The sequence below is a fragment of the Stegostoma tigrinum genome, unplaced genomic scaffold, assembly GCF_030684315.1.
Source record: "Stegostoma tigrinum isolate sSteTig4 unplaced genomic scaffold, sSteTig4.hap1 scaffold_53, whole genome shotgun sequence".
NCBI lineage: Eukaryota > Metazoa > Chordata > Chondrichthyes > Orectolobiformes > Stegostomatidae > Stegostoma > Stegostoma tigrinum.
In genome coordinates, this window is record NW_026728461.1 from 2292262 (window position 1) to 2436440 (window position 144179).

General features: G+C 43.6%; 2 protein-coding genes across 14 annotated transcripts in view; both read right to left on the bottom strand.

The window, feature by feature from the left end:
* Positions 1-6617: 6617 nt before the first annotated feature.
* LOC132208757 (zinc finger protein 229-like) lies at positions 6618-43208 on the bottom strand. Of its 13 annotated transcripts, XR_009444890.1 has the most exons (5): positions 42611-42768; positions 42045-42184; positions 23944-24067; positions 18122-19560; positions 6618-9160 (listed from the first exon to the last, which is right to left on the bottom strand). XR_009444890.1 is itself a non-coding variant. In XM_059644127.1 (3 exons), exon 3 carries the CDS (start codon positions 37058-37060, stop codon positions 36098-36100), a length of 963 nt encoding a protein of 320 aa, XP_059500110.1. In that variant the 5' UTR covers positions 37061-37406; positions 42045-42184; positions 43127-43208; the 3' UTR covers positions 28490-36097. The 13 variants fall into 13 exon arrangements, 6 of the variants coding, with proteins under 6 accessions (XP_059500110.1, XP_059500111.1, XP_059500112.1 ...); XR_009444891.1 differs by lacking the exon at positions 23944-24067; XR_009444893.1 differs by lacking the exons at positions 23944-24067; positions 42045-42184; positions 42611-42768 and adding an exon at positions 43127-43178.
* An 86898-nt stretch (positions 43209-130106) lies between these two features.
* Positions 130107-144179, bottom strand: part of LOC132208728 (ral guanine nucleotide dissociation stimulator-like 1) — a 54247-nt gene continuing 40174 nt past the window's right edge. Inside the window, exons 13-19 of the mRNA XM_059644115.1 lie at positions 142789-143004; positions 140667-140770; positions 139800-139878; positions 137020-137106; positions 136425-136457; positions 132644-132703; positions 130107-130161 (exon numbers count right to left, since the gene is read on the bottom strand). Coding sequence (XP_059500098.1) covers positions 132695-132703; positions 136425-136457; positions 137020-137106; positions 139800-139878; positions 140667-140770; positions 142789-143004 — 528 coding nt within the window. The 3' untranslated portion in view covers positions 130107-130161; positions 132644-132694. The remainder of the gene's footprint in view (positions 130162-132643; positions 132704-136424; positions 136458-137019; positions 137107-139799; positions 139879-140666; positions 140771-142788; positions 143005-144179) is intronic.

A 144179-nucleotide genomic window follows, 5' to 3' on the forward strand; every position in this document is an offset into this window, starting at 1 on the left:
GGCATTCCACTCCGATACATCTCAGATGTCCTCGTTTTTCAAGTGCCGCAAGTCACCCCCTGCAGTGGTGGAGAACGCCCTCGACCATGTGTCACGCATTTCCTACAAATCATCCCTCACGCCCCGTCCCTGCAATAACAACTATTGTGATGAGAAAAGGGTGGGCATTGGTTCACAGATCATTGCCAGGGGAAGAGATTGGGATGTTTTGCACCCTGTAGCTTGTGGAAAAGAGTGAACATGAGTTCACACAACGACATAAGTCATTGCATGAAGGAAGTGTGAATGCTTTCACAGGCCGTTACTAAGGGAACAGTGTCGGGATGGTTTTGTAGACTATAGCAAGAAGAATATTGTGGGTTCCAGTTCGCAGCATGTTGGTAGGGGAGCTGAGGAAGGATGCGTTCACAGGCTGTTGCTTGCTGAACAGTGGAGATGTGCTGATAGGCCGTTACTAAGTTAACAGAGTGGGGGCACGTTCACAGGGTTTGGCTGTTAGAGAAGAGAGGGGATGGGTTTACTTGTTGTTGCTGTGAGAAACGATTGCGGATTGTTCACAGGTCAGAGCTAGGCTAACATAGACAGGATGGGCTCACAGGCCACTGTGAGGGTGTCCGAATGGAATAATTTCACAGGTACTTGCTGAGGAAATGGAGTGTGAACGTGTTCACAGGATTTTGCTATGAAAGGGAGTAGGGTGGGTTCAGAGGCCGTTGATTGGAGAGCAGAGTGGGGAGGGATTAACTGGCTGTTAGTGTGAGAACAGATTGTGGATGGGATCTCAGGTCACTGTGAGGATGACAGAGTGGGGATGGGTTCGCAGGTCACTGTTAGGATAACAGAGTGGTGAAGGGTTCATAGGTCACTGCAGGATGACAGAGTGGGGATGGGTTCGCAAGTTACTGTTAGGATGACAGAGTGGGGATGGGTTCACAGGTCACTGTTAGGATGACAGAGTGGGAATGGGTTCACAGGTCACTGTTAGGATGACAGAGTGGTGAAGGGTTCATAGGTCACTGCAGGATGACAGAGTGGGGATGGGTTCGCAAGTTACTGTTAGGATGACAGAGTGGGGATGGGTTCACAGGTCACTGTTAGGATGACAGAGTGGGAATGGGTTCACAGGTCACTGTTAGGATGACAGAGTGGGAATGGGTTCACAGGCCATTGGCAGGAGATCAGAATAATGAAGGGTTCACATGCCTTTTCTAGGGGATCAGCATGGGGATGGGTTTGTAGGCCGTTGCCAGGAGAACAGAGTGGGTTATCATCTCCCAAACCATTCACAACCTCATCACCTCAGGTGACCTCCCACTCACAGCCTCCAACCTCATTGTTCCCCAAACCCGCACCGCCCACTTCTATCTCCTTCCCAAAATCCACAAACCTGCCTGCCCTGGCCGACCTATTGTCTCTGCCTGCCCCTGCCCCACCGAACTCATCTCCACCTATCTGGACTCCATTTTCTCCCCCTTGGTCTGGGAACTCCCCACCTACATCCATGACACCACCCAGTCCCTCCACCTCCTCCAGAACTTCCAACTCCCCGGTCCCCAACACCTCATTTTCACTATAGGCGTCCAGACCTTATACATCTGCATTCCCCATACAAATGGCTTAAAGGCCCCCTGCTTCTTCCTGTACTGCAGACCTGACCAATCCCCCTCCAACGACGCCCTCATCCACCTAGCCGAACTCATCCTCACCCTCACAACTTCTCTTTTGATTCCTCCCACTTCCTACAAAGGGGGTGGCCATGGGTACCAGCATGGGCCCAAGCTATGTCTGCCTCTTTGTAGGTTACATGGAATAGTCCCTCTTCCATACCTGCACAGGCCCCAAACCCCACCTCTTCCTCCATTATATTGATGACTGCATCGGCGCCGCCTCTTGCTCCCAAGAGGAGCTCGAACAGTTCATCCACTTCACCAACAGCTTCCGCCCCAACCTCAAGTTCCCCTTCGGTCATCTCCGACACATCCCTCACCTTCCTGGACCCCTCTGTCTCTATTTCAGGCAACCACCTAGAAACCAATGTCTATTTCATCCCACAGCTACCTATAATACACCTCCTCCCACCCACTGTCCTGCAAAAATTCCATTCCCTCTTCCCAATTCCTGCACTTCTGCCGCATCTGCTCCCAGGATGAGGCATTCCACTCCCGTACATCCTAGATCTCCCCGTTCTTCAAGGACTGCAACTTCACTCCCGCCCCACCACCACCTCCCCACCCACACCCCGCAGTGGTCGAGAACGCCCTCATCCATGTCTCCCGCATTTCCCACAACTCATTCCTCACATCCCGTCCCTGCAATAACCGCCAAAGGAGAATTCCCCTAGACCTCACATACCACCCCACCAACCTCCGGATACAACGCATCATCCTCCGACACTTCCGCCATCTGCAATCCGACGCCACCAGCAAAGACATTTTTCCATCCCCCCGCTTGACTTCGGGAGAGACCACTCTCTCCATGACTCGCTTGTCCGCTCCACACTCCCCTCCAACCCACCACACCCAGCACTTACCCCTGCAACCACAGGAAGTGCTACAATTGCCCCCACACCTCCTCCCTCACCCCCATCCAAGGTCCCAAGATGACTTTCCACATTAAGCAGATGTTCACCAGCACATCCGCCAATGTGCTGCATCCGCTGTAACCGTTGTGGCTTCCTCTACATTGGGGAAACCAAGCGGAGGCTTGGGGACCGCTCTGCATAAACCTATGCTCGGTTCGCAATAAAGAACTGCACCTCCCAGTCACGAACCATTTTAACTCCCGCTCCCATTCCTCAGATGACATGTCCATCGTGGGCCTCCTGCAGTACCATAATGATGCCGCCCGAAAGTTGCAGGAACAGCAACTCATATTCCGCTTGGGAACCCTGTAGCCCAATGGTATCAATGTGGACTTCACCAGCTTCAAAATCTCCTCTCCCTCCACCACATCCCAAAACCAGCCCAGCTCGTCCCCGCCTCCGTAACCTTTTCTTCCTCTCACCTATCCTCTCCTCTCACCTCAAGCCGCACCTCCATTTCCTACCTACTAACCTCATCCCACCTCTTTGACCTGTCCATCTTCCCTGGACTGACCTATCCCCTCCCCACCTCCCCACCTATACTCTCCTCTCCACCTTTTCTCTCCATCTTCGGTCCGCCTCCCCCTCTCTCCCTATTTATTCCAGAACCCTCTCCCCATCCCCCTCTCTGATGAAGGGTCTAGGCCCGAAACATCAGCTTTTGTGCTCCTAAGATGCTCCTTGACCTGCTGTGTTCATCCAGCTCCAGACTTTGTTATGTCAGATTCTCCAGCATCTGCAGTTTCCATTATCTCAGACAAGCCCAATAGGTCTGGCAGCATCTGTGAAGAAAAAAAGAGTTAATGTTCTGGGTCCAGTGACCCTTCCTCAGAACTTTGTTTTTGTTCTTGCTTCACAGCATCTGCAGTTCTTTCAGTTTTTATGTTTTTGTTCTTGCTTCACAGCATCTGCAGTTCTTTCAGTTTTTATGTTTTTGTTCTTGCTTCACAGCATCTGCAGTTCTTTCAGTTTTTATTTCATATTTAACTCACTGTCACATCTCTTCCAGGCATGCCCACCTTGAAGAATTTCTGCTCCTCTCTCCAATGGGATGTCTGTTCCGATCTTTCTTCTTGTCCACCGACATCAATTTCACTGTCACTCCTGGTGTTTGCCCAAGTATTTGCTAAAACTTCCTCGCACGGCCATATCACATTCTTCAGTGACTACCTCCAGCTCAGACTTCCCTCACGTGGATTCCAGCTGAAGTTTTATCCATCATGTTTTGAATCCTCCCACTGTCATAGATCTCTGAGATGTTCAACGTTCCATAGATAGCTGCTGTTGCCGCACCCAGAGATCCACACTCACTGCCATGTGGTGCCACATACACACTCTCAACCTTTCTTTCCAATAGCATCGCATCACATGGGCTCAGGGCTGCACCACTCTGTAGTTCCACTTCATCCTCCGGCTTATTCGTTGTGCTAATAAGAAACTTGTTTTCCTTCCAGGCATCAAGGCCCACAAGATGCAACAACTCAGAGATACCCATGACCCTTTGGAAACTTCCTCTCCTCCCTGTCCCTCAGCCTCCATCTCCTCCCCCAACTCCACCTCCTGGCGGGTATTCACCATCCTGCCTAACCTTCTGCTCTCTGATGCTGAACGTTCTGTACTCAGCAAAGGCCTCAGCTTTATTCCTCTGCGTACTCACCCAGTTCTGAGTAAGGGTCACCGGACCCGAAACACTAACTCTGTTTTTTTTTATAGATGCTGCCAGACCGCCTGAGCTTTTCCAGCAACTTTGGTTGTTCCAGAAAATCTTCAACTGCACCTTCCTGCCTTATCCCCATAACTGCTGATTCCCAAATTAAACAGAAATTTGTTTAATACCAAGTGTGCATTGCCAAAAGAGCTTTTAAATATCTGATTGCAGGGTGTGGTGTATGTGTGTGTTCTGTGGAGCTGACTTGCCAAGGTGCTCACATTGACAAGAGACCATTCAGGTGTTCTCACCAAGGGAATAGCTGGACAGGATCATGGGAATTCACTGTCCATATGCAAATTCATACAGCAGGGAGAGAGCCATCATCTGTTCTGCGTGTGGCAAAGGATTCAAATCAGTCATTTACCTCATTATACAGTGACTTGCTTATTTTGATAAGAAAACTTCTCAATATTCTGTGAACAAAGTCTTAAAAGCAAAATGGACTTGCTGTCCACAAAAACCCACTGACACTGGCGGGAGATGATGGGAACTGCAGATGCTGGAGAATCCAAGATCATAAAGTGTGGAGTTGGATGAACACAGCAGGCCAAGCAGCATCTCAGGAGCACAAAAGCTGACGTTTCGGGCCTAGACCCTTCATCAGACAGGGGGATGGGGTGAGGGTTCTGGAATAAATAGGGAGAGAGGGGGAGGCGGACCGAAGATGGAGAGAAAAGAAGATAGGTGGAGAGAGTATAGGTGGGGAGGTAGGGAGGGGATAGGTCAGTCCAGGGAAGACGGACAGGTCAAGGAGGTGGGATGAGGTTAGTAGGTAGATGGGGGTGTGGCTTGGGGTGGGAAGAAGGGATGGGTGAGAGGAAGAACAGGTTAGGGAGGCAGAGACAGGTTGGACTGGTTTTGGGATGCAGTGGGTGGAGGGGAAGAGCTGGGCTGGTTGTGTGGTGCAGTGGGGGGAGGGGACGAATTGGGCTGGTTTAGGGATGCGGTGGGGGAAGGGGAGATTTTGAAACTGGTGAAGTCCACATTGATACCATTAGGCTAAGGGTTCCCAAGCGGAATATGAGTTGCTGTTCCTGCAACCTTCGGGTGGCATCATTGTGGCACTGCAGGAGGCCCATGATGGACATGTCATCTAAAGGGTGGGAGGGGGAGTGGAAATTGTTTGCGACTGGGAGGTGCAGTTGCTTGTTGCGAACTGAGCGGAGGTGTTCTGCAAAGCGGTCCCCAAGCCTGCGCTTGGTTTCCCCAATGTAGAGGAAGCCACACCGGGTACAGTGGATGCAGTATACCACATTGGCAGATGTGCAGGTGAACCTCTGCTTAATGTGGAAAGTCATCTTGGGGCCTGGGATAGGGGGTGAGGGAGGAGGTGTGGGGGCAAGTGTAGCATTTCCTGCGGTTGCAGGGCAAGGTGCCAGGTGTGGTGGGGTCGGAGGGCAGTGTAGAGCGAACAAGGGAGTCACAGAGAGAGTGGTCTCTCCAGAAAGCAGACAGGGGTGAGGATGGAAAAATGTCTTGGGTGGTGGGGTCGGATTGTGGATGGCAGAAGTGTCGGAGGAACACACTGGTGAGAAGCGGGTCACGCGCTTCTTGTGTGGGCCAATAGTCACTCAGTCATCTCACCAACTGAGACACTTGTGAGTTCGCCAGTGGCTGCAGGGGTTTAGATCCTCCAGTTAATCACATCCTGGAGTAAATAATGTTCTGATCACTGGGTTTTGCTTTTGCTCATATTGACAATTCTTGGTATTCTAGATACATGGTTAACAATTCAGTTTTACTGAATTAAAAACATTGTTGTTGATATTCTTTCCCATCTCAGTGTTTAACATCATCTGCTGGAGCTCAAAGGATAATCTGGAGAGGGATCATTGGTCGGAACAGAACCTTAGCCTGGACACACTCCTCGGGGTCACACTGAGAGAGGCAAATAGCACATTGCTCTTTCCCATCTTTCTGTTCTCACAGAAAATTCCCCACGTGGGTTAACAGTGAGGTGTGCTGGAAATGTTTTCCAGCGGTACTTTTTAATGGTTCCAACTCCTAGACACAGAACAGAAGCCACTTTATAAGTCTGTTTCGAGTCAGGAACAACGTTACTGAATCCCAGAAATGTGTGTCAGTTCAGATACTGGTGTCAAACTGTGAACTGTTCCAGAATGAAAGTAAACAGGTTGAAATTTCTAATCTGAAATTGACTTTTGCCATCACAATGTAACCATGCCTGGTGCTAACTTTTAAAACAGACCTGTTGAAATAAGTTGTTCAAAGTCTGCATTAAAATAGCTGGAGGAGAATGTTAACCTCAGACACGATGATACAATTGTCATTTCATCTGCCAGGTGAGCAAGGACTTCTAGTATCTTTCTAGGATTTCTCTGTTTTATTTTGTTAAAATACCAGAATAAAGAAATATACATTAAAAGAATTACAAGTCATAGCAACACGGGAGTAGACTATTCGGCCCATCAGATGGCTCTGCACATGGGCTTTCGTAAACAATGGCGCTTGTCTGAAATGGTATTACGTCCTGTCCAGTCTGTCCAAGGGTCTCAGAAACTGATATTCAGACTTTGAGGCACACAGTGACTACACCTAGAGAAATGGTGGTTAGTAGCAAGAAAATGCCTGAGGTGAAGATCAGCAGCAGGACAGCAGTAAGTGAAGGGCTCAGAGGTGAAACCTAGCAATCAGACTGGAGGGAGGACTGTGGTGAGGACAGCCCTGTCTAGACGAGAGAACACCTCGAGATTTGACCTTATTTATTTACTGCCATGTGTACGGTGTAAAACTTTGTCTTGTGACTACTACAGGCAAACCATAGTAAGCAAGGATATACAGGTCATAGGATGCTGGCACAGAGTGAGGTGTGTAGCTTACGTCACACAGGAGATGTGCAGAGCAAGATCAACATTTTAACATGATTTGAAGTTAGATAGTCCATTCATCAGTCTAATAATGTCTGGAAAGAAGCTGTTCTTGAACCTGCTGGTGCGTGTGTTCAAGCTACTGTATCTTCTGCCTGATGGAAGAGGTTGTGGGAGAGCATTACACAGTGGGAGGGGTCTTTTATGATGTTGGTAGCCTTTCTTTGTAGGCATGTAGTCCATGGGTGGAAGGTTGGCTTCCATGATGGTGTGGCCTGCGCACACCGTCTTCTACAGTTTGTACAGTCGTGGGCAGAGCAGTTGCCGTACCAGGGCATTTTGAACCTGGGCAGTATGCTTTCAATGGTGCATCTGTAAAAGTTGGTGATGGTCCTTATGACCTTGGCAAATTTCCTATGCTGCCTGCAGAAGAAGAGCCGTCATTGTGCCTTCTTGACTGTCATGTCTAACTGGTAAGTCCAGACCAGTTTGTTGATTATCATCACTCCTAGAAACTTAACTCTCAATTTCTGCTCTGTTGGCTGAGATGGGAATGTGTTCTCCTCCATTCTTCCTGAAGTCAATGCTTAGTTCTTTTGTTTTGCTGACATGGAGAGCGAGGCTGTTTATCATTGCATCATGACACCACGCCTCCAGTCTCCTTTCTGTAGGACACAAAACTCAATTCAAGTGGGCAAAATTTTCACACTTTGCCACTGAGCAACTTTCCAGAAGGTCGTGGGCCCAAACAGGCCAAGTAAGGGCAGGGCAACAGGAAGTTTTTCAAGCCATTCAGCTCAGAGGCTGCAGAACAGAACTTGCACTGCGGTAGTTACAGGGAATTGCTGAACAAGCACTAACCTCCATTCGACAGTGCCCCAATTGTAAGATGCAGAGGGAAATTGATACCAGTTAACAGTCTGCACTGGAGGGTTTATTATTGAGGGAGTGGGGGATGGAAGCTGATGGTGGTGCTGGTGCTGGTGCCTGAGTCTCAAATCAGCAATTGTCAATCCTTCAGCTACTTCCTGTAACATTTGGGTGACCACCTGACTGAGAAATTCATCCAGTGGCAATCTCCTCTTGTAAATCTCCAGTAAATCTGCCTCTACCACCCTCTCTGGCTGCACATTTCAGATAATAACCTTCCCCATTATTTAAGATTTTACTTTGACATTCTAGCCACTTGTGTGAAACAATGTGGAACGGAATGTTTGTCAGTGTTGACATGGCGACCTGTCTGCAGTGACATGACTGGGTTTCAAACTTCACCCTCTCCGCCGCTGCCTCCTCAATCAGCCTGAAACTATTTTCTTTCAAGCACTTGTCCAATTTCCTTTTGATTGTTCCTGAACCTAGGCATTGGAAAGATTTCTCGCCAGCGTAGATACTGGTGTACTAGCAGCTTGGACGAATTAATGAATCCCTTCCCACACACAAGAGCATGTGAAAGCTCTCCCCCCAGTGTGAATTCACTGATGTATCGACAGGCTGGATGATCGCCTGAATTTCTTGCTGCAGTAAGAGCTTTGGAATGGGGAGTATCCAATGGGAATGTGCTGGTTCTCCCTCAGTCCACACGGACATTTAAAGCTCTTATCCCAGTCACAGCAATGACACTGTCTCAATTTTGCAAATAAAAATATGTACCTCTTCCCACACACAGAAAAGTTAAATGGCCTCTCTCCAGTGTGAACCTGCTAGGCCATCAGCAAGGTGGATGAATGAAAAAATGCTTCACCACATTCACTGCAACAGATCAACCTCTCTGCTGGATGACTGCGTCAATGATATTCCAGCTCATATGAATAATTGAATACATTCTCACAGTCCCTACATTTATATGGTTTCTCCCCAATGTGACTCTGCTTGTGTTTTTGCAATCCAGATGATCAACTGCAGCCTCATCCACATCCACAACGTGCTGCAGTTTCTTCACTCTGTGAATGGGGTGCTTTCTGTTTCCAGGAATCAAGCATCACTGTCAGATCCTGATGTGATATTTGAGTTTTCCACTTGTACATATTCTCCATCCAATATCTGCTGAAACAAATTGAAAAAAGGGAATGAGAGAGAGAGGGAGAGAGAGAGAGAAACAACAAAAATACAAAATAAAAACTGAAAGAACTGTGGATGCTGTAAATCAGGAACAAAACTGGAAGTTGCTGGGAAAGGTCAGCAAGTCTGGCAGCGTCTGTGAAGATAAATCAAAGTTAATGTTTTGGGTCCAGTGACCCTTCCTCTGAACATCCGGGTCACCAGACCTGAAATGTTAACTTTGATTTTTCTTCACAGAAGTTGTCAGATTTGCTGAGCCTTTCCAGCAACTTCTGGTTTTTAAACAAAAATTCAAAGCAAGATTGTGAAATTGAGCTGAATAAAGCTGCTCTTTCATGGGGTCAGCAGGTGAAAGGGAGAGTCTGAAAGCTGCCAGATTTTACCAACTTACATAAGAGTCCATCAGGAAATGCAACCTACCACCAGGTTTTGGCCAACACAAGAGAAGTTGGGAAGTTAGCAAGGAAGGATTTCTACACTTGCATCTCAATGTGATGTTTGATGGAAACTGTCACCTCCACAAGTTGGAAAGCCAAGAGCAGCAGGTCTGTGTAAACATTATCTCCAAATTCCCTTCAAGTCACATTCTGATTTGGACATAAGTTGCTGTTCCTGAATTGTTGCTGATGAAGATTCTATAAATCTTTATCAGAAAGCTTATGGTTGTACCTTCACCACCTTGTCTGCAACAGTTCAACAACAGGAAAACTATCGCCTTCTCAGTGGGGAACTTGGATTAGACAGATCTCCTCAAGTTCCATTTATTGCAATTTTTCTTTGGATTTTGGTTAGTAAGCAGTGTGTTTCCTGTGCATCTGAAATTAATAATTATCTCGTATTACTGTAGCCACAGCAGTTTATTTTAAAACAGGTTTTTGAGGCCTGGCTGTAAATTGGATATCTTTGCGAGCACCACTAACGGATTTTTTGTTCTTCTTAGATTATCTTCTAACCCGATAAGGAAAATAATGGGGCCTCAAGGTTTGATATTTACAAAACTTTCTTTTAAACAGTTGAGCAAATTCACTTTCACTTTGAGTTTTGAGTGGACTTCTGAGGTTATTGGAATAGGAATTCCCTGCAGTTCAGTTCTCTAAATAGTGAAGGAGATATCGTGAACTAGATAACCTTAGAATGAGGAGTTAGAGTTTGCCCCACACCAGACATGTTGTAACTAAACCTTAAAGCTGCTGAGCATATTTAAGCTCGAGTATATAATAGCTCCAGGGAGAAGCTCTAGCATTAAAGCATTAAAGCCAAAAGTGTGTTAAACCTGCAAAGGTGCAGACACAGAGGCTCTGGTGTGAGTACTTCATAACTCTTGGATACAGGCTAGGCCATTTAGGACTGAAATGAAAAACACTTATTCATTGAAAGGGTAGTGAACCTGTAGAATTTTCTCCCGTAGAAGGCTGTGAAGCCAAGTCTGAACATATTCAACAAGCAGATGGATTTTTTTTAGATTTTAAAGGTGTCAAGAAGTGCAGGGCAAAAGCAGGAATGGTGTACTGAGATGAGGATCAGTCACGATCACAATGAATGGCAAGGCAGGCTCAAATGCTGAATGGTCTATTCCTGCTCCCAGTTACTATGTTTCAATGAGTGCTGTATTGGGTAATGTACAAAAGCTATTTTGTTTCTTTTTAATTTATGACTGGGTTTTTGCAATTTGTGTAGTTATATGTTTACTGTGTTTTTAAAAATAATTTTTTTCAAATTGTACTATAAGTAAATGGTTTGTTTTATTCTATTTTAATATTCATCTCTTTTGCTAGTTAGTTTCTATTTAATTGTTAAAGCAAAATCTGCAGCACTATATGCTTATGTTTTAGTGAGAGATAACATTGTTAATCTATTAGATTTCTGCCTGGCTTGTCTAACAATGACTTCAGCTGGGATCATAACATGTGGAGGGTCATGGGGTCTCTTGATGGGATTTTGGAGTTCCTTAGCTCTAAAAACGATCTGTGTCTTTCTTGTCCAAATAACAGCTACAGAATAGTTCCAGGGCATAAAGCAGAGTGTAGTGGGCATGTTCGTTGCACAAAACCTAACAATGGTTTAGATGTGGCTAAGAGTTTTCCGGAAGTGAAAGATAATTCACTGATCAATCTAAAATCTTTGAAAACTAAACCGAGAGAATTAGCAAATAAATTGAAGGTAGAAGTACAAGTAGGATCTTGTGAGGATGAGAAACTTCAAGTCATTTTACAACATTTAGAGTTGGAAGAAAGGAAACTTTGAAGCAGGATATCACAGTTGGAATTGGCTGATATATAGTTATAAATGAAAAGAGACAGGACTTTGAGAAAAATATAAATACCTGAAATTATAGAAAATGAAAAATAGAGAGTAATGAAATTAGAAGGCAAAGTGAACAGGGAATAATGGAGACAGAAAAGCAAGGAGAAATGCAAAAGGAGGTGGATTTTAAAAATCAAACTCCAAAGAGATAAAGAATTGGAGAACATGAGTTTGTCAAGGAAAAGGTGAGAATAGAGAAGTAAGAAACAGGTAATACCCTGAAGGGTAATAATGATTCCATTGAGGGAATTGATATACCCAAGAATCTATGCTTTGTATCTAAATTAACAAGGATGGAGCCAAGACATGCTTTACCTCATTTAAGAAGGTAGTTGCACAGATTAAATGACTAAAAGTGATTTGGACTCCCATGTTACAAAGTATTTTGGCACGCTATGACAGTATACACCAGCTTCCCAGGAGAACAGTCTGCAATGTAGGAAATTTTCTAAGTGACAACAATGAATGCTTATCTGCTCATCTCTAAAGCTTATGAATTGAGGGTGACATTTACTGATACCCCCCTGAAACCTCCATTAGTGTACATGCGCAAAACACACACGTGCAGTACACCAGCTTGTACTGCCAATGAATTCTTACCAACCGGTTGTTAATCTTCAAGCTTACTTGGGCCCCACCGCATTTTGTTTTGTAACTAGTAGGGTTTTCACAAAGTCTGCACGAGTAGAGCTTTCTGCATTGCGTATGTCAGGAAACTCAGCTTTAGTTGAAGTTAGAGAAACATTTTGAGAAGTTATGGGAAATTACCATCATGAAATAATTCAAATAGCAGCCTTTCAAATTTATAAACTTATTTTGATAAGCACCAAGTGTTCATGACCAGTGAAGCAGCAAATCTGGCAGATACTGTTACTATCTCACACAGACACATATGTGGAGAAATGAATGTATGGCGATATTTCATCTCACCTGATTTTATGTCACTGGAGATGTTCTTTTCTCTCTCTTTCTCAGTCAATTCTTGTTGGAACTAAAAAGAATGTAGTATTTCCTCAGCATGAGGAAATCCTTCTAACACACAGCCAGTATGTTATCACACCCAAAGTGATGGTACAGGATTTAGATGATTGGCACACATAAGAAATGTGAGAATTCAAACAGTGTGAAAAAGGTAGTATTTGCAAACAAGAACAAGGGAAGGTCTCAGACCTGAGAGAGTGAGGTTTATGGACTGTCATAGAGTCAGATACACAAATGGACTGAAGTTGAAGCGCAAAATGCAGCTTCGATGGTTTGACAGTGACATCACAGGCAGTCTGGCCAGAAGGTGGCCATAACTGGGTGTTAAATATCACAAGTTACAATGAATTTGAAATGAAAATAAAGGATGCAGCAACTGGATAGAAGGAAGACTGGTGCACTGGTACAAAAGAACTGTAGATAATCAAAGCACTATGGAGATTTCATTTCAATAAAACAAACCCCTGTGAACATTGGAAATTTTAAACTAAAACAGAAATCGGACAAACACAGCAGGTCTGGTAGCATCTGGTGAGGAAGAATAGTTAACATTTCAAACCCTGAGAATGTAGTACTGTATTCTTTGTTTCCAATTATGCAACGTCTGCAACATTTTGCTTTTATTGGTGGCATGAGGCTTTTCTCCTTGGAGAAGGGAAGTTAACTTGAGATCTGATTTGTGTGTGCAGAATCCTGAGATATCAGAACAGAGTCGATAGTGAGACATTGTTGACTGTGTTGGTGAAATCAGAAGCAGAGGATACCAGTTCAATGAGACTAACAAAGGAATTCTCATATGAGGAGGGTGAAACACCTTTCCCATTGCAAGTGGGAGAATGCATTGTCAGGTTCATTCAGCCCCTTTAGAAGAGAATTGGACAATTACGTGAATGAAAACGATGAGGGATTGGGACACGATGTGGTGCTCATGCACAGACACTGGGGATCAAATTCTGTCCTTCGATTCTGTAACAAGATGCAGGGAATTCTGGGACTGCATGTGGCTCTCATAACCTCCCCCATCCCCAAACATTCAAATCAGATTAGAGAAATGAATGTGTGCATCACAGGCTGGTGAGAACAAGTGGGTTCAGGGCTGTGTGGGACTTGCACCAGCACCAGCACCAGCACCAGCATGGTGGGAAATGAGGAATTTAAACTGCACCTAAACTGGAAAAATCAGATGCGCCAATGTAGCCTTGATGAAGAGTTCATAAAATGTTCTCAAAATAGTCGCTTTGAACAGCATATTCTAAAGCTGACCAGAGAGCCAGTTGTACTGGACTTGATGTTGTGCAATGACAGAGGTTTAATTAACAACCTCACAGTGAAGGCACTCAGAGGTAGCAGTGACCCTAATCTGATGGAATTTTACAACCATTTTCGGGGACAGGAGTGGGTATCAGACTATTATTTTAAACTTAAATTAGGGCAGTCATGTGGGTGTGAAATCAGAGCTAGAGTGAAGTGGCAATTTAGCTTCAGAGGTCGGTTGAGATACAATGGCAAATAATTAAGGGGATACATCAGTATACACCCATCAGATACATTTGAGTGAGAAAGAAAAGTTCCAAGTCAATAAGTATGCTCCAGTAATCATCACACAGATATGGTGACAGGATGACATGGATTTGGAGCAGGATATTGAAGGATTCATGACATTGGAGGATTGGAAACTGGGAAAAAATGGAGGAAATATTACATCATCTGTGGGTAACTATAAAATGCATTTAAGATGATGTCAACTACAAAGAAGAAGCATACAATTGCTGAAGTATGGGTGGCAGATTAGACAAAGCAGAAGGTATAAAATGGCAAAGAATGACTACAAGATTAATAAGGAGAGAAAAAAAAAGTAGGAGACAAAGTTAGCCAAAATACGAAGACAGTTTAGCAGTTTCCCTGCATATTTAAAACAAAGTTCATAAAGGAAGCATCTGTACTAAAGGAGAAAAGTCTGACGAATTACTAATAGAAAACAAACAGATGGCAGGTGAATTGAACGGGTATTTTTCATTGGACTTATTCAATAAGCAGGAATTAATCAGGAAATGGAGGAACTGAAGAAAATTACAATCACCAGAGAAACATATTGAGTGAATTGTCGGAACTACATGCTGAGACACGCTGCGTCCTGATGGACAGTATCCTGGAATTTAAAGGAAATGACCAGAGAGTTGATGTGTTGGTTTTGGTTTTGGATTTGAAAATTCCCTAGATTTGGGGAAGATTCAGAGATTGGGAAACAAAGAAATTTAAATCCTTTATTCAAATGGGTATAGACATAGAATGCAGGTAACTGCGCACCAATTAACTTATAACGTATTCCCTGTGATGGATGTTATGATCAAAGATGACTTAGCAGGGCATGAAGCAAATTTTAAGGTGAGCAGTCCGTGGTTCGGTAAGAAATCAACTTTAAACAATTTATTGTCATTCTTTCAGGAAGTAACACATTCTTGATGAAAGGGAACCAATGGAGCATAATGGCACAGGTTTCTTGGGATAATTCAAGAGACACTGCAGAAATTCATTCCAAGGAAGAAGAAACTTGCTAAGGTGAGGATGAGACATTCACTACTGCACGGGATGGTGGGTAAAGATATTCCCATTGGTGAGATCGTTAGCTATGATGTGAGAGTGAATTGGGATGGCAATCAATGTAACTTAGAACCAAATAGTACGGAAATAAGTGTAAATGACAAGAATTCCTAAATATTTTCAGGGAACTGTTCAACAGCATTGTTTTATTCATTCATGGATTTGCACTTTATTAACTGGGCTAAGTTTTGCTGCCTGTCCTCAAATGACCTTGACATGGTGGCAGTGAGCTTGTGTGCGTTTGGTTTGGAGACACCCACAATGCTGTAAATGAGGATTTTAATCCAAAATATGTTTTCAGTCCAGCGAGAAAGGATGTACGACTAGACTTGGTTTTTGGAAATGAGGCGGGCTAAGATTATGCAAGGGACCTAGCATTAATCCCAATGGTACACCACTGGACACTGGCCTCCAGTCACACAAACAGCCTCCTCCCATCACCCACTGTCTCATCAGTCAGCCAATTTTGTATCCAACTTATCAAGTTATCCTAGATCCCCTGTACTTTGATCTTTAATTTTATCATGTGGACTTTCCTGTTTGGTCTCACCGGTGAGCTCCTTTTAATGGTTTAAATGTTACTTTACCGTCCATAAATAATATAAGGATTGGGTGGTTGTCCCTGGTGTATTAAAATGTGTAACACAATCTTTTCCACTGCCTGTACCAGGGACCATGCGGAGGTTTTTTGGAGGGTTGAAGAAACAGATCTGATGATCCTGAGTCTGATGAGTAGCGAAAGGGAGTGGGATCCCAGTCATGGGAACAATCTGATTTGGCCAAATTGTCTTGAGCAGTGACAAGAGAGTGAACAGGAGTGGAGAGCTTGATGATGAGCGCGGCAGGCAAGACAGTGATCTTGACCATATCAACAGCTCCCTGTCAACCATCTGACTGGAGTTTAAGTGTTTAGAGATGTACAAATGTTGCATTTCTTCCGCTGTTGCATTATTTCTGAGTTAACTTGGCCCCACGTTAATAATGTCATGGCAGGATATGGGATGTGAAGATTTACTGAATTAAACTTTGAGGTACTCTGTCCTGAAATAAACAGTGAATACTGAACATATGTTGAGTACACGGAGGTATTTGTCAATCTATGGGGTTGACTAGGTCTGAAAAGTAACCAACTGGAAAACCTTTCCCAATCACTTCTTGCACTACTAGAGCAGATAGGCCTTGTGTTGACAGCAAATCAATTGTACTACAATTGTAGTAGCAGTTTAAACACACTGTATGTTTAACATATTTGAATGATTTGACTTTTATTGAGGATATTAATCCCTATAACTGGGATGAGAATTATCCAATATTATCAGAAACAGACCTCAATGAACACTGTTCATCTCCAAATGTGCTTAGCAGCAAATCTCTGTCACGCAAGTAACTTGTGAATTGGCTGGTATCTTAGCAGATTGGATGAGTGAGTGAATCTCTTTCCAAACTTACACCAAATGACAAACGAGAAGCTATCACATTCCAAACTCAGAAGTGCCCTGTGTACCTCAGATTACTCTGAAATGGCAAGGTATCTTAAATTTTTGAGCATTAAATGAAACCAGCTGATTCAAACTGCTACTGCCATTCAGAATTACAGGATTGGTGTTCAACAGTACTGGAATGCTGCTGTCCAACCAAAAAATGTTCTGCCAATCACATAAATGTGTAATATGGGATATGTGTGATGCTAGGCATGTCTGCCATAATCCCAAAGACTGGCTGATCGTATCAAACAGCATTTCCTTTTGAATGTTTGCAATGGCAAGGTACTGACCATACTCAACTAGTCCATGCTTGTAAAATGCAAATGACAGCATTAGATGTAATTCTGCAATTTGACAACATTTTCAAAGTATTTCATAGTTATGAATTACAGTTGCTAATTGCTAAGAATTACACTGACAATCAATTTAGAGTTGTCAGTCCAGCTCACAGTGTGGTCCATTTGCATGCACTGGAATCCATGTGTGTTAGTACACAAGACCCTGTTATTTGTTGACAGGCAAAACATATACAGATGCCGTACCTGTTTCAACTCAAAAAAATATAGGCATCAGCCATTAGGTGGTTAATTTTTCAGGTCAATGCCAATCACAGGCAATCTGCCTGGTTTAAAGTGTAAACAAAGCTTTGAAATGTCTGCTCCAGCCGCACAGGGTTTAAAATCACAAACAGTTTCCAAGTGAGGCAGAGTTTCAGCCAATAGGGGAGCTCCAGATCCAGTCCCACTCCTCAGACACCCCAAAAGGTTGGAGGAACGGCTGTTCATGCTCAGTCCTCCAACTAAACAAGAGTGTCATGAACACTTGGTATGGGAGTTGGAAAAAAATTTCTTTCCCAATCCTTCCAAATTAATGGGAAAATAAATTATAATTGGCGTTTTCCGCTATTTCTTAAATTCTCCCATTTCTTAGAGTTTTAATACTCAATTGTTTAGTGATAATTAACTGAGCTTTTAAAACTTTTCACTTCTAAGTGACTAAGCATAGTTCGCAAATATTAAGAGTTCACTAGATAGTTAAGTACACAGAGTACTGGGAGGTGTTTCATTCAATAATTCTGTTCTATTTTTAATCTTTCATGAGCTGTGTGCTCACAGTCAAGTTGGGGATGTCCTTACTTTCCAGGTGTTTGTTTTGCTGAGCTCTTCTCATTCTCAGCAGTTATGTTTGTATTTCCTCTGTGTGCATCAGTGACATTCAGTTCCGCATTTTTAAAAATATAAACTTTATTCACTGAGGTGTATGGGTTTGATTTAAAATGTTACCGGGATAAAACAGCAGGAAGATCTAAAAGATGCAAGAGGAAAATTGGTTTTCTTTTTTAGTGGAATGTGCTTCGCTCATGAATGCTTGTTGGTTGATCGACAACAGTCTAACAGCAAACTCCTATGGTTAAGTGGTTAAGCCAACAGACACAGAGAGAATGATGTAAATATAAATATTCCGATCTGAATCCCTCAGATCTGAAACATTTCTGAATGTGTCGTAATTCGCAAAGGCTAGGAAAGTAAAAGTTCAACCACAAATATCACATGAAGGAATAGGTTATACTCACTAGGAAAGCCTGAAGATCTTTTCCTTGGAAAAGAGAAGGCTGAGAGATGCCATATTAGCAATGGAAGGTTTTGTTCCAGTTTTGTGTTTACTAATGTACGGAAAGCAGAAATGTGCCCATTAACTTCCAGCCAGGAAAGGTCATCGTTCTACACCAATTTTGATTTGACAGCACATTTCCAGCTTTCATCATTGTTATTTCTGACTTTATACACAATTGTAAAGGGTTTTCTGATCAAGGGCTAGGATTTCTGTGCCATGGAAGAAAATGGCTGGAACGCACTTCTTGCTCTCCTCAAGATCAACTTGCTAGTTCAGTCCTGGCTGTAATGACCAGCAGCGATACTGTCAGAATCTGACTCCCAGTCAGTTGTGAACTCGCTGATGTTGCAGCAGGTTGGATGACTCAGTGAATCCCTTCCCACAAACAGAGCAAATAAATGGCCTGTCCTCTGTATGAGTGCGTTGGTGTTTCAGAAGGTGAGATGCACATGTGAATTTCTTTACACACATGGAGCAGGTGAATGGTCGCTCCCCAGTGTGAATTCGCTGGTGTGTGACCAGGGTCGATGATCGTGTAAATGCTTTCCTACACACAGAGCAGGTGAATGGCTTCTCTCCAGTGTGAGTGCATTGGTGTCTCAGCAGGTTATTGCTACTTTTAAAAGTCTCCTCACAGTCAGAACATTTAAAAGTTCTCTTCGCAGAATGAACTCGCTGGTGTCTCAACAGGTTGGATGAATTAATGAATCCCTTCCTGCATGCAGAGCAGGTATATGGCCTCTCCCCAGTGTGGGTGCGCTGATGTACACAGAGTTCAGGTGATTTTCTGAATCCAGTCTTGCAGTGAGAACACCTGAAAGGTTTCTCATTGGTGTGAACACGTTTATGGGACATCAGGTCCCCAGAACATTTGTAGCACTTTCCACAGTCTGAACATTTAAAAGGTCTGTCATTAGTGTGAACCCGCTGGTGAGCAAGCAGGTTGGTTGACTCTCTGAATCCTCTTCCACACTTGGAGCAGGTGAACGGCCTGTCCCCCGTGTGAGTGCGTCCATGTATTTCCAGCTGGGATGGCCAACTGAATCTCTTCCCACAGTACTCACATTTCCATGGTTTGTACATGGTGCTGGTGTCTTTGTGTCTCTCCAGGTTGGATGATTTGCTGAAACCTCTTTTACATTAAAAAACGTGTAATTTCTCTGGGTTGAGAATGGTGGAATGCTTATTCAGGCATCGTAATTGGTTAAAGCTCTTTACACAGTCAGTGCACGGTAACATTCTCATTTGGGTGTTTCTGTGTCTCACGATGAAGTTTTCCCCAACAGACAGAAGAGGCAAGCATTTCTATTTCCACATTGAAAAGCTGATGATAATCAGATCCTGACTAGTGATGTTTACTTTGCATTTGCCATTCACAAATCAGCTTCTCCCAATCGTCTGTAAAAGAAATACAGAATGTCAGTATTTTGCAACGATTTGTAGCTCAGGTCGTGGGTGAGATTGTTGACTTGCTCACCTTGAAAACAAAAACAAGCCAGCTCGGTGAGCAAGTCAACAACCTCAATGCCAGAATCATGATCAGTCCATTGATGGCAATGTAGAGTAAATAATTCTAGCTTCTCAGTCAGTCAGATTGATATTGTGAAGAGCCAGTGCAGACATGGCTGGTCAAAAGGTCTCCTTCCACACTGTAATATTTCTGTGACAGAATGTTCTTTCCACTCAAACTAATAAAAGCAAAAATAAAGAACAAAGTCATGAGGAAATTCCCAGTGTCAATGAGACATTTTTTTTACTCCATATTCCTTCCTGGGATGAGGGCACCGCTGGCTAGGCCAACACTTATTGCCCATCCCTAATTGCCCAGACGGCAGTTACGAGTCAACCACATTGTTGTGGGCCTCGAGTCACATGTAGGCCAGACCAGGTAAGGATGGCAATTTCCATCCCTGAAGAACTTTAGTGAGCCAGATGATTTTTCCAACAATCGACAATGGATTCACGGTCATCATTAGACTCTTAATTCTAGCTATTTATTTAAATCAATTTCCACCATCTGCCGTGGCAAGATTCAAACCTAGGTCCCCAGAACAACACCTGGGTCTCTGGATTAACAGGCCAGTGAGAATACCACGAGATGATTGCCTCCCCTTATGCTGACATGTTACCATTGTGGAAGGTATCAAATGTAATGGTCAGCAGTGTGTGCCCAGGGACAGCTGGGCATGGAAGACACTTCTCATGGAGGGCAGGCAGGAAAGTAGAATTAAAGTAACAATCTGATCAGCCATGATCTTACCAGAATGATAGAGAAAGCTCGCTGGGCTGACGACTGTTCCAGTTTCTTAAATAAGAATGCTCAGTAATAATACATGTCCCACTCCTATGGGTTTACCCAAGTATTACAGAATGCTGTTTTAGCCAGAATTCCCTGACTCACCAACTCTTCTCCACGTTGAGCAGCCACAGATGAGAAATCAGGGCTGAAGTGATACAAAACGAGAAGTTCAGCTCTCCTACGTATCAGGAGTTGCAGCCACAGCCACTCAACTGAATGTATCCAAGGCCCATGGCAACTCGAGGCTGCATAGGTCAGCTGTGGCTGGGAATGGGTGAAGCTGCTGAAAACCCCATTGTTAATTACGGTTATACGCCTGGCGCTAGGACCCAGCTGAGACCGTTGGAACTCCACTCACGATGTGACGTTTGGTCGCGCGTGCGCGGATCCCGGATAAGATGGCGCCCACTAAACTGGAACCACTTCCTGGTCAAAGGCCTGTATCTGGAAATACAGCACCTGCAGATTCATTTTTAGTTTTCATCACCTTCCAGAGGTGTTTAGAAACCCCTCCTGAGCCACCGTGGTTTCCATCTCTCCCTTCGCACTTTCAATCTTTACTTTGAACGTGACAAAAGAGCAGAGCATCATCCCCCATCGCCATTACTCGCAGCGGATACATTCCAAAGAGCGCAACGGCACGACGCCTGCGCAGTGCTCGCCTGTAATGTTAATCAGCGACCTTTACCAGCGCGGGGACTGCTGGGTAAAAGTCCTGCCATTGAAAGCCCTCAATCAATAAAAATTTTACTCTGATGGAGCTGATGGAAAAGGGCGCAGTACAAAAAAAAATACAGCACAGAAGCAGGCTCTTCAGCCCTCCAAGCATGCGCTGACAGGTTTTGCCCTTCCATATTAAAACTGTCTTCTCTTACATCCCTCTGTTCCCTTCCTATTCATAGACAATGTATACATAATATTTACTTTTTCAAAATTTCAAGTCTGAATCTATAAATAAGATAATTTTTAAAATTTATTTGAAATAAATCTCTAGTGCTACCCATCTAAAATTAAATTTGTAACTACATGGCAATGGGTAAATGGAAAGGAGGTGATGGGATAGTGCTCATGTGTAAGTGGTCAGTACTCCAGAACCCTCCCTCTGACACTTTTAGGCTGTGACTTTCAGATAGTCACTCACCTCCTTTTGGAAGAATTTGTTTTCCCTCAAAACCACTTAAAACCTCCAACTACTTATTTTAAAAGTGTTCTCAACCACCCCCCCCCCCTCCGTTATTGATCCCTGTACTAAGGGGAAATGATTCTCCCTATCTAAGCTGTCAATGCCCTCTACAGCTTTGTTCACTTCAATTAGGTCCCCACCCAGCCTCTCTACTTTTTCTTCAAAACTCCATCGCTCCGGCCCAGGCAACATCCTGCTGGATCTCTGCACTTGTGCAGTCACATCATCCTTTGGTGTTATTTATATAACTGATACTTAATGGTAAGGTCCTGGGGAACATTGCTGAACAAAGACTTTGGGGTGCAGGTTCAAAGAGTTCCTTTAAGGTGGAGCCAAAGTTAGATAGGAAGACTTTGGTATTCTTGCACTTATTGGTCAATGCATTAAGTATAGGTGTGTTGAAATGTCATATTGTGACTATATAGGATATTGGTTAGGCCACTTTTGAAATGTTGCTGTCAGTAAAGACACTTGAAGTGGTTCAGAAAAGATTTAAAAGGATTTCACTGAAGTTGGAGGGTTTGGGCTATAAGGAGAGGCTGAATATGCTGGGGCTATTTTCCCTGAAATGTTGGAGGCTGAGGGGTGGCCTTATAAATGTTTATAAAATCGTGAGACATGGATAAGGTGAGTAGCCAACGTCATTTTCCAAGGCTCGTAGTCCAAAACTGGAGCACGTAGCTTTAAGTTGATACCAGAAAGATGTAAAAGGAACCTAAGGGGCAATTTTTTTTTCATGTCAAGGGTAGTGCGTGTATGGAATGAGCTACAAGAGGAAGTGGTAGGGGCTGGTACAATTACAACATTTAAAAGGTATCTAGATGGGTGCACGAACAGGAAGAGTTTGCAGGGGTATGGGCCAAATGGTATGAAATGGGACCACATTAATTAGGATACCCGGTTAGCTTGGACGCATTGGACCAAAGATTCTGATTCCATGCTGTACAACTCTGTGACTCTAAGTTGGAGAGTGGTAGAGTTGCTTCTGAGACTAAGATCCTGAATTTAAAAAGAGGAAACTGTGATAGCATGGCACACAAACTGGCCATAATAAATTGGGGAGTTTTACTTAATGGGATAGAAGTGGAAAGGCAAGTGAAAATACTTAAAGAAAATATTGGGGAACTGCAACAGTTGTTCATTCCTTTCTGGCACAAAAATGAAATGAGAAATGTGGCCTAGCCATGACTAGGAGGGAAATTAAAAATGGTGATATAGAGTCTTAGGAAATAAGAACATGAAGTGCTGGTGTTGGACTAGGGTGGACAAGGTCAGAAATCACACAACACCAGCTTATTAGTCCAACAGGTTTATTTGAAAACACAAGCTTTCGGAGCCTCAGACCTTCTTCACGCACAGATCGCACTTTAGCCCTTGAGATGTTCTGCCATTCATGCTGATATTGCTGATCACCAACTCAGTACCTTCTCACTTTCAACACCCTTTGATCCCTTTGTCCCTCTGAACAATAATCTAAACCTTCTTTACAACGTTCAATATTTTGCCACAACCACTTTCTTTGGTATTTGAACTCCACAGATTCACTCCTCTCTGAATGAAGAAACCCCCTTCCCAGAATCAGTCTGGTATACCTTCATAGCACTGTGTCTACAAAGCCAGACTATCATTCCTTAGATCACGAGAACAATACTGCACAGAATACTCCAGGTGCGGTTGCACCAGTGTCTCAAACCCCAAATCAGACTCATTGATTTGATTTTTCAGTCAGCAGAAAGGAGTTAGGAATTTAATCCAGAGGGGAGAGGACGGAGAAAGGGAGAAAACTGGAAGCGGAGGACAGAAATGGGGAGGTTGGATGTGGATTTCAGTCGAAAGAGGAAGGAGGGTAGAGCCAGGAATTTACAGATTTGAGAAATAAGAGAGGAGAATAATGTTCCTCAGGATCTGGACTTGTCTGTTTTGAATTTCTATCCTGCAATGACAGTAAATGACTTGTAAGTTCCTTTTGCAGGACATTAGAAGAGAAGGATTTGCAGATATTAAACACAAACTGCATTACCTCACTCTTCTCTAAATTCAAGTCCATCTGCCATTTCTCCATCCAACTTTCCGATTGATGTACATCCTGCTGTGTCCTTTGACAACCTACCTCACTATCCTCACCTGCACCAATTTTCACAACATTAGCAAATCTATTAAACAGACAGCTTAGATTTTCATCCAAATCTTTGAAAAAATGACAAACCTTATGGAACACCACTGGTCACAGATCTCCAATCAAAAAACACCGTCCCCACCCACCCTCTGTCCTCTAACCCAATCCAATTTAGCAACTCACCATGGATTGATCTCATATGACATAATCTTCTGGGCCCAGCTACCATGAGGGAGCTTGTCGAATGCTTCAGTAGAGTACATGCAGACAACATCCACTGCACTGTCTTCATCGATCATCTTCACCACTTATTCAAAAAAAAAACACAATCCAGTTTGTGAGAGGCAGGAAGCCAAGATGCATGTTATCCACATGAGCTTCAGCAAGGCCTTTGACAAGGTCCCTTGTGGCAGGCTGATACAGAAGTCTAAGTGACCCAGGTTACATCGTGAGTTGGGTACAGAACTGGCTTTGTCATAGAAGATGAAAAGTAGCTACAGATCTGTGACCAGTGCCTTTCAGTAGGAATCAGACCCCTGTTGTTAACAGATAATAAAATGTGAGGCTGGATGAACACAGCAGGCCCAGCAGCATCTCAGGAGCACAAAAGCTGACGTTTCTGGCCGAGACCCTTCATCAGAGAGGGGGATGGGGTGAGGGTTCTGGAATAAATAGGGAGAGAAGCGGAGGCGGACCGAAGATGGAGAGAAAAGAAGATAGGTGGAGAGGAGAGTATAGGTGGGGAGGTAGGGAGGGGATAGGTCAGTCCAGGGAAGACGGACAGGTCAAGGAGGTGGAATGAGGTTAGTAGGTAGGAGATGGAGGTGCGGCTTGGGGTGGGAGGAAGGGATGGGTGAGAGGAAGAACAGGTTCGGGAGGCAGAGACAGGTTGGACTGGTTTTGGGATGCAGTGGGTGGAGGGGAAGAGCTGGGCCGGTTGTGTGGTGCAGTGGAGGGAGGGAACGAACTGGGCTGGTTTTGGGATGCAGTGGGGGAAGGGGAGATTTTGAAACTGGTGAAGTCCACATTGATACCATTGGGCTGCGGGGTTCCCAAGCGGAATATGAGTTGCTGTTCCTGCAACCTTCGGGTGGCATCATTGTGGCACTGCAGGAGGCCCATGATGGACATGTCATCTATAGAATGGGAGGGGGAGTGGAAATGGTTTGCGACTGGGAGGTGCAGTTGTTTATTGCAAACCGAGCGGAGGTGTTCTGCAAAGCGGTCCCCAAGCCTCCGCTTGGTTTCCCCAATGTAGATGAAGCCACACCGGGTACAGTGGATGCAGTATACCACATTGGCAGATGTGCAGGTGAACCTCTGCTTAATGTGGAAAGTCATCTTGGGGCCTGAGATAGGGGTGAGGGAGGAGGTGTGGGGGCAAGTGTAGCATTTCCTGCGGTTGCAGGGGAAGGTGCCGGGTGTGGTGGGGTTGGAGGGCAGTGTGGAGAGAACAAGGGAGTCACGGAGAGAGTGGTCTCTCCGGAAAGGAGACAAGGTGGGGATGGAAAAATGTCTTGGGTGGTGGGGTCGGATTGTAGATGGTGGAAGTGTCGGAGGATGATGCATTGTATCCGGAGGTTGGTGGGGTGGTGTGTGAGAACGAGGGGGATGCTCTTTGGGCGGTTGTGGCAGGGGCGGGGTGTGAGGGATGTGTTGCAGGAAATGCGGGAGACGCGGTCAAGGGCGTTCTCTACCACTGTGGGGGGAAAGTTGCGGTCCTTGAAGAACTTGGACATCTGGGATGTGCAGGAGTGGAATGCCTCATCGTGGGAGCAGATGCGGCGGAGGTGGAGGAATTGGGAATAGGTCATGGAATTTTTGCAGGAGGGTGGGTGGGAGCAGGTGTATTCTAGGTAGCTGTGGGAGTCGGTGGGCTTGAAATGGACATCAGTTACAAGCTGGTTGGCCTGAGATGGAGACTGAGAGGTCCAGGAAGGTGAGGGATGTGCTGGAGGTGGCCCAGGTGAACTGAAGGTTGGGGTAGAAGGTGTTGGTGAAGTGGATGAACTGTTCGAGCTCCTCTGGGGAGCAAGAGGCGGCGCCGATACAGTCATCAATGTAACGGAGGAAGAGGTGGGGTGTGGGGCCTGTGTAGGCCTGTTGTTAACATATTTATTATAAAAAAAATTTGGAGGAGAATGTAGGTGATCAAATTAGTAAGTATGTGAATGACAAAGATCATGGGAGCTGTGAGGTAGTGAGGAGGAATGCCAGAGGAGACAGCAGGACATAGATTGACTGGAGACTTGTGTGGAAAAAATGGCAGGTGGCATTTAATCCAAACAAATGTGAGGTGATGCATTTTGGAGGGTCTAGTGAAGGAGGGAAGTGTACAGTAAATGGCAGAATTCTGAGAAGCACGATCATAGAGCAGTATCTAGGTCTACAGTTTCACAGTTTCCTGAAAATGGCAACCCGAGTGGAGATGATGGTCAGGGCAAAGTGTATAAAAATTGGTCATGTTGCAGCTCGCTAGAACTTTAGTGAGGTTATATTTGCAATGTTGTGTACAATTCTGCTCGTCAAACCACCAAAGGGTACAGAAACAGGTTACCAGGATATCACCTTGTTTGGAGGATATTAGTTATGAGGAGATGTTGGATAAATTTGGTTTGTTTTCATTTGAATATCAGAGGCTGAGGGGCAACCCGGTAGAAATTTACAAAACTGGGAGAGACATGGGTAGTTGGAGTCGAGAGTAGAAATGACAGTTTGTGTAGGGGACATACGTTTAAAGTAATAGGGAAACATGTAAAGGAGGTGTGAAAGGTGAGTTTTTACACACAGAATAGTATGTGTCAAGAATGCATTGCCAGAGGAAGTGGGATAAACAGATACAATCACAATACTTAAAAGACATCTTGATGGATTCGTGAATTGGCAGGGAATAGAGAGATACAAACTGTGCAGGGGAAAGAAAGAGATTTCATGATTAGAAAATCGTGCGTTAATGGAGGCTTGTGGTTTAAAGGGACTGTTCCTGTTCTGTAGTATTATTTGAGACCTCAGTTTTTCAAATACAGACTGGAATATTGCTAGAGTAACAGGCAGTGACAGTAAGTTTTTCTGGATTGTATGCATGACAAGTTTCCAAAAACAGTGCATTCAGTTCAAAAAGAAAGAGCGCTCGTTTGATCATACTTCTTGGGAATGATGGGAGCCAAGTAGATCAAGTGTCAGCGGCGGATCATTCAGGAGACCATGGTCACGTGTAGGAAGGTACAGAATAATGTCAGATAATAACCAGCATTAGTTCAGAATAAGAAAGCTCAGTTGATGGAAAGTTGTCTTCAACAGAGCAAGGTCAAAGCTGGACAGCAATGACTGAGTGGAGGTTGACGGGACAAAGTACAATTAATAATTGCAATACTTTCAAAGAGAAGATGGTTCAATTACACTCAGAAAGGAAAGGAAGGGCAAACATTCACGGCTGCTTGTATGACAATTAGAATTTAAGAACAAAAAACAAGCACCTATGATAGGTGTCAAAGAGAAAAGTCCAAATTGACAGTCACGAGGAATACAGAAGGTTCAGAAGTTGGGGCAAGCAGATGAAAAAGCACACAAGGAAGGGAGAGAATTAGGAGAGAAAATGTTGGCAGCCAGTTGAGAGGGGCTCATAACACATTGGTTTGTCTCCTACATAGTTATAGCCAGAGGAACATGCAGGTTCTGGGTTCAGACAGGGGCAAACTTTAGGAGCCCCTTGGAATCATTGGAAGCAGCAGAGGCAGTGGATCAATTGTCACCATGAGTCAGACAATGAAGCTCTTTGAGCTCCTCACTGTTGTTGTTGTAGGTGAGGATGGAGAATACATGGGGGAGGGGGAAGAGATGTTCAATGAGAACAAACTTTTATTAGACATATCATTAAAAATAAACATACTGCAGGTCACACAGAAAGCTGTTTGATTTGACTCTAATGCTAAATATAACGACTGAGAACTGGAGTTATTCAAACCAATGGAAACAGATTCCATTGAAACGGTTCAGTACTGACTGTGATTGAAAGCAAAATACAAACATCCAACAGCTACCGACAAACTCACTTCCGTGTCAGCAAATGAGATAAATGAGTGAATCCCTTCCCACCCTCAGAGCAGACGAATGGCCTCTCTCCAGTGTGAACTCACTGGTGTAAATGGAGTTTAGTTGATCATCTGAACACATGGCTACAAAAAACACACAAATGGTCTCTCAGCAGTGTGAACATATTGATGATTCATCAGAACATTTAAAGCACTTCCCACAGTTTGGACATTTAAAAAGGTCTCTCATCAGTGTGAACAGCTTGTGTGCCAGGACTGTAGTTAATCAAGTGAATCCCTCCCCACAATCAAGGCTTGCATTGTGTCAGTCCTGGTAGTTAATTAAAACTGGTGTCCACACACACACAATACGTGTATGGTTTCACACTGTGAATAATGCTTTCTCCTTCCATGTTCAAAATCTGATAATGTTCTGTTTACAATAAACTGAGGGGCCCATAAAACGCTGGGATTATGCCTGGTGTCAGTTTCCCTTTGAATACTCTGTGAAATAAATTTAAAACAGAACAATGCAACGAAGAGAGAGTCCACACAAACACCAGGCTGCCTATGAAATCAGCTGGTAATAAATCTGGTAGTTTGATTAGATTGGATTCCCTACAGTGTGGAAACAGTCCCTTCAGCCCAACAAGTCCACACTGCCCCTTGAAGCATCCCACCCAGACCCATCCCCCTATATCCCACACAGCCCTGAACACCATGGGCAATTTAGCATGGCTAATCCACTAATCCACCTAGGCTGCACATCTTTGTGGGAGGAAACCAGAGCACCTGGAGGAAACCCACACAGACACAGGGAGAACGTGAAAACTCCGCATATACAGTTGCCCGAGGCGAGAATCGAACCCGGGTCCCTGGTGCTGTGAGGCTGCAAAGCTAACCACTGAGCCACCGTGCCACCCCATAGGATTAATGATGTACTGTAAAAAAGAAGTGACCACAAAAGCCAGTGATTCATTAATGTCGATCAGGGAACAGAACCTACCACCTGGTCTGGGCTTACACAAGACTCTGGCCTCCTAGTGAGTGGTCAGACAAAGAAAGAATGTGGAGAAAGAGGTGAAACACAGGTATTGAATAAATCCACATCTCAATCAGGACTTTGACATCATGTCACAAACCCTTAAACTTCACTATTGTGAATGTCCAGTATGGAAGATCTATGTGGAACACCATCACCATGAGGACCCCCTCCAAGTCACACATCATCCTGACTTGTCTGAATCCAGTGCAGGATGAACAGCAATTTCCTCCAATTAAACACTGAGACAGCTTCTACACTGACTGCAACCTTCTGTCTAGTAACTGTGTGAAGCTGAACCAGACTGTTCACAACTCTGATGAAATACTTCACACTAAGATGAGCTTTCAACCACATCATCACCAAACCAACTGTTTCCATCTCAGTAACATCACCTGACTCCATCCACGTCTCAGCTCATCTGCTGCTGAAACCCTATCCATTCTTTGTTACCTCTAGATTTAACTGCCCTGACACTGACCGGTCCCCCATACTCAAGTGTCCCATAATGTTGGAGTGATTAAAATCTCTGCTCTCTCAGTTGTAGTGTTATTGGCCCAAAGTGTATCACAGGTGCTGAAAAATAAGTCAGCAGATCTGTTAAAAGACTATCCAATTTAGCATCGTGATAGTACCATGCAGCGTGAGAAGTTTTTCTCAAAGTGAGAATGGGACCTACTTTCCACAGGACTATGCAGTGGTTACTCTCACCGAATGCTGTTCTGGATAAATACTGAGGATGAGGTAATGTAGGTTTTCCCCTCCCTCTCTCTGTTCTTCCTCATCCCTGCTGTACCTATTTTGTTTCTATGTCTCCTGTACACTCAAACATGTCTGTGTAGCTGCTTGAAAAATAACTTTAATAGAACTTCAAGTCTATCTTTATTTTTTCTTCACGCAGCAAATTATGTGTATTGTCTCCTCTTTTCTTACACACAGCAAAATCCTGCGGAGAAGAAAATGCCACTTGCTCATGGGACATTCGCAGCAGTGAGATTCAAACCCACATCAATGAAAAGACTGGAGTCTTAATTCAGCACCTTAGACTGTTCAGCCACAGTAACTGACAAGTCATGGTCATCCTTATTGTCTTCGATGATAATGTCGCGACACCAAATTTTAGTCATGGAGCAGGAGAGGCCTCGAGACTGCATTACCATTTCTCAAATCTCTAATGGGTTCGCAACCTCAACACCAATTTTGCCTCAAATCCCTGCAAAGTCTCCAATTTCTCTCAGGTCACCTATCAAGCTTTTCTCTTCAAGAAAAGAACTTTTTGCTGTTTAACAGAAAGTGCTATAGAAACAAAGTAGGTCTGGCAATGTCTAAGACAAATGAAATCATGTTAGTTTCAAGATCTTAGAACTATTTCTCTCTCTCTCTCTCTCTCTCTCTCTCTCTGCAGGAATGGCTTCACTACATCCCACACAGTTGTTACAATTTTTAACAATTATGTAGCAATTAAAGCTAAAATTCTATTTTCTTTCTTTATCATTTGCAGCACCAGCAAAGGACTTTAGACCCATTTTTGTCCTTTTCCATACCCATCCTGAATCAAAAAGAGCTATAATAACTAACTGAGAGACCTGCTGCATTTATCCAGCACTTTTTTTTGGACAATTTGTGTTTCTAAATTAATTCCCTCAATGTGTCAAATGCCTTAAATACTTGCTGACAATGTCTAGGTGTCTGTCGTTTGAACATTGCACTGTGAAGACTTCAAATCATCCATTTTATAAGAAGCAAGCACACAGTAACTGAACTCTACACTTAAAAATGCAAAAACATATTTCCTTCCTAATCTTTAAGCCTGTTTATTTCTTTGTACCGCTTAGCAGTAAGTCATGCAACTGCACCAGAAACCTCTGATCCTTAGAATTTTTTTAACCAGTGTCTGAACATGTAGTCCATAACATGAGAATTGGCCAAAGTTGTTGACACACAGAACAAAGAAAATGTTGTGAGAGACTCAGCAAATAAAGGAACATTTCTTATACTGTAGCTGAAAAGAATTGGTTTATTGAAACAGATTTATTCACCATTTGACCGAGTGACTGGCGTCATACAGGCTGCTTAAAGAGTAGGGAAACAACATCACGAAATTAATTTTGAATGTTAAATCATGGAGCAAGTACTGAAAATGGATTGCAATGTCAATGAGAAGAATACATTGGAACCTTAGGATTTTCTAAAGCAATTACCTTTTACTTCCTTGGACTGCAGTGGCATCAGTGAAAAACCCATTCGTCACCTTATGAAGCAGGATTTGAACACTGACTGTGGGAGGCCAAGTTAGCTCAGTTGTCAGAACATACGCTGCTTAAGTGCAGGGTTATGAGTACAAGTCCAACACTGGGCACCACCTGTTTAATTATTTAGTATTTCCTCTCTGCAAATTCCCTTCCTCCAGCTATTCGTGACAGGCTAACCCTTTCATCCCATGAATCAGCTTAGTGAATCTTTTTTGCACTGCATTCAACGCCAGCATATCCTTCTTAAATACAAGCACCAAAACTGTAAATAATATACCAGTATGGCTTCACCAACATCCAATACAGTTGTTACAAGATGTCCCGATCCTCAAACACCAATAATTCGCAATTAAGGCCAAAATTCCATTTACTTTCTTCATCACTTCAGCATCAGTTTAGGACTTAAGGCCCATCCTTTTCCTTTTCTTACAATCCTGAATCGAAAAGTTATAATAACTGCCTGCAAAATGCAATCCCACTGAAACTTCAACCACTTGCTCAACTTTGTAACCTAAAGTCAAGTCCAGGACCTTCCCCTTCCTTGTTGGGACTTCTCCTTAGTGGCTGAAGAAGTGCTGTCCTGGATGTATTTTAAAAATTCTGATAAATCTTTCCCACTGTGATGACTCCATTAATGCTGAGGAAATTGAAAGCTCCTGCTACCACAATCCTGCTACTTTTACACTTTCTCAAAATTTGCCTCCTTATTTATTTGTGGAGTTTTCAAAGATGCCAGCCCTCCTTATTGCTGTAATTGATTCCCTAAACAAAATAACAATATCCCCTCCTCCTTTACCACCTCCACTGCCTTGCATGAAGGCCCTGTAACCTGGAATACTGAGCTGCTAACCATGTCCAATTGACAGCAATGTCTTTATGGCCCCATTAATTTATATCCTCAAATCATCTGCCTTATTCATCTGAACACCATTCACCCTTAACAAACTCCCTTGTACCTTAAACTGGCCTGTGACAAGGCCTTCCAGACTCTCGTTTCTTCTCTTTTTGGCCCTTATTATTATTTTGAACATTCTCCCTGGATTTCAGCCCACTGCTCAGGGATTTACAAGGCCCTCAACAGTACTGGAAACGCACCCCCACCCCCCACAAGGATGCAGGTCCCATTCTGGTTTAGGTGTAACTGCTGTGTGTAATTCTAGTCTTCTTGCTAAAGGAAGGGTGTTGTAAAACTTGAAAGGTTCGGAAAAGAATTGTAATGGTTATTACTGTAATAATGTACCATTAGTACACTAAGTTTCAAGCATTATGGGATGACCCTGTTCCCATTTGCTCACCTGAAATGTACTGACTGTCATTGAGTGAAAAATAAAAACCACCGGTTCCTTACACTTGGGAGGTGAGGATGGAGGAGTTAGGGGAGATGGAGAGCCTTTCAAAATAAACTAGTCTGCTTTTGAGATGAAGACGCAATGCACAGTAGTTTTAATAAAAGGTTGACTTGTATTGTTTTTTTCTCCCAACTAGGTAACCAGACACGTGGTGTTTTCAAACATCATGAGAAACATGCCCAGATAACATGACGTGGACACAGATAATAGGAGCAACATAAAAAATTCCTACAGATTCTTGGGAACTCATTGGTGGTTATCCACAGTGGCTCAGCGGTTAGCACTGCTGGCTCACAATGCCAGGGACCCAGACTTGATTCCACCCTTGGGCAAATGAGTGTGTGGAGTTGGCATATTCTCCCTGTGGCTGCGTGGGTTTCCTCTGGGTGCTCTGGTTTCCTCCCATGTGTTGGTTAGGTGGATTGGCCAAGCTAAATTGCCCAGAGTGTTCAGGGATGTGTAGATTAGGTGGGCTACGGGGAGATGTGTCTGGGTGGCATGCTCTGAGGTTTTCTGTGGAATTCTTGGGCCAAAGGGCCTGTTTCCCTACTGTAGGAATACTCTGAATTCTATGAAAACCAGTCCTAATGATCTAGGAAATCCCTTTTCACACAGTGTGCAGGTGGATTGTCTTTACCCAGTGTGAAGGTGTTGATATACAGCAATAAAACATCATCATTTTCAAAACCTACCCTACAGTTACATAATTGTTATTAAAATTAACGCAAAAGGACTAATAAATTAAACACCATTTATCTCAATGCCAGAGGCCTAACAGCTAAGGCAGATGAACTCAGGGCAAGGTTGGAAACATGGAACTGGGTTATCATTGCAATTACAGAGACAAGGCTCAAGGATGGACAGTGATGCCAGCTTAATGTTCTAAGATTATAGATCCGATAGAAAGGATAGAAAGTCAAAGCGGGAGGGGAAGCAAAGCAAGAATGTGCTTTGTGAAAAGTGGCATTTTTGAACAAGGATAACATTATGGCTTCACTTAGGAGGGATATATCTGAGAACACATCCAGGGAAGTTATTTGGGTGGAACTGAGAAATAAGAAAGAGATGATCACCTTATTGGGATTATACTATAGGCCTCCCAATAGTCAGCAGGAATCTGACAAACAATTTTGAAAGAAGATCTCGGTTATCTGTAAGAATAACAGGGTGGTTATGGAAGGGATTTTAACTTTCCAAACACAGACTGGGAATTCCATGGTGTAAAATGCTTGAATGGAGAGGAATTTGCTGAGAGCGAGTGTCCAGGAAAACGTTCTGATTCAGTATGTGATGTACCGACTAGAGAAAGTGCAAATCTTGACCGGCTCTTGACAAATAAAGCAGGACAGGTGACTAGGGTATCAGCGGGGGAGGACTTTGGGGCCAGTGACCATAATTCTATTAGTTTTAAAATAGTGATGGAAAAGAGTAGACCGGATCTGAAAGTTAAAGCTCTATATTGGAGGAAGGCCAATTTTAAAGGGATTACACAAGAGCTTTCAAAAGTTGATTGGGGCAGATATTGCAGGTAAAACGGAAAGATTCAGAACTGGGAAGCCTTCAAAAAAAAAACATGAGTGTTCAGGGACAGTATATTCCTGTTCGGGTGAAGGACAAGGCTGGTAGGTGTAGGGAATTCTGGATGACTAGAGAAATCAAGGTTTTGGTCAAGAAAAAGGAAGGACATGCCAGGTATAGACAGCAGAGATTGAGTGAATCCTTATAAGAGTATAATGACAATGGTATACTTAAGAGGGAAATTAGGAGGGCAAAAAGGGGACATGAGGTAGCTTCGGCAAATAGTATGAAGGAAAATCCAGAAGGATTCTACAAATAGATTAAGAACAAAAGGATAACTAGGGAGAGAATAGGGCCCCTTAAAAAGCAGCAATGCCGCCTATGTGTGGAATTGCAAGAAATGGGGAATATAATAAAACAAGTATTATGCATCAGTATTTACTACAGAAAAGGATATGGAAGATATAGACTGTGGGGAAATAAATAGCAACAACTTGAAAATTAGCCATATTTCAGAGGTAGTGATGCTGAACGGCTTAAAACGCATAAAAGTGGATAAATTCCTGGGACCTGATCAGGTGTATCCGAGAACTCGGAGGGAAACTAGGCAAGAGATTGTTGGGCCCCTTGCTGAGATATTTGTATCATCGATAGCCACAGATGAGGGATCAGAAGTTGGCTAATGTGGTGCCACTATTTCAGAAAGGTGCTAAGGAAAAGCCAGGAAACTATAGGCCAGTGAGCCTGATATTAGTGGTGGGCAAGCCATTGGAGGGAATCCTGAGGGATAGTACTTGAAATATTTGGAAAGGGAAGGACTGATTAGGGATAGGCAACATGGCTGTGTGTGTAGGAAATCATGTTTCACTAACTTGATTTTTTTTGAAGAAGGAACAAAGAGGATTGATTAGGGCAAAGCAGTGGATGTGTTCTATATGGATGTCAGTAAGGCAGTTGACAAGGTTCCTCATGGTAGACTGATTAGCAAGGTCAGATCACATGGAATACAGAGAGAACCAGTCATTTGGATACAGATCTGGCTTGAAGGTAGGAGACAGAGTGCTGGTGGAGGGTTGCTTTGTAGACTGGAGGCGTGTGACCAGTGGTGTGCCGCAAGGATCAGAGCTGGGTCCACTCATTTCTGTCATTTATAAAGATGATTTGGATGTGAATGCGGGAGTTATAGTTACTAAGTACCAATCCTTGCAGCATACTGCAGGCCAAAGGCCTTTCCAAATGGCCAGCTCTCCCTGGATTCCATGTGATCTCACCTTGTTAATCAGTCTACCATGCGGAATTTTACTTACTGAAATCCATATCGAAAACATCCACCAGTCTGCCATCAATTTTCTTTGTAACTTCTTCAAAAAAAAACTCAATCAAGACATAATTTCCTATGGGCAAAGCCATGTTGACTATCCCCATTCAGTCCACGCTTTCCAAATACATGTAAATCCTATCCCTCAGACTTCCCTCCAACAACTTACCCATAACTGACATCAGGCTCACCAAAAGTTTATTGTTCCCTGGCTTTATGTTACCACCTTTCTTAAACAATGGCACTGGAATAGCCAACCTCCAGCCTAACAGCTCACCTATGACTGTCAATGGTGCAAATATCTGAGCAAGGGGCCCAATCGCAAGCCTAACTTCCCGCAAAGTTGGAGAATACACCTGAAGAGGTCCTGGGGATTTATCCACCTTTATGCTCTGTAAGGCATCCAGCACCACCTCCTCTATAATATGGAACTTTTCAAGATACACATTCATTTCTAAGTTCTCTAGCTTTCATATTCTTTTCCACAGTAAATACCGATGTAAAATACTTGTTTTGCATGTCATCCATCTTGTGCATTCCCATACATAGGCGGTCTTACTGTGCTTTTAAGGGGCATAATAGTGTCAAAATTGGCCTTAGTCCCATTTAAAACTTTAACTTTTAGACCAAGTCTATCCTTCTCCATAACTATTTTAAAACTAATACAACGATGATCATAGGCCCCAAAATATTTCTCCCACTGACCCCTCAGTCACCTGCCCTACCTTATTTCCCAAGAGAAGATCAAGTTTTGAGCAGGGACTAATGACACCAGTACAAACAGCCCAAAGATCCAAGTTCAATCCTTGATTTAAAAGCAAAATCCTTCAAATGTGGTTGTGGTGAACTTGCTGGTGTGTTAACAGTTTGGATGATTGAGTGAATCCCTTTCCACACATAGAACAAGTGAATGGTCTGGCCCCAGAGTGAACTCGCTGGTGTCTCAGCAGGTTGGTTGAGTGAGCAAATCCCTTCCCACATTCGGAACATGTGAACGGTTTCTCTCCAGTGTGAATTCGCTGATGTGTCAGCAGGTGAACTGTCTGAGTGAATGCTTTTCCACACTCCGAACAGGTGAATGGTCTCTCTCCAGTATGAAGTCGCTGATGTGTCAGCAGGTTGGATGAGTGAGTAAATCCCTTCCCACACTCAGAACAGGTGAAAGGTTTCTCTCCAGTGTGAACTCGCTGATGTACCAATAGTTTGGAATTGCGAGTGAATCCTTTCCCACATTCAGAACAGATGAATGGTCTTTTCCCAGTGTGAACTTGCTGGTGTTCCAGCAGAGAGGATGACTGAGTGAATCCTTTCCCACACACAGAACAGGTGAATGATTTCTCTCTGGTGTGAACTTGCTGGTGTCTCAGCAGGTTGGTTGACGAAACGAATCCTTTCCCACAAATAAAGCAGGTGAACAGTCTGTCCCCATTGTGAATTCGCTGATGTGTCAACAGGCTGGATGACAAAGCAAATTCTTTCCCACATACAGAGCAAGTGAATGGCCTCTCTCCTGTGTGAATTTGCTGGTGTTTCAGCAGGTGAGATGTCTGCGCAAATCCTTTCCCACACACAGAGCAGGCAAACGGTCTCTCCCCACTGTGAACTTGTTGGTGTTTCAGCAGGTTGTTTGACTGAGTGAATCCCAGCCCACAATCAGAGCAAATGAACGGTTTCTCCCCAGTGTGACTGCGTTGGTGCATTTCCAGCTGGGATGGGTAAATAAATCCTTTCCCACAATCCCTACATTTCCACAGTCTCTCCCCAGTGTGACTGCGCTGGTGTTTGGACATTTCAGATGAATCTTCACAGACTCTTCGACACACAGACAATACGCATTTCTCCCTGGTGAACAGTGCTTCTTCCTTCAATGTTCAAAATCCTGAGATAATTAGGTTATGACAAACAGATTGAGTGTCAGATCTGGATGTGGTTTTGTTTGATTTCTCTGAATGCAATCAAAATTTCAAACAGAAAAGTAGAGAGAGAGAAACCAGAAGAATACACACAAAGATTGTGAAACTCTGAAATTAATCTGGTCAATTGTGGATCCAACACCGAGGGGCACTGCTGGATTATCAGTAAAACTGAACCGGTTCATTTAATGTCCTTCAGGGAAGGAAAACAGTCAGCGTTTGCCTACAAAAAAAAAAGAGATAGAGTTTGGACAGACATGAAGGGCAGGCATTTTATACATCAGAAAATGAATCCAATTCCTGTTTTCTCCCCATACCCTCTGATGCTTCTGAAGGGCTGAGAATACACAGCAAAATACCTGAAATCTGAAATAAAAACAGAAAAAGATGGAGATACACAGCAGATCTGACAGCATCTGAAATGGTGACAGATGCAGGAACCATTGCAATCTTGAAGAAGTGTTGAGATGATCATCCATTGCACCATAATATAGGTTACACACCGAGTGCCAGAAAACGGGCCTAGCTTCAATAGGTGCTTGATGGCCAGCACCGATACAATGGGGACAGTGTGTTCAACAATTTTACCCGAGTGTCTGACCCCATTTAGTTCCATGTTTCTCTCCTGTTCTCTTTTAGGAAACAGGCAGCAGCAAGTAGTGAAGAATGCAAATGATATTTTGCCCTTCATTGTGAGAGGATTCGAGTACAGGAAGAGGGATATCTTTCTATAAGGGCCTTGGTGAGACCACACCTGGAGTCGTGTGCACCTTTGTTCTCCTTTCCAAAGGAAGGATGGCCTGGCTACTGAATGATCGTAAAGAAGGTTCACCAGACCAATTCCTGGGATCTCAGGACTGATGCATGATGAGAGAGTTTTGATCTTGATTAATCCTTCTTTCTTTTAATCTTTCAGCCACCGACAACATCATGAACTAATTTCACGTCCCATTTGCTGATCTGAGTCTCTTACTACTGAAGCTATACTTTGGTTCCCATTCCCCTGTCATACGAGTTTAAATCCTCACCAGTGGAACTAGCAAAAGCATCAACAAGAATATCTGTCCCAGCTCTGCCCAGGACAATTGTTCAAGCTTGTGCATGTCCCACCTTCCCCAGAAACAAACAGTCTCAAAGCCTCAGGAATCTAAACGCTTTAAGTTATATCTCCAGCCATGCACTCATCTCATCTGTCCTCTTATTCTCGCTTTCACAAGCACGTGCATTGTAGCAGCTCACACTGTTACTGGATTAGATCACGAAAGGTCCTGTGGGGGTCATAAAAGAGTCCTGTTGAGAAGGAACATTTGGGAATTTACTTGGGTTTCTGTAAACAGGCAGTTCAAAACACATAAGCATTTTAATAAGAGGCAGTTTTTAAAGGCCTGGTCCAGCCACAATCACAAGTTTGTTACTTAATTAAAAAGTAGAAGCAAAAGTCTGATCCTACAGCATTCTGAACTGTTTAGGTAATTGTAACCAGAAATGCAAACAACCAATTAACATGAAATGGTTAGCTGAATTCCTTGAGCGAATGTTTGTCAGCAATAAAAGCAGCTCACTGCATCATTATGGAAGGCAAAGCAATAAATGGTGTAAACACAACCTGTAAAAGACCAACAACATAGGAAGGGGCAAAGAAAGGTTATAAAGAGAGAAGTCAGGGCTGCAGAGAGATAAAACAATTGAAATGTAGATATGGATAATTTGAATAAATTCTTACATGCAAAGATCAACGGAAGAGTGACAAAGATAGATTGCAAAATCCGAAGTGAAGACATGATTAGTGCCTTAGTTATTTGTGAAATCTAAACAAGTTTTGTTTAATGGCTTGGTAAAGCTCTAAAGTGACTGAATTTCATCCTCAGTGGAATTTGAATAGATGCTTTTTATTAAAACAAGAAAGTAATAATGGAAAGCGCTTCGAGTGGAAAATGAAACTTCAATTTAAAAATCATTTGCAGCATGCAAATCGTTGGGGTTGTAAACTGCAACAGCAAGTCAGAAACACTGTTTGTTTGGTCTCTTAAGCTGAAGTGAGAGAGGGATTTTTCCACAATTTTCAACTGTATTACAAAATTGTAGTTACTTTATATCAGAGTTGAGTTTAAAAGACTTTATCACAATTCCTAACAATCCACACTACAGTTAGTAGAGAATTTGGAAAAGTTCTCAGTGATAAGCTACTATTTTGTTTTTTGGCAAAAAACATGGTGCAGCTGGCAAATGTCTGAGGAGGAATATAACTGTCAAAAGCATTGTCAGGTCCCAAAGACAGATGAAGTCATTTTCTAGCTAACCTCAGGAGATTATGGGAGGGTTTAAGGCTGAACATAGTATTGTCCATGATTGTTTGCTTACTGGATTGGATATATTGATTTGGGGTGTGTGGCTAACAATGACAACAATATTGCATGTAAACAACATCTAGCAAAAGGAATAAAAATATTACAATCAGCCAGGGAAAGTTTGAGTATCATTGCCCACTCTTCCAATCTGAGCTGTATTTAAGAGGGGAATTAGGCCTCACGTGAAAGCCAGGTTTGGAGTGGACTCTGGCCTCTCCCACACATGCGGTAACAGAGCTCTGAATAAAGGTCGCTTGTACAACTGAACACAACACAAAACTCCTCGCTACCACAATGTGGCAATGGGTGTAAGCTTGACAATACTACATTTGAGATCTTGTATTTTAATGTATCTCTTATCTTCCTATCTTCAGCTTTCAGGTCCTCCTATGTCACTGGTACAATCGGATGTTCACCCTCCCACTCCAGAATGTCCTGAAGCTGTTCCATGTCATCGCTGATCCTGGCACCAGGGAGGCAACATACCATCCCGGATTCATGTCTCTCTGTGCCCCGTACTATTGAATCCCCTGTCTCTACAGTCATATTCATCATTTTCCTCCCCTTCTCCGCAGCAGAGTCACTCCAAGTGCCATGAACTTGACTGATGCTGCTTCCCGATTGGCCACCCCACCACCACCAGCCCTCCCCCGACCAAACAGTACCCAAAACAGTATATTTGTTTGAGGACGATGACCACGAGGGACTCGAGCACTTCATTTCTGAGCCTTTTACTTGTCTGATGGCCACCCATTCCCTTGCTGTCTGTGTAATCTTCACCTGCTTGTGACCAATCTGTTGAGAATGCTACCACAACCTTCTCAGTATCATGAATGCTCCATACTGACTGCACCCACAGCTCCAGCTCTGAAAAACAGCTAACCAGTAGCTGCAGACGGATACACTTCCTGCACAAATAGCCAATAGGGACACTGGTAATATCCCGGAGTTTAACGCGGAAAAGTGTGAGGTGATTCACTTTGGAAGGAGTGACAGGAATACAGAGTACTGGGCTAATGGTAAGATTCTTGGTAGTGTGGATGAGCAAAGAGATCTCAGGATCCGTGTGCATAGATCCCTGAAAGTTTCCACCCAGGTTGATAGGGTTGTTAAGAAGGTGGATGGTGTGTGAGGTTTTATTGGTAGAGGGATTGAGTTTCAGAGCCATGAAGTCATGTTGCAGCTGTACACAACGCTGGTGCGGTCACACTTGGAGCTCTGGTCGCCACATTATAAGAAGGACGTGGAAGCATTGGAAAGGGTGCACAGGAGATTTACCTGGATGTTCCCTGGTATTGAGGGAAGGTCTTTTGAGGAAAAGTTGAGGGACTTGAGGCTGTTTTCGTTAGAAGAAGGTTAAGAGGTGACCTAATAGAGACATACAAGCTGATATGAGGAGTAGATAGGGCGGACACTGAGATCCTTCTTCCTCGGATGGAGGTGGCCAGCACGAGGGGCCATAGCTTTAAATTGAGGGGTGATAGTTGTAGGACAGATGTCAGAGGTAGGTTCTTTACTCAGAGTAGTAAGGGCGTGAAATGCCCTGCCTGCAACAGTAGTAGACTCGCCAAGTTTAAGGGCATTTAAGTGGTCATTGGATAAACATATGGATGATCATGGAATAGTGTGGGTTAAATGGGCTTCAGTTTGATTTCCCAGGTCGACACAACATCAAGGGTCTATGTTCTATTGTGCTAGACAAGGACAACACAGACCTGAGGGCTTCTGTTGTGACTTCTCTCCAGATTAAGCCAGTTTCTGCCTTAAAGAGAATTTAATGAAGCTAGGTCCTTCCCCTTCATTTCAAACATTACTATTATAAAATCAAAAGTCGCTAACTTTATATAAGCTAATATATACTTTAAAAACTGTAAGAAAATTCTTTCCAGTATCAATTATCAATTGACTGTTTCCGTTAGGACAGTGAGACTTTCTGAACTGCCCAAACTGAGACTGAGCATCACACTCAATCTTTCAGTTTCACTTTCTTTCTGTTTCACCCAACTCCAAAGCACTCTCATTTAGCCAAGCAGCACTCACAGTGCAGCCTTTTCATTTTCATTTTCATTGTCTGCTCACACCCACTCTGATCTCAGCCTCCCATACTGTTTCAATTCAGCTCAATGGGAGCTCAGGGAACAGCATCTTCACGTTAAATGCAGTAATTTATAACCCTCAGGACTCCACACAGACTTCAGCAGTTTCAGGATCAAAAGAGTTGTCAGGATCTGGAAGATTCCACTTGAAGGGGTGCTGGAATTTGTGCCCATAAGGAATTTTAAAAGGAAGTTTGCAGATATTCAAGAATGAAGAATATATAGATTAAAATCATGAAGTGGGCGATTGGGACTAAATATGACAGTTCTTTCAAGGAGACGAGGTGTTGTTTGGACAAATCTGCCCCTCTCAGGCCAATATCTCCTTTCTCAGCTGCAGGGTATAGAACTCAACACTTATCCCAGGGGTGATCAAACCAAAAATTTGAATATTCTGCTTTCAAGTTACAACCTTACCAGGAATATTCTCCCATGGATAGAATGGTTAAACCTCTTCCCTTTCGCATTTAAGTGTCAATGATACTCAGATCCTGATCACTCTGCTTAATGGAGAACTTGCATGGATCCTGGTCTGCAAATTATTCTCAATTAATACCCTGTAAAACAAATCCATAAGAGACAAATAACTGTCAGCCCTGGATAGAAATCCAAAAAACACCACAAGATTGTTTGGAAAAGGCAAACATTTCTCTTGGTTTCCGTTCGTTATGTATAAATCCTCCTGTTCAAATCACCCTGCTCCCCGACACAGAAAGATGCAGAGGGAAAATACACCCATTATTAGAGACGGAGGAAGTCAGATATTAATAAATTTGACCAGGGAGCACAAGGGGACTCAGAGCACGTTCAGTGATTTGATCCCAATCATATGAATACTGGGCAAACGGATATGCTTTAATAGATCATAATATTTAAAGCAGGACTTCCGAAAGTGAGAGTGCAACAGGTAACATGAAGTTCTGAGCAAGGGTTAGCGGATCCGAAACGTTATTTTTTTAATTCACGGATGCTGCCAAACCTACTGAGCTTTTCCACCAACTCTGTTTTTGAACATGCAGTTCTGAACGCGTTTTCGGCATTTCTCCTCCACTAAGTATCTAACGTGTAACTGCAGCAATTTATACTGCCTGAAGCCAGTACTCCGCCAGCGTCAAAAGTCCTTCCCAGGAAATACACGCCACGTCTCAGTCTGGGGAAGAAGTCCAGAAAAAAAAACACATTTCGCTTCTATATACCCCCCCGCCGCCCCCCCAAAGAAAGGCTGCGCTGGCGTTCCACTGCAGGTTGCCACCTATAAATATGGCGATCCGGCATGAGTCCCAAAGATCATTGCCCCTAATAAAGATGGTGGCAATCACCTCTGCCTATCGCAGCCTCAGGTCCGCAGCAATTCTTCCATTTGCTGCAAAACACGGGGCCGGCATGTTAAAATGTACGTTTTCTGACATGCATCGACCGCAATTAAAACCTCTCAGTCAATACCGAAACTATTTCCCTCCCGGTTTTTGCTCCTTTCCTTTTTGTCCCGTGTACTGTACCTTCCGAAAGCAGCTGACCTTCAGTCGCAGAGATTTTGCGCCCCCGAACAAGGGCGATCACGTGATTTTCACACAGACAAACATCTCACTCGCTCTGATTGGTTGGAGGGTAGGCCGCTTCAATTGGGAACTCCAAGCCCCGCCCCGTGCTCGGATTGAACCAAAGCTGACATCGCTCACAGGGAGACAGCAATAGCTGCAGGTGCTGGAGTCAAGGATGAGACAGTGTGAAGCTGGAGGGACACAGCGAGCCAGGCACCATCAGAGGAGCAGGAAAGTTGATGGTTCAGGACCCTTCTTCAGAAATGGGGGAGGGGACGGGAACTGAAACATAAAAGAGTGGGGGCTGGGGAAGGTAGGTGGGAAGGTGATAGGTGAGTGCAGGTAGTCAGTGGTGAAGATTTTTCCTGCTGTTCATCAGCTCTGTGAGTGATGGTGAGTGTTCATCCCGAGATGAGGGAAAAAATGGGCCACTCCTGATTCTCCTAATGTACGGCAAAACAACAGCTTGTATTTTATGGAAACTTTTACTCTGTCATTCTCCTCGATGTTTTGGCTGTTTCGGAGACATGGATAGAGCAGGGTCAGGAATGGATGTTGCAAGTTCCAGGGTTTAGATCTTTCATTAAGGACAGGGAAGGTGGTAAAAGAGGGGGAGGTGTGGCTTTGTTAGCCAAGGACAGTACAACGGTGGCTGAAAGAACTCTTGATGAGGACTCGTCTACTGAGGTGTTATGGGCTGAGGTCAGAAACAGGAGAGGAGAGGTCACACTGCTGGAAGTTTTTTATAGGCCCCTGGAAAGTTCCAGGGATGTGGAGGAGAGGATTGGCAAAACTATTCTGAGCAGGAGTGAAAATAACAGGGAGATTAGCTATGGCAGACATTAACTTCCCTAACATTGACTGGAAATGCGATAACTCTAGTATGTTGGATGCATCAGTTTTTGTCCAATGTGTGCAGGAAGGTTTCCTGACTCAGTATGTTGAAGGGCCGACAAGAGGGGAGGCCACACTGGATCTGGTACTTGGTAATGAACCAGGCCAGGTGTTTGATTTAGTGGTAGGTGAGCACTTTGGAGAGAGTGACCATAATTCGGTTATGTTTACTTTAGCAATGGAAAGGGTTAGGAATATGCTCCAGGGCAAGAGTTATAGATGGGGGAAGGGCAATTATAATGCGATTAGGCAAGACTTAGGAGGCAGAGAATGGGTTAGCAAAATGCAAGGGATGGAGACAATCGAAATGTGGAGCAGGTTTAAGGAACAGATATTGCTGTCCTTGATAGGTATGTACCTGTCAGGCAGGGAGGAAGCGATTGAGGTAAGGGAGCTGTGGTTTATGAAAAAAATTGTATCTCTTGTTAGGCAGAAGAGGGAGGCTTATGTGACGATGAGACAAGATGGTTCAGATGAGGCGATGGAGAGTTACAGATTAGCTAGGAAGGATTTAAAGAGAGAGAGAGAGTTAAGAAGAGCAAGGAAGGGACAAGAGCAGACATTGGCAGGTAGAATAAAGGAGAACCCTAAAGCGTTCTATAGGTGTGTGACGAATAAGATGATGTCTCGGGTAGATATAGGGCCAGTCAAAGACAGAAGTGGGAAGTTGTGGAGATTGGAGAGGTACTAAATGATTATTTCTCATCTGTTTTCACTGAGGAACAGGAGAATATTGTAGAGGAGATGACTGAGTTATGGGCTACTAGAATTGAAAGGATTAAGGTTAGTAAGGAGGAGGTGTGATCAATTCTAGAAGGTATGAATTAGATAAATCCCCTGGGCCAGATGGGATTTTTCCGAGGATTGTCTGGGAAGCTAGGGAGGTGGTAGCGGAGCATTTGGCCTTGATCTTTGAGTCCTCATTGTCTACAGGTTCAGTACCAGAGGTCTGGAGGATTGCAAATGTTGTGCCCTTGTTCAAGAAGGGCAGTGGGGCTGACCCAGGTAATTATAGGCCTGTGAGCCTTACATCAGTTGCAGGAAACATTTTGGGAAGGATTATAAGAGATAGGATTTATAGTCATCTAGCAAGCAACAATTTGATTGGAGATAGTCAGCATGGATTCGTCAAGGGCAGGTTGTGTCTCACAAACCTCATTGAGTTTTTTGAGAAGGTGACCAAGCATGTGGATGAGGGAAGGGCAGTTGACATGGTGTACATGGACTTCAGTAAAGCCTTTGATAAGGTTCCACATGGTAGGCTATTGAAGAGAATACAGAGACACAGGATTGAGGGAGAAATAGCAGTTTGGATTAGAAACTGGCTTTCTGTAAGAAGACAACGAGTGGTGGTTGATGGAAAATATTCAGCCTGGAGTCCAGTTACTAGTGGTGTGCCTCAAGGATTTGTTTTGGGACCACTGCTGTTTGTCATTTTTATAAATGACTTGGACGCAGGCATAGGTGGATGGGTTAGTAAATTTGCAGATGACACTAAAGTCGGTGGAGTGGTGGACAGTGTGGAAGAATGTTGCAGGTTGCAGGGAGACTTGGATAAACTGCAGAATTGGGCTGGAAGTTGGAAAATGGAGTTTAATATGGATTAAATGTGAGGTGATTCACTTTGGGAAGAATAATAGGAAGGCAGAAATGGAAAGATTGTTGGTAGTGTGGATGTGCAGAGGGATCTTGGTGCCCATGTACATCGATCCCTGAAAGTTGCCACCCAGGTTGATACTGCTGTTAAGAAGGCTTACGGTGTGTTAGGTTTTATTGGGAGAGGGACTGGGTTCTGGAGCCATGATGTCATGCTGCAACTGTAGAAAATGCTAGTGTGGCCTCATTTGGAATATTGTGTGCAGTTCTGGTTGCCCCATTACAGGAAGGATGTGGAATCATTGGAAAAGGTGCAGAGGAGATTTACCAGGATGTTGCCTGGTCTGGAGAATAGGCCCTATGAAGAAAAGCTGAGGGGCTTGGGTCTGTTCTCAATGGAGAGAAGGAAGCTAAGAGGGGATTTAATAGAGACATACAAGATGTTCAGAGGATTAAATAGGGTGGACAGTGAGAGCCTTTTTCCGAGGATGATGACGTCAGCTTGTACAAGGGGACATAGCTACAAATTGACGGGTGGTAGATTTAAGACAGATGTCAGAGGCAGGTTCTTTACTCAGAGAGTGGTAAGGGTATGGAACGCCCTGCCTGCCAGTGTCGTTAACTCAGCCACATTAGGGGCATTTAAACAGTCCTTGGATAAGCATATGGATAATGATGGGATAGTGTAGGGCGAGGGGCTTAGATAGGTTCAGAGGTCGGCGCAACGTCAAGGGCCGAAAGGTCTGTTCTGTGCTGTATTGTTCTACGTTCTATGTTCTAGGTGCTTCACAGATGAGCAAAACATCGATTAAAGATATCGATTTTTATGATGTATCATAAAGAATGAGAGAGAGAGGTTTAGGGAGGAAATTCCATAGTTTGGGTTGTCAGCAGCTCCATTCCTGGAGGGTTGTAAGTCGGGTGGGTCAGAAAAACGTCTGGGAAGGGGAATTGCAGGAGTGAAAAAAACACATATGGCCTTAAGGATGGCAAAGATTTCAGAGACTGTCATTAGAGAGTACGGTTGTCTCATGGAGCTTAAGGCATGGCACTGCACTCAATCCATTGCAAGTCATGACCGCAGAGGTACAGAAGATTTCTGCTGCCTTAATCAGGCTGACCAATATTTGTATCAATGCGCTTGTAAAATGTCAGTAATCTCCTCTACCTCAGAGTCAAGGTGTTGATGGGATGCTGCTACAGAAGAGGAGACAGGAAGCAAGGAATGTCACACAAAGATCTCTCCTCTTCTCACTATTTTCACTGCAAAACCAAGGGAGCACCTAACATATCACCTCTATCTCCCGTCACAACACTTTGCCCCACAATAACTGTGTCTGCCCCTGCACAAGTAGAAGTGGGAGTCTTTTCCAGGACCATGTGGTACCCTGAAACTCTGAGCGAACACCAAAAGCATCTGAGCGGTGAGAGCAAAGATTTGAGAAGACTGTCTGCACCTTTGCTGAAACTTATAGGGTCACTAGGTCAAAGCAATAGGCAGCATGCGGAATACAAACTGGAATTGATTAAGTGTGCGTCTGTACAAATTTGGACAGGCCGGGGGTGTGGGACACTTGACAAAATTTTCAGTTTCCTTTTTGAATAGTCCCCTGAAATGCCTTTTTGGAACCACTTCTAACCCTTATCCATGCTCCGATCTGGAGGGCCAGGTCACTCTTGCTCTGGTTTCATCCTGCAATTTTATGAAGTCAGCAACAAGATGAGTTTCAGCATTGAATTTGAAGATTATTAAAAGCTAACATTGATTGCCATTAGAATGTTTTGATTTTGATTTATGTTGTCTTGTGTACCGAAGTACAGTGAAGTGTTTTTGAGAGCGGCACAGGCAGATCATAGCAAACAATGATTTACAGATCAAAGTGTGCTTAGACAGAGCAAGGCATGCAAGGTTATGCCTGCACAGGAGGTGTGCAAAGCAAGATCAACACTATTTGGAGTGACAGAGTCCATTCATCAGTCTAATAATGGCAGAGAAGAAGCTGTTCTTCAACCCCTTGATAGAACATAGAACATTACAGCACAGTACAGGCCCTTCGGCCCTCGATGTTGTGCCGACCTGTCATACTGATCTCAAGCCCATCTAACCTACACTATTTCATTTATGTCCATATGCTTATCCAATGACGACTTAAATGTACCTAAAGTTGGCGAATCTACTACCGTTGCAGGCAAAGCGTTCCATTCCCTTACTACTCTCTGAGTAAAGAAACTACCTCTGACAGCTGTCCTTATCTTTCACCCCTCAATTTAAAGCTATGCCCCCTCATGCTCGCCGTCACCATCCTCGGAAAAAGGCTCTCCCTATCCACCCGATCTAACCCTCTGATTATTTTATATGTTTCAAGTAAGTCACCTCTCAACCTTCTTCTCTCTAATGAAAACAGCCTCAAGTCCCTCAGCCTTTCCTCATGAGACCTTCCCTCTATACCAGGCAACATCCTAGTAAATCTCCTCCGCACCCTTTCCAAAGCTTCCACATCCTTCTTGTAATGCGGTGACCAGAACAGTACACAATACTCCAAGTGCGGCCGCACCAGAGTTTTGTACAGCTTCACCATAACCGCTTGGTTCCGGAACTCGATCCCTCTATTAATAAAAGCTAAAAACACTGTATGCCTTCTTAACAGCCCTGTCAACCTGGGTGGCAACTTTCAAGGATCTGTGTACATGGACACCGAGATCTCTCTGTCCATCTACACTACCAAGAGTCTTACCATTAGCCCAGTACTTTGCCTTCCGGTTACTCCAAAGTGCATCACCTCACACTTGTCTGCATTAAACTCCATTTGCCACCTCTCAGCCCAGCTCTGCAGCTTATCTGTGTCTCTCTGCAACCTACAGCATCCTTCGTCACTATCCACAACTCGACCAACCTTCGTGTCGTCTGCAAATTTACTAACCCATCCATCTACGCCCTCATCCAAGTCATTTCCAAAAATGACAAACAACAGTGGACCCAACACCGACCCTTGCGGTACACCATGGGTGTGTTCTATCTTCTGCCTCATGGAAGAAGTTGGATGAGAGCATTACCGAGATGGGACGAGTCATTGATGATGTTGGCAGCCTTTCTGTGGCAACGAGACGTGTAAATGAAGTCCATGGAAAGAAGGCTGTTGCCGTTGTGGCCTTCTCTACATTGGGGAAACCAAGCAGAGGCTTGAAGACTGCTTTTCAGAACACCTACGCTTGGTTCGCACAAAACAACTGCACCTTCCAGTTGTGAACCATTTTAACTCCCCCTCCCATTCCTCAGACGACATATCCATCCTGGGCCTCCTGCAGTACCACAACGATGCCACTCGAAGGTTGCAGGAACAACATCTCATATTCTGCCTGGGAACCCTGCAGCCCAATGATGTCAATGTGGATTTCACAAGCTTCAAAATCTCCCCTCCCCCCCACTGCATCCCAAAGCCAGCCCAGCTTGTCCCTGCCTCCCTAACCTGTCCTTCCTCCCACTTATCCCCTCCTCCCACCTCAAACCCCACCCCCATCTCCGAACTACTAACCTCATCCTGCCCCCTTGCCCTGTCCATCCTCCCTGGACTGACTTATCTCCTCCCTATCTCCCCACCTATACTCACCTTTACAGGCTCCATCCCCACCTCTTTGACCTGTCTCCTCTCCACCTATCATCTCCTCTATCCATCTTCAATCCGCCTCCCCGTCTCTCCCTATTTATTTCAGAACTCCCTTTCCCTCCCCCATTTCTGAAGAAGGGTCTAGGCCCGAAATGTCAGCTTTCCTGCTCCTATGATGCTGCTTCGCCTGCTGTGTTCATCCAGCTCTACACCTGTTATTCTATGGATAAGAGGTTGGCTTCTGTGATGATCTGTGCTGTGCACACAACTTTCCGCAGTTTCTTATGCCCTTGGGCTGAGCAGTTGTTGCACCAGGCCATTATGCACCCAATAGGATGCTTTCTATGGTGCATCTGTAAAGGTTGGTGAGGTCCTTATGGACATGCAGTACAGTAGATAAACAAAACATAAAAAAAAGTTTAAAAAGATGCCAAGTTAGACATTTTGGGATTTTAAGTCGGATTTGAAACTGTTTTGTGCAGCTAACAGTTAAGGAAAGCTCTTGCAGTTCTTTTGTCAGTGAATAGAGAAATGCTGGTGAAATAAAGGATTATATATGTAGTAGCCCTGAGTTAAGAGGAAAACAGAACAAGCATGAATATGCAGAAGATCACGAGGTTGACTAAGGTCAGTGTTGCTTATATGAACTGTTACTGGGCACAGTGGGGAGTTAATCAGATAAGAACAAGGATAAAGTAAGACCATAAGACATAGGAGTGGAAATAAGGCCATTCGGCCCATCAAGTCCACTCCGCCATTTAAATCATGGCTGATGGACATTTCAACACCACTTCCCTGCACTCTCCCCGTAGCCCTTGATTCCTTTCGAGATCAAGAATTAGTTGATCTCTGCCTTGAAGGCCTCCAACGTCCCGGCCTCCACTGCACTCTGCAGCAATGAATTCCACAAGCCCACCACACTCTGGCTGAAGAAATGTCGTCTCATTTCAGTTTTAAATTTACCCCCTCTAATTTTAAGGCTGTGCCCACGGGTCCTAGTCTCCCTGCCTAATGGAAACAACCTCCTAGCGTCCACCCCTTCTAAACCATCCATTATCTTGTAAGTTTCTATTAGATCTCCCCTCAACCGACTAAATTCGAATGAGTACAATCCCAGGGTCCTTAGCCGTTCATCATACGTTAAACCTACCATTCCAGAGATCATCCGTGTGAATCTCCGCTGGACACGCTCCTGGGCTAGTATGTCCTTCCTGAGGTGTGGGGCCCAAAATTGGACACAGTATTTTAAATGGGGCCTAACTAGAGCCTTATAAAGCCTCAGAAGCACATCGCTGCTTTTATATTCCAACCCTCTCGAGATAAACGACAACATTACATTTGCTTTCTTAATTATGGACTCTACCTGCAAGTTAACCTTTAGAGAATCCTGGACCAACACTCCCAGATCCCTTTGCACTTCTGATTTGCGAATTTTCTCACCGTTTAGAATATAGTCCATGCCTGTATTCTTTTTTCCAATTTGCTAAACCTCACATTTACTCACATTGAATTTCATCAGCCATTTCCTGGACCACGGACCTAAACTGTCTAAATCTTTCTGCAGCTTCCCCACCTCCTCAGTACGACCTGCCTGTCCACCTTCGTATCATCATCAAACTTCGCCAGAGTGCCCCCAGTCCCTTCATCCAGATCATTAATATATAAGGTGAAGAGCTGTGGCCTCAACACTGAACCCTGCGGGACACCACTCGTTATCGGTTGCCATTCCGAAAAAGAGCCTTTTATCCCAACTCTTTGCCTTCTGTCAGACAGCCAATCCTCAATCCAAGCCAGTAGCTCACCTCAAACACCATGGGCCCTCACCTTGCTCAGCAGCCTCCCGTGAGGCACTGTATCAAAGGCCTTTTGGAAGTCTAGATAGATAACATCTACTGGGTTTCCCTGGTCGAACATACTTGTTACCTCTTCAAAGAATTCTAACAGGTTTGTCAGGCATGACCTCCCCTTCCTAAAACCATGCTGACTTGTTTTAATCTGACCCTGCACTTCCGGGAATTTAGAAATCTCATCCTTGACAATGGATTCTAGAATTTTACCAACTGCCGAGGTTCGGCTAATCGGCCTATAATTTTCCATCTTTTGCCTTGATCCTTTCTTAAACAAGTGAGTTACAACAGCAATTTTCCAGTTATCTGGGACTTTCCCTGTCTCCAGTGACATTTGAAAGATCACGACCAAAGCCTCCGCTATTTCCTCAGCCACCTCCCTCAGAACTCTAGGATGTAGCCCATCAGGGCCAGGAGATTTATCAATTTTTAGACCCTTTAGCTTTTCTAGCACTTTCTCTTTTGTAATGCCTACCATACTCAACTCTGCACCCTGACTCTCCCTAATTGTTAGCATACTACTCATGTCTTCCACTGTGAAGGCTGACGCAAAGTACATATTAAGTTCTTCAGCGATTTCCTTATCTCCCATCACTCGCCTTCCAGCATCAATTTGGAGCGGCCTAATATCGACTTTTGCTTCTCGTTTGTTTCTTATGTATTGGAGGAAGCTTTTACTATCATTTCTAATATTACTAGCTAGCCTACCTTCATATTTGATCTTCTCCTTCCTTATTGCTCTCTTTGTTATCCTCTGTTTGTTTTTGTAGCCTTCCCAATCTTCGGATTTCCCAGTGTTCTTGGCCACTTTATAGGCTGTCTCATTTTTTTTGATATATTTCCGGACTTCCTTTGTCAGCCATGGCTGTCTAATCCCACCCCTGATAATCTTTCTTTTCTTTGGGATGAACGTCTGTACTGTGTCCTCAATTACACCCAGAAACTCCTGCCATTGTTGGTCTAATGTCTTCCCCGCTAGGCTCTGCTTCCAGTCAATTTTCATCAATTCCTCTCTCCTGCCCCTGTAATTACCTTTATTTAACTGTAACACCATTACATCTGATTTTGCCTTCTCTCTTTCAAACTGCAGACTGAACTCGCCCATATTATGATCGCTGCCTCCTAAGTGTTTCCTTACTTTAAGGTCTTTTATAAAGTCTGGCTCATTCGATAGCATTAAGTCCAGAATAGCCTGCTCCCTTGTGGGCTCCATCACAAGCTGTTCCAAAAAGCCATCCTGCAAACATTCCATGAATTCCCATTCTTTGGATACACTGGCAACATTATTCACCAATCCACCTGCATGTTGAAGACTCCCATGATCACCGTGACCTTACCTTTCTGACATGCCCTATCTATTTCTCGGTGCATCTTGCGTCCCTGATCCTGATCACTGTTAGGAGATCTGTACATAACTCCCACTATAGTTTTTTTGCCTTTGTGGTTCTTCAATTCCACCCACACAGATTCCACATCTTCTGACTCTATGTCATTTAGTGCCATAGATTTAATTCCATTCTAACTAACAAGGCAACCCCGCCCCCTCTGCCCACCTCCCTGTCTTTTCGATATTTTGTGAATCCTTGGATGTTTAACTGCCAGTCCTGCACTCCCTGCAACCATGTCCCTGTGTAATAGATCTGTGTCTGTGCAGTGGAGAACAACCAAAATCAGAAGATGAAGGCCCAAGAGAGACACTTTGAAGATCAAGGCTGCAAAAATTATCAAAAGTCTTTTTAACACTCTACTGTTTAGTCACTGACAGGAACAGTACGACTGTTTTCGAGTGTATATCGTTGTCTGCATTTAACACTGCAGTTTGCCTGACAGCAGATCACCTTCTCCTGACTCTGTCTCAATAAAGTTGATTGTTGCTTCACAGCCCAGCGCTGCTGCCAAGCCTGCTCCTGCCTGAAAAGTGTAGATGACAAAAGACAATGCTTATTTGCCAGTCCCGGCTGGGAGTGATTGTGGATGAGTGGCTGAAGGAATGTTCAGTGCACAGAAAATGGGCAGTTTATACTGGTGCTGGGAAATGCTCATTCTGAAGAGATTGACCTGAAACAGTGACCATTAGTCTATTACTTTGCTGCTATGCCTTTCCCCATGTTTGATATGTCAGTTCAAACTGTGGTGGTTTTGCTGAGTGTTCAGATCACAAGACCATAATGCATCCGAACAGAATTGTGCCATTCCGTCATGACTGAACGGTGTGCAGTTCTGGTCTCACTGCTACAGGAAGGATGTTGTGAAACTTGAAAGGGCTCAGAAAAGATTGACAAGGACGTTGCCAGGGTTGGAGGGTTAGCGACTCGCTTGTCAAACTGACTTTATTTCTGTGTATTACAATCGTTGTTCTGCTCCAGTTCATATTTTAATCAGATGTCGATAATAATGCCCAGTTATTCGAACGAGAATTCCGTACAAGGCAGAATAGATCTATCTCCATTAGCAGGATATCAAACCCCTAATATTTCACCATTTCGAATGAGTTTTTTTTTCAATCTCACTCTGCTGTCCGGTTGCATATCTCTGTCTTTTTTTTCGCCACTTCGTCACTTTACAGCCTCGAGGAACATTGAAATCTATAACTAAACTGACCACATGATATCTGTTCTCCTTCTGTCTTCCACCTTCCACGCACCTTCCTTCCATTGATGTTTTGTGAGGATTTCATCAGTGCCAGCAGCCGTGATCGAATCGGAGGAACATGTTACATTGCAATTACATTTAAATCCTCCCCCAGTTGAGAAATCCCTCGAAAATTGATCACAATTTCAAGGAAGCTATAAAACACATATGGAGCAATGAATTGAATTATTAATAATGTTTAATCCGTGTGTTAGGATTATAGAACGAGAAAACACTGCTGATGGTTCGAAACTGAAAGACTAACAGTGAAATGCAAGAGACACTTAGCAAGGCGGGACACAGTCTGACACACACACTACAAGATAACCAGGAGAATGGGGAGGGAATTTGTTGGTTATACCGGGATACAGGGTCAACAGCGAAAAGTGGGAGTCACTGGAATGGGAATCGCGGGATAAAGACACGTAACTGGGTCAGAGAATGGGGACAGCACAGCGAGGCTCCCTATGGTACTAGCCTTGGACCGCCCCGGTTTTGCGCAGGTCCGAGTTCAGTTTCCGGAAACTGCGAGTTCTGTGAAGTGGGCGGGACTAATGTTGTGATTGACAGGTAGAGGGTGTTTTTCAGTCCAGAAACAGCCTCTGCTCCGCCTTTTCTTGGTGAATGTTTCCCTGCAGTCGAGTTGGTGAGTGTTTAGAACTCTGTCGGTTTCCCGGTAATGTAGGTGAACTGTAGCTCACTGTGTGTTAGATCATATCGCCAACCCTCTCTCATCCCCTTTCTCCCAATCCCCAGTTACACGCTGCTGGCTCAGGGAGCTCTGGCGGATGCGGGGCTGTGGTCAATCTCGGCGCTGGTTTCGGTTCACAGAAGACGGTTTAGTTTTTGAGGTAATGACAGATCATTCTGCCCAGCAGGACAGATTCTGATGGACCAGCAAGGAGCCATACCGCCCTCACAGACTGGGGTTAGTTTCTTTCCAGCGGAATAGACCAAGGAAGGGTCATCGGACCCGAAACGCTATCTCTTCTTTCTTTTCTTCCCAGATGCTGCCAGACCTGCTGAACTTTTCCAGCAACTTCCGTTTTGTTGTAGACTAAGGGGAGACATGATTGAAATGTATAAATTTATGAGGGAAATAGAGAAAACAAGAACAAATCTTTCTGCTTCGTGGTGGAATCAGTATCGGGCGACATGGATGGATGGTAAGCGGCGAGAGGTTTTGATGAGTTGAGAGGATTTTTTTCACTCAGATAATGGGGGGAAACTGAAACTCACTGCCTGGCAGCCTGGTCGAGCTAGAAATGGTCATAACATTTCCGGAACTGTTGAGATGTATAAAATAAACACGGAAAGAACTGTGGATGCTGTAAATCAGAAACAAAACAGAAATTGTTGACAACATTCTGCAGATCTGGCAGCATCTTGGAGAGAAATCAGAGCTCAAGTTGCGGATCGAGTTTTTGAAGCCAGGATGTTGAACCCTGCAATGAGGAAAGAGGGGACCTAACTTCAGACAACCAACGCGGACAAGTGCTTGAAGTATCAGCGGGGAGAATTTTGCAGGCAGTTATCAGAACTCTTTTGAAAAGATTTGGGATTGTTGTGGAAAAGGACAAGGATGGACCTGTAATCAAAGTTCTAACTTGGTTGATTTTAATAAGATATGATTTGGCCTTAGTGCACAGGGAGTAGATACTTTCAGGTACATGTGCAAGAGGGAACATAAATGGAGAGATAAGAAGAGCTCTGAGGGAAATATGAATTGATACTGCCAAGTGAAATAAAGCAAAATGCTCTTTTGTTTTACAGGTAGACATATGGTTAAAGGATAAGGGGGAATGTGTGAGGCCCATTAAGGACGACAGAGGTATCTGTGCGTAGAACTAGAGCGTGTTGGCCTGGTTCTAAGTGAGTACTTTGTGTCAGTGCTCACTAGTGAAATAGATGAATCAGCGAGAAGGTCTGTGACAGAATGTAAAGAAACTATCAGAGAGAAAGAGAGGAAGTACTGAGTAGCCTGGCAGGTTTAAATGCAGATCAGTATCCAAGGTCAAGTGAAATGTCTCCTATGATGTTAGGATGAAATAGCAGGGTGCTTGCAAGGTTCTCAGTTCTTCTCAATTCCCCAATAACCACAAAGGGACCCTTCTGAAGGGCCACCGGGCCCAAAACGTTAACTCTGTTTTCTCCTTCGCAGTTGCTGCCAGAAGTGCTGAGCTTTTCCAGCAACTTTGTTTTCATTCCCAATACTTTTATTTAATCTCTTTGGACATCAGCAAGGCTTTTGGGACACTGAAAGCAAAGCTAAGTGCTGATAGAATCCATTGAAATTTGGCAAATTGGATCCACAATTGGTTGAGGTTCGGGAAGCAGAGAGGTGGGGTTTTTTTGTTTCTAACCGCAAGCCTGTGCACATTGGGGTGGCAGAGTGGCCAATGTTGGGCCCTTATTTTTGTTTTAGGTAACTGCCTTAGATTTGAATGTATGAAGGTTGATCAGTTAGTTCAGATGACGCAAAAGTAATAGATGGTAAATAATGAGGTGGATAGCCTTAGTTTACAGACAGGCTGATCAGTGGTAAATGGAATTTGATCTAGATTAGTGAATAGCAACACATGAACCAGTTATCCTGTCCTTGAAATCATTTGTTAACCAAACAGTTTGTGATTAGTTGATTAGCCAGGGGAGGAAGGCTATTTCCTTTTCCCACCAACATACACCATGACACAGTCCTGGATTATAAACGGGGATTTTGGCTGTAAGACAATTTTGCTACATGTTGCTCACTCCACAGTTAGACCTCAAATGAGAGGCTCTAATGTATGGTGCTGCAAATTGTGAGGAACGAAAATCACATTTTGGCTTTTGTTGCTAATCAATTTGCTGTCCCCTAAATCTTGATCATCTCTAATAGAAATCATGCAAACATGAACATGAGGAAAGAGGCCACCATTTTAGCAGGAAAACAAATGTGTAAAGCAAAGAGAGCAAATGATGACAGTAAATTTAAGAGACGTACCAGAACCAACATTTGCAGAGTAGGCACCCTCCCTGGATTCACTCCCTCTCCCTTCCTTTGCTGCAAGTGAACAGTTTCCCCACCCTACCACCCAGGAAGACTAAAGAAATGGAAAGGGAGGAAACATTGCTTTGCTCCCAGATGTTGCACAGAGGAGGAGGTTTCACTGGAAAGACAACATCTGCATTGTGAGCCCAGGACTGAAGCAGCCAATAGGAATTGCTGTGCTCCGTGGTGATGTCTCAGGTTTCAGGCACGTGGACACGGGAGCCCCGCCCCCACCTATTGTTCCCCTCCTGCTGCGAAGGTTTCCGGGGCAACCCGCGGGCAGCTCGAATCCGAGCGAGAAGGTGCTCGGGATCTGCCCCTCCCCCTCCCTCCGGCGGCAATTGCTGAACCAGAAGGTGACCATGATCAGCCTCTGACTGTTCTGTCTGTTTATGGTTTGCCTGTTCTGTCTGTGGGGAAAGGTATGGACCATGTGGAGGCAAAGAAGGAAGACCATGGAGGAATCTGAAAGTAAGGATGGGGCTGAACAGCGGGCCTTAGATTGTTTGTTATGAAATGTTTGTTGGTGAGATGTGGCCAGTGCTGCCTGGATCAACATTTATTGCCCATCTCAGGTGCTGTGGAGAACGAGCTGCCATGGGCCATGTCTATAATCTTTGACTGCCTATTATGCTGGGGACCAGGCAAGTCAGCGTTTCGACTGGACCTGAAGCCTGTCAACTTCGGATGGGTAAATCATGTTAGACAAATCTACAATTTTTTTTTGAAAATGTAACTGATAGAACCCGGTGGACGCGGTCATTTGGATTTTCTCAAAGCTGGTGATAAAGTCCCACTTAAGAGGTTAGTGTGCAAAATCAAAGTTCATAAGATTGTTGGGAATTTACTGGTGTAGATTGTGAATTGGTTAGCAGACAGGAAACAGTAGAAATAAATGATCTTTTTTCGGTGTCTAAGGCTTTGACAATTGGGACGCCACAAAGACCCTTGGACCTCATGTGTTCAAAGTGTACATCAATGATTTGTATGTGCGAATCCAATGTACTATTTCTAGGTTTGCTGACACAAAAGAAGGGGGATTGTGAGTGAGCAGGACATAAAGAGACTTCAGAGTAATTTAGATGATTTGAGTGAGTAGCAAATGCATAGCAGATGCAGTATCAGTGTGAAGTTATCCACTTTGGTACCAAATTCAGAATGGCAGAGTATAATTCAAGTGGTTGTCGATTTGGAAATGTTCATGTACAAAGGGACCTGGGTGTGCTTGTACACCAGTCATTCAATACAAGCTTGTAGTTGCAGCAAGCAGTTAGGAAGGCAAATGGAACTTTCTCCTTCATTTCAAAAGGGTTTGAGTATGGCAGCAAGGTGGTCTTACAGCAGCTGTGTTGGGTTTTGTGAGGCCACAATGAAATCTATGAGCAAATTTGGTCTCCAAAACAAAGAAACATTATTCTTGCTGCAGGCAAACAGCAATTTCTTGTGTTGCTGAGTGAGGGACAAAAGTTATCACTGACCATGAATTAAGAAGAAGCTCCAGTTGCTGTCTTGGTTTCAAGTCAGATTTGGAGATGATGTCACTTGTTGACAACACTTTAAAGCATTTCCCAAAGCGGGAAGTGGGTGATGTTCCCTCACTTTTGCTTCATTTCCCTCTGGCAAAACAAGACAGAGTCTGAGGCACTGTTTGGTTTAGGCATACCCACTGCAGGGCTCTGCTCCCCACCCCACCACCTCCCCTGCTACACACACTAAGAAAGGAATGATGTGGATAAAGTAATCCAAAAGGTGTAGTGTGAAATACAAGACAAAATAGAGAGAGGTAGTGTTAGAGGAGCTGGAATCATTGAAAGTGGATGAGTCACCAGGCCCAGATAGATAGTTCCCTGACGTGTTGAAGGAAATAGCAGATGTTGTGAGGATTAATTTTCAATCTTCACTTGACTCAGGTGAGGTGCCAAGGGGCTGGAGAAATGCAAATGTGGTGTTGTTGTTTAAAACAAGTACAAAGGAAATGCCATACAACTATAGGCCAGTCAATCTTACTTTGGTGGTGGGCAAACTGTAAGGATCAATCCTGAGAGATCAGAGAAACTGTCAATTAGAAATGCATGAACTTGTCCGGGATAGTCAGCATTGCTTTGATGCGGGAAGGTCATACTTAAGCAATTTGACTGAATTCTTTGAGAAATTGGTAAGGAGTCTCAGTGTGGGTAGTGAAGTGAATATTGTTTTCATAGATTTTGTTAGGATATTTGACAAGATCTCACACAGCAAACTGGCCAAAAGTTTAAACCCATGGATAACAGGGTAATGTGTTGAATTGGATCCTCTGTTTACAGTGCTCTGACATATTTCCAGTCGCAAGTTCTAGCAAGAGACTGTAATCTAGGAAGCAGTGAAATTGTTTCAGAGCTGAGCATTATGGACTATTCAGCAAATTTTGAGCTGCTACTGCTGTGTTCTGTTATCTGTGAGAGTTTGCATGGCCCAGGGCTGATGTGACTCCTTTAATCTGGCTCTGAATTCATGTTCACCATTGCTGTATTTCATCTCTACTGTCCTAGATCTTCTGTCTGCAATTGTCTAACTTCTGTCCCTGCATTTTAGCTCTGTTTTGTGTTTTACTGTTACATCTGCTAATTGTGCCTAAATTAGACTTCCACCACTGCCTATCCCCTGACCGTGTGCTTTTGACTTAGCAACTTGATTTTCACACAGACTTGTTAATAGTCAGAAATTGTTTTTCGTGCTCTGCTATCAACTTCTACTCTGCAAATTACAAGATTCATCCAGTTCACATTTTATAACCTACCATTTTGATTTTATGGTTTCTGTCTCACTCTCCTTGTTTCGTCCAAATCAGCTGAACACGGTTTTTAGACGAGGAGATTTTGCAGTTAACAAACTGAAACCAAACGTCACTCAGGATCTGAGAGAGTTACCAAACGTATCACAACCTGAATACAACAGAATATTGGACATGGAAGGAGAAAGCACTGTTCCCAGTGGGGAGAAACTGGTTCTGTTTTTGGGTAAGGCTTCAATCAATCATCTGGCTTATCAGAATGTAACACACTCATAATGATTAGAAGCCATGGAGATGAGGGGATTGTGGTAAAGACTTCATGTGCAACTTGCAATTCCCAACACCCAACTTCAGGACTCTGATGTTCTCAGTGGCATTTCCTGATGGGAAACCTGCAAACTGCACACAAGTCAGGTAGGTGTTGAACCTACAAACCTAAGATCTGCAGTCAGATGTGTTACTCATTACACCATTGAGCTGCTAGTGTTCACATGCTGCAGAGTTGTGGTGTTAACAGGGACATCACCATCACTGCTGCACTTCAGTGGCCCCCACTTTGAGATTAGGTGAATTTCACTGGCAAAAAAGAAACACATTTGTTCTCAGGTAGTTGCTTCAGTATGCCCTTCTATCTGTGCTGGAACTTTCTGTTATTTTACTCACGGTCAGCCACTCCAGTGAAATGTATTTTCAGGCTTTGAGTCATGGTTGACTCAAATAGATTACGGGTGATCTGGTAATTCTCAACACCACTCTCCTGACTTTCCCCACTAGAGTCCCTTACTGATTAGAAATCTGACTTAATGTGCCAGTCTCGACAGCTCTCTGCAGTCAAGAATTCCACAGATTCATAACTCTCAGAGAGAAGAAATTCCTCCTCAGCTCTGTCTTAAGTGTGTGAACCTAGTTCTGAAATTCTGTTTTCTGTTCTAAGATTGTCCCAGAAGGGGAAACAACTTTGACAAGAAGCTGTCAAGCTCCTAAGAGAAGCTTTCTAGTTATTAGTCTATTAGTCTTATTGTTTCAATAAGGAGCAGGGCTTATGTAGTCCTGTGGCCAGTATTTAGGAGCAGCTAAATACTCAGGAGTGGACAAATATGTGATTTGTTCCCGGTGTAGTGTGTTGATTTCATCTCTGAAGTAAAACCCGCAGTGATTCAGATAGAGTTACACTGTTTATGCTGTTGTCACTGTGAACAATTCCTGGGGTTTATCAGTTTGTACAAGAACAACAATTCTCTGAATGAGGACTGAGCCTGGGAAAGGCTGTGAGAGCACCAAATCCTAACCACTAGACGAGCAGGGAACACAACATTAATTCGCCTCTCAAGGCCATGGGGAATGGAATTGGGGCTGTGAAGGAAACAAAGAAACAAAATATGTGGCTGGGACAGGTATGCAGCTGACAAAGAAACAAGTTGAAACAAACAAAGAGAACAGAATAGGGGGCAGCATTCACACACTGATTGTTAGTCTCGATGGTGAATCCAAAAAACTGTAAAGTGCTGAATTGAAAGGTGTGCTGCTTTCTTGGAGCTGACATTTAGCATCATTGGAAGAGTGCATTGAGCCGAAGACAGAAATATCAGTGTGACAGCAATATGGAGCATTAAAACGTAAAACTTTCTCCAACAGTTTATGGATACTCAGGACCAACTATACATTTTAAAACTGCAGTGTTAGATTTTTGTTAAAGTCTTCGAGCAATTTGGAATAAGCATCAGTCTTCTTTGCATTGAATGGTGGAGGGGTCGAAAGGGATTAAGTTCACTCTTTTTGCTGATGGAGATTCCAGTGAAAGGAAAGTTTAGGTAAGACTAATAACTAGAAAGCTTCTCTTGTAGATTTTTGTATCTTTTTCTATGAATATTTCAATAAAACTGCATTTGATAGCCTGGCCACTGCTTGAGGTATTGGGGCTAATAGGGGAAATAAGCAAATATCTTTAGATACCAATAAGATGGCTTGGGTAATGAATTTCAATCGAACTTGATCAAGAGCAGGGATGTGTTGTAACAGTTATACAGGCATTGGTGAGGCTACAGCTAGAATGTTCAGTGCAGTTTTGGTCTCCTTTTCTGAGGACGGGTGCTCTTGCTCTCAAGGGAGTGAAATGAAGGTTTACCAGGCCAATTCAAGTGATGGGAGGACTGACATATGAGGAGATATTGACTGGGTTAGGATTGTTTTCGCTGAAGCTTAGTTTGTTTGAGGGGCAATTTCATGGAGACTTATAAAATTCTAACAGGACGAGACAGGATAATTGCAGGGAGGGTGTTCCTGATGGTAGGTGTGTTCAATCAGGGGTCACAGCCTGAGGATTCGGGGTAGACGATTTAGGATGGAGATGAGGAGACATTTCTGCACCCAAAGAGTGGTGAGTCTGCGGAATTCATTGCCACGGGAAGTAACTGATGCTAAAACAATGAATGTATTTAAGAGGCAGCTAGATATAGCACTTGGGGGAAATGAGATCAAAGGTTATGGGGAGAAAGCAAGTTTAGGCTGTTGATTTGAATGATCAGCCATGATGTGATGAATGGTGGAGCAAGCTCAACGGGCCAAATGCCCTCCTGATCCTTCTATCTTCTCTGCTTCTATCTTCTGAACAGTTAAACTTATTTTGACTGAAGTAAGGTAATAAAATTAATTATGCACCTAACATTTAATTGAAGAGGACATCCTGCACTTCATCAAACATGTTAGTTACTCTCCAGTTAGAAACAGATGATTGAACAATGAGGCTTGCAAATTTGGCCTAAAACAGTCAAAGAACATGATGCATTTCCAAGTCAGGACAGTGTGTGGCTTGGAGGGGAAGTTGTAGACACCATTATTTCCCAAGTATCTGGTGCCCTTGACTTTCTGGGCGATCAAGTTATCATTTTGGAATGTGCTGTCTCAGGAGCCCTGGTCAGTTGCTTAAGCTGATAGTGTTTGTACTGCTGCTTCTGGGTACCAGGTGACAAAGTCATTCCTGCCAACCTGCAAATATACATACTGGGAAAAGTAGGCCATTCAGCCCCTTGAGCCTGCTCTGCCATTCAATCAGATCATGTCTGCTCCTGTATACTCCAAACAACCTTTGATTCCATTCACAAAAATCTCTGATCCCTGCATTTGACAATTCTAAGGTGACCTCAGATTACTTCTGCTTCACAGAGATGACAGTGATCAACATGGGATGATCAATGACATGGCTAAGGTTGTTTGTGGCCAGGAATGGAATCACACACTGTTGATCGCTGCATGGGTTTCACATACAGGACACATGATTACAGATTTCTTTAACCCAGTCTCTGAGTGTCTGATTAGTGTAGTTTGACCCCAGAAGGCTCTCACATTACTCACTGAGCCTGTGTCCTCAGACACGAATAGCCACTTACTCTGCCCACTCCAAGTTTGGTAGAAACTGTTTCCTCAATTGCAGTTTGAGCCATATCTCAGCCCTTTAATCAAGATGATTCTCCCAAACCTTCATTCCATTTTGTTTCTTGTGATACTGTCGACCCTATCAGTTCTGAGCTTCCACACATTCCCACCCAGTTCTTTCTGTATGCTCCATATTGAAGTGGTGAACTGTTCTCTAAGTGAACCAGGGATGTGCCAGGAGATGATGGGAGGCTCGTGCATTTCCAATGTCAACCTCAGAAGAAGGAAGATGCAGGAAATCACTGCACATGGAGCATGAACCCTGAAATGTTGGGGAACGCTGCCGAGATGGAGGATGCAGAAGCAGGCAAGCGTGACTGATTACCTGGTCAGACTTCCATGCTGGAAATCATCAGCACCAAGTTTCTCACTGCCACACGGGAGAATATCAAATTGCAAATAAATCAGGTGGGAATAGATAATAATGAGGTGTAAGTGCATGCAAACAGGAGTCTCACTACTTACCACCAAGCTCTTTGTCTCTGTTAAAATCTTGGGTGGAAAATTTGACTTTTCAGTCTTTGACATTGAGAATTTCATTTTTGAAGTCGCACCATATTTTCCCAACAGCTTTACATAATGTTTGCTGAGGGACACATATTAGATCTTGATGCTGAAAGTGACAGAAAGATTGGGTTTTGTTTTTAAGTGATCACAGGACCTTTGCTGGATACCAAGATGAAGGGAGACACTCTCTTGCCCATAGGAGTAACCGAAGTTTGGGAACAGAAAGAATCCCGAGTTAGAAAAGAGAAGGGCCCTAAACATGCAGCAGTCATCAACAGGACATCACTTATTCTCATCGTATCTTCCAGAAACTGAGGATACACTGTTTCAAATTACATTCATACATTTTGATTCAATAGAGTACGTAAGTTCCAGTCCAGATTTGGGATTAACAACATCAACAGAAATAAAACACAACTTTCAGCATGAACTCTGTTGTAATTAACAGCAGCAACAACACAATCCATCCCCTAAGGTCGCTTGTGAACTCACTGATATGTCTATAAGTGACATGACTGAGTGAGTTGCTTCCCACTCATGAAGCAAATGAACACTCTCTTCCCCGATGTGTCTTCACTGGTGTCTCAGCAGTGTCCTCTGCTTTTACATTCAGAATATATTCAGAACATTCAAAATGGCTGTTATCCATATGAACAGGCTGATAGGAATTTAGGTCAGATTGGCGAGTGAATGCTTTCGTACGCAGGGAGCATGGAAGCGGCCTCTCCCCGGTGTGAATCTAATGATATTTAATGAGGATCCATGAGTGTCTAAATGACCTTTAGCAGTGAGAGCATGAAGCTGTTCCTCAGTGTGAACAAGCTGGTGTTTGACCCAGCTTATCTTTTAAAGCTGTTCTCACAATCAGAGCAGTTAAACAGCCTCTCGTCTATGTGAGACCTAAACCCCATCTCTTCTTCCGCGACATTGATGACTGTATCGGCACTGCCTTGTGCTCCCACGAGGAGCTCAAACAGTTCATCCACTTCACCAGCACCTTACACCCCAAACTTAAGCTCATCTGGACCATCTCTGACACCTTTCTCTCCTTCCTGGACCTCTTTGTTTTCATCTCTGGCAACCACCTGGAAACTGATTTCCATTTCAAGCCCACTGACTCCCACAGCTACCTAGAATATTCCTCCTCCCACCCACCCTCCCACAAAAACACCATCCCTAATTCCCAATTCCTTCGGCTCCAATGCTTCTGCTCCCAGGATGAGGCATTCCAGTTCCATACATCTCAGATGTCCTTGTTTTTCAAGGACCTCAACTTCCATCCTTCAGGGGTGGAGAATGCCCTCGACCGTGTCGCCCTCATTTCCCACAACTCATTCCTCACATCCCCTCCTGGCAATAGCAATCAAAACAGAATCCCCCTCGTCCTCATGTACCACCCCACCAACCTCCAATCCAACGCATTATCCTCCGACACTTCTGCCATCTGCAATCTAACCCCACCACCGAAGACATATTACCCTCCTCACCCTAATCTGCTTTCCGGAGGCACCACTCACTCCAGGACCCCCCTGTCCACTCCACACTCCCCTCCAGCCCCACCACACCCAGCACTTTTCCCTGCAACAGCAGGAAGTGCTACCCCTGTCCTTACACTTCCCCCATCACCACCATCCCAGGCCCAAAGAAGACTTTCCACCTCAATCAGATGTTCACCTGCACATCTGCTAATGTGGTATACTGTATTCGCTGTTCCCGTTGTGGCCTCCTCTGCATCGGGGAAACCAAGCGGAGGCTTGGGGACCGCTTTGCAGAACACCTATGCTCGGTTCACACTAAACAACTGCACCTCCCAGTCGCGAACCATTTCAACTCCCCCTCCCGTTCCTCAGATGACACGTCCATCCTGGGCCTCCTGCAGTGCCAGAACGATGCCACTTGAAGGTTGCAGGAACAGCACTTCATATTCTGCTTGGGAACCCAGCAACCCAATGGTATTAATTTGGATTTCACAAGCTTCAAAACCTCCCTTCCCCCTACTGCATCCCAAAACCAGCCCAGCTCTCTAACCTGTCCTTCCTCCCACCTATCCCCTCCTCCCACCTCAAGCCGCACCTCCATTTCCTACCTACTAACCTCATCCTGCCCCCTTGACCTGTCTGTCCTCCCCGGACTGACCTATCTCCTCCCTACCTCCCCACCTACATTCACCGGCTCCATCCCGGCCTCTTTAACTATTTATTTCAGATCCCCCTTCCCCTCTTCCATTTCTGAAGAAGGGTCTAGGCCTGAAACATTAACCTTCCTGCTCCTCTGATGCTGCTTGGCCTGCTGTGTTCATCCAGCTCTTTGCCTTGTTATCTCTCATCAATGTGAACCAGCTCGTGCCCCAGCAGCTGAGACAGAGAATTAATCCCTTTCCCACTCACAGAGCAGGGTAATGGCATCACTCAGGGTTGAGGGAGGGCGAGTGGGGGCATTCGAATGGCAGCGGCAGAACTTCAGCCAGGACACATCCTTCAGGGTCTCACTGAGGGGGTCAGATGGCACCTTACTCTTTCACGTCTCTCTTCACTGACAGCCAAGCCACGGTATGGGTTAATCCTGCTGTGTCTAAGAAATGTGTCCCAGCTACTGTCTTCCATGGCTCACAGCTCCCAGACACGGAACAGAATTTCATTCGAACTGGGTTTAGAGTCAGAGGAAGAGTGAGGCCTTTGATGGGAATGTAACGTTGAATGTAATGTAAATCCCTTCCCAAACATGGGGCAGTGGAACAGCTTCTCCCGGTGTGACTGAATCAGTGAATCTCCAATTGAGATGGGTAATTAAGTCCCTTCCCACATTTCCCACAATTCCAATGTTTCTCCAAGGTGACCATGTCCTTGTCTTTCTCCACGTTGAGCAATCACTTTACACCTTGTCTACACACAGAACACATCTGAGTTCACCGACTGCAGCACTGTCATTCAGGCACAGTGACTGCATAAAGCTCTTTTCATCATCAGTTTACTGTCTCCCATTCATGTTGCATCTGTCCTAGTGCTTTCCCAGTTATTTCGTTTTCCACATTCCACAGCTGATACGCAGGCCCTGATAAATTGAGAAATCCTTTCAGATTTTGAAGCGATGATTGGCTTGATTTGCCATTCAGAAATTTTCCTCAAAAAGTCTTCTTCAGAAAGAAAAGCCTTCCTGCAGCCAGCATAAACTCCTGTTACACCCCTTCCTGACCAATAAATGTTGCACATGGTTATTGAAAATGAAAATTAACATTTTTGAACCCTTCCTGTATACTCACTGTCGGTGAAGTATAATTTCTAACCCAGGCCCTTCTCTCACGTCACCCTGGCGCATTCTGTGTGGTTACAACAGAGGCAGTGACAGGCTGCTCATACCCCTGCTCCCATTGCTCATGTACTTTTGATCTCCATGTTATACATTTACCAAATACTGTTTTATCTTTACCAGTGCAGCAGAATTACAAACCTGCAGATTCACTTCCAGTCAGGAACAGGTCATTGATTTACGCTAACCTCTGATTTGAAGCACATTTCCAGCATTCACCGTTGTTCTTCCTCTGACTCTAAACCCAGTTGGAATGAAATTCTGTTCCGTGTCTGGGAGCTGTGAGCCATGGAAGACAGTAGCTGGGACACATTTCTTAGACACAGCAGGATTAACCCATACCGTGGCTTGGCTGTCAGTGAATAGAGACGTGAAAGAGTAAAGTGCCATCTGACCCCCTCAGTGAGACCCTGAAGGATGTGTCCTGGCTGAAGTTCTGTCGCTGCCATTCGAATGCCCCCACTCGCCACCCACCTCCCCCCCAACCCTGAGATTGTCCTTTCTGAGCTCCGGGTGCTGTTCAACCCTCAGGACAAATACAACAAGCTACAGTGATGTGTTTGAAACAAAGCTGATTTATTTTACATTTCCCTAGAATGTTAAACTTTAGCCCAATTTGAGAGGTTATAAACATCGTCAGAAACAAACTCCAAATTTCAAAACAAAAGTATCAGAACATTCCAGCACAGACCAAGACCATTTTTAAAAATTTATTTGTGAGATGTGGGTGTCGCTGGCTGGCCAGTATTATTTGGCCCATCATGTTTGTGTTGGTTGAGATTGAAACACACAGGTTTGCAGCTTTCTGGATTCACCATTGAGAAGAGCAATTTCAGGCTGTGAACTCTGCCCCTATTTGTTTGCATTTCTCGTTTCAATTTGTTTCTGTGTCTTCGACACACCCAGCACAGGCACATCTTTTGTTGTTTTTTTTTGAGGCCTAACTCCAATCTTTGTGGCCATGAAAAACTAATAACATTTCTGCAATTTAATCTCTCCTGCCTTCCCCCGTGACAGACTGCCTTTTTGCCCCTCTCTCACCCCTACCTTGCTCAATACCTTTTACATTTCTGATGGGTCCCAGCCCTCTGTGACCTCACTGTGCCCCCGTGTCAGTGGCACGAGTTTTGAATTCTCTTCCTCCAGAGAAAATCTGAAATCTTTGTGGCGCAGCTTTCCCTAGATTTTATTTTTAAAACAAAAACTGTGGAATTGTTTCAACATTGAGTTTTTTTTATTCTTCATTCAAAAATTTGCGTCATTATAGCTAAGCTGTGATCCTTTCAGAGTCCAAAAATGTGCAGGTTAGGTGGACAAGCCATGCTAGATTGCCCCCTAGTGTGCAGGTTAAGTGGTTGGGTTAACCCTGGTAAATGCTGAGTTATGGGAGTAGAGGGTCAGTATAGTGATGGACCGAATGACCTCTTTCTGCACTGTAGGGATGTGATTCTAACCAGTTGTGCTCATGGTCATGTTTTCCTCATGACAGCTCACACATCACCAGGTTCATTCAGCTCAGGCTGTCATGCTGCCTTCGTGTTTTTGTGGGTTTGTGCTCAGACCTTTTATGGTTTACACAGTCTATTTGAGGATAAGAGTGAATTTGTAAATAGAGATTTCCCAACCAAAATCACTTGCAGATTAGGAAATATTTCTGCTGCTGGCATCACTCACAAGGATTGGGAAAATAAAGGGTCATTCACAAATCTTACACAATGCAGGTTGTAATTGCCAGTAAAGACTGAATAGCATCAAACTCTTTTCTAAAGAAAAGAGTAGGCCAGAGTTAACCTGGTACAAATTGGAAGCTTTGTCCCTGTGGAATGAAGTCATTGGATCTGAAACAAAAAATGGGAATCAGTCCTGAGGAAGAGCAACATGACCTGAAACATTAAACATTAATTAATGTGCTGAAATATCCCTTTACCCAAATTCAATCAAATTCACTCATTAATCAATCCATCCAGGATTTTCCCATTTCAGCAAATTTACAGAAATGTGAACCTTAGGTCAGTAGTTGGGAAATTATTGGAGAATGTTCTTTGGGACAGAATTTACTTATTTTTGGAAAACATATTCTGTAATTGTTGGACTAAAAAAGAACAAAACGTGAACAGTTTTTGGTATCACTTATGAATTACTTGACATTCATTTTACATATGTGTAGAGCTAAAAAGTGTAATGTAATTACATCAGTGAAATTAATGTGATCATACAGTGAAAAAAAACATTAGAAACTAACTACAATTAATGAGCTGAATAATATGCGATTATTTGTACCAGTTTTTGCATTGACAATTCAATCTTAATTGATGCCTGTAATATTTTGTGCTATTAAGTGTAACTCAACAACAAAGTAATGAAAGGATATCAGAAAAAGAGCTTTAGTTTCAGCTTTATGGACCTAAGGGATACTTGTACACAGAGTTGGATGATGGCACTGGAAACTGTTAAATACACAATGTCAGTGCGGACATGAAAAATAATTTCCTTTGCAAGGTGTTCCTCGCTCAGAATAATTAGAAATTTATTGTGATTATGAATCTACCATTTAAAAGATAGTTACTGTGATTGACTGAAAAAGGTTATATTTTACTTAGAAAATTAGACTAAGCAATATCCAGGTTGTAAATGTGTTTATTCAACAGAATATCTAGATTGTCCCAGGAGCTAATTATACATACACAACTCATAATAGCTTGAAAAATGCATAGAAACAGTGATTATTGAATTGAGAAAGACATGACAGTTGTATTGGGCAGTTCAAATGTCTCACTACATTGGCAACATGTTTATGTTGTTCAAACAGGCAGCATGCTTGTCAAAGCAGCAGATTTTCATTTTGGTATGTACGCCTGTTTAACTAGAATCCGTTCTGTTCTCAGTGTAAGAAACTCTTGTTGTTGTGTGCGATGGACTGTCACTAACAGTGTAATTTACCCGATCAGCTTTCCTTTGTCTGTCAATCAGGTGGCCAGTAAACTATACACCTGCTTTTCATAGATGATGCACAGAATCATTTCTGAGCAAATAAGTGGCAGATCACGAAGTTATTTCACTGAGAAAAATTTCTAGCACACATCGTCATCAGCATGTTCTGGTAAGATTTTCTGTACAATTCTGATCTCTACCTGTAAAGCTGATAATACCTGTGTTGCTTGTCAGTGAGGATTCAGTGCCTTTGTCATGAGCTGTTTTTATTCAGGCGGTTGTTTCAATATGAATCTGCCAAGTTCACAATCTCCTTTGACTGTAATTCTGTGAGATTACTGATTCACAGAATATTTTAATCTGCAGAAAGTAATGTTCAGTCACATGCCTCTCCATAATCCCGAAATGCAATTGTGAATCTTTCTCGATCTCACTTGAAATGTGTGATGATCTCTCTCTATTCTTGTCTATCTGTGACTCTGTCTCTGTCACTGTGTCTATCTGTCTCTCTTTGTCTGTCTGTCCCTGTGACGATCTGCATCTCTCTCTTTCTCTGTCACAGAGTCACAGATAGACAAGGACAGAGAGAGAGATCATCACATATGTAAAGTGAGATCGAGAAAGATTCACAACTGCATTTAGGGATTATGGAGACGCATACACAGGAACACACGGCGACAGAGAGCACGGGCGGGTGCACAGAGAATACAGAAGGACAGCGCAAGAACAAGAGATAGAGACAGTGTCACAAATGTAGGATGAACACAATGACAGCCTTAGACAGGGAGAAATGGAGAATAAGACTAACACTGTGTGTAACACCTTTATAACTCCACCCCTCCACCATCTGTTCAGAGGGACAGAGCCGTGCATTGTTTCCAATATTCCCATCAGAGATCACTCAGCACTGTTTTCATAGAATTCAGAGTATTCCTACAGTATGGAAACAGGGCCTTCGGCCCAAGAACGCCACTCCGACCCTCAGAGCACCTCACCCAGACACATCTCCCTGCAACCCACCTAATCTACACATCCCTGAACACTATGGGCAACTTATCTTGTCCCATCCACCCAGCCAGCACATGGGAGGAAACCAGAGCACCCGGAGGAAACCCACACAGCCACAGGGAGAACATGCCAATGACCACACAGACAGTGTTTGTCTCTTTCTCTCTCTGTCCCTCTGTCTTTTTCTGTCTCTATCTTGATTGTTGTGTCCATCTGAGACTCTATCTCTCTGTTTCTGTACCTGTGTTTATCTGTCACTCTTTGCCTGTCTCCATGTGACGATATCTCCCTCCACACCCCCGGCCCTGTGTCTGTGTTGGTCCTGATGTTAATCTGTGACTGTCTGTCTCTGTCCCTGTGCCTATGTGTGTCTCTGTCTCTCTTTGTCTACTTGTGATTCTGCATGTGTCTGTCTCTCTGCCTATCTGCCTCTCTCTCTCTCTGTGTTTCTCCCATTTGCTATGTGTGTATCTCTATCTCTATCCCTGGGTCTGAGTCTTCCTCTCACCCTGTGACTATCTGTGTGTGTCTCTCCCTCCGTCACTACATAAACGGCCTCATTGATGTGACATTTACAAGTGTAATCATCCTCTCTCTCTCTCTCTCTCTTCCTTCAGAGCAGAGGGTCAGACATGTGTCCCACAGCAACAACAATGGAAGCCACTCTACAAAACTCATTCCCAGCAACAATGTGACCCTGCCCTGCCCGCCCTACACACCCCGAGAATGACCAGGGCAACAGGAGCGCAGAGATCGGACCCACCTCACTAATAAATGTGCCCCTGCAAGGGGCACAACATGCCGCCTGTGAGTAAGTTGGATCGCTCCTTTCCTGGCACTGTGCCCCATCCAGGAACTACCTCCAAAATCACACTGTGGCATTCTCTCAAATAGATGGACTGCACTGGCTCAGCAAAGCAGAGTGCCATCACCTTCTCGAGGGCAGGTGGGAAAGGGAAATGATAGCTGGCTCATCGAGTGTCTCTTAGATCCCATGGAGCAACCTCAGACCCGTTCTGTGATTCACTCCCTCGCTCGCGCTCTCTGTGTCTGGGTGTATCTTTGAACCTCCCTTTGTCCTTGTGTGTTTGTCTCTGTCTCTCTGTCTCTCTCTCTCTCTCTCTCTCTCTCTCCCTCTCTCTCTCCCCCCCTCTTCCAGTGTCCAATATTCTTCCAGTTCCTTCATGGGATGTGAGTGGCCATTAGCCAGTGATTGAACCCTTTGCAGCCCATGCAGTGTAGCTCACCCACAGCATTGTGAGGGTGGCACTTCCTGGACTCAGACAAGTGACAGTGTCAGAATGGGAATATTATTCGGGCCAGTGTGCACTGTGTCTGGGAGCAGAGATTGGAGATGGTCATGTTCCAGGCATGGACTGCTCTTGTCCATTCAGGAATAGTGGATACTGTTTTGGAAGACCATTTCTGGAAGGAGATGCTGAATAATCCAAAGTGATCTCTGGAGGGCCTTGGAAATGGAGCACAACTCTGTCCCTCTGAATCGATGGTGAAGGGTGTTGCTCTCATTCCCCATTTGTCCCTGTGTAAATCTGTCGTTATCTTCATCTTACATTTGTGACTCTTGCTCTCTATCTTGTGCTCTCTCTCTCTCTCTCCCTCTGTGAATCTTTTTGGTCTCTCTCTGTCCCTGTGTGTTCCTGTACATTTCTGTCCATATCCCTGGATGCAGCTGTGAAACTGTCTCTGTCTCAGTTCATGTGTGATGATCTCTCTCTGTCACTGTGTCTATCAATTTCCCTCTGTCTCTGTATCTCCCTCTGTCTCTCACTCAATCGTTTTGTGTGTGTGTGTGTGTGTGTGTGTGTGTGTGTGTGTGTGTGTGTGTGTGTGTGTGTGTGTGTGTGTGTGTGTGTGTGTTTCTCTCTTTCTGTCCCTATTTCTCTCTCTCTCTTACCCCACCCTGCCTCCCCAAATATCTACAAATATCTCTCCCTCCCTCACTACATAAACTCTCTAACTGATGTGACATTTACAAGTATATTCATCGTCTCTCTCTCTTCTTCAATGCAGAGGGTCAGGCATGTGTCCCACAGCAATAACAATGGAAGCAACATTCCAGCACTCGTTCCCAGCAACTATATGACCCCTCACCACCGAAAATGACCAGGTGACAGAAGCACTTGGAATTCATCTGCCAGCCACCTGCATGTGTCCCTGCAAAAGGCACAATATCCTGGCTGTGATCAAGATGATTGCTCCTTCCCTGGCACTGTGTCTCACCCAGGAACTCCTTCCAAAATCATACTCTGGCCTTCCCCAAGCCAGGCGGACTGCTTTGGGTCAGTGAAACCAACCACCATCGCCTTTCTGAGGGCAGGTAGTGAAGGGGAATGACTGCTGGCCCATCGAGTGTCCCTCTGACCCCACAGAGCAACTTCAGACCAAATCTGTGCTAATTTCGCTGCTCTGTTTCTGGGTGTATCTTTGAGCCTCCCTTTGTTCCTGCATGCTTCTAATTCTCTCCTTCTTCCAGTTTCTTCATGGGACATGAGTGTCTATCGGTTGGCGAGTGAACCCTCTGCAATCCATGTGGTGTAGCTCACCCACAGTGTTTTGAAGATGGGATTCGAGCCCAGTGACAGGGTCAGAATGGGGATATCATTTGAAGCCATTGTGCTCTGTGTCTGGAAGCAGAGATTGGACATGGGGATGTTCCAGGCATGGATTGCTGTTGTCCGTTTGGGAATAGTGGTTGCTGTTTTGGGAGGTCATTTTTGGAAGGAGGTGCTGAATAACCCTGAATGATACTTGCAGAGGATGTTGCAAATGATGCATAGGTCTGTCCTTCTGAACTGATGGTAAAGGGCTACAGTAATTAAGGTTTTGTATACTCTCTCTCTTATTCTCCATCTTTCCCTGTGTAGAGCTGTCATTGTCTTCATCTTACGTTTGTTTCTTGTGCTCTCTCTGTCACTCCGTGTCCTTTGTGAATCTCTCCATAACTCTCTGTCCCTGTGTATTCCTGTAAATCTCTCTCTGTGTCCCAGAATGTAGCTGTGTCTCATTTCATATCCGTAATAATTTCTCAGCCCTGTGTCTAGCTGTGACACTCCGTCTCCCCCGTGTCTACCTGTGACTCTCTCTCACTGTGCCCCTGTGTCTATCTGTCTCTCTTTCTCTCTCTCTCTCCCTCTCTCTCTCTCTCTCTCTCTCTCTCTCTCTCTCTCTCTCTCTCTCTCTCTCTCTCTGTGTCCTGGTGTCTATCTATGACTCTCTCTGTCATCCCTGTGTTAATCTATTTGTGTCTCTTTCTCTGTGCCTGTGTCTACCCCTAGGTCTCTCTCATTCCTGTGTTGATCTGTGTGTGTCTTTCTATGTGTGTATGTCTATCTCTAGCTCTCTCTCTCTTCCTGAGTAGAGCTGTGTCTCTCTCTGTCCCTTTCTGTATTTGTGATCCTTGGTTTCTGACATGACCTGTACTGTGTTTCTCTCTTTCTATCTCCATGTACATATTTCTCTTGTCTCTCTCACTACCGTGTCTCTGAATCTCTCTGTCCCAATGTTTATTTATTTTAATCACATCTGGGATGGAAACATTTCTGGACAGGCCCGCGTTTCTTGCCCATCACTGACTGTGCAGAGAGCTGTGGGCCTGGACTCTGTCAGGCCAAACCAGACAACGAGCATTAGTGAAGCAAGTGTTTTTTTTTTCCCAAACAGTGACAATGGCTTCAACATCATTGTTGCATTCTCAGCTCTGAATTCTTTAATGAACTTAAATTCCACCCTCAGTCGGAGCTGGATTTGAACCTGGGTGCCCTGGACTTTAGCTGAGTTTGTGTGTTCGCAGTATTGATCATACGATGAGGCCTATTTCTCTGTCCTTTCGAATATCAAGGTTTGCCTCTTATGTACCTGTGTGTTTCTGTGACTGTCTCTGTCCCTGTGATTATAATGTTGTGATTGTGTTGAAGGATCTGCTGGAGACTGTGTGCTGAGAGTTCCCCTACGATTATCCAGGATTGCAGTAAATGAGGTCTTTCACTGGAATGAGGCTGCACTTGCTATTCTGACTATTCCCCAGCATTTCTCAAAAGTGGGAACTGGGCACAGTGAGACTGTGGGGGAGATGCACTCAGACAGCATAGCAGTGAGCCATTGGTAAGGTTTCGGCATCTGTGTCTCCTTGTCTTTGTGTCTAAATAAGGGGTCGGCCATTTAGAACAGAGTTGAGGAAAAACTTCTTCACCCAGAGAGTGGTGGATGTATGGAATGCTCTGCCCCAGAAGGCAGTGCAGGCCAACTCTCTGGATACTTTCAAGAAAGAGATGCACAGAGCTTTTAAAGATAGTGGAATCAAAGGTTATGGGGATCAGGCAGGAACAGGATTTGTGGATGCTCAGCCATGATCATAATGAATGATGGAGCTGGCTTGAAGGGCCGAATGGCCTACTCCAGCACCTATTGTCTATTGTCTATTGTCTATTCTCCTTCTCCAGCTTCCAATGTTCTTCTACTTCCTTCATGGGATATGAGTGACAATCAGTCAGGGTGTGAACCCTTTACAGTCCATGAGATGTAGCTCACTCACAGTGTTGTGAGGGTGGCACTTCATGGATTCAGACCCAGTGACAGCATTGCAATGGGAATATCGTTCGGAGTCAGTGTGCTCTGTGTCTGGTTTGCAGAGAATGGGGATGGGGATGTTCCCAAAAGGATGAAAGCAGTCAATCCTGGAATAGTGGGTGCTGTTGTGGAAGATCATTTTTGGAAGGAGATGCTGAATAATCCTGAGTGATCCCTGCAGGGACCTTTAGATGATGTACAACTCTGTCCCCCTGTACTCATGGTAAAGGGGAGAGAGTGTCTGTCTCAGTCTCCATTTCTCCTTGTGATAACAGTGTCATCGTTTTCATCTTAGCTTTGTCTGTCTCTTTCTCTATCTATCTCATGCCGTTTCTCTGTGAATCTGTTTGTCTGTCTCTGTTTCTGTGAATCTCACTCCATGTTGCTGAATGTAGCTGCGATGTCTCTGTGATCGGTTCATAAGTGTGATAATCTCTCTCTGCTCCATGTGTCTATATGTGGTTCTGTTTGTCTCCTTATATATATCAGTAATCTCTCTATGTCCCTGTGAATATCTGTTTCATTCATTCATGAATTCCCTACAGTGTGGGAACAGGCCATTCACCCCAACAACGCTATACATTCCTTCAGAGCCTCCCACCAAAACCCACACCCCCATAACCCACTTGCTATACACTTAGCTGAACAATTTAGCATGGTCAATCCACTTAGCCTGTACACCTTTGGACCGTGGAAGGAAAACTGAGCCCCCGGGGGAAAGGCACGCAGACTTGGAGACCATGTGCCAACTTCACACAGTCACCCAAGGATGGGAGAGAACTTGGGTCCCTGGCGCTGTGAGGCAGCAGTGCTAGCCACTGAGCCACGGTGCCTCTCTGTCTATCTCTCTGACCCTGTCTCTATCTGTTTCTCTCGCTCCATCTGAGCCTGTGTCTATTTATGTCTCTCCCCCTCTCTCTCTTTCTCTCTCTCTCTTTCCATGCGTCTATCAGTGATTCTCTCTGCCCTGTCACTGTGTCTATTTGTGATTCTCTCTGTCACTGCACCTATCTGTGTCATCCTCTGTCTCTTTCTCTCCCAAAACCTGTGAAAATCTGTGTCTCTCCCACCCTCGCTACATAAATTGTCTAATTGCTGATACATTTACAAGTGTAATCATTCTCTCTCTCACCGTCTCTGTGTCTTTCTGTGTGTCTCTCTCTCTTTCTCTTTGTCCCTGTGAATAAATGTGTGTGTGTATGTACAAGACTGTATGTGAGAGCATCTGCACACACGAGAGAGTGTGTGATTGAGAGTAAGGGACTGAGTATGTTTGAGACCCTTTACTGGGGCAGGGGAAGAAACACATGATTTATAGACAGTCACATAATGAAATTACAGTATGGAATCATTGACACAAACTTTGCAGTCCAATGGACACACTCATGCATGGTCTTTCTTTCTTATGCACGCACATAGACAGAGCCTCTCTTTGGGTCTCTCTCTCTCACGCACGCAAACACTGAGAGACACGCGTGCGCAGACACACAGAGATACACACGCGCACAGACACACAGAGATACGCATGCGCAGACACACAGAGACACACGCGCGCAGACACACAGAGACACGCGCGCAGACACACACGTGCGCATACACACAGAGACACACGCGCACACGCACACACTATTTGCCTGGATGTTGCTGATTATGGACGATTTGAGGTACAAAGAAAGGCCGGATACATTGGGATGTTTTTCACTGAAGCGTAGGAGCGTTAAAGGTGACCTGATCAGGAGTTTATAAAATACTGAGAGCTATAGATAGAGGTAATGGGAGCTGTCATTTCCCTAGGATGGGACTTTTCAAGACTAGGGAACACAATTTTAAAGGCGAGAGGAGAAAGATGTAGAGAAGACATGAGGGGCAAAGTTTTTACACAGAGGGTGGTAAGTGTGTGGAATAAATATCCTGAGTAAGAGGTGTATGTGGGTACAATTATATCACTGAAAATACATTTGGGCCAGGGGCAGGCAGGTCAGACTAGTTTAGTTTGGGATTACGTTTGGCATGCACTGGTTGGACTGAAGAGTCTGTTTTTGTGCTGTCAGACTGTATGACATGCAGATACACACATGCACATACACACACACGCACACGCTCACACACACACACACACACGCACACACATATGCACACACCCACACACGTTGACACAAACGCACATGCTTACAAGCATACGCTCACAGGCACATGCTCAAACATGCACACACACACACACACATGCACATACACATACACACGTGCACACACACACACATACATACATGCACACCCACTCACACATATGCACGTGTGCTCACACACACACATGCATACTCACACACATGCGCATGCACACTTACACACACATGCACACGTGAGCACTCGCACACACACACATGCGTGGTCACACGTGCGCGCCCAGACACACATGCATACGCTCTCAAACACGTGCACACTCGCCCACACATGTGCACGTGCACACTCACACGCATGCGCACGCTCACACACCTGCACGCTCACACACACCTGCACGCTCACACACACATGCACACACACACGTACATGCACATACGTGTACATGCACACAAACTCACGCTCACACATACATGCACATCCTTGGACACACACACACGCACACACACACACGCGCACACACACACACACACACACACACACACACACACTCACACACACGCACACACAAAACACGCTGACACCTTGAGTTCTGAACCTCACTGACTACACCCCCTGACAAAACCTGTATGAAGTGCTCCCATGTTCTCCACAGTCCTGTGCTGGGGGCAAAGTGGGAGCAGAGACAGGAAAATGTGGGTGTTTGAGGGGCAGAGATATGATCAATGCTTTAAATTCTCAAACTCTACTGACATATTCAGGAGGAGGAGAAGAAACAAAGCTTTAAATGTCAAGTTCGAAATGGCTGTATGTAGTGCAGGCCAGGGAGAGACAGGGGCAGAAGAGAGAGAGAGTGAGAAAGAGAGTTTGATTCTGGGAGCCACACTGACAGCACAAAAATCCTGAGCGATCCTCAGCAAATATCCCCACTATATTTCCAGTCCTGTCTCTTGGGCGTCTGCAGTCAGGCTCTTAGGTGCTATTATGAGACCAATGTTAAATATTTTCAAACTGCACTGACAGAAATAACAGGGCTTTAAAAAGGTTTCAAAGAACAAGGAATGGTAAAGCTTTGCTGCCGGAGAATTAACATTTCAATGGCCAGGAAAATCCAACAAAAGACTTTAATCCTGGGAATTACCATCTCTATCACACAGAGGCCTCCCTGATGAGCAGACTGAGGGACATGCCACTGCGTCAGAGGTGGAATCTGCAAACCACTCACTGAGAAATGTGTCAGATTTATCCTGACATAATGTCTCGTGAGCAGCTCTCCCTGTTTGATTGAGATTGTGTGTGTGTATGTGTGTTTATTATTATTTTAAACCTGTTATATTACCAGCTTATGATTTATTTGGTAGTTTGATGTTGCTGTGATGTTTTGTAATGCTGTGGAGGTGGGGTCGTAGATAAACCTGGCCTCTTGTTGTGTAATTTTGCTGCAAAATGCTGTAGCTCCCCCTTTCAAGTAATCTTTTCTGTTTTATCCCCTGGAATTTCTGATTTGGAAAGTGACAATGTGAAGATCCAAAATGTCTGGGGCCGGGAAAGCTTTGAAAAAAAAAACAACTTCCAGATGGGGACAATATTGGCCTGATGCCTGTTCCCACTGCATCCCATGAGGGGCCCATATGAGTCCTGTCTCTTTCTGACCCTGAAGTTTATATGGGTTATGGAGGAGGGCAGCGTGATTAGATGTGACAGTGAGAGAAAGATTTGAAGAATTGAGAGAGCAGGACAAACAGGAGAGCCAGGGAGAGTATTTGAGATTGTGAATTAACTGTAATGTCAGATTCTGGGGTCACAGGAAATAATTAAACTGAGCCAGCATCACAGATGGGGAAAAAAATCAGATTATCTGGCTGCTGGGACACTGCTGCATGTGGGATCTTGCTGTGTATTAATTGTCCCAGTGCCATTGTTACAGGCTGTGACTGTTTTAATCAGCTAACCCATCATTTCAAAGCTTTACGAAGGGACTGGCATGGAAACTGAACGCGTCACCCGATATGTTTGTGTTCAGATGTTGCTGAGAGATTGTCCATGTAACAGAGAGGAAATCCCAGGATCTTGCTGCACTGTCTCTGCCTTGCCTTTCAACTAATGCTCTCTCATTTTTTTCTCCAAAGGGATCAGTTATTTTTTGAAGAACCAAAGGGAAGGTTTTTGGGGCCCACAAGGCATGGAACAAGGGCTTTCTCCGAAGGGGGATATCATCCTGAGGCTTATTGGACAGGCTGCGCCCCACGGTTTGAAGCTTGGGGTTAAAGTAATCGGGGCCATGGGATTTGGCACAAACATGTGTCAGGACTCCCCAGGGAGGAAATTAAAACTGTAAATGTGAAATCTCACAAAAGACATGTTCTGATGTCAGAGTAATAATGTGAGAATGTGAAGTCGACATTGGGATTGAGAGACAGACTTGCAACATGGAGAGGGGCAGAAGAAAATGGAGAGGGACGGAGTGAGAGGCATTTGAGATTCTTAAGTGTCTGTCACGGTAGTGCCTGGGGAATACAGAAAATATTTACCATTTAACCAGCATTGGGTTTATCTTGTTCCTGACACATTGCTGGCAGTGGGATCTTGCTGTGCTTCATTGTCCTGCAGCAATGCGACTGTCTCGATAATCTCCTCCTTTTAACCTTGCCTGATGGGTCTGGGATTGAAATTTCCCAAAGTTTTCCCCAATTCAATGAGAGCCTGGCATTGATGAGGGATGGCTTGTGTGAAGGAGAGACATCAAACCCCAGCCTCTTGCTGGGCGATTTCTTTAACAATGTCCCTCCTTTCCAGTTCCAATAACTTTCCCCCCTTTCTCTGTCTATTTATTTTGAAACTACAAGAGGACAAGAAATCCTGCCCTTGGACACAAGTTTCCTTCAGAGCGAGGAGGGGTGGGGTTCAGGCATTGGCCTGAGGCCTGTTCAAAAGGCTGCAGACCGCGGGGCCCATGTGAATTGTATTTGGTTATTACCTCAAGATTTGAATTCCTCTGGTGTACCCCGGTTTTCTTTTAGGAGCCTCCAGGTAACTTTTAAAAACAGGTTTGAGGCCTGGGGTTAAAGTAACCAGGGCTTTGGGATTCGACATAAACATATTAATTCTCCTCCCAGTGAGTGTCTGACAGACAGGACTCCCCACGGAGGAAATTAAAGCCATAAATGCGAAACTCGCTTCAAAGACTCATTCTCACTTCAGAGTAATGTGTGACATGTGCAGGCCAGGATGAAAAAAATTGATAATCACATAAATAAAATATTTTTTGGCCATTTTACTTCAATCCCCTGAGTAACTGCGAGGACATCTCTGTCTTTCTCACTGTCTCCTCTCCTGAACCTTCTCCAGCTTCCTTTCACTTTTTTTTCAAACAGACACAGTGGGGGAGTTAGAAATAGTTTGCAATACAAAGTTTTTTTACCAAAAAAAATACAGATGTAGACAAAAAGTGTGAGCGGGAGGGTGCGAGGGATAAAGGGACAAGATATGTCTTTGTATCTGTGCTGGGAAAGGAAGACAGGATCTGCGGGAGGGGGCATGTTGTTGGTGAGAGAACTGGGGTCTCCAATATCTCTTCACTGCCCAGCTCCAATCACTTTGTTCTAGAAAGTGCCACCCACCAACTCAAATCCTGGGATGGAGGGGGTGTTTTTTGTCCCAAAGAAACTGATAGCCTCTTCCCTGAATGGAAATTGTGATTTCAACACATTTTGGAGCAGGAAGGGGCGACCTGTAGGATCGCACTGTGTATCAATGACCTGCAGCATTACTGGCACAGAATGCTGGGAAACAGTGCCCCGGTTTATCAAACAGAATATCCTCCAACATCAATGTCACAGTCTTTTTAAATGATAACGATTACAATGCACAAGATTAAATCTGGGAGAGAGAGAGAAAAAAAATCAGAAATGGGGAGGTGGGGAGGGAACAAGTGAGAGAGGAAGAAAGATAGAAAGATAAGAGATTTAGAAGGGAAAGCGAGAGAGCCTGGAAAAGAGAGAGTGAAAAAATCAGAGGTGAAGGGGAGAGAAGGCAGTATTTTGAATTTCGCAAGCAGCAGGGTTGGTCCCTCTCTGTCAACATGGAGCCAGAATTGAGCCCTTAACCAGCATCAGTGAAACCCACAATCTATCTGCAGTCACACTGTTGCTTGTGGGATCTTGCTGTGTGTCAAATTACCTACAGTGTGGGCTACATTGCAACAAGATGCCCAGTGTCCAAATGCTGCTTACAGAGCCTTTGCTATTACATTTTCTTTGTCTCTCTGTCTCACTCTGTCCATTTCCTTCTCCACGCACCTTCCTCAGACTGGGATCTTCCTCACTTTCTCTCTAACCATATTCTGGCTCTTTCTTTCTCTCTTACTTTATCTCTTCCCCCTTTCCCTCTCTCCATTGCCATTCCTCAGTTTAGGGCTTCCCCACTCCCATCATTGTCTCCAGACCATCCCACCATTTTAGACAGTCAATGCCGCAGTGTGACAGGCCAGGGTTACTAAATGGCAGGGGTGACAACATTTCAGACACAGAGGTATAATTCAGAGACAGTGTTAGGGGGAAAGGGAGATGGAGACAGAGAGGAAAAGCTTAGAAAGGCGGTGATGGGAGTGAGATCGGAGGGCTGTGGGAGTGGGGAGGTGGGGATGTATGGGAGGCGGGGAACAGATACAAGGGCTGTGGTGGGGATCGCTAGTCATTGGGATCTTGCTGTGCAGTTGTTTGTTTATTCAAAATTTAGCCCCTTCTGGGTGTTGTATATGGGACAGGGAGAGGGGAGGGTTGGGGGAGATCAGGAATCCTAACCATATGTGAAGCTTTGGAAGTCATATCTGTGTTTCAGATGGGGCCACATGGCAGCAAGCAATCAATGGAAGATGCAGGTGTCAGGTTCGTTTTCGGAGACCCTCACGGACTTACTGCAATAACAAGACACTGACCTGTTTAGAAAAACACAAATCCTATTATTACCAAGCAAGTACAAGCTGTGGAGAATTATTGTACTCAACCCGGCACAGAGTGCAGAGTCTCACAAGTAATTCTCCCCGAGCAGCGGACAGTCCCCGCTTTTTATACTTTACAAAGACATGGTACATAAAACAGAGATAATGGGAGCTGCTTGGCCTGCTGTGTTCATCCAGCTTCACACTTTGTTACCCTGATACATAAAACAGTTTCACATTTTACAATGACATGATGCACGAAACAATTACTACAACAGACAAAAACAGGTTACCAAATAATTATTACATCAACAACATAAAAGACCAGGATATAGTATCAGAGATAATGGGAACTGCAGATGCTGGAGAATTCCAAGATAATAAAGTGTGAGGCTAGATGAACACAGCAGGCCAAGCAGCATCTCAGGAGCACAAAAGCTGACGTTTCGGGCCTAGACCCTTCATCAGAGAGGGATATAGTATCGATTGCGACGGACAGGTCAAGGAGGGTGGATGAAGCCGGGGAGGTGAGTGTGGTTGGTGGGGATGGTCAGTGAAGTGGAGGGAGTGGATAGGTGTGAGGAGCGGGTAGTTGGGAGGAGCAGATATGTGGGAGGGAAGATGGATGGGTCAAGGAGACAGTGATTGGGGGTTGGTGCTGGACTTGGGATGAGAACTAGTGGGGAGTGTGGAGGATATGAGGGATATACTTCCCTGTCCACCGCTATCTGCCTTTTGAGGAACTGCTGTCTCCACAATCCCTCGTGCGCTCCACACTCCCCACTAACCCCACCACCTCTGACACCTTTCCCTGCAACCGCAGGAGGTGCTACACCTGCCCCTGCACCTCACCCACATCCCAGGCCCCAAAAATACCTTCCACATTAAACAGATATTCACCTGCACATCACCAAATGTGGTCGATTTTATCCGCTGTTGCCGATGTGGGCTCCTCAATGTCAGGGAAACCAAACGGAGGCTCAGAGACCGCTTTGTGGAGTACCGACGCTCGGTTTGTGACAAACGACTGCACGTCCCAGTAGCGAACCAGTTCAACATTCCCTCCCACTCCTTGAACGACATGCCTATACTGGGCCTCCTCCAGTGTCACATTGATGGCACACGGAAACTGGAGGAACAGCAACAATAATACAGTTCTCTCTGCTGCTTGGCTCTCTTTAATATACATATTTATCAATTACATATTGAAGTGATAGGTACAGTCAGTGGGATGGTGCCTTTTCTCACTGGCCCACTGAATTGAGACAATCATCGAAATATTTCCCTGTAACCCCCTGTGGGATAAGTTTGGACCAGCATTACCCTCAGCCTGTTACCATAGCGACAGGCTGCTTCATTGCTGAAACATTGAACTGAAATGAGGAAATCCTGGATGGATTGATTAATGAGTGAATTTGATTGATTGATGAATTTGGGTAAAGGGATATTTCAGCACATTCTTCAGCTGCTGCCTGAACTTAGTCTGGGTCACGGCATAAATCGCGGTGTTTGTGCAGCAACTGAGGAGCTTCAGCATGAAGCCCAGTTCCTGCACAAAGTCAAGTCGATAAACAGAGTAATACGCAATCATCCACATTCGGCCCCAGATAGAATACACCATTAACATTGACCATAACAGGATGAAATTGGCTGAGATCACAAACAGTAAAATGATGGATTTTTTTCGATTTCTCATTTCTGTGTCACACTGACCGTCCCCATTGGTGTGAGCCCGGAGTCTCCTGCGGGCTCTGCTGGTCACTAAAATGTGTCTGACGGTGAAAACATTGAGCAGCAGAATCAGGAGAAATGGGAGAGTCGGGGTTAGAATGTGGTGGAGGAACTCGATTGTGACCCAGGCACGAGAGTCATAAACACCGTCTGTTACATCACAAAACCAGGGGACGTTCTGCAGCCGATAGCGAGCTGTGAGCATAAAATACCAGAAAATGTTCTTTAAACAGCTCAGCACAGTCACTGTTCCCAGAACCACAGCCGCCGTTTTCTCACTGCAATATTTACTTTTCAGCTTCTGGCAACAAATGGCCACAAATCGATCAAAGGTGAAAGTGACGGTTAACCAGACAGAACAGTCAGTGGCTGCATGAAGCAGGACGGCGTGGATATTACACACGGGGATGTCCCGCAGGAAATAAAACTGGTCCCGATAAACAATGGGAATGTGTCTCAATATCAGGTCGAGGATAATGACCAGTAGATCCGCCACTGCCATGGCTCCCAGGTAACGTCTGACACATGGAGACAATCCACAATCTTTATAAAGCAGGACATAGATCGTCACTACGTTAACTGTGAGGAAGGAAAACAAATAAATTATACATCAGTCTGAAGGCAAAGTTACCAGTTTGATTGAGGAACCAGTGACATTGTCAAATATATCACTGGTTTAGTGGGGGGAAAAAAGCTCAAATAACAAATAGTAATTTCTCAATTTTGTTTGCGAGAAACACAACATGAAACACAAGAAGCACTCCCACTCAAAACACACAGACACACATCCATAAGAACGGATGTTTTCTGGAACATTCCCACCTGCGCAGTCACAGGTCACTTCTTCACAGTTCCTGATACAGAGGGTGAAGACGTTGCATTCCTGAAGGATTCTTTCCCAGTTCCTTGAAGACAACAGAGTATAAAAATTTCTGTCTGTTCGTCTAAATTGTGGTCAATTTTCAGTTGTGAAGAAACATGAACACAGGGAAAATGTATTCACCCCTTTAACTCCCTGAGGGGAATTTGAAACAGTATCTCCTTCTCCCTGGAATGGGATCATTTCCCTCAGGATCTTATCTTTTGTTCAATTAACTGGCATCCAACCATTCACCAATAATGTCAGTTACAGTATTTTCCGGGGAATGTCGGTTACAGAATGTGATGGAATCATAAAGACCCACATCGCGAAGGCCCTTCTGTCCATCAGTTTTGGTGAGGCCCACTCAGCCTCACGGTGGAAATCTCTCCCCAAACTCAACCCAACTGGCAAACACAAATTAAAGGAAGTGCCAGATCAGCTGAAGTGGTCAGTTATCTCACATTCTCAATCCACCTCACAGAACCAGCCCAGACACAACAAAGCCAGATGGAATATCTGTTCAGCATGGAGCACTGTGCAGACCAGGCTAGTGTCCTGCTCAATACAACCCGGCAATCTGTCCAGAGTGGGACACTGTGCAGGCCTCACCAGTCAAATAGATACCAATCCAGCACGGGGAGCTGTGCCGGCCACACCAGTGCATTGATCTATAAACCCGGACCAGGTATCTCTCCAGCACGGGGGGCTGTGAAGTGAACACCACTGAACTGATCTGTAAACCCGGAGCAGTTACCCTCCCAGCGTGTAGATCTGTACAGACCACCCCAGTGCAGTGCTCGGTAACGCTGTGTTAAATTGCTGCCCAGCCTGGGGAAACTTGCAGCCCACGCTGGAAGTGACAGGATGTGGGGCTCCCATCCATTTACAGCTCCATAACTCCAATGTGCCATGACAAGGTGCCATGGGTGTGAAAATCACTGCCAGAGAGAGATGGTGGGGAATCAGTTTAAATACGAACAAATGGGATGGGTTGGATATACAGACAGAGAGGGGGAGATTGAGAGACTGTGTCATGGAAGGATGTGCTCACAAGTTTTATAATGCTGGCATGTAGACACTTTGATAGCATCTTGTAGCATGGGTCAGTTTTTCAGGAATGATGTGTGAGTCGGATATTGCTGTGAGTTCAGATGATGGAGAGTTTTGAATGAGCATTTGTTCTGCATTTGTGACTGAGAGTGTGGTGAGCACAGTCTTTGACTCATTGGGCTGAATCTAACAATAATTTGTCTCAGTGACATTTTAATTGAGTGTGACAGAGGGATAGTCTGCAGGAGGCTGAGCTAGTTTTCTGATGCTATCTTATCAAACTCCCCTCATTTTCTCCCTCACCCAGCACATGCCATTCCTCTCATTCAATGCCAGCCTGACTCTCCCACCCATCATGTCCTGTAATAGTTCCCATCGCCTGGATGGCCCGCATATTCCATCCCTGGCGCAGGTGCCATCTTTAAAAGGCCAATGGGCACACAGTTGAACTTTCTTAGTTTGGAGCCAGCCTGCATGGTTTACCCCGAGCCTGGCAGATACGGGGCAATTGCACCGAGATTTATCGAAAGGGACATGGAGATGCTGGTGCATGGGCGAGTACAAAGGAGGACCATTCTTTTAGCAGAGGAAACCACACCACCAGACCCACCGAGCATGGCCTGAGCTCAGCACCAGCTCAGTGCAGTGCCTGCAGTCTGAAGTAATGACCAGCAACACAGGACAAGCAACAATAACCTTCCCCCCTCTGTCAGGATAAGTATCACCGTATTCTCTCTGCTCCATCTCTCTCTCTCTCACTCCCTCTCTGCCTCTGTCTCTCTCTCACTCTCTTTCTCTCTCTCTCTCTCTCTCTCTCCCTCACACACACACCTCGCTACTCCCCGACACTGAAAACACTGCATCGATCTAATACTGTCGACTGATTCAATCCAGACACCTCGCCACTTCCCCCTCACCTACACCATCACTAACAGCAGGGCCATGCACATTCACATTCATTCCCTCCCTCCCTTTCCCTCATTCCAGGAGGAACAGCCTGGAATAGGACAGGAAAGGCCAAGCAGGGCGGTGGTGTTCCCCACATCAGTTCCCTCACCCACCTTCCCCCACCGCATGGGGAGGGCCCTGGAATGAGCCGGAGAGAACCACGACAGCCCGTGTGGAGATTTCAAAATATACACGTCCCACCGACTGAGTAAGGAGCAATGTTCAGTGAAGGGTAATTCTCACTTTAACCCCACTGTCAGTTCCATTCCCACCTGGCACAGCTTAGAAACTGTGCCCCTGATGCCATCTCCCTTTTATATCGAGCCAGTACAAATGGAATCCCCACGGTCTCGGTGGGCAGGAGTGTGGGCTCACAACACGTCGTCTCCACCAGCTCCCAGGAAGGGAGCACAGAGTCTCGCTCCTGCACCTCCTCCTTCAGATAGCTCAGATACTGAAACTAACCCGTAATATTTACTAGTCTCCCAACTTGTCCTTACATCTTCAATAATCAAGCATTGAAAATCTCACAGAGTCACAGTCCCCATGGAACAACTGAAATACTGTCACACTCACTGGAGTGAGCAAATACTGATGCACTCACATGGAGTGACTCAAATAATGAAATGCTGTCCACGGAATAACAGAAATCCTGACACACACCAGATGGAATGAATGAAATATTGACAAACCACAGAGCCAGGGAAATTCTGATAGGCTCCCCTTATTTGTGTAAGTATCGGTGTATTTGTGGGTGTATCTGTGTGTCTCTGTGTGGGGCAGGTCTGACAGTCTCTGTGCTGTTTGATGTGATGCAATGCCACACTCTGCTGGTCTCCACACGCCACTGCACAGGCAGCAGCAGAGGTTGGGAACCATCAGGGATTTTATTCAGAGAGGGCCTGGGAGGGCAGCAGCTCACAACACCATCCAAACTGACTTCTTCTTCATGTACTTATTGAAATGTCTTTTAAACTTTGTTACTATACTTACTTTCACCATTTTGTCGGAAGTTCATTGAGTACACGATCAATTCTCTGTAAATTAATCGCCCCTCTTTTATTTAAAAGATGCTCCTAAAATTTTGAAATATCCCCATTGTCTTGAAATTCTCCCCATTTGGAAAAATGTACCTAATATTCAAGTTATCTGTACCCTTCATGATTAATAAGCCTCGATCAGGTCACCGCTCAAACTCCTTCGCAAAGTGGGGAAAGGCCCAGCTTATCCAGCCTCTCCTTATAACTCAAACCATCCATTCCCACCGACATCCCGGTAAATCTCTGCTAAACCCTCTCCAGATTAATATTATCCTTACTATAACAGTGCGACCAGAACTGGACACAGTATTTCAGAAAATGCCTCACCAACATCCTGTACAATCTGAAAATGACATCCCAACTCCTGAACTCACAGGTCCGAGCGATGAAGGCCCCGAACTAAACACCTTCTAAACCACCCTGTCCATATGTGACACAGACTTCACAGAACTGTACCTGACAGTCTAGTCTCTGTTCTGCAACACTGCTAATTTAAATTGTATAAGTCCTGCTTTGTTTGGTTTTCCAAAAACAGTGTTTCACATTCATGCAAATTAAACACAATCTGCCCCACCACAGCCCAATGAGTGATATTCCCACCCCCCACACAACCCTGACATGTTTTGAAAGACCCTCCCATCCCCAGAAGGCCTACAAACTCTGGCCTTTACTTTCCCAAAGACCCCATGCTTGCTTTGCCTTGTGTGGGCAGGAGGAGGGGTGGGGGTAGATTGCAGACCAGCCAGTCGTGAGGAGATGCTGGAATATGATTTGTTGCTTTGTAACAGTTAATTGTTTTAGGAGGAGGGCAGTCGCACGTTTGAGGTGGGAAATAGTGACCTTCAGTACGGTCTTTCGGGGCCTGAACTTATGGTCTTTTGTCATTTCTGGTGTTCAGCAATAATATCTATTTGAGACTTTTCATAGTGCAGAGTATGTCTGCAGGATTTATTTCCATAATGATGCAGTCTACAGATAATCGTCATTTAAGCTGAAAATCATGGCCAAGCTATTAAAGATGTTAATAGTTTATCTCAATGGCACAGCACATTCCCTCAACATCCTGTAGTTGAGACAAGTACCTTGCATTTGTTCAACACTGAAAAATCTTCCCTGTGTAATTCAGTAAATTTAACCAGAATTTGATAAATCCAAACTCAGTTGATAGCTGGAGCGCAAAATGTGACTCAGAATCTGGGCATGATTTGGGTCTTGTGTAATGGTAACGCTAATGCCTCTGTGCCAGAGCTCTGGATTTCCATTCCCATCGCTGAAACTGTGGTAATGTCACTAGCTCTGGACCAGAAGTTCTGGATTCAAGTCCTGCCAGTCGCAGAGGTGTGTCACAGTCTGTCAGAACAGGTTGATGAGCAAATTTACAGAAGAATAATGTTGCAGAATCAGGGACTATTGCAGTGCAGTGGTAATATCCTTACCTCTGGGCATGAAGGTCGAGATTCAAATTCTTAATATGTTTGAACAAGTTGGTTGAAATTTTTCCAAAATTGTGACTTGATTGAGAAGGAAGCGGTATTCATGTTGAATTTCAGAATTTAGGCCCGGGATAACAGAAAGCACAGCCATTTAAATTGATTGGAGTCAAGTTTGCACTTTGTATATGTTTATAAAATCATGAAGGTCATGGATAGTGTGAATAGTCAGGGTCTTTTTCCCAGTGTATGGGGAGTCAAAGGTTAGACGGCACAGGTTTAAGGTGTGAGGGAAAAGATTTTAAAAGAATCATATGGAATGAACTGCCAGACGAAGTGCTGGAAGCTTGTGAAAACAACATTTTCAAGATTACTGGACGGGTACATGAATTGGAAGGGTCCAGAGGAATATAGGCCAAATGCTAGTAAATGGGATGAGATTAATTTCGGATACCTGGTCAGCATGGACATGATGCACCAAAGGTTTTGTTCCCAGACTGTACAGCTTTATGATTCATTCATTCAATTGTTCAAAATCACTTTGTAATCTAAGATACGTTTCCTTGTCTATGTTCAAATAATCTGTGTCCTCTGTAAACTTGCTAACTATGCCTTCTATAATTTTCATTAAATCATTTATTAAATGACAAACAAAAGTAAATCCAGCGCCGATCCCTGTGGATCACCACTGGTCACAGTCTGATGGACAATCCTCCAACACACACACACACACACACACACCCACACAAGCATATAGAGACACAGACATAGTCATGTCTTTAAGACAGAGGTAGATACGTTTTGATTAATAAGCAGATGGCGGGTTACGGTGAGAAGACAAGAGAATTGTTTTGAGAAACATGTCAAACATCATCGAACAGCAGACCAGACTTGATGGGCCAAATAGTTAATTCTGCTCCAATTTCTTAAACTGTCTGGTCTGAAGTTGTCAGGAATATATTTCCAAGAGGGCAGTGATGACAGAGATTGACTGATACTTTACTGAACAGAGTCTATTGGAATATGGAATAGGTTTGAGGGAATGAATGGCCTACATCTGCTCCTATTTGTTGTGCTCTTTAAAGAGGAGGTAACTTGCTGTGAGGTTAACATACTTTAAGGAGTCTCGCAATTAAGATTGAGATAAGAATATTTCTTTCTCTTTAATATTATGCTGTCTGTGGTGTTCTCATCCCCAGGGAACAGTGAAGACTGGGTCAGTGAAGATATTCAAGGCAGGGCTCAACTGACCTTTAATGGACAGGAGAGTCCATTATTGGGAATAAACAGGAAAGGGGTGTTCAGCCACAAACAGATCAGCCACGATCTTTCTAAATTAAGCAGCAGGCTCGAGGGTGTGAATGGCCAACTGCAGCTCGTATCCTGTGTGTTGTTCTCTCACTCCAACCCTCAAAGCTACTACAGAGGGAAACGAAATCACCATTCAACTAGCTGTGGTTTTTACATTGAGATAGGAGATCATTCTTCCTCTCTCAGGAGTCACACAGGACGAGAATGAAGTACTCAGACATAGAGTCAAAGAGACACAGAGATATACAGCATGCAAACAGACCCTTCATTTCATCTCGTCCATGCCGCCCAGATATCCTCAATAAATCTAAGCCCATTTGCCAGCATTTGGTTCATTCCTCTCTAAACACTTCTGAAACATATACCCATCCTGATGCCTTTTAAGTGCTGTAATTGTACCAGCCTCCACCACTTCCTCTGGCAGCTCATTCCATAAACACATCACCCTCTGCATGAAAATGTTGCCGTTTAAGTCCCTTTTAAATCTTTCCCCTCTCTCCTTAAATCTGTGCCCTCTCGTTTTGGACTCACCCACCCCGGGGAAAAGACCTTGGCTGTTTACACTCCCGTGTCCCTTATGACTTTGTAAACGTCTGTCAGGTCACTTGTCAAAGACATTTTATTTTATTTTATTGTGTACCAATTGTGGCATTTTTCCACACAGCACCCACAGCCAACAATGAAATGAATCATTAAGATTATCTGTACACGTGGTGTTGTTAAAGGGACAAATGTTAACTAGGCTGAAAGGAAATCTCCCCTGCTGCTCTATATTTGTCCGGGAAAAATTGGGCACCTGATTGAGAGGGCAGACTAGATTTATTGCTGCATCTAAAAGACAGCATTTTTGACCGTACAGCATTCTACCCACATGTCAGTCTGTATTCTGTGTTTGTTTTTTAAACACTCAAGGATCAGAATCATTGACAGTACAACCTCTACCTGATGATCTGACAACAACTAGCCCTAATGGTATGTTGCTGAGCTCAGAAACACCTGTCCAACCAACGACACACCACAGGAGAGGCCCTGCAACTTTTCTGGGCTGCTACACAGCGAGACTTAGTTAGCTAACACGAAATGCAGAGTAGAGATTTTTAGTTATTTTCAGTTTGGAAAGCTGGAATTCATGGAATTCCTCAGGGATCAGTGTGAGGTCATCAACAGTTTACAAACTAGATTACCAGTTTGGATCAAGGGCTGATAGGATTGAAGCTCCAATTGCTAGTATGCCAGTATAGTGATCCAATAAGATGTCAAGTGAAGGCAGAGCATCTACAACGGGCTGTAGACAGGGGATGAGAATGAGCAAACCTCCGGCATTGCAAATAAAACAGTACAGTGTGGGTTATGGGAAGTTTGTGTTTTGGGGAAAGGATAAAACAACAATGGATTTTACGACTGGAGAAGGAACACAGAGGTTGGTGCTCCAGAGTGATTTGTGTGTCCTGGTACATAAATCACGTAATATTATTCTGAAGATGTTGCAAGTGATTTGGAAAGTGAATTGAATGATGTTGTTTCTTGCAAAGGGTGCTGGGTATGATCTCAGGCATGTTACCCTGAATCTCTACAGGGCATTGCTGAGAGCACATTTGATGCTCTGTGTGTAGTGATGATGCCCTAAACGGGAAAAAAAAACTGTGCTTGAAAATTTTCAAAGATGGCTCTCTATACACTGCCCTGGGATGAAGGCATTATGTTATGGAAGATTCACAGCTCAGACCTGAGAACAAGAAATGTTCTTCTTAGACATTATAAGACATTGAAGGGAGTGTACCTGGTGAATGCCTGATGAATATTTCCTCGTGTATGGGAGAATAAAACTGAGGAAGTAATTTAAAAAAAACAGGTTCCGAGGAAGGTTCACTGGGCCTGAAACATTAACTCTAATTTCTCTTCATAGCTGCTCTCGGCCTGGTGAGCTTTTCTAGTAATTTCTGTGTTAATTTCGGAATAAGACACATTCATCTTAACAAAGACACTGTGAAGACAGTAAACATTTTTTTTTAATTACGCAGGCACATATAAACATATATTTAAATCAAATAGGCCCACTTGTTGCTGAGGAAATGGCTGTGTACGGCAGCAGCAATGATGCACCGACATGGAGCAGGGAATGTGGCGGAAACATATAGTTCGGACAAAGTTCAAGGAGACCTCACATGCTCCAGTTTGGGGGTCGAATAACATTACTGTGCGATTCAACTCAGAGCGGGATACATATTGCAGTGTCTCTGTTTTGCAACAGGCTATTGCTCCCACTGTCTTTTCTTCCTCCTCATGACAGCAAAGTGAAAACTAAACACCGGCCAGTCATCTTTACCGCTTGTGGAGGATTCATGACTCGGATTCACTGGAATCTCCCACTGTGTGAAGCAAAGGGAATTCAGCCAAATCTAACTGTTCCAGGAAGTAATCCCATTGCCAACAACATGTGCGAACAGAACACATTTGGAAGCAGAATAACATCTGGGGAAATCTCACATTTTTCCTTTTATCATGAGTTCAACTATTATGTGAACAAAGTTATATCAAATTAACATTTGTATGTTAATGTGTGTGTGTGCGTGTGTGTGTGATATACCTACTTGCAGATCCAGACTGTTTTACTTTCTTCGTTCCATCATAGCGTGAGTAACTTTATGTTGGTCATAAACGTGCTTTTTAGCAGATCAAAGTAAACTGCCTGACTTGCTCCTTACACTGACGCTGACACAGCCTGATACATATATCATCGGCCACATCACCAACCCGGTTACATTTAAAATTTGCTGTGACCAGTGGAGGAGTGGGACTGGAAAAGGAAACAATGAGCAGCCAAGCCAGGGAACCATAGGCCAGTGAGCCTGACATGAGAGCTGGGTAAGTTGTTGGAGGGGATTCTGAGGGATAGGATTTCCATGCAATTGGAAAGGCAAGCATTTATTAGCGATAGTAAACATGGCTTTGTGTGGTGGAAAACATGTCTCACTGGCTCGATTATTTTGAAGAGGTGATAAAGAAAGTTGATGAAGGCAGTGTGGCAGACGTCGATATGGACTTTAAAATGATGTTTGGTAATTTTCCAAATGGTTGACAGGTTAATAATGGTGGGACACATGGGATCCAGGGGAGATAGCCAATTGAATTCAAATCTGGCTTGAAGGCAGATGATTGTTTTTCAGACTGGAGACCATTGACCAGCGGTGTGCCGCAAGTATCAGTGCTGAGTTCACTGCTTTCCATCATTAATATAAAGTGTTTTGATGTGAATATCAGAGGCATGGTTAGTAGGTTTCCAGATGACATCAAAAAGTGGTGCTGTGGACAGTGGTGAAGATTATCTCAGAGTGCAATGGGACATTGATCAGATGGGCCAATGGGCCAAGGTGTGGCTGATGGAGTTTAATTTAGATAAATGAGAGGTTTTGCATTTGGTAAGGTGAAGCTGGGCAGGACTTACACAGCCCTGGGGACTGTTGCTGAATAAAGAGACATTGGGGGCACGCACATAGTTCCTTGAAAGTGGAGTAGCATGTGAAACAGGGTAGGGAAGGACACATTTGTCACGGTTACCCTAATCAGTCAGAGCATTGGGTATAGGGGCTGGGATGGCATGTTGCTCCTGTACAGGACATTGATGAGGCCACTTTAATAATACTGCACACATTTCGGTTGGCTCTGCTCAAGGAAGGATGTTGTTAACCTTGAGAGAAGCAGAAAAGATTGACAAGCATGCTCCTGGATTGGAGGGTTTGAGCAAGAGGGAGATGCTGAATAGGTTGAAGTTTTTTCCTCTGCAGTGATGGAGATTGAGGGGTGACATTACAGAGGTTTATAAAATCACGAGGAGCATGAATAGTCTGAATAGCCCGGATCTGTTTCCCAGGAGTGAAAAAGTAAAGTGCCTATGTTGGAGGTGAGAGGGGAAAGATATAGAAGGGAACGTGGGGCAACATTTTCATGCAGAGAGTGGTGTGTGTACAGAAAGTGCAGCCAGAAGTGGTGGGGACGGGTGCATTTACACAGTTAAAGGGAACCTGGATTGGTAAATGCATAGGAAGGGTTTAGATGGATATCGGCCAAATACTGGAAAATGGGAATAGATCGTATTACATATCTGGTCAGTGTGGACAGGTTGGACCAAAGTGTTTGTTTCTGCGCTGTGTGAGTTTCCGATTCTATAAGATGGATGAGAAGAAATTCGAAAAGGGCATTTTGACTGGGAATTCTCTTCCCCAGAAATCTGTGGTGCCTTTCTGTTTACATTTATTCAGAGCTACATTAGTAAAATAGTTGACAGATTTTGCAAAAAAAAAACTGAAGCCTCTCAAGCTGTTTCCTCAAGTTTTATTAAGTAGTCAGCTTTGTGCATCTCGTTGGATCTCGCTCTTGAAAGAAACCAGGACAAAACAATTTCTTACAGTTCCGGCATTGCCACAATAGTTCTCACATCGAGCTGTTACACAGGATCCCGGGGAAGCCCAGTTAGGCACTTGGCCCTGCTGTACACTCCCTTGAGTCACTGACATATGAACAGGAGGAGGCCATTCAGCCCCTACAGTCACTTACATGGAAACAGAGTGAGGTAACTGATGCTGCAACATGACAAGCAAATGGGGCAGGGGCTGCACAGATAGACTGCTTCACGCTGTTCCTCATGTGTCCATTGCTCGTGGTACATATGTAATACTTTAAAACGGTTTTCCAGCAGTGAGGTGGAAGCTTAATGTTTTGTGCAAAATCTCAAGGTGGCATCCTCCAACACGACAGACTTGTGTTCTCTATGGACCCCAGAATCTGGTTGGAATGGCTTCTGTTTCAGAAGTAGGGTAATACGGAAAATGTCGGGATTGTGAACAACATGACATTAAGTGGAGAGTCACACATCAATGTGGCAAGATTTCATTAAGAGTCTGCATTTCTGCCACAATTGACATGGGGCTCTATATAATTCTACATGTAAAATCTACGTGTATTGAAATAGGCAAATTATGGAATTTCTCATCTTATCAGTGCGTTTTTTTTGGACATAAGCATTCAACACGAACTCCAAGTTCTAATGGAATTATCTGTTACTCTTTCACGGCTTTACAGATTAAACAGTCAGTTTCCTCATGGGACCATCATCTCAGTGATGAGACTGGTGATACTCGTTTGCACTGAGCCTGTGGCAAGAAGATCTTTCCTTCCAAAAGAGACCAAATGTGTACACGATGCCCCTAAATACTCTCTGATCAAGGCTCTACAAGTGCAGAGAGATGGCTTTATTTATGTACTTGAATCATTTACAATGAAGGACAACATACCATTTACTTCCCTTGTTCCTGATACTCTGATATGTACTATTTTTGGCAACTTATGATGAAGGACAGGCAGGTCTTTTGGGACAACAACACTTCCCAACCTTGCGCCATTTAATCAACACAAAATGAGATGTACGCTATTGCTGGCCACATCCAAGTTGTTTGAATGCCTTTCAAATTCCTGTGATCCAAACACTGGTACATGTTATATACCAAAAGTAGCAGCGTTCAGTCTGGAAACGGGCTTGACTCTCTGTATGGTCTCAACGAAACAATTCTCAATCCATGTAGTGTATTTCCACCTACCCCTCGACTCCAACTTTTGTCACACACCTATGTGCAACCATGTCAAAAGTGTTCTGTAAATTCAAATACTCCACTCCCACTGGTTCTCATGTGTGGATGCTTCAACTGTTATATACATATTACTCAGTCGTACATGTACTTGGCAAAGGATCAGAACACACAGGAATTGCCAAAACAAATAGGAAAGTATATTTACTTCTGTTGATAATATTGTTTTCTCTACTTTTACATCTCATCATCCATGTGCTCTCTCACTTTTTCCCTCGCTCATAAATGTATTACAGATATTGAGTTAGTAAATACTCCAATCTTTCTCCATATATTAGCTCTTAAACCTCCATCTTTCAGTTTAAATATATTGCTCACGTTTGGATGTGACACAATTATAATTGAGAACTAAAACTACAAAGACATGAGGGAGGAACTAACCAAAGTTAACAGGAATACAATCTTAGCAGGGAACACTGTGAAGCAGCAATGGAAGATATTTCTGCGGATAATTTGGACGCAGATCCAAAATTTGTGGATACTTTAATTAACACAGGTTTACCAAAGATGATTTCCTTTTTCTGAATCTAAGTTGATTCTGCCAAGTCATCTTATGATTCCCCAAGTGTCTAGTTTTCACAATCCCCATAAAAGATTCCGATATTTTCCTAATAACTGGCATCAAGTCGTCCAAATTTTAGTTTTGTTTTGTTTCCCTCCCATTCCAGATTTTATCTGGGTGACAAGAGCTATTTTCCATTCTGCAGGAAACAGAAAATCCACAATCTTAAGAATTGTGAATGGTTGCCAATAATTCTTTCTCGTAGTTACAAGTTTTAAATGACATTTGGACAAGGAAATGAACAGGAGACAGTTGGAGAGATATGGGCCAAACCCAGGCAGGTGGGACTAGGATAGTTTGGGATTATGTTTGACATGGACTGGTTGGACTGAAGAGCATTATGACCCGGTAGCTCTTTCACTAGCTCTATTGCCACCTCCATGTATATTCTGGAACATAGCAGAGAAACGTACCAAGCTTCAGTTCAATTAGCTTTATGTAATTCCACTTTATTTATTTAAATCTCCCACAGTTTCTCATTTTCACATTCACTCTGCCCTGTGGAATTTCTGGAAGATTTTCTGCATCTTCCTCAGTGGAGACAGAGTACTGTATCCCACCCAGCAGGAGGTCAGTGGGGTTGAGATGGAGAGACATGGCCTCTGTCACCAAGTGAATACATCGGAGCACTGCACTTAGGAGATGATGGACATGACACCCACTCCTACAAGGAGAGTTCTAGAATCTAAACAGTTCAATGTAACTGTCATTTTACGGCCAACGATGGATTATGCTGTAACCAGTGGCACAAAGCTGTGGCCACCTCATTTTAGAATCAAACTGGCTTCACACTTTGCAACTGGCTTAGGCCCATGTAGAGATAAGAATAAGTATACAATCAAAATATTAGTAACTGCAAGTGTGGCCAGAAGCGAACTGCAACTGGAAAGGAGAATGTTATGGTTTATTCAGAAAGAGCACTGAGGCAGAAGTGAAAACTGGGAATATTATTGTTGATGAAGGGAATATTGTGATATAAATCAGCTCAGGACAAAATGGGCCAATTTGTTTGTTTTCCCTCCCACTCCAGCTTTTATTTGGGTCATAACAGTTATTTTCCACTGTTTAGGAAAGTTATGAACACTTTTATTCCTCCTCAGATGTTTGTTAATTGAAGGTGAAAAAAAGCCACAGAATAAGAATTGAGTTTGTACTGAAAGTGAATACAATAGTTTCCTTCTTTGCCAAATACAGAACTTAGAAATTGAGATGCTGTTCACAAGGGCTTACAGAATTAATAAATGGACAGAGATAGAGAGACTTACCAGGAACACCAACAATCCCAAGGATGGGATAGTAACCTGCTTGAATAACTATCAGTACAGCTTCTATCCGCCATGTTAATGGTAGCCAATCGATCGAAAGCCAGTAAAGGCCTAAGGATGAACTCCTGTCCATTGTTGGAACATTCCAATCTATTCCTGTCAGATTCTGGTACATTGTCGTAACATTCCCGTCTATGGTTCTGAGATTCTGATCCATAATTGGAACATTTCTGCCTGCTCTTCACAGATTCTGATCTCTCCCTCTCTCTGGAGCTGTTGATCCCAATCGTGTTGAGGATGACACAGCCACTGATACCACGGGATAACGCATTGGAAGAAACCCCTTATTAACAGAAGAGGGAAACCCTCCAGCGACACAGTTCGGATCTATGGAGACTGACATTAATTTGAGTCACAGAACAAACAGTTCCAGTTAACCCCCTTCACTCTGACACTTTTAATGGAACAACAATACCTGGTCTGGGTGGGATGCTGACAGTGCCTGCTATTGGTCTTAGTGTCCATCTCCAATTACTCTCACAGTGAGAGAAGTAAAGGAGAAAGGTGATGCTTTCTCTACACAAGCTCGATGATGCTGCCGTGTCATCCACATGCGATATCACATGTAACTGCTTTCCTAAGAGCCCATCGAGAGGTTGTTACTGCACTGAAGTCTCCTCCACCACAACAACTGCCAAACTAAACACTGTCTCTGGCCACAACTGCCTGGAGAAGGACAGGATTTTGCTGAACTTTGCTCTCACAGCTCTGAGAAGGCAACATTTTATCTTTAACACAATACTTTCAACAATTTGCTTCTAACGTTACAAAGAACTTTTTTTTGCAGTTTATACAGCTTTACTTTACCGATTTTTTTGGCTTTCGCCCAAAAGTAAACATTACATTTCCAATTGCTTTGCTTATTGGGAGTAAAGGGTCAGAGACAATATCTATGTGAGTGATTAAGGAACAGTAAGGAAGAGGAGACAGTGTGTGTGCAGACTAGACAGGACTAACGTGATATCGCCCAGTAGCCAATTTCTTCTTCATAGACGGAATAAAATAAAACACAGTGAAAGAAACAGAATAAATTTGGCTGAAGGAATGGTGAGTGGCAATGTAAACAAAACACGGTAGGTTGAAATGGAATGGAGGAGAAGTGATTTTATATACACTGTTTAATCAGTGTGTGTGTGTGCAGATAGATAACATGCATAGATAAATGTTCACATTTGTGCATGAAATTCAGAGTTATTCATGGAGACGTGGTTAATACAATATGATGTAGATAAGATAACAAGGTGTAGAGCTGGATGAACACAGCAGGCCAAACAGCATCAGAGTTGCAGGGAAGCTGATGTTTTGGGCCGAGACATTTAATCAGAAATGGGGGAGGGGAAGGTGTCTCTGAAATAATTAGGGAGAGGGGGGAGGCTGATCAAAGATGGATAGAGGAGAAGATAGGTGGAGAGGAGACAGACAGGTCAAAGAGGTGGGGATGGGGCTAGTAAAGATGAATGTAGATAGGGGGGTAGGGAGGAGATAGGTCCGCCCAGGTCGGACAGACAGGACAAGGGGGCGGGATGAGGTTAGTAGGGAGGGAATGGGGGTGCGGCTTGAGGTGGGAGGAGGGGATAGGAGAGAGGAAGAACAGGTTAGGGAGGCGGGGATGAGCTGGGCTGGTTTTGGGATGCAGTGGGGGGAGGGGAGATTTTGAAGCTTGTGAAGTCCACATTGATATCATTGGGCTGCAGCGTTCCCAAGCGGAATATGAGTTGCTGTTCCTGCAACCTTCAGGTGGCATCATTGTGGCACTGCAGGAGGACCAGGATGGACATGTCATCTGTGGAATGCGGCGGGGGGTGGGGGGGGGGGGAGTGGTGAAATGGTTCACGACTGGGAGGTGCAGTTGTTTATTGTGAACCAAGTGTAGGTGTTCTGCAAAGCGGTCCCCAAGCCTCCGCTTGATTTCCCTGATGTCAAGGAGGCCAAAACAGCTACAGGGGATGCAGTATACCACATTAGCAGATGTGCAGGTGAACATCTCTTGATGCGGAAAGTCTTCTTGAGCCCTGGTGTGGGGGTGAGGGAGAAGGTTTGGGAGCAGTTGTAGCACTTCCTGCGGTTACAGGGAAAAGTGCCGGGTGTGATTGTGCCGGAGGGGAATATGGAGCGGGAAAGGGAGTGGCAGAGAGAGTGGTCCCTACAAAAGCATACAAAGGTGGGGAGGGAAAATTGTCTTTGGTGGTGGGGTCGTATGGCAGATGACAGAAGTGTAAGAAGATGATGCATTGGATCCAGAGATTGGCGGGGTGGTATGTGAGGATGAGGGGGATTCTTTTTTGTTGCTATTGTTGGGACGGGGTGTGAGGGATGAGTTGCAGGAAATGCGGGCGGCGTGGTTGAGGGTGTTCCCGACCACTGCAGGGGGATGTTGCGGTTCTTGAAAAACGAGGGGCATCTGAGATGTGCAGGAGTGGAATGCATCATCCTGGGAGCAGATGAGGCAGAGGCGAAGGAATTGGGAAAAGGGGATGGAATTTTTGCAGAAGGTGGGTGAGAGGAGGTGTATTCTAACTAGCTGTGGGAGTCAGCGGGCTTGAGATGGATATTGATTTCTAGGTGGTTGCTGGAGATGGAGACAGAGAGGTGCAGGAGGGTGAGCGAGGTGTTAGAAATGGTCCAGGTTAACTTAAGGTTGGGGTGGAAGGTGTTGGTGAAGTGGATGAGCTGTTCGAGCTCCTCTTGGGAGCATGAGGCAGCTCTGATGCAGGCATCAATGTAACAGAGGAAGACGTGGGGTTGAGGGCCAGTGTAGGTGTGGAAGAGGGATTGTTCCACGTAGCCTACAAAGGGGCAGGCATAGTTTGGGCTTGTGCGGGTACTCATGGCCACCCCCTTTGTAGGAAGTGGGAGGAATTGAAAGAGAAGTTGTTGAGGGTGAGGACGAATTTGGCTGGGCAGATGAGGGTGTTGGTGGAGGGGGACTGGTCAGGCCTGTGGGACAGGAAGAAGTGGAGGGTCTTTAGGCCATTTGCATGGGGAATGCAGGTGTATGGGGACTGGATGTCCATCGTGAAAATGAGGTATTGGGGACCAGGGAATTGGAAGTTCTGGAGGAGGTGGAGTGTGTGTGTGGTGCCATGGACGTAGGTGGGGAGTTCCTGGACCAAAGGGGAGAAATTGGAGTCCAGGTAGGTGGTGATACGTTTGGTGGGGCAGGGGCAATTGGAGACAATAGGTCCACCAGGGCAGTCAGGTTTGTGGATTTGGGAAGGAGATAGAAGCAGGCAGCGCAGGGTTGGGGAACAATAAGGTTGAATGTTGTGTGTGTGAGGTCACCTAAGGTGATGCAGTTGTGCATGGTTTTGGAGATGATGTTTTGGTGCTCTGGGGTGGGATCATGATGCAGGGAGCGGTAGGAGGAGGTGTCAGGGAGTCGGTGTCTGGCCTCTGTGATGTTGAGGTCAGTGAGCCATACTAAAACCGCACCTCCTTTGTCCGCGGGTTTGATGGTGAGGTTGGGGTTGGAGCGGAGGGAGCGGAGGGCTGCCTGTTCTGCAGGGAAGAGGTTGGAGTGGGTGAGAGGGGTGGAGAGGTTGAAGCAACTGATATCTTGATGGCAACTGGAGATGAAGAGGTCAAGGGAGGGGAGGAAACCTTGGAGTGATGCCCAGGATAGGGGCTTGTGTTGGAGGTGGGAGAAGGGGTCAGTCGAGGGAGGGTTAGGTTCACAGTTAAAGAAGTAAGTGTGGAGGTGGAGGCGGCGGAAAATCTGCTCAATGCCCAAACGTAACCGGTATCCATTGATGTGCGGGTGGAGGGGGACATAGTTGAGCCCTGTACTGAGGATTGAACGTTCATCCTCCGTACGGGGAAGGTCTGCAGGGATGGTGAAGACTCAACAGGGCTTTGGGTTGTTATCTCCTCTGGAGCTGCTGTCTGTCGAGGTTGTGGGCGGAGCGATGCTGGCTTCGGCTGTGGGCGGATTTGCGTCGGTGGTGGTGGGCGAAGTTGCGTCGGCGTCAGCTGTGGGCGGAGTTGCCTCCACGCCACCGCCCTCACTGCCATCCCAGGCCCCGAGAGGACTTTCCACATCAAGCAGATGTTCACCTGCACATCTGTCAATGTGGTATACTACATCCGCTGGACCCATTGTGGCTTCCTCTACATTGGGGAAACCAAGCAGAGGCTTGGGGGCTGCTTTGCAGAACACCTCCGCTCAGTGCGCAATGAACAACTGCACCTCCCAGTTGCAAATCATTTCAACACCCCCCCCTCCCATTCCGCAGACGACATGTCCATCCTGGGCCTCATGCAGTGCCACAACAATGCTACCCAAAGGCTGCAGGAACAGCATCTCATATTCCGCTTGGGAACACTGCAGCCCAATAGTATCAATGTGGATTTCACAAGCTTCAAAATCGACCCCCCCCCACCGCATCGCAAAAGCAGCCCAGCTCATACCCGACTCTCTAAGCTGCTCCTCTCTCACCTATACCGTCCTCCCACCTCTAGCCACACCCCCATTTCCTACCTCCTAATCTCATCCCGCCTCCCTGACCTGTCCGTTGTCCCTGGAATAAACTATCTCCTCCCTGCCTCCCCACCTACACTGGCTTCTTCCCCACCTCTTTGACCTGTCTGTCTCCACTCCACCTATCTTCTCCTCGATCCATCTTCAATCCACCTCTCCCTCTCTCCCCATCTATTTCAGAACTCCCTTCCACTCCCCCATTTCTGATGAAGAGTCAAAGCCCGAAACATCAGCCTTCCTGCTCCTCTGATGCTGCTTGGCCTGCTGTGTTCATGCAGCTCTACACCTTGTTATCTCAGATTCTCCAGCATCTGCAGTTCCTGTTGTCTGTGATGCAGACGATGTGACTTTGTCTTGTTCGTGTCTTGTTAACATTGCACTCAATAGAGAGAGCCCATCTCCCCCACTCACACCTTTATTTATTCCCACTGTACACCTGCTTCTCTTCCACCGGAATTAAAAGCCCATTTGTATTTTGCACTGCTCCCCCACACCCTCTGTTTTCTATCACCCCTCCTCCACCTCTGTCAAGTTATAAAAAGTTTGTTTTCAAACCCTTTTCAGTCTGAAGAAGGGTCTCGCTGGACTTGAAACTTTAACCCTGTTTCTCCATCTCCACAGATGCTCTAGGCCTGCTGAATTTCTCCAGAAATGAATTAGCACTCACTGAATTTTCAACAAAACAAAGAACCGTGCATGCTGGAAATCTGAAACAAGCAAAATTGCTGGAGAAACTGGGAGCCTTGAAAAGACATCACTGGATCCAACAGCTTAACCTTGCTTTCACTCTGCAGATGCTGACAGACCTGCTGAGTTTCTTCAGCAATTTGTGTTTTTGAATAAATTCCAAAACATACGTCAAAGTTTCTCAAAAACCCTGCCCAACATGGATCACCAGAAACTGAGAAGTGAATGACAGCACAAGGTGAACAAATTAATTGGTACTGAAACTACATAACTCTTGCATCACTGACATTGCAGAGCTCTTAATCATGGTCAGGGAGAGAAACATTCACTTTAAAAAAAACCTTCCTATGGTTTGGTAACAAGACCTCCAGCCTAACAAGCCCACACCGACCCTCAGGGCATCCCATCCAGACCCACTCCCCTATTACCTACCTAATCTACACATCGCTCAACACAATGGGCAATTTATCAAGGCCGATTCAACTCGTCTGCACATCTTAGGACTGTGGGTGGAAACCGGGCCACCTGGAGGAAACCCACACACAGACACTGGGAGAATATGCAAACTCCACACAGACAGACACCTGCAGGTGGAATTCAGCCTGCATCCTGGGTGCTGTGAAGCAGCAGTGCGAACCACTGAGCCACCATGCCACCCAAAGATGCCTCTACTGGAGGGGTAAACGTTCAGATGAATATGTTAAAGGGTTTTGAGGAATGTGACAAATTGGTGGTGTGTTATCATGGAGAGAAGAATGAGAATATTAAAATGCAAGTGTTACCACACCAGAAAACAGAGTAGGTCACTGTGTACAATGGGGACTCAGTCTGAACTGGGGGACATTATGTTGCACTTATTGCAGCTCAAAACTGGGCATCCATGTGGTGATGGAAACCCCAGCAGCAGCAGCAGAATTGTATTCCACCAGAATCTGTGACTCTTTGTCCCAGATAATCCCTCAGTCTATGATTCCCATGAAGCTGATTAATGGTTCAGTGACGAGTGCAGGCAAACACGCCGGGGTCAGAACCATGTGTACCTGAAACTGATGGCAACTGTTATAGATACTGCATTCGACTGCTTGCATTACAGACAGCAGAACTGACACATTACAGACAGGGTGGAATGATTGCAAGATCAACAGACCAACTATCCTGCTGGAGCCAGTCATGAATGGTGATGGGGGCAGCAGGAACTGCTGATGCTGAAGGCTGAGATAACAAGCTGTGGAGTTGGATGAACACAGCAGGCCAGGCAGCATCGGAGGAGCAGGAAAGCTGACATTTCGGGTCTGGATCCTTCTTCAGAAAGGAGGGGAAGAGAGCTCTGAAATAAATAGAGAGAGGGGGAGGTGGCAACAAAATGGAATCAGTGGAGGAGATAGGTGGAGAGAGGACGGGCAGGTCAAGGAGGTGGGGATGAAGCCAGTAAAGGTGAGGGTAGGTAGGGAGGTGTGACGGGGGTTGGTCAGTGAGGGGGAGGGGGCGGGTAGGTGGGAGGGAACATGGACAGGTCGGGGAGGCGGGGATGAGGCTAGTAGAGGTGAGGTGAGTGTAGATAGGAAGTGGGGGTCAGGGTTGGTCAATGAGGGGGAAGCGTAGGTGCTTCACAAAGCAGTCTCCAAGCATCCTTTTGGTTTTCCCGATGTAGAGGAGGCCACACCGGGAACAGCGGATACAATAGACCACATTAGCGGACGTACAGGTGTATATCTGTTTAATGTGGAAGGTTTTCCTGGGTCTGGGATGGAGGTGATGGGGGAGGTGTAACGGCAGGTGTAGCACTTCCTGTGGCTGCAGGGGAAAGTACCAGGCCTGGTGGGGCTAGTGGGGAGTGTGGAGCAGACGAGGGAATCGTGGAGAGCACAGCCCCTCCGGAAGGCAGTAAAGGACAGGGAGGGAAATATATCCTTGGGAGTAGGATCAGATTGCAGATGGTTGAAGTGGTGGAGAATGATGCATCAGATCTGGAATTTGATGGGGTGATACATGAGGACAAGGGGAATTCTGTCTTTGTTTTTATTGCAGGGACGGCTATGAGGGCTGAGGTGTGGGAAACACAAGAGATGTGGCTGAGGTCATTTTCAACCACTGTGGGGGTGAAATTGCACTCCTTGAAAAACAAAGACATCTGGGATGCCCGGGAGTGGAACGCCTCATCTTGGGAGCAGATGTGGTGGAGGTGAAGGAATTGGGAATAGGGGATAGCATTCTTGCAGGAAGGCAGGTGAAAAACAGAATATTATAGGGAGCTGTGGGAGTCAGTGGGCTGAAAATAGATATCATTTTCCAGGCACTTACCAGATGGAGACAGAGAGGCCCAGGAAGGAGAGAGCGGTATCAGAGATGGTTCAGGCGAGCTTAATGTTGGGTGAGAGGTGTTAGTAAAGTGGATGAACATTTCAATCTCCTTGTGGGAGCACGAGGCAGTGCTAATATAGGCATCGATGTAATGGAGGGATTGGTGGGGATGGGGCCAGTGTAGCTGTGGAAGAGGGACTGTTCCATGTATCCCACAAAGTCGCAGGCATAGCTTGGGTCCATACGGGTACCTATGGCCACCCCTTTCGCCTGTAGGAATTGTGCGGAGTTGAAGGAGAATTTGTTTAGGGTAAGGATGAGTTTGGTTAGGTAGATAAGGGTATCGGTGGTGGGGGACTGGTTGGGCCAGTGGGAGAGGATGAAGCGGAGGGCTTTTAGCCCATCTGCATGGTCAGTTACACAACTCCCTGGAGGAGAGGGTTCCAGAAATATCCCCATCCTAAATAATGGAACAGCCCTGCACATCAGTGCAACTTCAAGGATGTAGTATCCCCACTTTCCTCAGCCAGAAGTATCGAGTTGATGATTCACCTCACCGGCACCATGACGTCCACAAAATCACAGAAGCCAGTCTTCAAACAATTAGATTCGCGGCACATGATACCAAGAGAAAAGATAATGATAAAGTAAAGATACGATAAAGATAACTGGCCCTGATGCCATTCCTACAATGGGACTGAAGGCTTGTGCTGCACAACAAGCCGTGCCCCTGGGGAAGCTGTTTCATTCCAGCCCCAACTCTGACACCCACCTGGCAATGTGGACAATTACTCAGCTGTGCCCAGTCCCCTAAGAGGAGAATAGTTACAATCTGACCAACTGCCACACCCTCAGTCTCATCAGGGCGGTCGAATTGTTGGAAGTTGTTTTTGACAGAGCTGTCAAGCAGCACAGAAATAACCTGCTCGGTGTGGTTTCTGATAGTACCCCATGTGGAGATGGTGCTGTTGTGGAAATATCATTGGGTTTCTAATCCAGACCAGGCTAATGCTCTGGCAGCTGGGGGATGTTAAGAATAATTAATAAAACATCGAAGTCTCAAATCTGGTGTCAGTAAAAGTGACCTTGAAGCAAATATCGATTGGAAACATCAATGTGCTTCACCAACACACTTTCAGGATGCAAATCTACCGCGCTGTCCTAATCTGGCCGAAAAGCCTCTCCAGATACACAGACATGTGATGAACACTTCAATGTTCTCTGGAACAGCCAAGCAAGGGACTCAATTGTATCAAACTGCTCTGATGCCTTCAAGGATAAAATCGGATGGAACACCCAGCCGTGGTATCGGAAAAGGGACAAAGAAACACTGTTGTGTTGAACATACACAGGCCTCCTTCCTGATATCTGAGAGCTTGTGGGAACATTTAAAGAGCTTTCCCACGGGCGGTACAGAAATATCAGGAAAGGAGAAGGCCATTCAACCCATTTAGTGTCCCCCAATCTAGTTCATGGCTGAACATACACAGGCCTCCTTCCTGATATCTGAGAGCTTGTGAGAACATTTAAAGAGCTTTCCCACGGGCGGTACAGAAATATCAGGAAAGGAGAAGGCCATTCAACCCATTTAGTGTCCCCCAATCTAGTTCATGGCTGAACATACACAGGCCTCCTTCCTGATATCTGAGAGCTTGTGGGAACATTGAAAGAGCTTTCCCACGGGCGGCACAGAAATATCAGGAAAGGAGAAGGCCATTCAACCCATTTAGTGTTCCCCAATCTAGTTCATGGCTGAACATACACAGGCCTCCTTCCTGATATCTGAGAGCTTGTGAGAACATTCAAAGAGCTTTCCCACGGGCGGTACAGAAATATCAGGAAAGGAGAAGGCCATTCAACCCATTTAGTGTTCCCCAATCTAGTTCATGGCTGAACATACACAGGCCTCCTTCCTGATCTCTGAGAGCTTGTGAGAACATTTAAAGAGCTTTCCCACGGGCGGCACAGAAATATCAGGAAAGGAGAAGGCCATTCAACCCATTTAGTGACCCCCAATCTAGTTCATGGCTGAACATACACAGGCCTCCTTCCTGATATCTGAGAGCTTGTGGGAACATTTAAAGAGCTTTCCCATGGGCGGTACAGAAATATCAGGAAAGGAGAAGGCCATTCAACCCATTTAGTGTCCCCCAATCTAGTTCATGGCTGAACATACACAGGCCTCCTTCCTGATATCTGAGAGCTTGTGGGAACATTGAAAGAGCTTTCCCACGGGCGGTACAGAAATATCAGGAAAGGAGAAGGCCATTCAACCCATTTAGTGTCCCCCAATCCACTTCATGGCTGAACATCTCTTCAATGCACTTCTCTCACATAGTGCACATAGCCCTTACAGTGATTAATCATTGGGGAAACAATATTAATTAGGAACTGTAGTAATTCCTTCGGTCGATTGATTTTCCTCCACCACTCAACATAATGACGCTGATACTCTTTCTCATACTTCTGTTCTCTGCCATTTAGTGTCTAGAAATCCATATTTATATTCAGTGCCTGGCTTCTACAGCCTTGTGTGGCAGAGTGTTCCCAAAGTTCACCAGTCTCTTTATGTAGACATTAATGCTTATCTTGTTGTACAGTGGCCTGCCTGTACCTAATACTGTGGCCCCTTATGTTAGACGTCCTAGCCAAGGGCATTATTCTCCCTGCTTCCAAACTGTCTCACTCTGAGAGAACTTAATGCATTACACTGAGATCTTCAGTCATTTCCCTAAACCTCATGGAATTTCGGCTGATTTGACTCGAACTCAGCTCAAACAATGAGCCTGTCATCCCATTGATCATAGAACATAGAACATAGAACAGTACAGCACAGAACAGGCCCTTCAGCCCACAATGTTGTGCCGACCATTGATCCTCATGTATGCACCCTCAAATTTCTGTGACCATATACATGTCCAGCAGTCTCTTAAATGACCCCAATGACCTTGCTTCCACAACTGCTGCTGGCAACGCATTCCATGCTCTCACAACTCTCTGCGTAAAGAACATGCCTCTAACATCCCCTCTATACTTTCCACCAACCAGCTTAAAACTATGACCCCTCGTGCTACCCATTTCTGCCCTGGGAAATAGTCTCTGGCTATCAACTCTATCTATGCCTCTCATTTTCTTGTATACCTCAATTAGGTCCCCTCTCCTCCTCCTTTTCTCCAATGAAAAGAGACCGAGCTCAGTCAACCTCTCCTCATAAGATAAGCCCTCCAGTCCAGGCAGCATCCTGGTAAACCTCCTCTGAACCCTCTCCAAAGCATCCACATCTTTCCTATAATAGGGTGCCCAGAACTGGACGCAGTATTCCAAGTGCGGTCTAACCAAAGTTTTATAGAGCTGCAACAAGATCTCACGACTCTTAAACTCAATCCCCCTGTTAATGAAAGCCAAAACACCATCAGTCTGGTCATCCTTCGCTGTGCTCCCTCAATATAAGGTTTATCCTTAATGAGGCAAGGAGACCAAAACTGCATACAATACTGCACAATGTTCAAGATATGGCTCATCAAGGACCTGGTCTCTAGTAATATAAATAGCCTTCTCACACCATCCCCTGACTCCTGCCATTAAGACAATTTTGAATGTGACTTGCCAAATTACCATTGATACCATTGCGTTTTACTTTCTTTATCAGTTTCCCATGTGGGGCTTTGTCAAAAGGCCTTGCTGAAAAACCATATAAGTGATCATCTTGAAAGAAATCAATGAAATTTGTTAGGCATGACTTCCCGCTAATAAAGTCGTCCTGACTATCCCTGATCAAACCTTGTCTCTCTAAATGCAGAACATTTTTTTTTTGCTTTCCTATTTTCTCCCACTGTTTCCCTAACACTGATCTGATACTCACTGGTCTATTATTGCCCAGTCTATCTCTGCACACCTTCCTGTAAAGAGGTACTACACTAACTGTTCTCCAATCCTCTGATGCCTCCCTGCGGCGATTCTTATAAATCTGGATCGGGGTTTCCCTCTCCTGTCTCCGACAGCTTCCTCTGTTGCAAATCAGCCAGGTTCGGGGATTTGTACAATTTTGTACCTGCCAAAACCATCAATCACTGCTTGCATCATATATCCATCTGCTAAAGGGCTTCACAGTTCATCTTCTTGAATTCTGTCCCCGAATCCTCCTTCTCCCAATTAAAACAGGCATGAAATACTCATCTATCATGGTTCTCCAGCTTCACACACACATTGTCCCTTTGTTTCTGGTGGGCCCTATTTGTTCCCTGATTATTCCATTCCACTTGATGTACATGTGGAATATTTTCGGATTCTCCCTCATCTCACCTGCTTGCTGTTCTCCATGTCCCTGTGTTAGTCAGTCCCGTCTGTGTGAATTTTCTCAGTTTCACTGTGATCACTCTCACTCTTTTAAACTTGGAGAACGCAGAATGAGTTTTCTGATCAGACAATTTTGCCATCTGTGGGAGTAATCTCGAGAATACCCACTGCATTTCCTCATTGTTCAGTATATTCTTTCTCAGCAAACTGGACACAATACTTCAAGTACCGTCTCACCGACATTCTATGGAACTGCTGCAAGACATCATTATTGCTGTATTCCAATACCCTGCAAATGAAGGGAAACCTAACTTTCACTTTTCAGTTTGCATATGTTCCTCCCTACACCCTTTGCTTCAATTTCCTAACTCACTGTGCGATCTCTTGGAAAATCCTTCTGAATATCCATATGTACCACATCCACTAGTTCTCCATTACCTATGCCTATCAGAGAAATATCTTCAAACAGTTTGAAATGGAAAGCTCATCAATTGTAATTTTCATTTCATAACTGTCTAATATTGCTGCCTGCGACTTCTTAGTGCTTGCATTAAATTTACAGCTGGAATTTTTGGCTTCCCATTCAAATTAGGTTTAAATGTATTTTTAAAGAACTGATCATATTGATTTTGAAAATTTCCTATTTCCAGTTTCCCCTCTCTTACAAACTGCAAGAGTTCCCCTCCTGTGATTACATCAATTCCGGCTTTGGAACATTGACAGGCAAAAAACAGTTTGAACTGCATTGCAACTTCGAAATGCAGGCATTAAACTAGCTCTGACATACGACCGTAGGTCAATTTCCAAGGATTAACTAGTTGCATTGTACACAAAGTCACTGAGAAACTTTACATTTTCACAAGTTCGTGATTAATCCCAAAGTGCACAATCCCTTCAAGTTTAAGATGATTTGTTTTATTGTTGTGCCTTTAGCTACTTACATTGTCGATCAGAAAGTGAAACCATGGTGGTAGTGTCCTTAATTCTGAGCCTGGAGTGCTGCGTTCAAACTCCACCTGCTCCAGAACTGTGTTATGATTTCCCTGAACATTTTAGTTAGGTTTATCAAGAAGTAAGTGGATATCAATATGGTGTCGGAAAAGGACTGAGGTTTGATTCCGGCCTCAGGTGACTGTGTGAAGTTTGCACATTCTTCTCCTGTCTGTGTGGGTTTCCTCTGGGTGCTCCAGTTTCCTCCAAAGATATGCAAGTTAGGTGGTGTGGACATGGGCAATGCAGGTGGTTCAGGGATCTTCAGAATGTCGGTGTACAGTCGATGGGCCGAATAGCCTACTTCCATACTGTATTGAGTTACCTGGTTCACTTGAAGCTTTCTCTGACCAGCCAACACTACAGACCATTAACTGTTTCATTCTGCCAAATTTTCATTGCAAGACTTTACCCGTACAATATTTTAATAGTCTGATGTCAATTTTTATGAGGTGGTGCCATTCCCAAAGGGATTGAAACAGGCTGGGGTTGTTGAACTGGAAAGTTGGAGAGTTGTGGCTTTCCTAGTGGCTGTAAGTGTGATTCCATTTGTATCAGCATCAAATCGGCAGAACACTGATCTTCTTAGGACTGGCTCTGGTATATGGCATCGAAAGGTTGCATAAAACCAACACAGATTTACTTACATCTGTCACAAAGAGCCACAGTGTAGTATATCCACACAGCCATTTGAAGTTGGATTACTTTTATATTAATGCTTCTAAGTGAAGTTGAGAAGGGAATCTGAATGGGATTTGGACAGTTTATGTGACTTGGTAAGGACACGGCAATTGGAATGTAATGTGAAATTTTCCACTTTAGAATGAGGGAAAATGAAAGACAGAGCCTTTCTTAAATAGTGAAAGGTTGAGAAGTGTTGCTGTCTGTAAGGACCTGGCTATCTTGAGCCTTCCAGTGAGCAGCAGGTACAGCAAGCTGTTGGGAAGATAAACCATTGGCCCTTATCACAATGGGATTTAAGCACAGGACTTGAGGCATCTTGCTGCAACTGTTTTGGGCATTGGTGAGACTGTACTGTGCACAGTTTTGGGCTCCTTCTCCAACAAAGGATAAGTAGAGACAGTGCAATGAAGGATCAGCAGACTAATTCTCGTGATGGTGTGTGTGTCTTATGAGGATAGATTGAGGAAGCTGACCTCCCTGGGGGAGGTGAAGGCCTAGTGGGTATTATTGCTGAACTATTAACCAACAGTCCCAGGTAATGTTCTGGGGAGCCCAGTTCAAATCCTACCATGCGCATGGCAGATGGTGGAACTTGATTTCGATAAAAATCTTGAATTGAGGATCTAATGATGTCTACGAATCCATTGTTAATTGTTGGGAAAATGATTCTGGCTCACTAATGTTCTTTGGGGAAGGAAACTGCCATCCTTACCTGGTCTGGCCTTCACGTGACTCCAGACCCACAGCAATGTGGTTGACTCTTTATTGTCCTCTGGGCAATTTGGGATGGGCAATAAATGCTGGTCTCACCAGCGATGCCCTCATCCCATGAATGACTCAAAATAAATATTCTCTCGTGTTTCGATGAATGCTTGGAGATCTTATTGAAACGAATACTAATCTCATGGAGATTGTCAGCATGCATGCAGATAAAATGTTTCTTCCAGCTGGCAAGGCTAAAGGCAGAGGATATAATCTCAGAATAAGAGATGGGCCATTTAAGACCAAGGTATGAAGAATTTCTTCACTCAAAGCTTGCTGAATTTTTAGAATTCTATACCACAGTGTGTTACGGAAGCTCAGACATTAAGCACACTCAAGACAAAAATGGAAAGATGTTTGTACACTGATGGCATCAAGGGATAATGGAGCTTTATTGTAGATGATGAAACATGTTCTAATTGAATGACAGAGCAGGCTGAGGGGTCTGACTAGCTCACTCGTGTTCCTACATTCTGTTAGAAACTGAAAAGATGTATTTTCCAGTTCTCAGTCTAGTTGACAGTACCACAATTCCCACAGGACCAATTTGGGATTCTAAAGGTAAACATCAGGAGGTCATCCAGGAAACTAAACTGTTTAGAACATGCTGCAGACTCCTGGACTATTAGTCTTTTTTTCCATGCAGTATATTTCAATAGCAACTAACTGTGGACAGGACAGAGACAAACATCGAGGGCCGAAGGGCCTGTACTGTGCTGTAATGTTCCATGTTCTATGTAAACCATGTGGAGCCTGACTTAGCTGCATTGAATCCTATTTACGTTTCAAGCCTTCATCAGAAAATATGTTGTTTGCTGCTCCAACTGTTTTAGCTATCTCTGCGGAAATGTACAATATGTGCTGCTACAATGCAATCCTCTTCCAAATTACTTTTGGTTTTCAATTCTTCATTCACTACACATAATCACTGTAGGGGCCAAACCAACCCTGTGTGAAGAACTGAATATTCTGCTTGTTGTGAATTGCATATTCCAACAGAAATTTAACAGGGATGAAGAATGGCTGTTTCAATAGTTAAGGGTCTGCTGTTGAAAGACTAATGTTTTCCAACCTGTTTGATCCTACTGGGACAGTATTTTTGTTAATATGTAACAGTTAATCATGTATTTCACAGGCTAACTCAACCTAAATGAAATTAAAGCAAAATACTACAGAAGCAGGAAATCAGAATGTGGGGAAATTGGGGAAAACAGAAAGTGCTGGAAATACTCAGGCAACATCTGTGAAGCGACAAAACTAACATTTCAGCAAACATTTCAGCTAACATTTCCTTCGCCCTGCTTTGGTCCTAGATGCATTTTCCGATAAAACAGCCTCACCACCTCAGAGCTCAGTCACTGCAAAAATAAACATGCAGCTTTCCTTTTTAGAAAAGGGAAAAAGCAATGAGCATCAAACAACATTTTGATAAAAATCTTGTGAGCAAAGCATCATGACCAGGGATTTAGCTAATGCTCTAAACAGAGGTCAGTATGCAGAAGTTATAAGATGCGGAATTCCACCACTAACCTTGAAGAATAATTTCCACTTTATATAAAATATTAAAGTTCTACGGACAGGGAGCCTTGCTGAGCAATTCAGTAATGAGCAGAAACTGGTTGAGTAGCATTATCAAACATATTGTGATCATCTGATTTGATAAATACCACAATTTACGTTAATGAAACTGCCATTTGTGTTCTGAAACTATGCTGATGACTGCCAAGCGTGATGCAGCTGAGATTATATAAATACCCTCATGTTGGAACTATTGAGAAAATCCCCCATATCAGCTGCCATGGGTCACCTTCACAACGTAAGCCATTACCTGGTTTCCCTGCAGAACAGGACACATCACATTTGCCACTGCAGCCAAGTTAAATCTTTTGGTGGGGATGTCTGAGCTCAGATTTTTGCAAACATCTACATCAGGCCATGGGAAACATACATTACTGAAAGCAAGTTTGCTTTTAATATTTTCACTTCAGGATTGCACGAAAATCTACTAGTTCCAATAATGAAACGTAGTAATATAAACATTCAACTTAGAGCATTTATTAGAGTCACAGAGTTATACAGCACAGAAATAGACCCTTCAGTCCAACTTGTCCGTGCCGACCAAGTTTCCCAAACTGTACTAACCTCATTTGCCTTTATCCCCCTCTGAAGCTTTCCTCTTTGGGTAACTGTCCAAATGTCTTATAAATGTAGAAGCAGAATTCAGCTGTAGTTGTCTGTACCACTTCCTCTGGCAGTTCATTCCACATGCAATCCACCCTCTGTGTGAAAATATTGCCCCTCAGGTCCCTGCTGCTTCCCTCATGCAAGTAATATGTTTAGACTTTCAGAAAGCATCAGTAAGATTTTATAAAAAGGATTAAATAGGTTAATACTCAAAATTAGACCTCCGGATTGGGGTTAAATATTGGCACATATTGGGAATTTATTAAAGGGCTTAAATTTGACAGCAGGATTAAACAGTTTTGTTAGTGGACAATACGAGGGACTTAAGGGGAGGAAAGAGAGGAGGGGGAATGGTGATTTTGGTTTGGGATAACATTATGGCTGTACTTAGCGAGTACTTAGGGAGGATTTCTGGGAGTTTGCCCAAGGAAATTATTTGGGTTGAACTATGAAATAAGAAAGGGGTGACCATCTTGTTGGGATTGTACAAAAGTCACCCCCAGTCGTCAACGGGAAATTGAGAAGAAAATATCGAAGGAATTCTCAGATATCTGTGAGAATAATAGGTTTGTAATGGTTGGGGATTTTAACTTTCCAAACATAGACTGGGCCTGGCACAGTGTTAAGAGGTGGGATGGGAAGGAATTTATTGCATGTGTGAAAGAAAACTTTCTTATTCAGTATGTGGATGTATGTACAAGAGAAGGAGAAAAACTTGACCTATTGGGAATAAGGCAGGTGAAATGATTGAGGTCACAGTAAGGGAGTACTTTGGGAAAGTGATCATAATTCTATAGTTTTAAAATAGTTCTGGAAAAGGACAGATTGATCAAAAAATTAAATTGGAAAAAGCCCTATCTTGATGGAATTAGGCAGGAACTTTCAAAAGTTATGAAAACAGAAATCGCTGGTAAAGTTCAGCAGGTGTTGCAGCATCTGTTGAGAGAAATCAGAGTTAACGTTTCAGGTCGAGTGACCCTTCCTAGATTCTGAAGGAGTGTCACTCGATCCGAAACGCAAACACTGATTTCTCTCCACAGATTCTGTCAGACTTTTCCAGCAATTTCAGCTTTTGTTTCCAATTTAAGCATCCGCAGTTTCTTCAGGGTTTTTACTTTCAAAATTTGACTGGGAGAGATTATTTGCAGGTAAAGATTGGGAATCAGGACTCCTTTAAAAAATAGTTAAGGAGAGTCCAGAGACAGTTTGTTGACGATAATGTGAAGGGTAGGGCTGGGAGGTGCCAGGAATGCCGGATGAATAGAGAAATTGAGGGTCCGGTTAAGAAAAATGAGCCATATATTGGGTTTGGACAGCTGGGATTGAGTGACTCCCTGAACAAGTATAGGGGCAATAAGTATATATTTAGGAGGGAAACCACGAGTGCAAAAAAGGGACATGGAATGGCTTTGGCAAGTGCAGTTAAAGAGCATCCAAAGAGATTCTATAACAATAATAAGGGCAAAACAGTAACAAGGGAGATAGTAGAGCCCTTTAAAGATCAAAAAGGCCGTCTGTGTGTGAAACCGCAGGAGGTGGGTGAGATACTAAATGAATATTTCACATCAGTATTTCCCCTGGAGAAGGACGTGGAAGCTAGGGAACCTGGGGAAATAAACAGTGATGTCCTGAAAACAGTCCATATTACAGAGGAAGTGCCGGAGGTTTTAAAATGTATAAAGGTGGATAAGTCCCTGGGACCTATCAAGTGTAACCCAGAGCATTGTGGGAAGCTCGGGTAAATTACTGGGCCCTTTGCTGAGGTATTCATATCATCAAAAACCATGTGCGAGTTGCCAGCAGACTGGAGGTTGGCTAACGCAGTGCCATTATTTCAGACAGGTGGTAAGAAAAAGCCAGGGAACTATAGACCGGTGAGCCTGACTCCAGTGGTGGAAGTGGGTACAATGACAGTTAAAAGGAATGCGGATGGGTATATAAATAGGAAGGGTTTGGAGGGATATGGGCCAAATGCTGACAAATCGGACTAGATCAGTTTAGGATATTTGGTTGGCAGGGACAATTGGACCAGACGGTCTGTTTCTGTGCTATAGAGCTCAATGACTCCATGAGTACCAGAGACTCTTAAGTCTCAGAACAAATTCCTCCTCGCCTCAGTCTTAGGCTGAGGAGTAGGACCTGTCAACTCTGGCCATTTCTTTTCTGTTTTGTTTTCCCTATTTTGGCTTCTTTCTTCTCGGTGATGCCCTGAATGTCCAGCCTCAGTGTAGGCCCAGCAAGGTGATCCATTGGCTGACATGCCTTAGCATGGACTTCTGGCCTTGAGGTGATTCCAGAGCAGTCTCCCGGCCTCGAGAGGCTCAAAGTGAAGCCTGGCATGGTCAGGAGTTTAGGCTCAGACTGGAGGCTCGGTGCCAGCGTGAACTGGGTTAAAAGGACTGACATTCTGAACTTCTTACTGATATTTTAAAATTTATTCCTGTGAACTATCACGGTGAATTTCTTGCTTATTGTTCTCCCTTATTACTCTGATCAATAATCCTGAAACTTTTCTTTCTTTATTTTTCTAATTGTCAATCTGACCAAGAATTTGTACTTAAGAATCTTAACCTGGGTACCTCTGTACCTGAAATGGCCCGATCTGTGACATTTGAGTATATGTGACAATAAAGCTACTTCTCAGATTCAATTCTAACGTGGCACCTTTTATTTGGGGACTATACCTTCTGGACATATAGTCTCCCATGAAGGAAACATCCTTTCCACATTTACCCTGTCAGGCCTCTTAAGAATCCTGTACGATTCACTGAAATCACATCCTCATTTTTTAAAAAGTTCCGGACAGTAGAGTCCCAATCTGATTAGCCTTTGCTCATAAGGTCATCCCAACACATTGGAGATCATCTAGTGAACCTTCTTTGAGCTACCTCCAGTAAAATGATATCTTTTAAATAAGGGAGGAAAAACTGCTGACATAGTCCAAATGTATCCCACCAGCACAACTCCCTCATTTTAAGTGGTTGGAATGTAAGACAAGGGCCAATATTCGATTCGTCTTCGTGTTTATCTGCTGCATCTGTGTGCCAACTTCCTGTGTTTTGTGCACAAGGACCTCAACTGCCTTTATTGCAGATTTCTGCTTTTTTTTCTCCATTTGAATAAAACAACTCTTTTGTTCTTCCTTCCAAAATTAACAACTTTGCATTTTCCCACATTATACTGCATTTGCTTTTTGTCTATTCAGATATCAATATTTCAATGTGAAATGTGTGTACATCTCTCACAACCCACTTTTCTACTTTTTTTTTACATTTTCTGCAAATTCGGCCCAGGTACTTACACTTCATTACCCCAAGTTATTTATATTTGTTGTAAACAGTTGCCGTCCCAGTACTGATCCCTGTGAAACTCCACTGGTCGCAGGTCACCAAGTTGGAAAAGAACCTCTAATCCCTGCTCACTGCTTCCTGGCTGTTAGCCAATTCTCCATCCATGTCAACTTATCACCTCCAACACCATGGTTTTTACTGTAAGGCTTAACCTTTTGTGAGGTACCTTGATGAACGCCTGCTCGAATTCCAAATATAAGACATGTACTGGTTCCCCCCTAACTGCTCTGGTTCAGCATTCTTCAAAAAACTAATAGTCAGACATGATTTCTCTTTCATGGAGTCATGATGACTCAGTTTAATTAGATTATTGCTTTCCAAATGCACTGTTATTATTTCCTTAATGATTGATCCCAACACCTTTTCAACATTAAATGTTTGGCCTAAAGTTACCTGCCTTTTGCCTCCCTCTCTTTTTGAATAGGGGTGTCACATTGGCAGTTTTCCAGATACTTCCCCAGAATCCAATGAGGAAAACTACAACAGTACAGCCACTATTCCTGGAGCTAACTCTTTTATCTGTCCCACCAATGCTTGTGCCAGCACGAGTTGCCCCACAGCGCTGATGTGACAGTCACTGCAAACACCATTATTCAACAGTCTTGCACAGAAATTCTTTGAAAGTGCATCAAGACCAATGTGGCCTTTGCACTGAGGCTTGCATTTTACAAATGGCATGGGGTCAGTGATGCAAGTGAGTAGACGGATGTCAGAGGCCATTTTTAATGGAGGCACCTTTCCCACGTATTGCAAACAAACTGTTCCAATCCTGGCAGAGCCATTATTTGTTCAACCAGTTTGTCCATCAGCTGCCCCCCCAATAGAGATTTCCTGTGTGATGCCAAGGTACCTGCCTTGCTCTCTAGGATTATGACTATCAATTGCCCCAGATACATGGTTCGTGGAGGTGAGCTCTCAACACAAATTGCTGATAGGAGGTTATATTTAGTGAAGCAGCACTAATTAGAGATGAAGTATACTCCCTCAGCCTAGAATTTGTCTTCTACTTCAAAAGAATGAAACAAAAGATTGCAATTTAAGTTTTTTAATTTAAAACAAATGTAAGAACATTGAAAACATTTACTGAACACTATTTTTAGAAACAAACTTAGACAAAGAACTCAGATGATTTTCTCTTCTACCTGTGGCTGGTATTGTTGGCATAGCCTCGATGGTGAACCATTTTAATTTTAAAGTGGTTATGTGTAAATGTCTAATTAGTGAATCCTATGTCGAGCACCAAGCGATTTACAGGAGGAGAAGGAAATAAAATACATATGACCTCTCAAAAATCAGGGCGGTGAGCTCTCTAAAGCCCTTCCTCACCAGAGCTCATTGATTCACATTGGGAAGGAGGCTCGAACATTGCCTGTGGAAGAAAGGAATGCCAGAAATGTTAAAGTGCTTGTTGTTCCTGGTGTTAATTTATACATCGTGCAAATGTGAATTTGACAGAGACTCAAATACTGTTAAAAATTCCTGATATTTTGCTACTTTGAATGGATTTTTGTTTTGGATCCATTTGAAAAGTGAATATACATAACCAACGCTGTCCTGCACGTGAGATGTGATTGCATGAAGATGAAAAGGTCAATGAATGAGTTTCAAATTGGCTGTTAACCAATGAGACCCACTTGAAACAATGACAGGTCTGAGTAATGGAACATGAGCAGATAAACTAGGAACAACAAGTGTCTTACAGTATTCATGTCTGAGGTGATCTGGTCCCCTGTACATCTTTTAAATACCTTTTATCCCCAAAATGGTTTGCACTTTACAAATATATATTCTCTTACACACGCACGCACATCTCACAATATAACCATTCAAAATAAATTCATTATAAAGCTGAGCATTAATTAAAGTCTCAAACAAGTGCAATACCACTGGCAATAATAAACAGTGCTGTTATTTCTTGCAGTTGCAGTGAGTTAAAAAACATCAATGGGTTTTTAATGCAGAATTAGTTAAAGCCTCTGGAAACAAAAGGTTGGCTGGAGACTTTAAAGGCCGAGCCAAACAAACCAGCTGAAGTACTCATCATCCCACCTAATGGTCTGGATAAATGGTTAGTTTGTTAGTTTTTTTTTCCCCTGAGATGGCTTGCACTTTACTCTCATATATCCTCTCATACACACACTCCCTCACTCTTACACTCTGACAGTTTCATTCGCAGTCTCACACTTACACACACAATTTCTCACTCAGCCTGTTATAGTCGCTCACACACACACTCAGTCAGTCTGACTCACACTTCACGCAGCCACACTCAGTTTCACTCACAAGTATGGACTCATTCACACACATGGACTGACTCCCTTCCCTCACACTCTCAAACAGTCTCATTCACACTCAGTCTCACACAGTATCACAAGCACAATCTCAAGGGTGGCATGGTGTCTCAGTGTTTAGCACTGCAGCCTCACAGCGCCAGGGACCCGGGTTCGATTCCAGCCTCCGGTGAGTGTCTGTGTGGAGTTTGTACATTCTTCCCGTGTCTGCGTGGGTTTCCTCTGGGTGCTCCGGTTTCCTCCCACAGTCCAAAGATGTGCAGGTGAGGTGGATCGGCCACGCTAAATTGCCCGTAGTGTTTGGGAGTGTGTGGGTTGTAGGGGGATGGGTCTGGGTGGGATGCTTCAAGGGGCAGTGTGGACTTGTGGGGTCAAAGGTCCTGTTTCCACACTGTAGGGAATCCAATCTAATCTCACACGCTCTCACTCATACAGTATCACGCTGACTTTGCAGCTTCAGTCACACGCATACACAGTCTCACTCTGACTTTTTCACTCACACACATGGTCTCAGTCTCACACATACAGTCTCATTCTCACTTCACACAGTCTCACACATGTAATTTGACTCCCTCCCACACAGACACTCACATTGTGTCACATGCACAAACTCAGGCTCAATAACACACATGCCCAATTTTGACTCTCACGCACCAACTCAGTCTCACTCACACAGGCTGTCTCTGACACTCTTAGCCAGTCTCATTTGAGTGCACAGTCTCACCCACACAGAGACTCACTCACACAGAGTCTCACCTGCGCACAGTCTCACTCGCACGCAGTCTCACCCGTACATAGTCTCACACACACAGTCTCACTCATAACGCTGTCTCACTCGCATGCAGTCTCACCCGTACATAGACTCACTCGCACACAGTCTCACCCTCACACGGTCTTACTTGGAGGTTCAAACACACAGTATCACTCTGACTTCCCACGATTTCACTCTCACACACCTTGCCTCTCACACTCACACAGTCTCACTCATACACAATCTCACTCTGAGTTCACAGTCTCAATCACACATGGTCTTGTTCAAACTCACTAAATTACACATGCTCTCTCACTCATACATTCTCACACAATCTTATTCAGTCTGACTAATATTCAGTCTCACACTCAATCATACATTCTCAATTAATCTCACTGTGTCACTCAAACTCTCACTCACAGTCACACTCACATCGGATCACTCGCAGTCTCACTAACACAGTCTCACTCACACACAGTCTCTCTCAGACTCTCTCACACACACATTCTTATTCACACACATGGCCTCACTCTCACAAATGCACGGTCTCATTCACATACAAATTCCTACTCTTTCTCTCTCAGTCTCACTCTGACTCACTCACACACGGGCCCACTCACACACGGGCCCACTCAGACTCTTTCACTCACACACATGTTCTTAGTCACACACATGTTTTCACTCTCACAAATGCATGGTCTCATTCACATACAAATTCCTACTCTCTCTCTCTCAGTCTCACTCTGACTCACTGACACACAGACTCACTCACTCACCCACAGACCCACTCACACACAGTCCCACTCAGACTCTCTCACTCACACATGTTCTTAGTCACACATATGGTCTCACTCTCACAAATGCACGGTTTCATTCACATACAAATCCCTAGTCTCTCTCTCTCTCTCTCAATCTAACTCTGACTCTCTCTCTCACAGTCTCACTCGCACACATGCTCTCACTCACAGTCTCACTCTGACTTCATACAGTCCCACTCTCTCACACCCACTCACACAGAAACTCTCAGTATCACTCACACAGTCTCACACTGACTGTCATTCAGTCTCACTCACACGTACAGTCTTACTCTAACTTCACAGTCTCACTCTTACACACACTCACAGTCTCACTCACACATCGCTTACTCTGACTCTCACTCACACAGTCTCACTCATATGTCCCACTATGACACAATAATTTTATGTTAAATTGTTGTAAAATTGAACATTAAGTAAAAACAGTTAAGGTCTCAAACAAGTGCAATATGACTGGCAGTAATAAACAACTCTATTATTTCTGGTAGTTACCCTTTGTTGAAGGCATGTCAATGGCATTCTGTCCAAATTAGTTTAAACCACTGGAGAAATAAAAATATTGAAGGCAGGAATGGAGTGCTGAAGAGTTTAAAGGCCAAACCAAACACTTCAGTTGAAGTATTCATCATCCTGCCATTGGCTGAACAAATGGCTGGTTTGCTTTTTAACCAAACAACCATTGAGGAACCCAAGCAAATTCAATCACAATTGGTCAACAAGATTGATACGTAAACGATTCTTTTTCTCATCCAACCAATTGATACATGACTGTGATGTTCATAGAAGACCGGTGGCAGGGTTCAATTCTCCAGCATTCCAGAAAAAATAGCTGATGTGCAAGATGTTTGAAAAGGACAAACAAGCACTGGACTCAAAAGTTAATGTTAAGCAATTGTCTGAAGTCAAGTCACTCTCTCCAAATTGTCCAATAATTTAAAGTAGAACACTGCCAAAGTAATTTATTCATATATTGCAGGGTTTTTGGTACTGAGCAGAGATTTTAGATCCAACAGAGTCCCATGAAACATTATGTTCCTTACAGCTAAAACTTGCATAGACATGAAGATCTTCTTTCAGTGAATCTCAGGATGAAGTCATGATTCACTTTCTTGTTCATTGCATAATACAGGATGGCATCGGCCGGAAGTATGAGCACTGAAAAAGCAGAGGGAAAGCACATTATTATTCACACGTGTTTTCATCATATTAATTGTGCACAGGTCCAACTGCTTCCTGGATACGGAAATATCAATGGCTGGGAGGAACAGAACAAATGTACTGCAAGGATTCAGAACGTATTACAAAACACAAGAGAAAATCTTGGAGTTATACCAAATTAGGTAAACTCAATAACTGAAAACCATTATATCTGAGACCCATTCTCAGGATGAGCATTGTTGGTCAAGACTAAAATCCATTTCAAACCTCTCACTGTCCGATGGCACATGCCTTCTTCATGACAGTTTGTACAATTGAGTGGCTTTATTAGGCCACATATGAGGCTGTGAAGAGTCAGCATACAGTAGCCCAGGTAAAGATGTCAGATTTTCCTTACTACAGAACAACGCAAAACCCCAATTGATTCACGAATGACCCAGCAGCTACATGGTCACTTCTGCTGATACCAGCATCAAACACAAAAAGGTGCAGTGTGATCAATGCGAAAACACTGAGAAAAGCTATCCTCTCCTTCAGCATTGTGTTGGAATCATGAAACTAACACCACTGAGGGCACCTAAATCAAACACGAGTTAGTGATCCAGTGAATGGCCATTTTCTGAGGGCTATGATGGATGCAGAATAAATTCCAGCTTTGTCAGTGAGACTTACGTCCAGGGAACTGATTTTTCTTTTCTGTGAAATCTGACAGGGATAGCATGCTGCAAAGGCATTGGGACCTTTCATTTTCATAAGGCATTCTGCTTAACACAGCCTGGATGGCAAGTTTTACACCACAGCAGAATTAAACCCATGAGACCTCGTTTCTACTTTTCACCAGGAAATGGTTGGGGGAGGGTTGCGACAGATTAGCAACTTGACAGCAGTGACCCCAACCATGTTTCTGGTCTCTCAGCCACGGGCCAAAAAGAGGGGAAGAACAGATTAATTTCAGCAACAGGAAACATTTATTTTGGAATAACCAGTTAAAATAAGAATGAACAAAGCAGAACAATGTGCTAACAATGCGAATAATTCAGGATTTAATGCCACACCCAAATCCCGATGTACATCCTTCACTCAATATGGCTTTAGGTAGTTTTACAAAAGGGCTACTGGACTCTAAACACTACCCCTGACTTCTCTCTACATGTGCTGCTACTGCTGCTGTTCTTTTCCAGCAGTTTCTGATTTCCAGCATTTGTGGTTCTTTGTTCTGATTTGGCTTTAGGGCAATCTGATGAAATAATTTGCTTTTATTAGGTGCAGGTATTAGTTGTTTATTGGCTTTACATTCCTCAGAGTTGAATCCTGCTGAACATGCTTGGGTATGTTCAATGATACAAATTTAGATATCTGCAGCTTTTTGGTGAAATCAAAAGAAAATATCAATTCCCTTGCAGTTGTTATGCTGTTCAGAAATAGATTTAACTTAAATTGAAGCAATTTCCACTGCTCACCTTTATTTGATTCAATGATCTGTGCTAGATCAAATTCCTGAGGACGCTCGGGTTCAAATTTGAGCGCGGTCATGGCTTTGTTGACAACTTCAGATACACGATCTTGATTAGTCACCTAATTAAAACAACATTCACTTTTCATTAATGCATTAGACACACACACCAAATGAAATATATAATGCCTCAATTTCCAAAGGGCTTATAAATATTGCTGCTTTCACCCAGAAAACTAATTGGGACATTACACTGTAAGCTGTAAAAGTTACATTAATGAAATAATATCTGGTAGGACAGTTATTGTAAAATCTGCATTCGATGCTCCATAACACAGTTACTGTGAACAGTAAAGGTTGGAATTTGAATGGAAACAGAGCCCAGTGATCAAGTTTACCTATACACACAGTTTGAAACAAGTAACTAATGACGAAATTCATAATTTAAATAATCCACTTCCATCCCCTCCCACCCAAAACCCCCATACCATTTGACATAATGGGAACTGCAGATGCTGGAGAGTCCAAGATAACAAAATGTGGAGCTGGATGAACACAGCAGGCCAAGCAGCATCTCAGGAGCACAAAAGCTGATGTTTCGGGCACAGATCCTTCAACAGAAAAGCTTTGTTTCAAGGCTGAAGAGATTACAAGAGAGTTGCAGTGGGAGAAAGATCCACTGAGGTTTTTCCGGAGAGAGGAGGGTAACTTCTTCAGGTTAGGTATCCCTGGAAGAGGCTTCACAATGAGGTTAAAATTGTATCAGAGATAATGGGAACTGCAGATGCTGGAGAATCCAAGATAACAAAGTGTGGAGCTGGATGAACACAGCAGGTCAAGAAGCATCTTTGGAGCACAAAAGCTGATGTTTCAGGCCTAGACCCTTCATCAGAAAAGGGTCTAGGCCTGAAAGGCCAGACTGTGTGCTCCTGAGATGCTCTGCTGCTTGGCCTGCTGTGTTCATCCAGCTTCCCACTTTGTTACCCCCATACAATTTGCCTGCTTTTAACATTTATTGTCATTACAGCAAATGGCTCAATGTTGTTTGTGAAGTCTGACATTTCCTAATGTTATGCTTATTCATATAAATTATTCATAAAATTGCTTTAACAGTTTGAAACAGTTAGCAATTTGTGATTTGAAGACAGTGCAAATATTTAATCATAATGTGACTGTACAGGAATAATATTTGATAGGCAGGATATTGAGAAGACCAGTTTTTTGGGCAATTGTCTGCTTTTGTTTAATTCTCTGTTATATTTGGAGAATGCTTTTCTCAGCTCAAGTTTGAGCAATGACCTGGAAGATGAAATGCACCAGTAAATTTTCTGTTTCTTCTGGAGAACTGCAATGTTTTCTGGTTGAGTAAACTCACACTTAATTCTACTTTAATTTTGCTATAGTTCATGGCTAAAAAAACTACTTTTGCCACCCAGTCAAAAGCAAAGATCATATTAAATATATTAATGGATAGCAAATCTGAAAAATCCAAAAAATGTAGTGGAATTAAATTCCTGAGCAAGTGGCAGATGTAGACACAATTACAATGTTTAAAAGACATTTGAATAAGTACATAAATAGGAAAGGTTTGGGGGGATATTTTGTTCGGTACGTCTCGACAATTCTATAAGTGGTAGAGTCAAATATTACACAACTAGAGATTAGATGAACTACATTATCTTTCTAAGGAAGGGTCTAGGCCCGAAACGTCAGCCTTCCTGCTCCTCTGATGCTGCTTGGCCTGCTCTGTTCATCCAGCTCGACACCTTGTTATTTTACATTAACTAACATCCCCAAAAGTGATCTTTTTTGAATAACCAATACCTTTTCCACTCTGTATGCTCAGACTTTAAATGATTAATCACTAATTTTAGTGATTCATTGGTGATAAATTGGATTTTCTAAATTATGTTCGAAGAAGTGCCACACAAGTGTGCAAGCAAAATTGAAGCCTGTGGAATGAAATGGGCAGTGGCGGTATAGACTCAAAATTGGGTAAGGATTAGAACATAGAATCATGAAGAACAGTCATTTGCTCAGGCTAACTAAAGTAAATGAGGGAAACTGTTTACTGGTCCTTCTGACACTATGTACCAAGGTCAAAATCTAAGGTCATTGGTGGGGAGAAAAAGCAAAAACAAAAAAAAATCCTGCTTTTTCCAAACCACAATATCCGAATAGGTGGTTAAAGCAGATTAAATAACTTTCTAAAGACAACTGAATAATTACATGGAGCAAAATTTGCAGGGCAGGGCTAAAAAGGGCAATGGTGGTTGTGGTGGGGGAGATGGGTGGCGAATTAGGCTACTTCTCACTGAGATTTAACACAGACACAATAAGTCAAGTTTTTGTTTTGCTTTGTGATAACATTCCACGATTTTCTAGTTGGCCTCTCATGACTGTATTAGTTGGCAACAATTTGTTGCACATTCAGCAGGAGACATTTTCGTCATTTTGGTTGAGAATTTTGTTTTCTGTGTTTCATAGATGTTCAATTTAAACAAGCTGTTTGCCATTTGCTTATCCAAATTCTGCCTCAGATCTTAGGCTGGTTCTGCCCCATCTCCAACTCACTGACAAGCTAACAAATGTTCTCTTCACCAGAGTAAAGAGGCGCTGTTTGTTAACAATATTTAAACACTAGAAGCAATTTCCACACATCACACTGACCTCTGTGGAGGCACAATCAGAGTACGACTGATCCTGTCAAGGAAAATGCATGATCAAACAAAACAACCTATGTGCCTTCTAATTTGGCCAATATTCCTTCGACCTCCCTGAACTAGCCAATAGGCAATTATTCTGTTTTGGATTGCACTCTTGCTATTGGAACGCTTTGCCTGCAACGGTAGTAGATTCACCAACTTTAGGTACATTTAAGTCGTCATTGGACAAGCATATGGACGTACATGGAATAGTGTAGGTTAGATTGGCTTCAGATTGGTATGACAGGTCGGCACAACATCGAAGGCGGAAGGGCCTGTACTGTGCTGTAATGTTCTATGTTCTTCTCCAACTCATTTTTGATGTGCTTTCTTCCATGCACCAGTCTTTTAAATTTCACATGAGCCAAAGCCAGGAAAGAAATATTCAATATCTCTGTTAGTATTACTCGATTGGCTTACAGATGGACCAAAGTGCCTGTGGTCAGCTAACTGAAGATCTGGTACCTCCTTGCTGATTTATTGTACAGTTAATGGTGCGTGTTAATTTGTGATATTTCCTCTTCAATAGTTATCAGCCAGTCCCCAAAATGGGGCAACAGAGCGCTGCACCTTGCCATGTACACTTAAAGGAGAAATGCAAGGAAAATGTGTTCAGGCCTAAAACCTAAACATTGCTACTGCATTACAAAACAGGATCAAAATGATGGTCAAAGCACTCTCATAGAGCAAAAAAGGCTTCAGCAATGTGGAAAATACACACTGAATATGACTGCATCGCAACAAATAATTGGGATAAAAATTCCTCTTGCGATACTGGCAGGGAGCAATGGCAATTATTTGGACCGAGCATGACGAGAGCAACCAGTCCAGGGACTTACCAAAATAGTTTTGAATTCTTGTGCTCTGTCCTCCTCTAATCTGACACGGATGAGGCAGCTTTTCTCATTCTGGCGGTTGTCCCTCCGACGTGTTGCACACCAGCAGCTGCCCAAACCTGCACGCCTACGAGACTTGGCTTTGTCATAATTTGATTTTGCTGATGCACCACTGTTGGATAAACCTCCAGAGGAGGCAGTATCCACGGATCTTAATGGCTGTGGAATAATTATTTTGTTTAAGAAAACGTTTGTCAATTGTTGCATATTAGATACTTCCCCCTTTCCAGTTATATTTATTATTACACAAAATATGCTGTCCTGCTGCCCACAAAGGTGAAGGCATTGTGCACAGGACAGCTTAATTGTAAGAACATGAAGTTGCACATGAATTCTTGGTCGTTGCTGTCTTGTGAAATATTTAACTTGCAGTTCTTTCCTCTACCAGTAAAGATCACTTCTGAGGAATTATACTCCCGCTTGTGTTTACTAGCTGTTCAGTCAACATCAACAATTCAGTACTTAGCATGCCCATAAATTACTAATTAGTTTCCTTCAGCATAATAACATTGTGGTCATTTCACTTGACCATGTAAACTGGTGCTTCAATTCTAAGTTTGTCAGATAAACCTTTGGGGTTTCAGTTTGCACTCAGTATGTGAACATGCTTACATAAATATTTATTTGCCCACTTCACCCTGCTACGCACAGAAATCTTGAATACAACTATACTGTTTGAAGTTAAAACACATTTATGAATTGCAGGTGACTGCGAATGGGCCAACCAGTGCATTGTGCAGGTCAGAATGTGTGCAGCACAGCACCACTGGCAGAAAGAAAGACAGACAGCAGCAGCAAACCACATACAGCAGAGAACTAAAGAAACCAGAATGAAATCATCCAAGTCACTGCAGCTCTCAGTTTATGATTAACATACAGGGAGTCACAACACTAAACAGGAGAATCCATAAAAAGGAAGAGGGTATTTTGAAACAAAGAAATACCACTCCAAAACACCTAAATGTGACCTAATAATACTTAGCCCAATTCTTAGGGGAATACATTATGAAAATATCCCTGGGACAAGTCCTAGACATATTCTGTAAACAATAACCATAACACAACTTTGATAATCTCCCAAGATACAATGGTCTTCAGCACAGAACGCACTAATCAACAGCTCAAAGCCCAAATATTGAAGAAAAACAAAACGTGCAGTCACGAGGACTCCATGCAGAGAGCTGCATTACTTTGTTGCAATTGCTGGATCAAGACCTATCCAACATACTCTAAATACTGTTTTTGTGGGCAGTGCGCTTCAAGCTGCGACAGATGTACCCCATGCACTAAAATTTACTGTGTAGAAATTAAACATGCTGTGAATAATTAAAGATGAAATATTTTGGCTATTAGTATAAAATCATATAAAATATCTAAGCAAAACAAAGCCAACAGCACAACTCAAAAAAAACAAATTAAATCAGCTCTCACTTCGTGAGCGAATAACACCTTTTCTGGAATCAAATGCTTCAGTAACCAGCACAAAGGTTGAATTTGGCTGGGAATTGCACAGCTGTCTTGCCTTCGTTCTGAAAGCAAGTAACCCAACTTTGGCAAGTGGGACTTGGGACGGAAAATTGCTGGCAGCAGCCAGGTATGAAGATGCTTGGTGGAACGGCATTCACTTTAAGGATTTCAGTCTGGCTGAAACATCAAAATGGCTATTCGGCTAATAGCTCTTAAAAGAAAGGCGAAGGAGATTGGCTAGGCAGCCATCCAGCTCCAGTGGCTGGGACGGTATCACTGAGTACCCTTGTATCCTCTTGACTGCCAAAGTGTAGTCAGGATAATAAGACGGCAGGAAGGCAGAAGAAAGGAAGGAAAGAAAGAAGAAAAAAACTGTCTGGACATTATTAGACAAACCAGAGTCTCCAAGAACAACATATTTTACGTGATGAGTGCCTCACTGTCTCACCTTTTCCGGCGCTTTTTGCGAAGTGCTCGGCTCTTCCATTTCCAAGTGGCTGGAATCTGATAAAATGCTGGCTGCGGTAATGCTGTCGTCTGAATCCTCATTCTGAAGGGATGCTCGCTGCTCAGAGCTTTTAGTTTGAGTGTTGTGTATTTTAACACCTCTCTTTGAAAACAGGCTGCACAAGGGAAAGGGGACACAACAAACATGAAAATGTCATTGCATTCTAGAGAAACTGTTAAAAAAAATTAAACTAGAATGAAGGTATATTGATGATGAGAGTACCAGGAGTTTGATGCGCGCCACATTTGACCTGTGAGAAATTAATAGTGGCACACTCATACCAAGAGCTCGCATTACTAGTATTGAACACCGTTACATTGTCTAATAGTTAGGGAGTATATGAATAGGTTACAATGTTTGCATATTCCAATGGCACAAGAATCTGGGCTTTTTGCAGTGTTTGTTCAACCTGCTATCAACTTCAATCTCATGAAAGGCAAAATGTGGATTTGAATACCCACAGGGTGGAAAATTTCCCCCAACCTGGCCACATGCTAATGTGTATGTAATTTCATCCTGAAAGCTGCAGTTTATTAAAAGTAAAACGTAAAACAAAGTAACACCATTGATAATTGATAGAAAACTGTATACAACACTTTGTAAGGTAGGACAGTGAACTCTGAATTTGGCCTTCAGTATATTGGTACTGCAAACGTTAGGATTTCTATTCAGCAATTTGCATTTATATTGCATAATTAACATCGAAAATTTTCCAAAACTCCCAAAAGAAGTACAGCAGATGCAATGACAAAAAAATTCCTACACTGAAAATCCCGATTGTTGGTATATTAGGCATTAAATAGTGCAGGGAGCAAGAGCAGATGGCTGCTGAAATGTGAGATTGCACACTAATGCTGCAACGTTGATTGCCTGCACTTCGAGAATCACAATTAAGCCACGGAAGCCTAAATCACATCCATGTAACATCCACACTCATGTAAAGAGAAGATATCCTAGGAAGTGAATAAGTGTTTCCCTTCTCTTTCTTGGTTTCTATATAACAATAGTCACATGTCACAGTCCAGATCACTGCAAGGCACAACACAGCAACAAGGCATGGTTTTGCTTCTCTGAAACTCTACACGGGTAGGTGGTGGAAAATCTGACTTTGCTGAGTTCTGGTCAGTCCTTACCTATTGAACAGAAATATAAAATAATATCCCCAACTCAGGAAAATTATCAAAAACAATAACTTTGGAGTCTTTACACATGTATGCACAACAACACAAACACATACTTTCATGTCACCTACATGGAAAGAGATTTGAGTTTTATAGACAATAGACAATAGGTGCTGGAGTAGGCCATTCGGCCCTTCGAGCCAGCACCACCATTCATTATGATCATGGCTGATCATCCACAATCAGTATCCTGTTCCTGCCTTATCCCCATAACCCTTGATTCCACTATCTTTAAGAGCTCTGTTTATCTCTTTCTTGAAAGCATCCAGAGAGTTGGCCTCCACTGCCTTCTGGGGAAGAGCATTCCATATATCCACCACTCTCTGGGTGAAGACATTTTTCCTCAACTCTGTTCTAAATGGCCTTCCCCTCATTTTTAAACTGTGTCGTCTGGTCCTGGACTCACCCATCAGCGGAAACATGCTTCCTGCCTCCACAGTGTCCAATCCCTTAATAATCTTATACGTCTCAATCAGATCCCCTCTCATCCTTCTAAACTCAAGTCTCCAAGTCCAGTCGCTCCAATCTTTCAACATATGATAGTCCCGCCATTCTGGGAATTGACCTTGAGAACCTACGCTGCACTCCCTCAATAGCAAGGATGTCCTTCCTCAAATTGGGAGACCAAAACTGCACACAATACTCCAGATGCAGTCTCACCAGGACCCTGTACAGCTGCAGAAGGACCTCTTTGCTCCTATACTCAATTCCTCTTGTTATGAAGGCCAGCATGCTATTAGCTTTCTTCACTACCTGCTGTACCTGCACGCTTGCTTTCATTGACTGATGTACAAGAACGCCTAGATCTCGTGTGCTTCTCCTTGACCGAACTTGACTCCATTGAGACAGTAATTTTGAGGTGGAGCTTCAAATGTGAGAAGCATGTCTGATAATTTTTCAACAGAAGATATTTCTGCTGCCTGCTGACCCACAAAGTAGAACACAAATCTGATTTTTCACTCAAAATTGTTAAACATTGCTAGTTTTCATTATACAGGCCCACAAATATGCAAATTTAATTCACTGTAACACTTTTTTTGCTTACTTGTCTCTCATAAACAAATTTATTCCGGTGAAATTTAGCCATGGTGCAGAAACTTCTCTGGACAAATGAGAATCGCTAGGCAATACCAAGCTCATCACAGGTCCACATTCTACACTCATGGTCATAGCAAAGAATCTCTATCAATCAGTCTACACGAGACACATGCACGAGGTGAGAATAACAGCACCACTCCTTGCATCATCTCAAATTACTCGAACAGTTACTAAAAATCTCACTCCAATGAAGCAATAATGACCACACATCAAATGTCTCTATTTGTCAAGGAACAGATGTAATTACCTTTCTGTCCATTCATCCCAATAATAAAGGAAATAATGAGATATTTGCGGTGCTTAACATGGGATACTTACCAGCTGAGGCGTTTAAACACACTCTTTTTGGGCTTTGGCGGTTTCTCGAGTTCAGAGGAGCTGCAGGGTGGCAAATAAACATTTTCAGACAAGATTCATTTAAAAAGAATCAGATGCTTTTGTTCAATATTCTTATTATTTATGGCAAAATCAATCATTTACATAGATTTGAAATTGCAGAATGATAATTTTGTTTGCAAAAGGCACGTGTTTTCAGGCAGGAGAACACTGAACATTACTTTGAGTAATGAGCGACAAAAGTTCTCACTGTAGGCACATCGATCTTTTCTGCTTTATGAACAGCAGATCAAGACAATAAGAGTTCTGAAGAAATGTCACCAGACCCGAAGGATAACTCTGCTTTCTTTCCACAGATGCTGCCAGACCTGCTGAATGTTTTCAGCAATTTCTCTTTGTGTTTTTGATTCCCAGCATCTGCGGTTCCTTTGCTTAATTTTTTACCAAGACGATAACCCCCTCAGTCTTTTTGCAGAACACGTGGAATTGAACAAAATGCTCGAACTTCTACAGCAGGTACAGAAAAAATTAACAAGGACTGGGCTTGAAAAAAGTTAACTGGAAAACATGAGAATCAAACTTCCAGTGCCGAAGGTGATACAATAGGTTGTAAAGTTATACAGGAGTTTCTCTGGGCCTCATCCACACTGTCATGTGAATGTACAGACAATGTCAAGCAATGAAAGGTAGTCATGAATCAGTCACTTCAGGTGACTAAAACACCACATGCCACATCTCGGAGGTAGTAAAATGAGGAGTATATCTCTTGACCAGACTTTCTGTTGCTGATATTTTCAGACAAACCGTCCGAAAATCAACCAAACTATCCGAGAGGTCCAAAAGAACTTTAAATATAACTTATGATCCATGCAAAGTGAATTTCGGTAACATTTTGTAATTACTGTTATAAATAAATACCATGTTTGAAGTTGGCCCAATACTGACTGTGCCACTGATGGAACTGACGATAATGCCAGGTGCTTGCTGCACATGGTCATCCATAGCCTGAGGATGGGCTTAATAGTGAGCTTTGATTTTCAAAGCAGGAATGTAAATTGCTACATCAGGTACATTTTAAATAAGAACTTCTGCCCATCAATTTATGAAGAAGCAAACTGTTTTCAAACAATGTAATTATTACAAAGCCTGCTCTGTCAAAACTAAAAAATAGTTTCAGTGATCTATAATCTGGTTCCTTAATCAACTCTGGTCCAGGAATGGCAAAGTGTTTTGTTTTTCAGTTGGAGATTATTTTTGGTTGCATTATTAAAAATATACTGTGGCTATTTCGAGATGAGGGAATGATGTTTTTAGGCAACCATTGAAAGATACTTTAAAATGCTGACCAATTGTGTAGGGTTATTGTTAATTTTATGTTAGTAATAGGATTATGTGTTTGAAAAGAAATTGGAAGGAAAAGAAACATTTCTCAAAACTGGTACAATTTACATCTGGATTTGTAGGTGCACCCACAATAGGAGCTCTTGGACATGTTGCTAAAATTGGTCACTCATCAAGTTTTTTGCATTTTCCTGCAATCATTGGCTTAGTGATAGTATACTCTGCACTATTATATACCAATGAAACGCATTTTGATGCAACACAACAGAATTGATTCATTGAGCAACTGGCTTTATCCTCATCGGTCAGAATTCATTGTCAAAACTTTGAAACCAAGGAAAAGGAAGACAGTAAACAATCTGGCAGCTCACTAGCATTAAACAGCAATTATAACGAGAGAAGATTTCACACACAACCCTTAACTGTTTTACCTGCACACTCCTACAATACCAGTTACGTACTCGCTATCCTCACTTAAGTATTGTTGCATAAAGAACAAGTCTAGAAAATTCTCGTTTGGACGAAGGGTGTAAGATGAGCAAGCAAACTGCAGGGATTTGATACCCAAAATTATTTCATATTCCTGAAAGAACACAAATAAATAATGAGCTGTTAAGGCAAGTTTAAACTGCTATAATTGCTCCTGCTAAATCCTAGTCTGTGGTATTTTGAACAGCATCGATAACTTTATTCAAAGTGCACAGTACATCATGTCACAAAAATATTTCTGCTTTGGAAATAAATGACACAAATGTGACTTTTCAAGGATAAATTTCTGTACAGATTATCCAGGATGGTTTCAGGACACTAATTCCCAAAACAGTGCTTCAAAGATGGATTATTTTAAAAAATGATTCACTTAAGAACCATAAGCTGATTTAGGGTGAAGACAAGAAATGTTATGAAAGATCATTCATCCAAGCAAAAGGAAGTCTGCCAAGTACAAAATAAGTGGCTGATCTATAGTAACTGATACCAAGACAGACGGTGAAAATGTTGAGTTAATTTTTCAAGGTTGCACCACCATGAAATTGAATGGACCATGAGCAGCTCGAAGTTACTGGACTATTTTCTTTCAACCACAGTGGCTTCTTGGTTGAATCTTGTCACAATTTGACATGTAAAAAGGGGCAGACCTTTCTAAGTCAAACTCTGACAACATGTTACTGCCAAGTTGTAAAGTGCCAGCCAGTTTTCAACAGGTCAGTGAAAAGAAACACTTCACTACATCCACATCAGCCACGACAAATGGCGGGCCATTTGACAGATTACATTCCGAGCTGGTGAATTGGAGTCACATAGCGTTGGATGCCTATTTTGCCACCCAGCTGATTTTACATCACATGGCCCAGTTTGGCAAATTCAGCATCAGCTGCTTCTGATCGGAACCTATTCTATTCATAGGGACCTCAAGTTACAGCTCTGTAAGCAAGAATTCATTGTTTGCCATAAGGTCAAATTCCTCTCAAATTCATATTCTCAGGTTGCCTGCTGAATGTTGCAGTACAAGATGAAAATACAATCTGAGTGGGTTATCTCTGGGTACTCTGGTTTCCTCCCAAGGTCCAAAGATGTGCATGTTAGGTGGATTGCCCACGCTAAATTGCCCGTAGTGCCCAGGGATATTTAGCTTCAGTGAGTTAGACATGGGGAATGGGTCTGGGTGGGACCCTCTTCAGAGTGGCCCTATGAACTTGTTGGGCTGCATGGCCTGTTTCCACACTATAGGGATTTGATGATACCCTCAACAGTAGCCATGACAACAGGGATGTTTGAGAATTTGGTATTACCAAATTCAGAAATATGGAGTAAAACATACTGCCCAGTCAGTGAGAATCCAAACAGGTGCACTCCCTCAATTTCTGACATCCCATGACGAAATGATGTCTCTCATCTAAAGGAAAATACTAATATGGAGAGATTGTTTATCCAGTGTCTTCAATAATGAAATAGCTTCCATGACACTGAGATTAATTGAACAACATCTTCACTCACATAACGCCTAGCATATCCTGTGCGTGGCTGTGACTGTTCAAAGGTAAATTGTAGCACATTAGCAGCGCAAAAGCAGGCTATTTGACTGAACTGCTCCATGCTGATCTATACACCTCTCCCACCTTGCTTCAAACTCTAAATATGCCGCTGTGTCCTTTCTGACATCTAACTTTCTCTCAAATACATCTGTGCTCATCCTCTCAACGAGTCCTGGTAGCAGCAGCTTCTGCATTCTGGCTGCTCTGAGTAACAAAGCATCTCCTTAATTCTTTATTGGATTTATTAGTGACCATATACATTTAGGATGCTGTTGGGGACTCCCCCTACACCCCCATCAAGCAAATAAAGCAGCACAAGATTGAAAAGCATGCTTTTCCCCTTTCATACAATTCCAAACATTTTGTACAGTGCAATTTTCAGTACTAACTTTTTGTCTCTTGTCAAAGTTGATCAAGCCATTCTGTAAGAGATAGACAAGGACAAAGAAAATTAATTCAAATGTACAAAGGTCAAACAGTACAACAAGATCATGAAATTTAAAAGATCAGAAGTGAAATACAAGCTCTGTAAACTTGGTTCCATTTTAGTATATCGTCAAAGGCCAATCACAAATGATCTGTCATACCACCAGGTCATATCTTGGACACTACATAGAGCCCTTTGCTCCAGTCAAGTAGGTCAGTACCAAGCTGAAGACATTCTCAGCTGTTCAACTGCTCAATACGCAGTGACATCCAGGTAACCAATTTACCTGTACAGAATAAAAATGATGTGCAATTTATCCAACCTTTTGAAAAACTAAACCCATATTCAATTAACTGCAAAGTGATTTGCATGTTCCTTTGTTTACAAATTGTTTGATTCACTGCACAAAGCATCAAATTATTCTGATTGGGATTATTAATCAAACTCATTCATTTTTTTTATTGCTTTGATTCTCATCTACAAGCAGCTTGCAATGAAACCATAATAATAGCGCTCATCAGCAAATAAGGAATCCAAATCTTGTAAGAGAGACTTACTGAATGGTAATTCGGGAAAGCCGAATCCAGTGCTGAAAATTCTGTTAAGAAAGTTCCCAGGTACGGCACAATTCCCTGAACGATATCCTAGAAAAAGAGAGGTGAATTTGTTTAATCCATTGTGAACTCATTGTCCTATTTCTCAAAATTACTACTCCATGTCTTATTTATTCCCTTGATCATACAACTAAATCTATTTAGAATCAAAATTTAGGACTCAAAATTTTAGACAGTTATACAGTGGAATGCAACGTTAGATCTATAAAGGCCAGGCAAGTTCAACGTTTGATCCCTCATCTGTGAACTGGAAACCAAACTCAATATTTGTGTAACCTCATCATTTGGAGATTGGAAATTTTCTATGTAACGTGCAATTTCGCTTGAAGATAAAAACAATTTACCTCACCAGATCTCCAAAACTTTGTCTCAACAAGTTTAAACGTCATTTTTTTCTAAACTCAAGAATACAATTCTTCTCAAGGTCTTTTCATTAGACACCTCTCTTACCCGAAGAAATAATTTAATGGTCTCAGATGGTGGGTTGGTTCAGAACCTAAGAGCCTAGGAGATACATCGAATTGGCAAATTGGAGCCAAAATTGGGTTTGCGGCAGGAAGTAAATGTGATTTTTGAAGGGCTTTTCAGCAACTTGATGCTTTCATCCAGCAGCATACCACAGGGTACAGTAATAGTTCTTACTGTGCGTACATTAATGTTGAAGACACGAAAGCTCCAAGTATGAACAGCCGATTCACAGATGACACAAGAATTGGACGGTTGTGAACAGCAAAAAGCCTTAGTCTCTCGGGTTACGCATATGGGCTGGTTAGAAGGCCTGAACAGAGGCAAATAGAATTCAATCCAGAAAAGTGTGAGGTGAAGCATTTTGGGGGTCTAATAGGTCAGGAGAATATATGTTCAATGAGATAATAAGGTGTGGAGCTGGATGAACACAGCAGGCCAGGCAGCTTCAGAGGAGCAGGAAAGTTGATGTTTTGGGTCTGGATGACAGAGGATCAAAAGGACTTTGGTGTGTGCATAAACATATTCTTGAAGGCAGGAGGACCTGTGGATAAGTTGGTAAAATATTGGATACTTGCCTGAATATAACAGCAAAGGGGTAATGATGGAACTGTAAATAACATTAGTTGAGCCACAGCTGGAACAATGTGTGCCTCAAAACTAAGGCATTTTGCTACTGACTACCGCTCCAATTCTTGTGTCATCTGTGAACCTGCTGTTCACACTTGGAGCTTTTGTGTCTTGAACATTAATGTACACACAGCAAGAACTATTGCGGTGCCCTGCACCACTGCCAAAGCACATTTGTGTAAGATGCTGAAAGATTAGCAAACCATGCACTGTAATTCACTGCATAATCTGGGAGAAAGCTTTATGGAAGTTATACAACTGTCCAATCATGAACTCACATTTTCCCCTGTATACTTACAGAATTTTGCACCACAAAAACAATCATCATGCAGAGCACACATTTTTGATTATAAAAGCAAACCTACTTTTAGATTCAATCTAGATCAGAAAAATATGTTGAAATTCTGTACAGTGCACCAATCACAACACACAATAAACAAAGTGTGACAGCAGGGCAGTAGAAATTCTGGGGCAAACATCTGGAAAGCAATGTAAAAAGATAGTTCACTGCAACTAGAACATTGAGCAGTTTGAAAAATGGAGTGTCTGTCAAACTGACAACATGCTAGCATGATTACTGCATTTCTCCCTCTTCAAATACCAGCTTGAAAGTGTTTCAATTCCAACTAAGAATGATTTAGAGAATAAGAAAACGTTGACTATTTTCTGAGCTGGACAACTAGTTTGGTAAAGTGGCACCAAAATATTTATATCTGACCAATTATTCTGTTATTTTGTCAAATTCAGGAGCAAAATGAGTGGACAAAGAGCATGATAAAAGGAGTGAGGAGGAATGGCTAGAAACTTGTCAGTTTTCGTCCAAGCTAGTTGAAACTAGATAGTTGATGTCTGAAATACTGAACAAAGAGATATGAATATCTCTCCATTCCTACGCAGCAAATAGTTCTGACTGCAGAGAACAAGAAAAGGAAGACATGGTAATTGAGTAAAAACACTTATGAGAACCAGTTAAATCTCTTAATGTTTTGCCTTGGCTTTTATTAATTACAAGGCCCTTGAGGTGTACAAAGCAAAAGAAAAAGAAATTGGCACATATCGCACTTTAGACATTGCTTCAGTTCAAATTTCCAAGATAATGAACACTGAGAAAGATAATCTATGAAGGCTGCATCACTGCATCATAGACATTGCTTCAGTTCAAATTTCCAAGATCATGAACACTGAGAAAGGTAATCTATGAAGGCTGCATCACTGCATCATATACATTGCTTCAGTTCAAATTTCCAAGATAATGAACACTGAGAAAGATAATCTATGAAGGCTGCATTACTGCATCATAGACATTGCTTCAGTTCAAATTTCCAAGATAATGAACGCTGAGAAAGATAATCTATGAAGGCTGCATCACTGCAGTATAACCAAATTAGATGTCGATTAAAATGTTAACTGCAATATCATCAGCAATTATAAGAATCATGACAAAACAATCTTGGAAGACTTGAGCCAAGCCAGACCACCTGGACTGCAATACATATACTCCTGTTGCAGTATTGATTGACAGAATCTGTATGCATTCAGTCACCAACTGAGTTCATTGCAGATATTTTACTAGAAACTATTGATCATGCCCTGAATATAGTCACACTGGGCCAAGTGCAACACCTTACCTCCATTAGCAGCTCTCTACTTGCTACAAAGTTATCTTCTTCATTGTTTGAAAGGTCTTCAAATGTTATCTTACTGCTCCTAGTCAAGAGAATGAGACAAATTACTCTTGACAGAATAGAGTCAAGATAACAAACAGCTGATACGGAATCTGACAAATAAGCAAGTAATACAGAGAGTGAACGGCAGTGAAGCATTTTTACAATAAGTATAGTTATTTTAACCCAATTGTTCAGAAATGTTTTGGCAATCTCTGGGGCAGGTAGAACTTGAACCCTGATTGTTGAAACCCAGGGATGGGGATACTGCCATTGTGCTGCAAAAGCTCTTGAGTGCAGTCGTTTTGGTGAATCTCATTGCAGCAAGAGAGATTTCATTCCCAAGCTGCCTACAAAAACACAACCATGATCAAATGGTCTGAGGCACACGAACATAAACTACAGGTGTGCACTTCAAAGTGTTATAGAGTGCTTTCTTGGGAGATTAAAATAATTGTTGTCTTTGTATTTTAGCATCCCACACAAACCTCCGGCTTATATCACCCCATCACAGCATATCCACAGGAAACTGTGTTACGTTACATCCAACAGCAGATCAGTTTTGGAACACGATAGTTAAATATTTCAAGTTGCCAAACAGTTTTCTTTTTCCACTTAAACAAATTAACTCTTCGCTCCTTTGTGAAAGGATGAAAGATTCTGCCAATTAACCAATTGTTAGGATTGCACTGTAGTGCCTCTGGTAATCCTGTTAATGCACCGAGCGTGTGAAGATCACTTGTGCAAGTAAACCTGGAGGTCAAACCTGCAATTTCCTACCTCATACTTATTAAATAAAAATTACATGGCTCTTTCTGAACAATGACTTACTTTGACACGGCTGCCCAAGTCTTCTTCAAATTGAACACACTATTTGATTGCAATGCAGTGGTAATAGCATGCACTGACGAGAAATTCTGCAAAATCCTACATTCCTGTCAGAGAAAAAAAGCCGTGAGTTCTGTGGAAAAAGCAGTGACTCCCCATTACCCAACACCTCAGACTTTTTAAAAAGGTTCTATCAGAAAAATGTTAGCTGAGAAAATAACAGCATTAACAAACAAACTTTTTGAGGGAAAGAATTCCATGATTCTTGGCAACTCAAACCTTGATATTCGTTTTGTATCCCTCTGAGACAACCTCTTCAGTTCCCTTGCTGCCAGCCTGTGACTGGTTAGATATGATTACTGACACCAAAGGAGAGCTTAAAATGAGTAGGATTGAGACATGGACATCTGAGTGGTAGAAGTCGCGAAGGTAGGGGGTGGAGGCGGGGTAATCATCTTTGTTATATCCATCACATTTAGCTCATAAATGAATGATAGGTTGTATTATCTGACAGAATAGGAGGGCAGGACCAGTCACGTGAGATACTCATTCGAGGGAAAACAGACAAATCAGGAAATTGGGTCTACTTTTATGAATCACTACGTTATTGATACTGAGTTAACTAACCTTACCTAGATTAGCAGCTGAATGTCCTTCATCTGTTTCCACCACCCCCCCAACCTGTTGGAGGTAGGGAGAAAACTGGATCAAATCAAACCTCCCAAATGTGTACTTTGGGGTGTGGTGGAGATGAGGAGGAAGCCTGCGAGTGTTTGTTATCAGGTCTCAAAGCCACTTCTGCTTGGGGAGGGAGGCCAGGGAGGGGCAGGGTGATCACACCATTTGGGATTTCTTTAGAGGTGCGTCAATTGGCATAATCATAAGAGCCTTATCTGATTAAGGCCAGCAGGTAGGTTCTCCAGCCCATAGTCTTCCGGCTTCAGGGAAATAAAGCTGCTGCAGTAAAATGGAAGTAATGGAGGGCACTTCAACATGGAAGCCACTCCTTGTCAACTATTGTAAAAACTCAAAATCAGAACTAGAAAAGTCAGCCAAGTGATCAAAGTAAGGTGGTGATTCCTCTTCAGAATAGCCTTTGATAGCACCAGTGTATATGTCAGCAACTCCTTCATCCATGTCTACTACTGGGAGTCAGCCTACATTCGGTTGAACTGCTCCATGTTGTGAAACTGGAGACAGACTTTCAAATCCCCATCAAGGTCCCATTAATGCCTCAAGACTCTTAACGAGTCAAAACTGATGCAGGCAGTGTTGCCAAGACCCAAACCAGACTTCTCTAAATTAGCTGGCAACAGAATTATTGTGAACTTTCATTCCAAACCTTACGAATGAATGAATATTTTGTTGTCACGTGTATACGGGAAAATACATTGAAAGTACAGTTTTGTTGCAAAATCCAGTGCAATTTTGGATTATAAAATCAGTAAGAATCAATTACTTCCTTTACTTAATTAGTTAATTACTCGGTTCCTATCCTGATCCTTTCCAAATGTACGAGTGGGCATGCCACATGTTGGCGACAAGTACAAACCTGGTATCAGATCTGACAGCCCTTCCTCACTCTTTTCCCGATTGCTGACTAACATGCTGAGACAAATTCCTTTGGCAAACACATAGGAAACAGACAACCAGGCAAGTTACTGAAGTGCCGTCATGTAGGCATACAGAATGCAGAACATTGGGAATAAAATGTACACTGTTTCATAAACTGATTACGGCTTGAAAGGGAGGCAAATAACACTATGTAATGCCCAATAACTAACTTCATTTTTGAAGGGCCAGTAAAAATCTGAAATCAGTTTGCCTTTTTTATCCACATAAATATTTTTGATTAGAAAAAAATACATTAATATTTCAATGCAACTGTAAACTGAGGCAAGAGCTATTAGCAGCCAGCACTACAGAAATTATGAATGCTAGGATTTTCCATGAAGCATTCAACTCTTATTCAGAAAAGTATTCTGCTCACCAATTCAAGAGGCTTTCAAACCTTGGACATATCAACACATAGTGTTAATGGCTTGCTCTCTTCCACCATGGTTGTTTCATGCACTGTGGACTTTAACATGTCACAAAGGCTAAAAACCAATAAAGAATAGTGTACCTGGGCAACATCAATCCATTTCTCAATGATTTTAGCCGTCTGCCATGGTTTCAACTGTTGACGTCTTAATATGGTGCTGGTGACACATTTTGTAACATTATTGAACTGTGTCATGGTGGCCTGGACGGTTGATACCAGATGCTGTTTTTCTTCCTTCCCTCGTTGAGACCAGATGGACCCTAAACATTGGCTGGGCACAAGTTTCCGAAAAAGATCCTGATCAAAAATAAAAAGGAAACAAAGGTTAAAGGTGTCAGTCGTGCCATGTTTTAAGCAATGAACGACAAACAAGATTTGTCCATCCATGGGTACATTCGTCCTGCTAGTTTGCAATTGTACATTAAAACTGCATGCTATATTGTCAACGACTGGCTAGAAAATACTCACATTGATGCACAAGGGCACATTGGCTATTCAGACAGATCAAAACCCTCGAATTTTCAGTCATCTGCTTCCTATTTGTAGGTTAGATTTAAAATCACTGGTTATCTCCACCCAACTCCGACTGTTGGCTCCACGCACACCATCAATGCATGGCTCTGCTGGCAATAGTCACTGCTACAGATGCTCAGCCCTGGTGGCCCACAGGCTAGACAGGCTGGGCATCAGTATAGCGGCCCTGCATCATGTCTACTTCTCGCACCAAGGCAGGTTGACAGAACACAATGGCAGCCTGGCCCTCTGTTGGTTCAACAGGCCTCAATGTCAACACTTCACCACTGTTGGTTTCATGCTGAACACAAATATTGCCAAACGTCCAAGCTTGTCAACTGGTCATTCAGATTACATTGTGTCCTTCTGTCTCCCTCTTCAAGATGAGCAACTCCCATCAACAATTATGCTCCGACAGTGAAAGTTAACACAACCGGCAAATAGCTCCTTCGGATCCCCGTAAACTCATTCAGAATGGAGAAATTTGTCAGTCTCGTCACTTTCAAAGCCAGAGTTGGCTGTGACAGGCTGCAGTAGAAAGGAGTGCTCAGAAACCATCGAGTGGGAAACTGTTGCATGTTTATGCAAGCATGGTGGGCTCTCACTTTTAACAGTCTGATCACGTCACAATGATGTCAGCGATCATTTCCGGCAAGGAATAGCTTAGGCTAACCCTGCTGCCTCGACAGTAAACTACATAATAAAACTCCTGCTGTTTAACATTTCAGCCCCCTGGCTCTGCATGGTAAAGAAAAAAACTAGCGATGAGGATCAAAAAAACCGCTTTAATATTCACCAGGTCAAACCACTGATTTGACAAAGACTCACAACCCTCACTGCAGATCTCGATGGTTCAACAAAAGAAAAGCAGCTACATTCCTCAACAGACACCCAGCTAGGTTGCTTCCCACCAAAAATGGCTGTTGTCATCATTATGTCACATGATTAGACTCTAAGTG

What these genes read in the sequence shown, in the direction of transcription:
- LOC132208757 (XM_059644127.1), bottom strand. Translation starts at nt 37,060, where the DNA reads ATGTCCAAACACCAGCGCAGTCACACTGGGGAGAGACTGTGGAAATGT.